The 144,179-nt window shown below is 33.5% G+C and overlaps 8 protein-coding genes across 19 annotated transcripts in view; 2 read left to right on the forward strand and 6 right to left on the reverse strand.

The window, feature by feature from the left end:
- Nucleotides 1–1,969, reverse strand: part of LOC110100556 (cationic amino acid transporter 9, chloroplastic) — a 30,384-nt gene extending 28,415 nt beyond the window's left edge. Inside the window, exon 1 of one of the 2 annotated variants that reach the window (XM_020828118.2) lies at nt 1,632–1,968. In XM_020828118.2, the coding sequence (XP_020683777.2) occupies nt 1,632–1,962 (331 nt within the window). In that variant the 5' untranslated portion in view covers nt 1,963–1,968. Of the gene's footprint in view, nt 1–1,631 lie in introns of both variants that reach the window. The other variant, XM_028692537.1, reaches the window with a different exon arrangement.
- Nucleotides 1,970–7,622: 5,653 nt separating this feature from the next.
- LOC110100537 (palmitoyl-protein thioesterase 1-like) lies at nt 7,623–27,219 on the reverse strand. The gene is made up of 12 exons (XM_020828077.2): nt 26,978–27,219; nt 26,742–26,826; nt 26,038–26,089; nt 25,927–25,947; nt 25,780–25,833; nt 22,972–23,022; nt 19,711–19,773; nt 19,028–19,093; nt 18,826–18,864; nt 9,432–9,554; nt 9,241–9,333; nt 7,623–8,197 (listed from the first exon to the last, which is right to left on the reverse strand). Exons 1-12 carry the CDS (start codon nt 27,069–27,071, stop codon nt 7,919–7,921), a joined length of 1,020 nt encoding a protein of 339 aa, XP_020683736.1. The 5' UTR covers nt 27,072–27,219; the 3' UTR covers nt 7,623–7,918.
- A 45-nt stretch (nt 27,220–27,264) lies between these two features.
- Nucleotides 27,265–39,734, reverse strand: LOC110100533 (nudix hydrolase 8). Of its 2 annotated transcripts, XM_028692543.1 has the most exons (10): nt 39,340–39,734; nt 37,988–38,256; nt 37,677–37,742; nt 33,542–33,679; nt 33,389–33,463; nt 33,257–33,307; nt 33,116–33,150; nt 32,272–32,380; nt 32,052–32,174; nt 27,265–27,327 (listed from the first exon to the last, which is right to left on the reverse strand). In XM_028692543.1, exons 1-10 carry the CDS (start codon nt 39,464–39,466, stop codon nt 27,280–27,282), a joined length of 1,041 nt encoding a protein of 346 aa, XP_028548376.1. In that variant the 5' UTR covers nt 39,467–39,734; the 3' UTR covers nt 27,265–27,279. The 2 variants fall into 2 exon arrangements, with proteins under 2 accessions (XP_028548376.1, XP_020683727.1); XM_020828068.2 differs by lacking the exon at nt 27,265–27,327 and having other exon boundaries at nt 31,850–32,174; nt 39,340–39,732.
- A 6,578-nt stretch (nt 39,735–46,312) lies between these two features.
- LOC110100565 (3-isopropylmalate dehydratase small subunit 3) lies at nt 46,313–50,240 on the forward strand. 4 transcript variants are annotated; one of them, XR_003699836.1, is made up of 3 exons: nt 46,313–47,115; nt 49,962–50,013; nt 50,070–50,240. XR_003699836.1 is itself a non-coding variant. In XM_028692556.1 (3 exons), exon 1 carries the CDS (start codon nt 46,345–46,347, stop codon nt 47,107–47,109), a length of 765 nt encoding a protein of 254 aa, XP_028548389.1. In that variant the 5' UTR covers nt 46,313–46,344; the 3' UTR covers nt 47,110–47,115; nt 49,976–50,013; nt 50,070–50,240. The 4 variants fall into 4 exon arrangements, 3 of the variants coding, with proteins under 3 accessions (XP_028548389.1, XP_020683790.1, XP_020683791.1); XM_028692556.1 differs by having other exon boundaries at nt 49,976–50,013; XM_020828131.2 differs by having other exon boundaries at nt 49,962–50,240.
- Nucleotides 50,241–53,096: 2,856 nt separating this feature from the next.
- LOC110100541 (plasma membrane ATPase 1) lies at nt 53,097–63,661 on the reverse strand. Of its 3 annotated transcripts, none has more exons than XM_020828090.2 (23): nt 63,431–63,661; nt 63,085–63,269; nt 62,508–62,601; nt 61,914–62,033; nt 61,729–61,845; nt 60,498–60,635; nt 60,247–60,381; nt 59,694–59,873; nt 59,346–59,552; nt 59,103–59,222; nt 58,635–58,754; nt 57,844–57,966; nt 57,406–57,510; nt 57,144–57,288; nt 56,779–56,943; nt 56,206–56,444; nt 55,906–55,938; nt 55,687–55,768; nt 55,423–55,583; nt 54,941–55,153; nt 53,908–54,090; nt 53,648–53,823; nt 53,097–53,277 (listed from the first exon to the last, which is right to left on the reverse strand). In XM_020828090.2, exons 3-23 carry the CDS (start codon nt 62,565–62,567, stop codon nt 53,178–53,180), a joined length of 2,922 nt encoding a protein of 973 aa, XP_020683749.1. In that variant the 5' UTR covers nt 62,568–62,601; nt 63,085–63,269; nt 63,431–63,661; the 3' UTR covers nt 53,097–53,177. The 3 variants fall into 3 exon arrangements, with proteins under 3 accessions (XP_020683749.1, XP_020683748.1, XP_020683747.1); XM_020828089.2 differs by having other exon boundaries at nt 63,358–63,661; XM_020828088.2 differs by having other exon boundaries at nt 63,085–63,661.
- A 29,074-nt stretch (nt 63,662–92,735) lies between these two features.
- On the reverse strand, nt 92,736–93,786 carry LOC110100557 (ethylene-responsive transcription factor 5-like). The gene has a single exon (XM_020828120.2). It carries the CDS (start codon nt 93,694–93,696, stop codon nt 92,890–92,892), a length of 807 nt encoding a protein of 268 aa, XP_020683779.2. The 5' UTR covers nt 93,697–93,786; the 3' UTR covers nt 92,736–92,889.
- A 9,456-nt stretch (nt 93,787–103,242) lies between these two features.
- On the forward strand, nt 103,243–104,377 carry LOC110100558 (ethylene-responsive transcription factor ERF105-like). Its single transcript, XM_020828122.2, has one exon. The coding sequence runs from the start codon at nt 103,278–103,280 to the stop codon at nt 104,145–104,147; it is 870 nt and encodes a 289-aa protein (XP_020683781.1). The 5' UTR covers nt 103,243–103,277; the 3' UTR covers nt 104,148–104,377.
- Nucleotides 104,378–106,442: 2,065 nt separating this feature from the next.
- The window catches only part of LOC110100560 (COP9 signalosome complex subunit 7), a 46,974-nt gene continuing 9,237 nt past the window's right edge, over nt 106,443–144,179 (reverse strand). The window contains exons 4-9 of one of the 5 annotated variants that reach the window (XM_028692549.1): nt 125,355–125,444; nt 112,543–112,587; nt 109,599–109,669; nt 107,921–108,053; nt 107,584–107,681; nt 106,443–106,774 (exon numbers count right to left, since the gene is read on the reverse strand). In XM_028692549.1, coding sequence (XP_028548382.1) covers nt 106,753–106,774; nt 107,584–107,681; nt 107,921–108,053; nt 109,599–109,669; nt 112,543–112,587; nt 125,355–125,444 — 459 coding nt within the window. In that variant the 3' untranslated portion in view covers nt 106,443–106,752. Of the gene's footprint in view, nt 106,775–107,583; nt 107,699–107,920; nt 108,054–109,598; nt 109,670–112,373; nt 112,445–112,542; nt 112,588–125,354; nt 125,445–144,179 lie in introns of all 5 variants that reach the window. The other 4 variants (XM_020828125.2, XM_020828124.2, XM_020828127.2 and 1 more) reach the window with 4 other exon arrangements.

The following is a 144,179-nucleotide window of genomic DNA, read 5'->3' on the forward strand; positions in this document are numbered from 1 at the left end:
CGGAATGGAACTTACCTAAAATCTGTGAAGAAATGCATATTTTCATTTACTGTGCTATCACCATGATTGCCCCTTTCCTCACAAGGAACAATAACTCAATTTCTCAGCAACCAAATAAGAAAGGAAAAATGTCTTTTCACTTAATTTCTCGTCAACCAAACAAGTGAGGCAAAGCAATTCTCAATTTAATCCCTTCATCATTTTCATTACCATTTCCTTTTGACTTGCAACACCCTCAAATTTTGGTTTATAATTATGTCCTACTGTAACTTACTCAATAATTATTTGAAATTTAATATAATCTAAATAGAGATCGATTGCTCCAACTCAAAGACTGATCATTCCAAATTAATATGATTTAATGAAAATCAAATCAATATATAATAAGTGCATGTATATATGAGTTTTTACAGCATATGTGCTCGTGTATCTATGCATTTATGAAATAATGTATATGTTAGTGCAAATTGTTATGTATACATATATTAAGGCACATGAGGCTTTTGGTTTAATCCAATATTGGCTGTTGAAAAATATGTTAGTGTAAGAATATCAAGTGGTTGACCCTAGTCATAGGCTAGAACTTGTGGTTTGGAAAGAGATGAGACAATTTTTGTATATCATTGAACTTCTATCCCTCTTTGGTTCACTCATCAACAAGTGGTATCCAAGTTGATGATTTAGTTGAAATTAAATAATTTATGAACTTTGTAGCTCCCATGGATCTTGATCTGCATCAACTATGAATGAGCAAGATTCAAGAGTGGGTGACTCACACGACCCCTGCACATGGTCAAGAAGACTCTTGATGCATGATACTTAATAAAGCTTTCATTTAAGGGAGAATGATGACTAATGTAGAAAGCTCTCACATAAGGCTTTAAGTTTAGTCTCACATCAAGTAGTTGAAAATATGTTGATTTTAAAATACCAACTAGTTGGCTCTCACCTATAAACTTAATTTTTTTGGTTGAAAATGAGTTTACCACTAGTGCATCTAGCCCAACTTTGATTCCCTTTGGTTCACTCTCTAACAACTTACTAAATTTCATGATATAATTTCATAAGAAAATACTAAGTACATGCATATAAATAAAATACTTGATTAATAATTTAAAAATATTTCAAAGAGTGAATAGGCTTGGTTCAAATCTGATGGTAAGTTGAGTAATTGATCACCTTTTTACTAAATTTGAAATCTAAGTGTTTGTTTTTGAGTTGAGACCGGCTAGCTCAAATTTGACTAAATATCAACCCTTCTTCAAACAAAAAAGACCCTAAGAGAATAATGTTCCTTGCTGGCAGTAAAGTGTGGAGCACTTCAATTCTGATGGTTTCATCCTTGCTATCCAAATTTCTACAATACTGAGAAAAAAAAAATATTTAATTCGCTTTTTTTTACGTGAACTATTTTCCAACTTTCTTATCTTGCGTCACTTTAATCAGTCCAATTTTCATAACATTAAAAACAAGGTAAGTATCAACCTAGTGATGGATATCATAGTTAGAATTAAAAGAAATATTGAAAAGCATACTAAACTATTTAAAAAAAAAAAACAAAATAAACAGATAAAAGTGAGAACGAATGCAAGTAAAATTTGGGGAATAAAATGAGAAGAGCGAAATCTCACCGGGCCCAGCGTCTCGCGCAACCGTACCAGTGACGACGAAGATCCCAGCTCCAATGGAAGCTCCAATCCCTAACAATAGGAGTTCGAAGAGACCGAGGCCGCGAACAAGGCCCTCGCCATAGTTAGTGTGCACTTCGTCTGAGCGCAGATGGCTCTTCCTACGGAGAGCGGATGTGCAGAAACTTGAGAAGAAAGAGCCGGAAGATGATGGCGAAAAGGCGGCGGAGGTGGAGCCTCCCATGCCGGTGACGATCAGATTCTTCTGAGTTCGGTGGAGAAAGGAGTACCTTTTGATTTTTCTGTTGTGAAAAAATTGGTCACTTTCTCTCATACGTTGCTCAAAAAAATCAAGGGATATGTAGAAATCAATTTATTATAATAATATATTTATTATTTAACATAAAATTTAATATTTATTTATATAAGATTTAAAATTTCTGAATAATATATTAATCACTTCTTCTTTTTGACGTTTAGGTCAATAAAGTCAAATTCATACACAAATCACATACACATACTTCGAACCTAAAATTTCTTGATTGATAGCTCCAAACCAATAAATTAAGATTAGCTGCGTAAAAATCCCGTCACCAAACTTCTCATCTTTCACAAGTTGTCAACAAGACTAGTCACAAATTAATTTCAAGTATTATATTATGAAAGATAGAAAAAATATTAAAAAATTAATAATTAATAAAATAATTATAATATAAAGTATAATAAATTTTATCATTAGAAAATTCATTTAATTAAGCATTAATCTCAATGTAATATTCAAATTGAAACTTTTGAAATTAATTTCAAGACCATCCAAAATTTAATTTCAACAATAATCAAAGTAAATGTCTACACAAGACGAACAGAACAATGCCAATAGTGATTTAATCTAAGTCCAAATGAAACCAAATTATGTACCTTAATTGTGACAAGAAATTTCAGGATATTAATTAAATGATCAAATGATATTTGATTTTTGCATGCATATAATCAAAATGAGTGTATCAATGAGAGAAATTAAGCAACCCCGAGATCACTCCATTATGAAGAGCTTAATGCACCTAAATGATGAAAGAATAGCCTATAATTAAAAAATAATAATATGAAACATCTAATAGAGTGTTTTGGAATTTTGACAAGCTTTGTCAAATTTCATTCTTAAAACTATAAATAGAACCCACTCTACACATAGAGGAGACTTTAATTTATTGGTGAGAGCTTAGAGATCTAAAACCTACCTAATGTTCGAAGTTACGTCCATCGCAAGCAACTCCGCTTATTATCACCCATTTGGCGTCATTTTGCAACTCCACTTGTTGTCACCCATGTCTCCATTTGACCATCATTGTGTCCTCATCATTTTCCATTCACAATCATCCAACTGTCATTACCTTTTAGACTTCTCCATTCATTGCCATCCGACCACCATCTTATGACTATCATCATCTAACTATTATAGTATGATTACAATCATCATGTTGCCAATTCCCTAGTGATGCCTCTCTAACGTTATAATCACCCTTCCATACTTCCCTAACATTCTTAGTTGTCATAGGAGATCAAGCTAAAGTTTATACTTTATAATGTTGTCTTCTCCAGCAGAGGGTAATGAACTCTTATAACGCTAGAATAATGAAGGTAAGCCCCACAATTTTTCTATTTTTGAAAATTTCACATATATTTTTTTTATTTTTCTATGTGCTTTTATTTTATTTATGTATGAAATATTGATGCAAGGCTGAGATATAATACTTTATCTATTGGTGTGAATTTTCTAGCATATAACAATTTATTATCATTTGTGGTTACTCAATCTAGTATCCTTGCAACAACAGGTCAATAGTTAAAAAGAATAATGCTATAATAATGCATTTTCTCCCTCCAAAACTAATCAAATTGGGAATCAACCTCACAACTAAAGTCTTCATAGTCAACTTGAGCAGGTCCCCAAAGCTTCTCCTTGGGGCAACGAATATACATGATTATGGATCTTCACATCTAAATTTTTAACTTTTGGAGGCTGGCCAACAAATAATATCATCACAACATGATAAAGCTCACTAGCCATAAAATGAATAATATAATTGGGCTATACAATTTGAATATGCCAAAACAAGACCCCCTTATCTTCATACTTATGAACACTACCAACTCAACTCATACTTCTCGTGTTACTCAATAGACTCACAAATCCTCCAATAACTTTGGTGGACCTGGCCAATCCTCACATTATGAACACCCCCATAATATCATATGGTATGAGTTGCAGTATCTTGTTCGAAGAAGAATTTCCTTTTAGTGATAGGAATCACTAACTTTCCATAAAAATTTTAGAAGCATCTGCTATTGACTGATATTATTCTCCAACATTTCATTGCATTGAGGTTTAAGATATTTATCATAAATAATTATGATAGTTCATTTGATCCATATGAGCATATATATCACCTTATGATTATCATGTATATACTTCAAGCTTCTGATGCACTTCTTTGAGCAAGCCTATTCTTGATTTTATTCTACTATCCACAACTTGACCAATCTCACTGACTTTTAGCCAAACAAATTGTCACCAATTGGTAAATTGTCAAGGACTCCTCTCATCATTTTGAGAATTTTCCAAAATGAAGGAGAAATATTATAGAATTAGTTTTAAAAAAATTCTTCTAATGCTTATCAAATCTCAGGAGTCAGGAGTATATCTTGAACCATTGTGAGCCATTTTTCAAAGAGATCTCTGCTTTAGACCTTTGTACTCCTCAATAATATAGGAAATATTATACTCTTATGTTCACCTTATTAATAGAGTAGAAGAACAAATTATTGCCAATGGGATAGTCAACACACATCAGAATTAATTTAGACAAATATTTGACAAATAACTAAGAATGTGCGACCAAAAAATTCTAGCAAAGAATACATGAAGAGCAAATAAATCTTTATCCTCCTCCTTAGACTTCTTAGCAATAGTGTGAATGTAGATACTAAAAGTAGTACACTTTACCAAACTCATATTGCCAATGTTTTTATGGCCATTTTATATGAGTAGAATTATAAGTGGCCTAATTTATAAAGCCCAAACACTAGAAATCAAGAGCATTATTATTATTTTCATTAGAGCTATGGACAAGCCACTGAAGCTTGTATGAAAGGCTAATGTATTAAGATTACATTCATTAGTTCATTCAAAATTAATATGTTTGGGCAAACTCTAATCCACATGAGAGGGACAGAGCAACAAAAAGGCAACCGTCTAATGATCGAAGAGATTGAGACCATCACCAAAGGACCTTTACTATTTCTTCAAGTTTTTTCCCACCACAAATGAAGTGCCAGCATGGAAGAAACCACATGATAATCATTATATCACATATGATGTTTTCAAATTTAAAGGGATATAGATGTCACTTTAAAATCGACTTTTTTTTATCAATGTTTGGAGTGACGATCTTTGCCACAACATTAACAGAATCCTAATTGATAATGGAAGTTTTGTAGACATCTTGTTCTAGTCTATATTCCTTAGCTTGGATTTGGTCAGTAAGAAGATCTTTTTAGCTGTAGAATCATTATATGAATTTTCCAATCAAATAATTAGGGAAAAAGAAATAATCTCACTCTCTATTAAACTTGATGAATTTCCTTGACAAGTGACTCTGTTGATTCAAAACATAGTAGTTAAATTAGATCCAACTTATAATATTATTTTTTAGAGGCCCCTCTAGTCAACATTTTGCAATGAAAATAAAGTTCTCAACTGCTAGTGTAGTACTTAGTGAAATACGTGGATACCAACAAGTGGCATATTCATGCTACCATAGGCTAGCTCAATTAGGATCATCAATAACTTTAAGCATAAAAAAATATTAATATAAAGGATGAAGATATACATCAAAGGGCCTTACTAGTGTATGAATAAGTCCATATCTCGCTATTGGATAAACATTGAGTACAAACAATACAAGTCAATTGTTTGCTATTTAAAGAGAAGTTAGTATATGTAGATTGTTTATAATAAAATAAGACATGTTGATTTGTAGTCTGACATATATGCTTGTAATTGATCGCAAGATAATTTAAAACTCCCTCAAAATAAATTTAATGTTAAAGCCTATAATTCAAAAGAAGAGAAACTTTGCAATAAACCATCTAAAAGTAATTAAAGAATTGACAAACTCTTAGATGTTAGATTCATCCAAGAGTGCATTATCCCACTTGTTTAGCAAGTATGGTTATGTTAAAATAGGCTATTAGAACTTGAAGGATATATGTAGATTACACAAATATGAACAAACTTAAAGGATATATATAGATCCATTGGTAGATGCAACCTCTGATGATTAGATTCTCAATTTCATGTATGCTTATTCGAGATGTAATTAGACAAAGGTAAATTCCACTAATCAAAGAACTACTTTATTCATTCGAGATATTGAATTATGTCATTTCAATTAAAAAATGAAGGTGTTATCTATCAACATCTCATGAACAAGGCCTTGAAAGATCTTAATGAGCTGAAGATTGCATTTGCATTGATTAAAAAGAAAGTACAAAAGGAGTATGAAAGATTTTAATGAGCACACAACATAAGTGTATGTTCATAATATGCTAATAAAATTGTTTAAAAGAGCACAACATATATCAAACTTGGGACAATGCTTTCAGCTCCTCCAACATTATGATAAGGGCCTCAATTTAACTAAGTGTGCTTTTGGGCTTATTTCAAATAAAATTTTTATATTCACAGCCACCTATCAAGGAATTAAACAAAAACCTAGAGAAGATCAAGACAATTCAAACTATAAAACCTTTTTATAAATATTAAGGAGATGCAACATCTAAATAGTCAAATAGCAATCTCGGCTAATTTTTTGGCTTGCTCGGGAGATAAATATTTGTTGTTCTTGAGGATACTCATGGGTACCCAACTACCCATAATACTTACTTCTAATGGATGGATGAGTGTTAAGTTTCCTTCAAACAACTCGTAACTCATTAACTTCAACATATTTTTTATCAATGCCAAGTCTATGAGAAATACTTTATCAATATCTTACTTTTTGCCTCATGCAATAAGCTCAAAGAAGAGACATACAATAAATTGTAATTTTACAAAATAACTTCAATATTTGGAGCAAAGTTGCTCATTTGTTCTCACTTAAATTTTAAAGAAGATATTTGATTGTTGATTCCAATGCATTGCATTAAAAATGATGCAGTCTTTTTTTTTTTTAATGTTTGACATATATCATATATAATTTCAATTAATTATTATGTACGAACGTCGAATACTGTCCGTAGACCAATCAAAATGCATCGCATCATTCCTTCATAGTGTACCACTGCTCAATACTACTATGTACCACAACTCAATACCACTAACTTGGTTACACCTGATTCGCCTCTGGACATAAAACTACATCCGACATCCACACAGAATAATTTCTCTAATTTTTTAAGTTTATCCTAAACCCTAAAGTTTAAAAATAAAATCAAATGAGACCATTACGTCATAAGCTCTATCAACTTTATTTCTTTTACTTGTAAAATTTATCTCTTAAAATATGATAGTATGTTTAAAATTAAAATGGAATTTTTTTTAATATAATCTACAATATTAACATACTACAATTCTAGAGGGGGTGATGAGAGAGAGAGAGAGGAATACTCTTTACAAAAATAAAAAACAATTATTCAATTATTCACACACATCTTACACTATTTATCTAACCCAAATATTTATATGCTTAATATTTAAAATAAACATTTACTTCATTGATAATTTAGTGATATGCTAATTAAAAATTTTAATTGATTTAACTCCATTCATACTCACAAAAATTATCCAATTTTTATAGATTTAGATATTTAACTTAACAAGCCCAATACAAATTATTCACAAAGAAAAAATTTATTTACAATCATATATATATATAAACCAAGCTAAATACACTCAATCAAGACTATTTATATTTGGCTTGTTAAATATAAGAATGACTGTAACTAGAGACAATTATCAAACTGAGCAAGACATGGGACCGATCACTTCTTCTGACAGTTTAGGGTTTAGGAAATATAGATATGGTGTGCAGCTTTAGCTGCAGCTACACTTTGTATTGTATTATAGGTACTAATGTCATTGATTGCTGCTCCCGTGAGTTTAACACACAAGAGCGCTTCACACCAATACATATTACATATTACAATGCAGTAAAGGGCCAATGACCATGTAGAGAGACTATTTAATCACATAAATGAAGACGCCCAGAAGCTACAGAGCTGTAAAATGGCTATACCTTCAGTTCATCCAAACTGAGACTTAAGGGCGATAATGGAGCGCTATTATCCTGCAAACCAACTTTATAGAGAGTTTTGTCCCAAACTGAAGCAGCCCAGCTTGAGATCTGCTGGGGCTGAGTGGAAGACTCGTCTTTTAGATATGGCACCATGTACTTTTTCATGTCACTCTTTGATATTCCAAGATGGCCTCCTGGTACGCTGACATATTTCACACGCCCGGCTTCATCCAGAGCTCTCAAACCGATCCAGTCTTCAATGTATAGCGTGGTCTGCAGTGTAATTGAAGCATTTTTTTATATTCACAAAGGGTTAGTCTTTTGTTAAGGAATTTATAATTTTACATAGCTCAAAATTAAAATTAAAATTGGATTTAGCATTGAAATTAGATTTACAAGTTTCTCATCTTGGATTTGGTCATGTCAATTATGATACAATGCTAAGGGCATCTCCAACCGAAAATCCCATTTTTCACTCCAAAATATAGTGAAACTAAAAAATGGTGTGATTCATCTCCAATCAAACTCTATTTTGCGCCCTTCGTGTCTTTCTACTCTTTGCACGTTTCTTCGGCGAATCCAGTAGAGACAGAAAATAATGCAGGTGAACAGTGCAACGCCAATATTGATATCGCACTATTCACCGGCAACCAAATACCGGAAGTTTTGCCGCTCAGCTGGAGCTCGCGAGTGACAAAGTTCATACGTTTGGAGATCGGTTGGAGAAGGCCTAAGTAAATTTCTCATATGTTTTATAACAGCCTTTCCCCACATGCTATTTCCTAATTAAACGAGACAAGTTTGGTTGCTCACTATCTACTACCGCACGACCATTACCTTTTAACCTTAAGGCTTTGTTTGGGACGGCTTTATTAACGCTTCTTAAAATAACTTTTTAGTACAAAAATTAAAATTTTTATAAAAAAAGATGCTTTAAGAAGCAATAAAAAAAGCCGTCCCAAACAAAACCTAAGACTTCTACACTTAAACCCATTGGCTTCATTGTGACGTCATGCACATGGCCATCAGACTGGAATTTTCATTATAATACAAACGAAGAAAATACTACGACCTATATGAGCACCTATGAAAATAAAAAACGCAAATCAAGGTAAACACTATCAAATCCTGCAGCTTAACAGACGCAAAAACAACTGATAATAAATCAAGTAAGGCTTGACTTTTTTGTTACTTTTTAAAGCAGCTTTCTAGTACAAAAATTTTAATTTTTTACTAGAAAGCTGTTTTAAGAAGCAACGAAAAAGCCGTCCCAAATGAAGCCTAAATCTCTAAGACCAGGATTTTAATATCCTAACCTGTTGTGGAGGTAGAACAGGACTAAAGGCACCATCAGGATAATATCCAAACCAGGATGTCTCTCGAGGAATCAGAACACTATCTTGCTCATTCTAAAAGACATGTAATCAAATATATCAATGAGGGCACGTTAAAAAAAAGACATAAAATGAACTAAATAGCAGTAATGCGTATAAGTTCCAATTCATACCTTGATAAGAACTAAATTTTTTAGTCCACTAAACTTTTCTTTATATGTAGCATTTCTCTCATTCGGACGTTCATTGTTGAGCTTTGGAAGGAAGCGGCATCTTTCCAAGTAGTGAGACATGTCCTGAAGTAAATAAATAGTTCAGATTTTACAATCAGTTCTTTATAGATAATAGTGTTACATGCGATGAAAAGATAAGTGGATAACTAGAAGAAATTTTCTTTTGCACTTTTCGCAGCCTTCGCTATGTGTTCGTTAGCGATGTCTACTTTTTCAATATTTTCTTTCTAGGTTGATTTCTGTTCATTCACTTTTATATTTTTTACTTCAGGTTCTGTATGCCACTGTTATAAAGAAAATGAAGATTTCCAAGATAAAGGATGATATCTAGGAGTCTGAGTATTAGGGTAGGTCATCTTTCAGTCAAACAATTCTGTAATATTGTAGATTAAACAGTAGTAAAAAATAATCAAACAATTAACCACCTTGTTAAGCAATGTAGTAGATTAAACGGTACATGTAAGACCGTATGAAGAATTACTCCTCCCAATAATGAAAGAACTTTCGATTAAAGCTAGCTGCTAAATAGTCATTACATATCGAGCGTATTGTAGTAACAAATTTGATATTTCTTTTGAAATTTACCACCATAAATTTAAAATGGATGATGGAGGAAATGATGACAACAATCCTGATCACAATCCCAAATAACTGTCATCCAATTGTCATATTTCCTGATATACTTAGTCATATGAGGTAGTCGACCAAAGCTATATTAGCATTCATTGGTTGCTTCATCCAAGGGTCTATTGTAGATTTGGGGCGGATGTTTATCTAATGAGACAATTCGACTCAAACTTAGTTAACAGAAGATTTTTATATCATATCAAGTGCTTATTGTGATCCATTACTTAAATTGTTTTTAGTCATTAGAGAATTTGCAGGTTCTATTCATGGTTGTAATTCAATATTGTGATTTGGCGACAAAATCACCCGATTAGAGGGCCCAAGACATGATTGTTTACTTGTGATGTCATTTTACAACACAAAACTAAGAGTTAGATGACACATGTCACACCCTTACTAGTGAGAAACTATTTAAAAATGAATCATAGTGATATGCTTGATAAGAAATTAGCTATTTGTGAGCTGAGGTTATTCTCTAATTTATAGCCCTAAATAAATGATTGCATAGGATGGATGGATGGATTTTACATTAAGTAATAAGGGTGATATATTTTATTAAACTATTAATTTTTAATGGAATTTTATATGGGTATTTGAATATAACTTCGAAGTAACTTGCATCAGAGATTTGGGAGCATTTTGAAAGAAACATAGTCCTCTATGGTTCATATTTTCGGTAAACGCATCCATCATCTAGATTTTTAAATATTTTATCAGTACATTTTAACTTTGTCAACTCTACCCTCTTATCGACAAAAGATCATGTTCAAATATTGACTTGTGGCAAACTAGAGAGTTTGAATTTTTAAATGAATTTGCTATACAAAAGACATTGAAAACCTAATGCACACGTAAAACCAAATATTTCACTAATCTCGTAGACGCATGGATGTTCATTTGCAAGAATAAGATTTGTAGTACACCATTGAAAGCTCATTACTTAGATATGAGAGATTCAAAGCTCGTCAACTTTAGTCCTTACAAAGAGGATCAAACTAAAATTTTAAGGTCACTTTTATTTTAGCCCACACAAATTCTTTGCTCTTAAATTTAAAAATTTGATGAATTGGTCAAAGCACATGCGGGGAAATTGAGTTCAATTCAAGAAGAGAATTTTGGTTCAATTATTTTTTAACCTTTAGTAATTTGAGAGCACTTTTATCGAAACACTTGTGTGGAAATTGATTTCAATTCAAAAAAATAAACTTTAATTCAATTTGTTTTTAATCTCATGCAGCATTTCAAACATTGTAATTGAGCATTTAACATGCTTATTGAGACACATACAATGAAATTGATTTCAATTTAAAAACAAGACTATTAGTTCAATTTGCTTTTAACACCGTGCAACATTCACGGACCTTGTGATGCATCATCAAGATTAAGGCGAATAACAATATCATAAACTAAAGCTCAACATAAAAAATTAGATCATTCATCATACACAACTCTTCATGCAAGCCCATGAAAGTCTCATATCATATTAAAATTATGAGAGAATAATTAAAAGCTAAATTTCAGGCCTCTTGATCGATAGGTGGGTCACACCAGTCAAGAAGATAAAAACATTCATAAATTGATTGATTACAAGACCACTCTACCTGCTTAATTTGACCAATCCGATTTTTTTTTTATTTGGAATTTTAAATTTTATTTTATTTCTCTTCTTTTTTTTCTCTTTGAATTAGGACAAATCATCAATCCGTGTAATAATAATTTATTGGCTCCTAAGATTTTCCAAAATTGTTTAAGATTATACAAGTCTATAAATAGTGCTTGTTTTGTACTATTTTAATTCATTGAATTAAAAACATTTTTACTTGTATAAATTTCGTGTGAAAATGTTTTATGACTGCTCTACTCTTTGGAAGCTATTTAATTATCTTTCATACCCTTATTACTCCTATTTTCTAACATAATTTTCATCTTTACTACATAGCCTGAGCATGCCTTTTGTCAACTCCAAAATCCATCAAACCTCTTTTAAACTCTCCAAAATATTCTAATACATCCCTCATAACATTCCAAGACAACTTTCCAATAACTCTAAGATACCATAGCCAAAATCCTAATACAGAGATAATTTTTTCGCTATGAACAACTAAATTAAAAATATCATGCCTCCTTAACAACTATAATCCAAAACCCATAAAAACACCACAATTAATTCTCTAACATCCCAAAGCTTTAATATGGAATTCTTCATTATTTTTCTCCAAGAAAAACTTGTATTTTGACCACCTAAAAGTTTCAACTTCAAATCTATCCAAAATCTAAATTCTCATTTACCACCACCTAAATTACCCTTCCATCACAAGCCTAAAGAGATAACAATCAAGTTGATATATTTACTATAAGATCCCACAGACCCTAAATCACTTTGTATTTGAGCATTTAACATTGTTAGATCACGTAAGAAAATTTGATTTTAAGGGTTCAATGTGCTGAGCATGCTTTTTGATGTATTTACAAGGCATAATTAGTGACTTATGTTAAGAAAGGTAGAGGTAGGCATCAAAAGACATGGTTAGAAAATATTAGAAATGATCTATTTTTTTATTATATTTAAATGAGAATTTAATTTCTAATAGGATACAACAAAGAAAAAGGATCCAATAGCATAAAGGCTTGATGTTGTTTGTTGTTGTACAAGGCATACTTATGCATTTCAAGGAGCATTCACACAAGGCATTTGTATATTTCTTAGTACACTTGTGTGGCACACTTGCATGTTTAAATGATATTCGGTCTACTTAGACAGTACGCTGGCACAATGACCAGTACACTCGCATGTTATTTTGTGCACTTTGTATTGTGCATTTGCACACTTTGAGTAAATTTGCATTATAAATTTAGGAGACGCCTAAATATTTTTTTTTATGTGTGTGATTTGATACGTCCCGCACACTTTGTCAAAATGGTTGTGAGACATGTGACATCAACAATACATTTCTGTCTCAAATAAAAAAATTCTTCATGGGTTGCACTATTTATTCATAGGGCATACTATTTATCCACGGGATGTGTACGAGCCCTCTTTTTAATAATTATCACTTGCGTACTGACGATACCCAGACAACTTTGCTTCATTTGGGAATGTGAAATCAACTATTTGAAATATGTATTAGTCTAATGTAGCAATAGTTCACGTGAACGACTTGTCCGTGGAATGTGCTGGTGACTTTGTATTTTGGGTTACTTATTTTGCATTATATCTGCTTAGGGTTCACTATTACTTGTATTTTGTTTGCTTGTGTGTGTCATGAATTCAAATGCGAGCATTTATCGATAAAATGCGCGCAATATTTCATTTTAAAAAATCACCCTCTAACTTTTGTCCACTTGTGTATATATATTGCGGATCCGGTGATGTATCTCACGAAGTAGATTTTTAGCATACTTTCCATACCATCCTCTCTTTCGCACCCATTTTTTCACATTTTCCTCCCTTTCGTTTACAAATAATTAAATTTTAGTTAGAATGAGCCCACAGCAAATCAAATTTCATGTTCAAAATAGAGAAGCTATTTGGTTCATTTTCATCCCAATTTCAAATCACCAAGAGTGTTCAAGAAAGTTCTAGGAGTAAAAAGGAACTCTAGTTTGCACTCATTGGTAAGCTGTTGAGTTAATTACAAGTCCCCTATAAGCCCTGTTTCGGTTAAATTTAATGTTCAATCGATTTCTCATCTTATAATTTTGATATCCTTTTTTGTAACTTTAAATTTTAATTTTAATTTGTTTTACTATTGCATTTATCTCAAAAATTCCTATAATATTCTGCTTGAATCTCCAATTAGTGTAGATTTCGTCAACGTCTCGATGTCTTCCCCAAGTATGGGGTGCCATCGAGAATGATGTCTTCCCATCATGTCAAGAAAAGTGTTGTCAGTATCTTCTATCCCACTATGCCATGAAAGGCGTGTAAGAAATTTCATATGCAAGTTTATGATAGTTTATATTTATCATTGTTTTATTTTTTATTGCATTTCTTGTGCGTGAGTTATTTTAATTTTATTCTTTTTTCAAGTCCCCATTCAATGAAAAAATTGGCAACCTCACAGCATCTTCCCCACAAAGGCAATGTCATCAAGAGTATTAGGCTAGCCCGTCAAGACACTTATATAACTTGTACTTTTCCTTATCGTGTCAAGAAAGATATGTGCATGTACTAAAATTTTCTTGCTAAACTAAAAAATGTGCATGCATGGCTTACATGTTACATCATGAGCATCACTAATGAGTTTTCTTATCGTGCTAAGAAAAGCGTGTATATGTTTCACTCGTCATATGCTAAAAGCAACACATTCGGGATATTGGAGATTTTTTTGAGCTCATGAATTTTATACCGTTGGGCGTGTGGTCGAGACCACAATGACGATAACGAGTCGAGAAGTGAAACAAAAACAACAACATCAAGCCCTTGTCCCACTACGTGGGGTCAGCTACATGAATCCTTTTTCTACATTGTGTCCTATTAAAAGTCAAATTCTCGTTTAAATCTAATAAAGAAAGATCATTTCTAATATTTTCTAATCAAGTCTTTTTAGGTCTAATATTTTCTAACCAAGAGTATTAGGACTTTCCTAACCGGGTCATCGGAAGGAGCAATTATTACATCCGGTCACCGGATGCATCTAGAGACCAATAATCACGCTCCACATCACCTAAAACTCGGTATACGTCACCTAAAACTCGGTATTGCTCGGTATAAGTCCGGATTTCCGATTTTTTGACCGGATGTAATAACATCTCCATCAGAAGGCTGCCTTTTTATAAAATCCTCCTTAGTCTCTCTATATTTCTCCATCAAACCTATCAATAAATGTATGGCTTCCATAGTAGACCTACCCGGCATGAATCCAATTTGATTTTGAGAAACATTAGTATCACGCCGCAACCTACGCTTCATAACTCGCACCCATAGTTTTAAAGTATGACACATTAACTTAATTCCTCTATAATTCGCACAATCTTATGCATCACCTTTATTCTTAAAAAAATGAATTAGCGCACTCATTCTCCACTCATCTGCATCTTTTAGTCTTCAAAATAGTATTAAAAAGTTTAGTAAACCAAAAAATTCCTTCATCTCCTAAGCATTTCAACACCTCTACTAAGATATCATCAGGTCCAACAGCTTCTCCACACTTCATTTTCTTTAAAGCTTTTCTAACTTTAGTTTTATTAATACGCTGATAAAAATAGAAATCTTTATTTTCATTTAGGGTGCGAAGGTCACTAAAGTCAATTGTATTTTCACAATCTTCATTAAAAGGTTTAGCATAATATCTCATCCACCTTTGTTGAATATCATCTTCTAAGAAAAGTACTTTTTGATCTTCATCCTTAACACACTTCACTTGAACTAAATCCTTACAACTCTTATATCTTTGTTTGGCTAACTTATACATATATCTTTCTCTCTCCTTAGTATCTAATTTATTATATAAATCATTAAAAGCTAAGATCTTTGCATCGCATATTACTTTCTTAGATTCCTTACGTACCTCTTTATATATATCCCAATTATAAAAAAATTTACATCTAAACAAATTTTTAAAACAAATATTCTTATTTTTTATCTTTTCATGCATAATTGGATTCCAAGACCAACTATTTTACTATTAGGAGCTTTTCCCTTTGATACTCCACACACATCCTTTGCAATAATCTTAATATCACTAGCCTCTTTTTTCCATATAATATTAACATCCTTATGCAAAAATAAAATCTTAAGATCTAAAATATTACTCTCAAAAATATTTATATTAATCTTTTTTAAATGCCCCCATATAATCCTATAATATCGTTTGAATTTATTTTTTATTTTATGTCCCTTCATATTAAAGTCTAAAACTAATAATCGATACTGGCTACATAAATTTTCACTCAAAATAACTTTACAATCTTTGCAATCTAAACGATCTAATTTTCTTATAAGAAAATAATCAATCTGAATTTTATTATATTCATTTTTATAAATGATGTGATGCTCGTCTCTTTTCTTAAATAAGGTATTAGCAATTAAAAAATTATAAGCTAAGAAAAAATCTAAAATGGTCTTACCACCTTCATTTGTCATTTCAAACCCATGGCCACCATGAATGCTTTCAAAATTATCTAACTCTCTACCAACATGTTCATTTAAATCTCTTCCAATAAAAACTTTCTTCAATATGTATCTTTTGTATTAATTCTTCTAAGTCATTCAAAAATTTTAATTTTGAACCCATATCCAAACCTACTTGAGGAGCATAAGTACTTATAATATTAAAATCTTAGCATTAACAATAATATTTAAAGCTATAATTCTATCTACAATTCTATTATTATTTATAACATTATCCTTCAAACTCTAATCTATATCACACCTATACCATTTCTAGTACAACTCCTATCAAAATACTATAATTTAAATCCTAAACTATCAATCTCCTTAGCCTTCTCTCTAAACCATTTAGTTTCCTGTATGCATAGAATATTTATCTTCCTATGAATCATAATGTCTATTAATTCCATTAATTTTCCTGTAATTAACCTATATTTCAAGTTCCTATCCTAATTTTAGTTTCATGGACTAGCTTTTTTGCCCACATTCATCCTTGATGTGGGAACCCTTGCCTATTTAACACAGCACCCGGGCGCCAATGCAACGGACCTTGCACACTTGTCATTGTATTTAGGTCATACAGCACGTCACTTCCAGGGGATGCCCTAACATTAACACAATTTTTTAAAGGATTCATGTCATGATTATTCGACAAGGTTTATGCTGGCTGTCAACTACCTAACACAACCTTTCACTTTTCTCATCCAGGACTTAGGACCTGACAGAGGCAATGTTAGAGTCGAGAAGTGAAAGCGCAAAAAAAAAAATATATATATATATATATATATATATTTACTTATTTGTTTTTTTCTTATTTTCTTCCTTTTTTCATTGCTTTCTCTCTCTGGATAGAAAGAGTGAGTAGGAAGAGAGAGAAAGAAAGAGATGGGTGGTCGAGAGAAACAAAGAGGCTGGAAGAGGGAGGAGGGGTGGTTGGTTTCAAATATTGAGCAGATATAACAATAATGGAGCCGGTGTCAACAAAGACAATGGTAGCATGCACACGGGTGAGGATTTGTCAACGACGGGCATCTAGGGAAGAGGGAGTTTGAGAGAGGGTGACAGCAATGGCAGGCTCGATTGCATGTGGTGGCGTTAATAAGCTCGAGTGTAGGTGTCACAGCTGGGCTACAATAGAGCTCAAGCAATGAGCTCAGGTGGTTGGGGGATGAGCAAGCTTGGGTGGCTGACATTTGTGGTAGTAAACTACAATCGGAGAAAAAAAAGGGGTTCACGAGTAGAGGTGCAGGAGTGAAAGAGGGTGTGGTGTGTGAGAATGAGCGAATTCGGGAGAGGGGACATCTTAGGGATTTTTTGTTTCATTTCTTTCTTTTCTTAAACAAATTTTTTTTTAAATGAGGTTGAATGGTGATATGCTTCTTGGCAAACCAAGAAGGAAAAGCACCTTTAGAGCAGGAGTAGACTCTCAAGAGTGGACAAGATTAGAGAATTTAGAAAATTATTTATTCCATGATCAATTTCTTACAACAAGAGGGTATTTAAACTAATTGGGTAAATCAATTTTACAATAAAGAACCAGTCTATAAAATAAAAATACTAAATAGGACAACATAGAACAGGTCTATATAACAATAATACTAAAATATGATAAAACTGGTGCTTGATAGATTAACCATGTGTGTAGACATAATGGCTTAAACCATGTTGTTCGGTAATTCTTTAGCCGAAAATGGGAAAGATAGATTGTCTTTTTTGAACTATAGTACTGATGTTTAATGTATTTGATTCCTTCTTCTTCTTTGATGAACTTTATATTTGTAGGTTGCTCTTCCATGATTGTAAACCAAATTTCACACTGTTTTTTATAATTTTAGGATCTAATAGAATATGTTGATGTCTAACAAATAGCCTTATGAGTCAAGCATCACGATGAGGCAAGTCGCGACAAATATAGGGAGGAATGGGAAATTTTTTACTTTTCTAATATAATAATAATAGTATATAATTTCTTTTATTATTCTTTTCAAAATTCTCATCGCTCATGCAAATTTCCATAATAAGCACTTTAAGATAATTAACAAATTTTAAATAGTATTTTTTTATGAAATATCATTACCCTTGAAAGTTTACAATACAATGCATCTGATGCATTTGAGTATCAAAGTGGATTCAAGCTAACTAGACGTCAATTTAATTTAAGGAGAGTTAATTTGAGTCAACCAGAACTCATTTTGAGTTGATTTGAAATCAACTCTTTTTGAGCCGAGTCGACTCGAATCTAATCGAAATACATTTTAATTGCAGAAGACTTTGAGTCAACCTAAACTTATTCATTTCGATTGGGAGTTTGGTTTAACTCACTCGAAACTTGACTGTTTGCAAACCCTATTTCTGCTAACCTAGCTTGATTATAAACTGAATAATTTGGTTTCCATGATAATACAATACAAACCAAAAAGCAAGTTCATCATTTAAAGAGTCTCTTGTAGTGGAGCATTGGCACAATAGATCCTCTTAAGCTACAGCATACAACCAGCATTTCACACAGCTGCTTCTTTTGGAGCTAGAATCATACATACAAATATTTTATATATACAAAAAAGCATACGGGTGGCTCAGATAAAAAGAACTCACAGTAGGAATTTTAAGATATCCGCTAGGAGCAAGGTGTTCCTGCAGTTCAAAGCTTTAAAGTTAGAACTGGCCATTAAATTTAGAGACTGTTTTATAGTTGATTATCTATAATGCCGAGAAGAATCATCCTTGCACTAGGCAGTTGTATCACACATTTCATTTACCTGACCCATTATAGGAAGTTCAGAATCAAAATACAAACCTGCGCATAATCACTGTAGATCTCTGCTTTAATGAGTGCATCAACAATCACACAGAAAATTCCTGACTGCTTAAATAGCAAACAGCAGTAATTTTAGCAGTAATAGTAAAAAGGACGAGAGTAAAATAACTAGAATAAAAAAACATTAATTTTTCATACAAAATAATCTTGGCAAAGAATTAGCAGTATGGATACAGAGCCTGTTGCTATCCATGCTACTTAAAATTTAAGATTTAAAATGAAATTCCTACAGGAACCTTTATTAATATAGCTAGATTGTCGCAATTGTAAAGAATAAGAAATAGTTCATCTCAATATGAAATGTACAAGAAGCAGTTGCCATAATACCACGCACGTCTTGGATTAAAATAACAGTTTTTTTTAGGTGAAGAGATTAAAGCCTTGGACTTACGATGCATACATAAGTTGTACTCTATCAAAATTATTGCGCTAGATGATAAAACATTATAATTTAGTTTCAGAATCTACAGAGGTTAAAAAAAAAAACTCTTACTAATGTAAAATTAGCACATTTGGCACTTCTATTTTAAATTATTACAAGCATTGTAATAAGTGAATTAATTCTCCAATTCGACTTTTTATGGGGAATTAGAGCATTTGATTGGAATTCAAACAAAAATAAATCAAATTGTATGAAAAATTAATTGCAAAAGAACACTTACGCCACAAAGTGGTACCGAAGCTGTACCAGCATGAGGGCCACCCAAGGAGATGAAATTTTCCACCTGTAGATAATGTTTTTATTTAAAAGCAGTACAAAATATATTTGCAAAATATCCTGAATAGAAAGATAATTCTCAAAAGTTAACATAGTTCAGAAAAACATGAGAATTGCAGCCATGAGGAGACCAAAAGAGAAGATGCAGTAAGAATGAAAGAAATAAGGTCCAATCTGACTAGAAATCTCAACAAACAAGCTAGCTGAAGACCTCTTACAATAAGAGATTGCCCTAAGTAGGGGTGTCAATTTTTGACCTGACCCGGAAAAATCTGGGTTCGGGTCAACCCGTTTATGAAACGGGTCGGGTTTGGGTTAAGTAAACTGACCCGTTTCAAAAATCGGGTCGGGTTCGAGTTGACCCGGGAACCCGAAAATGACCTGAAAATGGTCCCTGCCCGGCTGCCCGTGTCGACTGCCCGGTTGCCCGACGCGTCCCTGCCCGGCTGCCGGCGCGGCAGAGCCCGCTTCGCGGTTCGAGTGCCTCTTCGGCTTGGGAGCCTGCTTCACAGTTCGCGTGCCGCTTCGGCTTCGCCATCGCGTGCCAGCGCAGCAGTGCCCCGTGCCCGCTTGGGGTTCGGGTTCAGTGGCGACGCGTTCCGGCTGGTCGCTAGACGCTGGTCTGCCGCCGCACCTGCTGCCGCCTGCAGCTACCAATTTAAGTAACTGGGTCGGGTCTTGTCAACCCGGCAACCCGCGCAGGTCGGGTCCGGGTTGAGATAGCCGACCCGTTTACAAAAACAGGTCGGGTTCGGGTTGACCTGTTTAGAACAGGGTCAACTCGGGTTCGACCCAAACCCGACCCGTCGACCCGAATTGACACCCCTAGCCCTAAGAGGCATAACAACTAATCAAGAGGGTCATGAGTAACCTGCATGCTTACAAAGGAAAACAGTTAATTCTTTTGTAAATTATTTCCAACATGCCTGATATACTATAATATCTCTTAACTTCAAAACTAATATGGTGCCTTCTTCAAGATATTTATGTAATTTTTACTAAAGTGATATGGAATGGAATGCTACTCGCTATGCATTTTAAGATTGATGATCCAACTAAATACTCGTGAATACAAATTTGTGAAAAAGTCCACAGCAAAAAAATAGAATGTCAATTAAGCCATAAAAATTAAATAGCGAGAATTACTATACTTCTCCCTCTATAATTCTTTACACCTCCGCAGCACGATGGAATGAATACATACCTTCTCGTCTAGCATTGGGAAGAGCTGTGGACGGTTCACCCCATTCTAAGACAATCAAAAACAGAAAGCATGTTGTTTTGCCAATGATCACAGACCACAACAGAACTTTGGACAGCAGAAAACGACTATTTTCTTCTTCAAAATATACTACAACAATAGCAACATCAACATCAAACCTTTATCCCACTACATGGGATCAACTACAAGAATCTTTTTTCTCAATAGTGTCTTATTAAGAGTCAAATTCTCATTTAAATCTAATAAAAAGGTCATTTCTAATACTTTCTAACCAAATTTTTTTAGGTCTATCTCTACTTTTCTTAACATAGGCCGGATATAATACATCTACTTTTCTAACTGGGTCATCAGAAGGCCAACATTTTATGTGACTTGACCACATCTTCATTCAACATGACTATGGGCCAACTCAATGCCATGAGAGCTTCGTAGGTTGATATAACAACCTAAAAGCCTCCGCATTCTAAGATGGTGGACTCAACCCCACTTAAATCTGAGTATAGAATCAAGTCGATTAGGTGGTGGACGTGATAGATGTCAAGAAAAGTCAGTATGAACTGTGATATAAATTTTATACACATTCTAAGCATCTAAGGACATGTGTCCTAATAATACACATTAATATTATCCATGATGAAGATTGAGCAATAACTACATAATTCATGCAAGAAAATAAATTAAATTTAAAAAAAAAATCAAATTTCATGAGAATATTTGCAAGTCCAGTCCTCAACAAAAAAGAAAGATCCGATCACAATATTATAAATGCCACATATTCATAATAACACAAATCCTTTTTTTTTCTTCCTAAAAAACAAAAAGTAAAAGTTCTCTGTCCAGCGGTGAAATACTTTAAGAATTATAATATTTGCACTTGTCTCTATTTATGATTCTCCTCTCAAATTATTATATTTGTCTTTCATTCTTTGATCTTTGATGTTATCTCAAAATTAGCATTGACAAACTCCTAATCTATCCTTTACAAGGGGATACATAAGTGTAGGTGACCTACAAAAATTAGATGAAAGAAAACAACGGCCTCAATCTTGAGTAATAAATAATAAGCCCAATATTTACATTTGAGAAATGGAACCTTATTTAATAGTAGTGTTGGGGTGCAACAAAATAAAAATAATTAACCAATTTGGTCTACTTGTTATTTAAAAATCAGGCGCAGCTTTGAAATACAAATTATCACAAATCCGTTTCATAACAAATAGCAAAAAATATACAAAGACATCAAGAAGATGGGAACGTGTGATATGCTTAATAAGAAAAAATGATGATATTGCAATTTAGATTAAAACATGAAACTTGCAAACCGAGCATTTATGTTCTCTAATTTCTTTGTAAAGAACTTCAACTTGGGAATATCAAGTGAGTGAATCCATAAAATGTTGCTATATCATCAATTTAGACCTTTAAATCATAAACAACTTCATAATTTAATATTTTCCAACTCATGTTGATGAATAAGTCAGAGTTACTTTATATAAAGTAATAAAACATGTAAGAAAAGAAGAATAATGCGCTCCAATCATCCAGAGAAACAATTCTAACAAATGCATGAAAGTGCCTTTATGAATTGTTGTACCGCAAGAATGTTATACAGCTGTAGAATTAAATATAGATGCCCAGTAAGTTAGCATCAAAGCCTATCAATTGAAACTGCTTTAGACGACATGTTGCAGGCCTCATGCACTGTCTCCATCAAAGAAGAAATGGTCCAGCAAGAAAATAGAAAACAAATTAAAAAGGCAGTATCAATACAAGGCAAATTCCTATGATGAAACATTCCAAAATTATCTTCTACGAAAGCTTAAAGCATTTATGCTCATATTTTTTGCATTCTTTCTTAGAATCATTAGATCAAAACATTTTGCACCTTGCTAATACCCATAAATTAGCATCTAGCTGTTAAAATCAAGTTTTTAATCAGAAAACGAATGAATGCTAATTATATGTCAAGATTAAGTTTCTTACTGGTGGTGCACCATCACAAAGTTCAATTATCCCTCGAGCTATCAAGTTTCCCTGGGCAAAATAGATAAAGACAATCTTGATTAGTATTTTCATTGCTGATTATGATCAACACTTGAAGACTAATCCAAGAGATTTCTAATGCAAAATAATAAAAGAAAGCATTATTATTTTAGAGATCTAAGGACAATATAAAATAAAGAAATACAAAGGCATAAAAAATAGGCACTTGCAAGATAATGAAATACTGCAGTCATCTAGTACAAATTTATGCTATAGAAGTCAGAGCCTAAAATAATAGGAAACCAAAGAGTTAAACAGCAAGAACGCTAGAGTAGAGCCTGGACTGACCTGATGTCAAGGAAAGAGCAAAAGAGACTTTTTGACTAGGTTTCTTTATGCATACTGGACTTTGGATTTATAGTTCCTAGAATTTTTGCTTTCACAAGATATTAGGATTAGATATGAAACTTTCAGGTTTTCGTAGAGGCTCAAACTGAGTACAGAATTTCAAAAAGAGTCACCGCCTATGAATAGACTCCAAATAGCCTTTACCCTAACCTACTGCAATCTAACACCACATAACCGAGAAGAATCAATCCAAATTAGTTAAAGGCGTGTCAAGGGTGACTGCTAATGAGAACATTCCGAAGAGTGGCTACATAAAGCAACTTTGAGACAACACTACCTAGAGGGGTTGATTGAATCATATAGGTCATCTACACCAAGAGGAACTACCTACATCAACCAACATGAGTTGGCTATAGAAGAATGGGCTTGCAACATCAAGGAAACACCAAAAAGTTTAGCTGCACCAGGGGGGAGACTTTGTTTGACAAGCATCTAATCACATCATGTCATCCCAAGAAAATTACAGGATTCAAAAGGGGTGTTAGAATTTTTTGACTAATTTTACAAAAAATTATTAGTCAGATGAAATCATTCTTATTGTTCATTTTTTGAAAAGTTGCATCTTTAACAACAAAAGAAACCTCTTTTTACAATCTATATTAAGTGACAGAAATAGTTGTATTAGTAAGAATTACCTTCATGATATTACTTGATCAAAAAATATCTATCGTGATATTTTAGGATCACATGAGATATACAGTTTATAAAATTGCAATTAGATGATTCATAACCAATCTCTCGACACTCTTCCATAAATGCACCATGAGGGCTAAAATGGATTCAAAAGGCTTTAAAAATTCTTTTTGGAGGCTCCCTATTGATCTATCAAACAATAAAAGGTACCTCGATCGCTAATTCACACTATGGATGACTTCTCTCTATTTAGAATCTCCCCTTGTTATTCCAACAACTTTGTCATTTGTTTTTTTTATTCTTTATTCTCAAGATATCATCAAAGTGATTTTCTTTGCTTTGGGTTTGTTGGAACGACCTTTAAGTTCGTTGCTTTGGAATGAAATAGCTTATTGCTTGAGTCATAAATTTTTGTAGAAAATAAACAATGGGTTTCCCTCTGTCGGACAACAAGATTGTATGTTGATTATAAAAAAGTTATTAAAACCATAATTAACGATTGTGACAATACCTAAGATGAATGGCACGATTCCCAAGCATCCACACAATTTGCTATGATATCTAAGAGGAAGAATACCAACGGGCTACATAAGAATAAGATGATATTGAATTTTCTACAAAAACCAGGTCTTTAATTAGGAAAATTACATCAAGGATAAATCTAGTTCAATCATAAACATATTCTACAAAAAGAGGAAGCTCTATCTAAAATGTCAACCAAATTAAGTTCAAATTAAATGATAATTCCATCAAGAATTATACTAATCCAAGTTTTAAAAATAAATTAGCTCCAACAAATAGAGCATTTAATATTTGTCAAGTATATAGGGGCAAAGTTGTTGTGCTTTCTACAAGGTAACAATGAATCATGACAAATAAATTAGCGATCCTAAGGTACAAGAAACATGTGATATCTACCATCAATAGAAAACAAAATCCCTACATATGAGATAGCTCATAGAATAAGATGAGTAGATTGATCTCATGAGTTGTTGGATAACCATAAAAAATGGATGGAATAAAAGAGAAATTCATGGAACTAGTATTAGGTTCATGAGAAAAAGGTCAAATAAAATATATTGAAGTTTGGAATACTAGCAAAGCTTCTCAAAAATTTTAATTCATAAGTATCTAACCCACTATATTATATGGTTTTATATGGCCCGATCTTTCTTTTAGTTAATTCTTCAAGGTTCCTGTTGGAAGCCTTACAGAATTCATTCGTATTATTATCTCCGAAGCCAATAAACACTGCACGTGCAACTTATAAAGTCCTCATAGCATGTCCGTGTAGAACCTTCATATGTCCATTAGAAACATGCATCACATGCAAGCACTAGGTGCAGCCTACATATAAGGATAACTCATCCTGGCTGTGATTGATTATATATTAAACACAAGTATTTTTTTTTCTCTTTCAAACCCTTCTTGTGAAAAACATGTAACTAATTGATCTGCTTGTAAATATAGGATACAAAGAGTATCACAACATATACTTATCTTAATAATAGCACACTCTAACTAGAATGACCAGAGCAAACTACGAAACCTAGTGCTATGGAAGAAAAGTTTAAGGGACTGAAGGGATGTGGAGGCTTCAAATCTTTTAATAGGGTGGTTTTTTATCTTTGGCTAAGGTGAAGGAAATAAACTATGATTCACATGTTTTTGAAGAACAAACTCCATAAGATGTCTTCTAGTATTAGATTGCGCTAATGAAGCAAGAAAAGTAAGGGGGAAAAAAAAACAAGCAAGTTAAACTAATACCTGAGAAAGGCCAACAATGTTAAAACCTCCACTCAGTTCGTTCATTTCCTTCACCTGACATCAACAAATGAGGATATGGCTTATTTCTGCAAAACTCCAACAACGCTATTGATGCAAACGCAAGTTACTCAAAAATAGAGGTATTACCTTTTCACAAACAATATCTGTCTGTAAACATGTAAAGTAAATGTATTAGGGCCACTTCAAAATCGAATGTTTCAGAAGCAAGACCAGCATAGAATTATAAGATGAGCCAACCTGGTTCTGAAGGGGCAAAACCCATGAGTCCACTGCACCCTTTCCAATTTCCCTAAAATAATACAAAACAGTTCGAAACATTGAGCGGTCACATGGAGGGTTGAAATCACATGCAACAAACAGGAAATTTCTTCTAGAACTGCAAGCAGCGATCTAACACAACATAAATACTCTGTGAGGGTATTGGAGTGATTATCTATTGAAAACTAAACCTAAAACAACTCCACTTCAAAATCTGATCGATTCAACTTAAACTACACCATTCACGATAGAGCTATCGACGTCACACTGCAATAAAGATCCTAACAAAAAATCACTCTCGACGCTTCTTAATGGAACATTAACAAGAAAAAAAAAACTCAAAGGAGATGCATGAAGCAACTGAACATGCAACTGTTTCTTCCCAGCAACTCCAATCATTGAAATAAAAATGAAAAAATCATACCGTAAAAAAATAAATAAACAAAGCTATCCCACCAAATAACCTTCACAAGGAATTTCCCCAACTATCAGCAAATCAGGATAAGCATTGCTTTCACTGAAGATCCAAATGCACCACATCACTAAAAAAATCATCTCGCCTTCGCTTCATTCACGAAACAATAGACCAAAACCAGAAACAGCTAACACCACTCACCATAAACAACTAGATCTTAGCAATACAATCCAAACAAAATCATGAGGAGATGGAAAGAGCTACCCACAAACAGTATCCTTGAGAATCAGACCACTCGCTCAGTAGCTCTGTGAATTGCTTCATCCCCCGATTACCGCATGCGTCGCCAATTCCTGACCAAAGTGAACGACAACATTAGCAAAAAAAGCCCAAAAACCCTACGCCTCTCACAAAACCCCATCAACCAAACTGCAGCCAGAACCCCTCGATTATTACCTAACCACTGAAATTACAATACAACGAAGCATAAACAAAAGAACGAACCATGTATGACGATAAACGGCAGAGATAACGAGCTCGGAAAAGAAAATGAGAAGATCGCGATTGCGACGAGGATCTTTAGCAGTAAATTGCCCATCCACGAGCCTCTTCGAAAGCAATCGGCAGGCGAAGAAAAGGCTGCAAGTGGCGGGATTCTGGAAGTTTTCTTCACCTCTTTTTTCAGAGAAAGGACGGAGAAGAAATTCTGGCTTCTACTATATATCGAATAGCGTCACCACGTCACGAATTCTGAAAAAGCTATCAGGCGTGTTGGGTGACCTTACCGGAACAGATTAACCCGCGGGTTACGTCAGTTGACGGAAATTTTGCTGAAAATGCCATCGAGTCATAATCTACATTTTAAAGTAATCAAGTCTAATTAATTACATAATTAATGTTACCCATTTAAATATATAACTTAATTAATATAAATGACTTATAAATTTTAATAAAATTATGTAGTTTGTTTGGTGTATTTTTAAGTTGTTTAATAAATTTTAAATATTAATAAGATAATATTTATATTTATATGTTTAGTTATTTATTTGATATTTTCATTATGGGGCTGTTTGGTAGCACGTAGGGTTTGATTTAAATAGGATTTCGTAAATCCGCTAAATCCGGATTTCGGAAATCTTAAGAGGTCTAAATCCTGAAAACTGTTTGGTAACATTCATGATAAATCCTATTAAATATTGTGCGACTGTTTGGCTATATAACGGATTTAACGAGCGGACTCTTCATCTCGAGCCAATGGATTTCGTAAATCCAGCAAAAAACAGGATTTCAGAAATCTAGTAGCACGAAAAGGCAGAATTTTCCATCTACCGCGGCTATTTTCCATCTACCATGGGATTTGGTTTTACATTTTAGGTCGTTTGGTTGAATTTCGCTCAAATATGATTTAAATCCTGCTACCAAAGGGCCCATATATATATATATATATATATATAATTTTTAAAACATATAAATTGTATAATGTTCATTCAATAATTATAATAAGCCATCAAATAAAATATTAAATTATCAAATATTTTATTATTATTTTTAATAAAAACTTATTAAATAACAAACAACTGGTTCATTAACATAAATAAATATTCATAAATAAACAAATAAATAAGTGTTCAAATTTATTTATTTAAATGATGAATTTTTAAAATTTTGTTTAAACTTATTTAATTATATAAATAAATAAACATATATAGCATTATATGAGCAAATATCAAATTGTTCATTGAGAACAGAGCCTTTTTGGCATGATTAGAGACTTAATTATTTGAATTGAGAATGAGAGCCTAACTTTGAATGTAAATAAAAAAAAAAATTGAATTGATAGATTAATTTTAAGAGTTACATAAATAAGATTCAAATTTTATTATTTTTACAAAAGTAACCCCAATATCTTTTTTTTTTATTATTATCAAAATTATATATTTGTATGTTGAAAATTTCATAAAAGTGAAAAAATGTAGGTGGACATTTTAGCCTAAATTCCGATAATTTATTGATAAACCTGACCTGCCATAATTACTCAACCAAAACAAATTAAGGGTTCATTATGGTTTATTGAAAGTGTCTATAAAAAGATTGTAAAATTATTATACAATAAATAAACAAATAAATATGAGTATTGTGATTTTGTAAATCAAATAATAATTTTGTTACCTTCATTATACTCAAATAAATTTTGTTGTAAGAAATACTTTCCAACAAAAACAATTTACAAAATAATAAAAAATTTATAATCAAATAAAATTTTGATAGCCATCCACAAAATAAAACTATAAGAAAATTAAGCCACTCTAAAATAAATTTAAGGATATGTTTGAAAATGTTGTAGCTTTTTATAAAGATGGTCGTAAAGCTAAGAAAGTAATTTTTTAAAAGCTATTGTAAAAACAACTACCTCGTACAAATTTTTTTTGAAAGCAGCCAAAAATTATGATCAGATAGAAATTATGATTATGATCTGAAAAATAAAATAGTAAGAGAGTTATCCCAAATAAAATCTAAGTGTCTCTAGTATGAGAAACTATTATGTGCGAAGTCCAGACAGAAAGAACAATCCTAATAAGTGAGTGTAGACAGTGTACAAATTTATGCACAGCATGTACACTCATATGTTCGAAGGATTCTTTTCATCTGAACTTAGACCTGCTAGTTTCGGGTTACGGGTCAAACCCGACCCGACTCGTAAGTGACCCGGCTTTATTCGGGATCGGGTCAACCCGACCCGGTTTTATAAACGGGTCGGTTTTCGAAACCCGAAACCGACCAGTCTCGGTTTCGGGTCAACCCGACCCGGTTAACCGTTTATACAGTACTTTTAATTATAATTTAAGGAAAAAAAAAGAGCTAAAGTGCAAACAACAAACTGCAAAACAGCAATTATACATTTAGAGAAATACTAATTTACAAATTGTCAAATTACAAACCCATCATTTACACATTTGTTTTAGTTACAAAATTACAAACTCAATTCAATTTTAAAGAAATACTAATTTCCATAATTTCAACATTCAAAATTCAAATTTACAACCTTAAACAATATGTTGCTTAATCACTTAAACAGTTAAACTTAAACACCGTTTCCATTTGCCAACAATATTTGCACAAACCCTAGCCGAAAGGCCCGAAATAAACCCTAGCAGAGAAATAGAATTCACGGGAATACGGGATTGAAGATCACAAAATATGATAAAATGAAGAACACAAAATATCAGTCAAAACCTTCATGTCTTCATCTTCTAAAGCTAAACAATCAAAAAATACTAATAGAAATGAGAAACGAGATACAAACAGTGAATTAGATTAGGAAATGTGTGAAGCGTAAGCGTAGACGCCGTTGTGCCGAGTGCCGACGAGACTGAGAGGTGGAGAGGAGACTGAGAGAATCGGAAACTCTAAACAGAAGCCAGGACTCAGGAGACGGAACAAAACGATAAGTCGAGAACATATGAGTTATGACCCCGCTCGTCGCTCGACAGACGCCTTAAATTGTTAAAGTCGCGGGTCAATTCGGGTTACTATCGGGTTTCCGGGTTAACCTGGACCCGACCCTAATAGCTAAATGGGTCGAAATTCTAGACCCTAACCCGACCCGTTATTTAACCGGGTCGACCCGAACCCGAGAATTTCGGATCGGTTTCGGATCGGATTTTCGGGTCGGATCAATTGTTGACAGGTCTATCTGAACTCCACAGAATAATTTTTCCTCAAGTGGAGAACGTTCCTACGCAATGAAAGGTTATTGCGCACATTCGTTCTCCATTTGGGCATAAATTTGGTGCGTGCAAGATTGAAGTTTGATTACTTCATCGCTATGGAGGAAGCAATATCATACTCGAGGAACGGAAGGATACGGTTAGGGCGTGGCCATTGAGAACATGTTCATCTACAATATAAATTACTATTTTACCCTCGCCAGAGAAACCAAAGAAGCCTTTTTAAACCGTTTGAAGTCAACTTTTCCCTCTAAAAGCAAATTTCTTTATTTTTCCTCAGAATTAAATTATGAGATATTTGATTGGATACTTTAAAATGTATATATTTTAAAATAAACTGTAATTCAAATTAATATAAAATTAAAATAAATAAAATATTTAATTGGACATAAATCTAATATATTAAAATTGTTTCCATATGATACAATGCAAATGTATTGAATGCAGAGGGTGGCAATGAGGAGATGTGGGTGGTAGAGGGAGAGATGGTTGGGCTGTAATAGCCCAAACTCTTAACTATCGAGATATTGTTCGCTTTGGCCTAAGAGTCTCATCGTTTTGTCATGTTTGTGTGACTTCCCAGTAGATCAACCATTCCAAAATTGTTCTAGAATGAGCACGCTTAACTACGGAGTTTTTAACGAAAATTCTAGTCATTATACCAAAAGGCGCTTCAATGTTTAAGAGTTAACTTTCTTTTACTTAAGGGGTTTAACAATCTCTCCCACTTAAATAACTGACGTTCCAGTCAGCATCTATATCCCATGATCATCCACCATACATATAGGACTCTAGAGGTGGCCCCAACAGGTTCAAGTGGTGGCTCACGTCATATAGCCTTTGATCCCATATAGGGTTCAAGAGGTGGCTCCCATGGCGTAGCACTTTGTCTAGTATGTCACTTAGCTCCCATCTTCCGACTGGTGTATTGCTTTGATACCATTTGTAATGGCCCAAACTCTTAACTATCGAGATATTGTCTGTTTTGGCCTAAGAGCCTCACGGTTTTGTCTTGTTGGTATAATTTCCCAGTAGGTCACCCATTTCATAATTGCTCTAGAATGAGCATGCTTAACTGCGTTGTTTCTAACAGAAATTGTAGCTATTACATCAAAAGGCGCCTCGATGTTTAATAATTAATTTTCTTTTACTTAAGGGGTTTCACATGGGCAATGAGCAATGGTGCAGGACTTGTTGAAGTTATGATGGTATGTTGGTACTAGGGGTGTAAACATGTCAAATCAAATAGATTAGTTGCCTCATCGAACTCAGTATAGTCAACTCTAGTACAAAATATTTTAAGCTTAAAAAACTAACACATGATTGGTCATATGCAATAAGTCATGCTAATAATAATAGTCAAGAAGGTCTCTAGCCATTCAAGAGAGATAGAATGCTAAATTAAAGCTTCATTTAGGATAGCTTTTTTATTGATTTTAAAAGTAGTTTTTTAGTATAAAATCTTTTACTTATAGAAATTTTTGTACTAAAAAACTATTTTAGAAAACAGTAAAAAAAATGATCCTAAATGAAGCCTAAGTTCAGAGGAAGAAGGCAACATTAATAGCATCTCAACATGAAATTCTATATTTGATTACTCATTTCATGTGAACATTACTACTTGAAATCCTTTGTAACGTGGACAATATCTACAAAAGAGCTCTTTTGATTTCCAAATATCATTATTTCCATAGAATTTTTAATTATCATATTGATATACATGTTCCTCTCAATATAATTCTATAGCAGCAGCACTTATGCCACATCTAAGACACTTGGCAGCTATAGTCCTCAGGCTCAACTACATTATAATACAAGGTAGAAGATCTAGAATCAAACTTTGAAATCACCTGATGAGCCGTTAATCCACAATAACACTTTCCGAGCCGCGCAATGCAGATGTCGATAATCTTCTTGAACATGTTGTCTTCTTGAATGCATGGTTGCCTCACAAACTCAGCCAGAGGCATCCACTGCAGAAATGGTTATTACTTGTGTAAGAAAGTATGATGGTTTAGCTTAGTTGATTTGAAATAGCATTCAATTCTCATCGAAAATTTGAATGTTTACCTTGGCTGCTTGTATTTCGAGTTCATCTACAACAATTTGAGTTGATAAGGGTTTCAGCATGCAGATGAAGAACAGATCAGACTTCTCAAATGCAACATGGTGAACATGCCTGATAAGAAATCAAAACTATATTACTTTTACAACACAGTTAAAAGTTTCAATGTTATTGAGCTGCATGAATAAAACTACAAGTGTCATTTTATAAATAGACAATAACATCTTATAATATCATTCACTGAAATACCTTTGTTTTAAAAATTGATGTGATTAGGCATTTGTTTCTTTGGATAGTGTTAGACTGGTTCATTGGACGGGTCAAACCGGTCCCTACGGGACCGACTCAAGCGGAATAGAGGTGGAACTTCCGCCTCTCCTGTACGCGCTGAATGCACACTTTTCTTCCCTAGAACAAATTAGGAAGGATTTTTTAGGAAAGTAGGAGGGAAATTTGAATGTAGGGACCGTTTAAGGATTTTCTTTTGATTTGTATGCATTAAATAGTTGTTTTTTCTAGGATTAGGGTTCTTGAATTTGGCTGAAATTTGAGATCTCATAGATTTAGGTTTTCTTTGAGCTGTAGCGGCGTCTAGAAATATTAGAGAGAGAAAGATCCACCTCTCGAATAGAGGATAATTGTATCTTGATATTTTTCGTTTCCCTTTCATCAAATAATATAAATTATCTACGGTTTTCTGGGTTTTGTGCGGATTTGTGTGGAGTAATCTCGCTGTTTTCCGAAGATTGATAGGAAATACTTGAGATCTACAAGTGTTTCCTATCAGACAGATACTGCATTATAATGAAGAAAGTAAAGTAATAAAACATATGGACGCATCATTATTACCTAAAAGCAATTACTTCCAAGAATTCTGTATCAATCTGTGGCATATGTGAGAAGCTTCAGTTACCATTTGATAAAATCTTTTTTTTCTAGTTTATCTGATTAAATAATAAGCAACGAAACAAAAACAATTTAATTGCTTACTCCAGTCTCCTCCTTCACCTCTCGAACAGCACCATTAAATATTTCTTCATTCTGGAGAACAAAATAAATGAAGGTGAAATTCCACAAAAGTCAGAGAGAAAATTTCCCTGGATACATCGTTTAAAAACAGACCTCAAGGATAAAACCTGTAGGTAATTTCCAAACATCTTCAAATGAATAATGATGCTTCTCTTGCACTACAAGAACCTATGAAGGTTTGAATGCTGGATTAGGACTTAAATTGTGCTGATACTGTTATGCTAACAAAATGAATTTGTTGGCCACCTCATTTCTGTGATTGAGAACAAAACCACCAACTCCTACTTGATGTGATGCATTAGCAGGAAGCATGCAAGGCCCTTCAGGAATCCAATATGTTAGCATCAAATATGTTTGCTCAGCATGATGGTACTTGAAGCCTTCCTGCAATGGATAAAATGATTTTAATGCTTTCAAGAAGCATTTGAATAATTTATTATTAAATCTAGAGTAGTGCAATGACTTGCACATCCAATGAGCAAATCAATAATCATTTGTGTATAGCTCATTTTTGTTTGTTTTTTAGATGATTGAATAAATCTGAAACTTTTTTTTTTAACGCAATGTATAAATGAATCAAATTAAACATTCACTAGTTTATTTATGTTCATAAACCTGTTTATTTTTTTTTTAAGATTAACAAGTAGCTCACTAATAATTTGATATGATGCTCCTTTCATAATGACATAATTGCTTATTTAATGACGTATTCTATGCTTTTGTATCAATTTTCTTCTATAAAATGCATTTATAAATGATTATTATTTTTAAGCTAAGTACTATTAGGTGTTGACATTCGCACTCGAAGGGAGAAACAGAGTTTAAAATCATAGCTTTGCATGAAGATCCATCACGAGAAGACTGCAAGAATTGTATGAGAAAAGTTTTTATGTGAAAACCCTAGGAAAGTAAAAAACCATGGGGCCTAACCCAAGTAAAATAATTCTACTAGTAATTATTGTTTATTACAAATGAAGCTCTTACTCGAGGAAATACATGGATACAATGAAAAGAACATATTATGTGTTTGAAATTAAAGTCATGTGACATAAACCCATAATAAATCCTTGTGTTGAATTTGGGAGTCAAAGCGTTTATTGATCTCATATGTGATGATGCGTGTTGGCATTATTAGTGATGGTTGGCAACATTGGTCAAAGGATCGTAGCTGAGTGATTGTGGTCAGATGATTGAAGTCAAGCGACATTGGTTGGAACTGAAGTCAGGTTACGGTGGTCAGAAGGATCGAAATCAAGACACGACAGTCAAAAGGATCAAAGTCGAACGATGGTGGTCGAAAGAACTGAAGTCAGAAAGCAGGTGGTCCGAGGATCATAATCGGGTGGCGGTGATCAAAGGACCATAATCAGACGATGGAGGTCATATAATTAGACCTGTCAATTTCGGGTAACAGGTCGGGTTCGGGTCGATCTCGGAACTGACCCGGCACTATTCGGGTTCGGGTCAACCCGATTCGACTCGCTTCCGGTTGATTTTTTTTAGTTTCTGCACGTGACGGACAGCGCGAGCCGCACGGCAGCGGCAGGACAGCAGCGTGCAACAACGGTGGTGCCGGCGAGATAGCGACGCGACGCGAGCGACCGCGATGCGACGCGAGGGCAGGCGGGCAGCCCAGGTAGGCGGGGTTTCAGGGCAGGCGGGGTAGCCAGGGCAAGCGGGGCAGGCGGGCAGCAAGGGTAGGCAGTGCCGCTGGGCAGGCGGGCAGATTCGGGCAGGACCGGTCAGAGCGGGGAGGGCTGTTTTCCGGGTCATTCCCAGGTTTCCGGGTCAACCCGAACTGGTTTTGCAAACGGGTCGGTTTTCCGGACCCGAATCCGACCCGCTTTGGGTTCGGGTCAACCCAAACCCAAAATTTTTGGGTCGGGTTTGAGTTGGGTTTTCGGGTCGGGTCCAATATTGACAGGTCTACATATAATTATAGTTGGTGTTCAATGGAGGCCAGAAGATTGTAGTCGGCATGCGACTGAGGATAGAAGGATTGTAGTTGGACAACGCTAGACTGAGGACCATACTCTTGGGACAGTGGTGTGAGGAATATAGTGGTTAGGAGATGAAGGCTCGATGTTTACAATCGGGTGGTGGTACTTCAGAATCTTTAGATCCTTAAAGCTTTCCTAAATTTCAAGCCGGAGTTTAAGATCTTGCTCTTAGCACCCTACTCTTCGTATAGAGGGTGGGAGATTATTTATAGATTGTTGAGAGTGACAAGCCTGCAAATATAAAGAAAATCTAGAACACTCCATCAGATGACCAATATTGATTCACTTGATTATGATATGTTCATTCAGCATTTAAGTGTCTTCATGATATCATAATTAAGCAATCATAGGCTCATTTGATTCATCTCATCATGATGCTCGATTTGATTTTAAGCAAGCTAAATTTGAATCATTTAGTTATCCAATTAATGTCATTAAGTTTTCAATTACCCTTCAATCTCTTGATCTAGGCTCATTCAGACAAGGATCAAACTAATTTTGGTATCATTAGGTTCCTCTTGTTGAGCCATTCAATTTGGCTATAAGTTTGCTGAAATCATATTAAGGTGATCATGAATTTAATTCCAAAAGTTTTAATCAAAATATATATCGAGATTCATGCTCGATCAAGACGATTTTCGATGAACTATCAAATCTGATGAAAATTCATAGCAGCAAATAGATTGATTAGATTATTTCATTAACTTTAAAAAAAAAACATTGAAAGAATTATACCAACTTGATGAACAAACAAGTATAATTTTTAGTCTGTAATGAGGGTTATACATTTGATTTATATTGATTAATTAAGCTCAATAAAATATTAATTATAATTTGAACACAATAATAAAATAAATAAGTTTGAATATAATTTTTAATAGTTGTTCATGTTCAAACTCATCGATAACAAAATAAATGACCTTGGCACAACTAGATTTATTTAAAACCCTATTTAAGTTATAGATGAACATTTTTTCTTTTTCATGTGTCAAGAAAATGAGTCACCAAATATCCAATCAGTTTATCATCATCACCTTCATTAGTCTTATCTCAATTATTTGGAGTTGACTTTATTAACCCTCATTTTCCATGTATTGCTAAATGTTGCCTAAAGTGCTAAAACTATTCTCCCCAAATCCTTTTGAGCAACTTTTACTAATTCTTCAATATTAATTTTATATACTCTTATAATTAATGCATTTTCTTAAACTTCATTATATGTGTTAAAAATGCACAAGTTTATTTTAAGCTTTGTCTTCAATGTATATGTTACTAAAATCATGCATTCATACAATCATTCATTAGTTTATCTTTCTTATTTGATTAGAAGAGAATTAGTTTGTTTCCTAATCAAGAGGAAATTGTTTAGGAAGGTTCTTAATCAAAGGAGAATTGTTTGGAAATGTTTTAATTGCAATTGAATTATTTAGGGCAATATACCTAATTTAAATTCAAAATTTAAGAGAGAATTATATAAGGAAAAGGAGGAGGAATTAAAAGGAATTGTTTAGGAAAGTTTTTATTACAATTGGGAGAGAATTAATTAGGAAAATAAATTTAATTTGAATTCAAATCTGAGAGGGAATTATTTAGGGAAAGGGGGCTGATTCGGGAGGGAATTATGGGATGCTATTTAAGATTAACAATAGGGTGATTTCAAGATGATATTTTGGAGTCTGCTGAATCTAGTTTATTCTTAGATTATTTGGGCTCAAGCCGGCGGCTAGGGATTTGGGAGAGCCGGATTTTCCTCTCCAATTGAAGATCCAATTGTATCTTGCATTCCCCTTTATATTTCTTTGAATAAAAAATATTTTGGAGCCTTCTTCTTCCCAATTTTTTGTGTTTTATCATTCACTGATTTTTGTGAAAAGTGCATCCACTTCCTATCATATCTCTACTCAAACCAATACAAAAAGCTATAGACTCAAAATTAACCTTCAATGTAATCCTATTATAATTAGAAATATTTTAATCAATCAACATCCACTTCTAATATTAGTCAATACTTCTTCATACAAATACTTAATAAATTCAATATAACTTTGACCCAAATCTTTCTACCTTCATGTACAAATATACAATAAATCAATTCCCACTGCACTTGAACATGTCTTCTCAACATAAATAAAATTAATATAAAATATTTTATCAACTCTCTATTCCTTTTCACATATTATTTTATCATAAAAATCACTTCAATTTATCTTGAATAAACTTTAGCATATCCCAAGAAAGTAGATGCCCAACAAAAATCCATTAGAACCAGACATAAAAGAAAACTTTCAATTATGGCGGCATATTCCAAAGACCAAATATCTATGCCATGAAATTATTTGTAATCATCTTCATTTCTAAGATATTTTTATAATCAAATATACCTTAACAGCAACTGGAACAAACTCAGCTTGATCCAGTGGCAGTCTAAGCCAGACCCCCTTCTTACCCTGCAAATCCTTCAATAGAAAAGTTTATTCTGAATTATGGAAGCTCATTTAAGGATAGATAACACGAATACACGAAGGCCACTATATGTGAAACCTAACTGCATTCTAAGGCTTCGTTTGGGACGGTTTTTTAGTTGCTTCCTAAAGCAACTTTTTAGTACAAAATTAAAAATATTTGTATTAGAAAGTTGCTTTTAGAAACAACTAGAAAGACGTCCCAAATGAAACCTAAGTTATGGGAATACCTGCAGCTTCCAGTGGAAAAGAGATGATTGAAGGATAGTAGCAAATGCATCTGCTGTTTGTGGAAGGCATTCTGGTCTAATTATGACTCCTCCATACTCATCTTCATCAGCATCAAGCATGTAACTTTCTCTTGATGATATCCATGGATAAGCATCATAGCTTCCATTTATAACTAATTTTTCTTTCCCCCATATATTTTTAGAAGTCAAAGCTATAGTATTTTCATTAGGGGTTTTGGCAATCAGGTAGGAAGACTTAACTGAAACATCTGCATATGAGATTCAGGTGAATTGCTCAGGTGTAATATTATAGATCATGGTATTGAAATTATAGATCATATTAGGAGTTCAACAAAAACACAACATATTAAGGCCTCGTTTGTTTGGTTGTAATTTCTTTGTCTCCGGTTTGAATCGGCGAAAAAACTATTGTTTTGCTGTTTGTTAAGACGGCTTTTTCAAAATACCATCTCCCGAACCTCCTTATTTTCGCCGATCTGAGAAGAAAAAAATTTCTCCATTTCCCGTTCCGATACTTCTGTTTAAAAATGAAAAAAAGGAGCCGGGGAACCAAACGAGGCCTAAGCCTGGACAAGAAGAACAATCTAAAACCAGCTGAAACTTTCCTATTAGGTAAATTGTGTCTGAATTTGCTGTCTGGTGACATAATTTAGCAAAGAAGAGAAATGCAAGCCATTGATTACATGAAAATTTATATTTTTCTCATTAAGTTGGCGAGATTCTGACCAGCATGTTTAATTGGGTAGTCAAAAGAATTCAACAATCAGCCTACCATTTTGAAGCTAGCTATTAGCAAACTATATATGACAAATGCAAACCTCAAAATTTAGATTTTGTTTGGGATAACTTTCTTGCTACTTACTGCTTCTTAAAGCAGCTTTCTAGTAAAAATTAAGGCTTCGTTTGGGGTGGCTTTTTTACTGCTTCTTAAAGCTGCTTCACAGAACAAAAAATAATTTTTTTGCACTAAAAAGTTGATTTAAGATGCAATAAGAAAGCAGTCCCGAATGAAGCTTAGGCTTCGTTTGTGACGGTTTCTTACTGCTTCTTAAAGCAGCTTTCTAGTACAAAAATTTTAAACTAAAAAGAAGCTTTCAGAAGCAGTAAGAAAGCCGTCCCAAACGAAGCCTTAGTTGAAATTTCTAAGGTGGATGGGATGGTTTTCAGACATGAATAATCACAGAATAACCTCAAAACGATCCAATGTTGTCATGATCAACTTAAAATACTTGCAGAATCTGTACATTCTTGAAAAATTCAAATTTCATCGGAACATAGCATAAGAAAGCCTATTTATGCTGAAATTTGTAGTAAATTTGAGAAAAATATACCTCTCCTCTGACGAGAACTCATTCGACGGAAGAATCTGATACTAGCCAGGTTGCAGATTGGGAGCATCGAGCAAGTCTTTCTCAAGAACTCCATTTCAGAGCTCATATCGAGCATTGCTTTCTGCATCCTATCAATCTAAAACTCTCCAACAACTTGATCCAAACCAAGAACAACACACCCAAAAACAACCTAGCTAATACACATACAAGAAGCAAACAATCCTGAATGTCAATGATATATAAATCAAAAGCAGCCCCAAATTCAAAGTCAGTTGAAACTAAATGGCTTAAATCAGCAAGAACAACGAATCCCTACATGAACAAGCCACAAAGGAAGGCTTATGGATTAGGAACACAGAAAGTACTAAAAATACTAAAAAAGAACACTTGAGCAAAGCTAAAGCTCTGACCGACAATGATCAGATACCTCTAATCTTGAGATTATAAGCTTATCGTTAGCATTTTGATGGTTAAACTCGTGAAACTTATGCTTGTATAACGATTGACAGAGATGGGAGATAATCTAGGAGCCGTTTGAAATATTTTTTCTGTTTTTTTCTATTCTTTTATATTTAAATATAAAATAAAAATGCTTTTGATATACTAAATGAATTTTCCCAAAAAAAAAAAAATACTAAATGAGTATTATTTAATTAGGAAATTTACATACACACCACTTTATTTCATACTATTTACATATCTAATATTTAAAACATTAATATTGCACACCAACCGCTTATATACAACTTTAATATCAAATATATCATTCATATAATTCATTTCTACTATTCATACTATCCTATAAATTTTAATATTTCATTCCATAAACTCAAATTTGTTCTATGGGAGGTAGTCACATAATATTAACATTTTGAATGTTAGATATGTAAATAACATGAAATAATGCGTTAAATATGTAAATAGAGAGATTTTCATACATACCATTGTATATTATTCTATTTACATATCTAACACCTTAAACTTTAATATTACATATATATCATATATAGTTCACTTTCATATCAAACATAAGTGACATGAATGAAATATATGAATCATCGAAAAGAAATATGAGCGGCATATTTGATATTAAAATAATATAATATGGTATGTATGCAATATTAAACTTTTAGATATTAGATATGTAAATAAATGAAGTGTTGAGCGTGGCCGCCCGGGGCAGCTTTGTTTTTTTCATTAAAAATATATATTTAGAAATTATTTTGGCTATTTTTAAAATAATTTGAGATATTTAAAACAATAAAATAAAATAAAACATTTTTAAATTAAAAAATAAAATAAAAACGGATTCCAACTAGTCTAAAGTTGTGGGAAAAATATCTGGTTGTCTGGTTGATATAGCAACATGTGATTCTCGAGTGGCAAAGCGAATTTCTGGCTGAGGTTTTTTTTTTTCTTTTTTCTTTTTTTATTCATTTCCATTTTTTAATATCTTTTCATTATGAGGACTACACACGCCCACATCTTTTTAATGTTGCGTGAATGTTCAAAACAGGCAGATAATTAAAATCTTATTTTGCATGAACAAGTAAATAAAAATTTAAAATTTAATATAAAAGTAAAAGCTAGAAAGAGACGGACAAGTTTTTTACGTAATTCTACTCCAGCCTACGTCCTTGTTTAGACCTCCACCTTCGAGTAATTCATTATTTCAATTTTGTTGAGTGCTAGGAAATTTGAGTTGGTATATGTTTCATATTTTAGCGGTATACAATATTCAGCACGAATAAAAAAAAAAATCCAGAAAAATTTTATGTGAAAAATCTGAAAAAGGAAAAAAACACGGGGCCTAGCTCAGTTGCAAAATTCAATATGTATTAAGTGGTACAAAAATATTCCCTTCTTCGTTGTTGAAGAAGAGAAAAAATACAAAGATCGAATATTTATTTCCAACAATAGGGCTTAATCTTTCAAAGAGAAATTTTAGAAAGTAAGTATTCACAGTCGGACAAATATATCCAACTGCATGATCAAATCTTCATAGCATTTTGGAGAAGATGGTGAGTTTCAGTGGTAGTAGTTGGTGGTTGCACTATAGGAAAATCATCCGTTGCCGACGAATTTTTCTGACGGAAATAGGGACTTTTTCTTCGAAATTGAGTTTTCCAGCGGTTCCGACAGATTTTTTTTTTCCACCGATATAAACAGCATAGGAAACGCATTCTTGCGGAGCTTTGTTCGATGAAAATTATTTTTGGAGACTTTCCAGCGGTTTTCCAATTTGGTTGTGGTGGTGATCGGAGCGACGGCTTCAGCATAATTACAGCCGAAGTTTTTCGACGGCATTACCGACGATTAGACTGTTGGTATTTTGCGGCGATTTGATCGCTGAAAATATGTGCTTTTTCTTGATGAACACAATCTAAAACCAATGTTAAAAGAAGTTGTAGCTTGTTTATATAGATTTCTAAAAAAAATTATGGCTTCATTTGTGATATATAGCTTAATGTTCTATTTTTCACATTACAATCAAGGCGGACCCAGTCTTAACTGTTGGTGTTCCATCAAATTTGGCTCGACCCTTCACTAAGAGAAAATGGGTCAATATAGAGATGTTGTGGACTAGAATATACGCGGCGGTAGAATGAAAAATATAACTCCTTAGCAATTTACGTATATCCAACACATCAACAGAAAATTAAGGAAGAGAAACACCATAAACTTTTTTACGTGGAAAACCCGAAAGGGAAAAACCACATGGCCTGGCCCAGATGGCGGTTGTCGGCAGGGACTCCAGTGGTGGTCGGCAGGAACTCCGGCGGTGGTCGATGGAAAGAGAGCTCCCAAATTCCTCCCTTCCTTCCCTTCTTCCTCCCCCTCTCTCATGAGAAGAGTGGGGCTATTTATAATTTTTTTAGAGTGGCATAGCTTGTAAATATGTGGATGATCAAGGTCAAAATGGGAGTGGTTTGAATGGACGGTCGATATCGATCCCATTGATCATGGACCGTTTATTGGTCAATTGGATGCCTGAATGATTTCAAAATTAAGTGATCTTGAGCTCATTGGATTCATCTCGTCGAGTCGCTCAATTTGAATATAAGCATATCATATTTGGAAACCGTTTGGTAATCCAAATTGTGGTTTGAACCCTTCAATAGTGCTTCAGACCCTTGATTTGGACCCATTAGGGCTCGGATTGAGTCGAATTTGGTGTCGATGGATTCGTCTTTCTCAGACGTTCAGTTTGACTATAAGTTTGCTGAAATCGGAGGTTGGATGGTCCCCAATTTGACTTCAGAAGCTTTCAACTCAATTTTGCTTTAAGATTTGTGCCCGATTGAGATAAAATTTTTTATGATATATCAAGAGAAAAAAGGAAAACGGTCGTTAAAGAATGATTAATCATTCAATTTTTACAAAATGTATGTTGAAGTTGCATTGAATTTGGCTTTACCCTTATTTGTTAATATCCTTGATCATCGTACGCTTTGCAGATATGTCGCCGGGGTCAAGGAGCAGCGCCCTGGAACAAATTTTAGTTGTAAGTATATTTTTGGAATTCAAATGAATAAATAAAATGATGAATTCTCTTTGCTATTTCTCTTTTTATTTGGTTCATTGTTTCTTAACAATAACATTTCTACATAATGTGTTCAATTATGGTGAAGCAATCGTCTAAAGATCATAATATTTTAAAACTTTTAGAGGGGTAATTGCCTAAAACACATATAATAAAGACTAAAAAATAAATATAAAGAGTTAAATTACCTAAACAATCATATAATAAAAATTTTTGGGGGGCAATTGCCCATTTGAAGATAAGGGGGATCTGCCCCTGATTGCAATCATAGTTTTTTTTTTTTTCTCGTCGTTATTTTTTCATTGATTTCAATAATTTTTTTAAAAAACTGCTTTTCACACACTAGCTTTACAACTATTTTTTATAAAAAAATATAGCCAACATATAGTATGACAAAAGAAAAAAAAATGTATATGATGTAAATATTTGATCTCAAAATAATATTACAAATAGAATTAACAAAAAATTTCAAAGTAATATTAAAAATATGACGATCGCTCAAACAAATTTTAAAGGTTAGTAAATGACCTTAATTGTGCCATTTCAAGCCTTAGGTATTTACATAATTATTAATTTTTAATTTATTGTAAAATTCATATAAATTAGCCAATTGTAGTTAATAAGAATGGAGGAGATTTCTAGATGTTTAGTAAAAGTTTTGCCAAAAAAAATATTTCTATTTTAAAAATATAAAATTTAGGGTTAATAGAATGATACTTAACAAATGTAATAAAGTAATTTTATGTTGAATGGGAGTGGATTTTTATAAGAGATAAATTGCATAAATATATATGGTTCATAAAACTTGCATAGTTCAATTAATTTGAATGTAAAATATTTTAGTGATATATGATTTAGCATTATGAAATAAAATGAATTTAATGGAATTAAAATTTAAATTAAAGTTTTGAATATAAATAAATATATATTTTTTTAATTTTAAATATATAATTATTTATCAAATCATGTGATTTATAGATCAAAACGACTTTAAAAATTTGCTAAAGTTTTATAACATACTCTAAATTATATGAATTTAAATACATTTTTATTATAAACATAGCAAATATAGTTTTTTTTATAATATTTTTAATTTTATTCGGATTTCTATTTTTTTATCGGCTAAAGTTTGAATTTGAGTCATCGTTTCTCGAATGCCTTATAAATCAATCAACTTTCAAATATCTTGATCATCCAATTTTTAGATCTACATTGATTTGAGATTCAAAATTTGTGTAATCACTAATCAGAACTTAAAAATGTTCTTATTATCATCAAAGACATGAGCCTCAATCTCTATATTGGAAGATAGTGAAGCTTATATGTAGTCAACAAAGGCATTGAGCCTCAGTCTCTTGTCTTTGTCTAATCACTAAATTGGAAGAAATGGTCTATTTTATCTTTTAATCATTCACTCGAGTTTCTATAAATTATTAATATAAATCAATATATTTTGCAAAAGCCAATGCATATCGTACACAATGAAACATTTCACTGCTTTGATTCACCAAAATCCTATTTACAATAGTCATGAGATCACTAATCTATCAATAGCTCGTAACTGCAAAAGAATAAAAGAAAATATGGAACAAAATCAAAAGAAGATCTTGAGGATCTCAATCAATCTCACTCCACGTGATCTTGGCCCCTTTCATAGCATGAAATCATTAAAACCACCAAATGAGTTTACAAAGCCCAACAGAAACTCAAAACTTGCTAAAGCTTTTAATACAAGATCAAAGACATCAATATGCATATTCATCTTAATCAATATAAATAGTAGTATTCAATGTCATCAATGATCAAACATCACTTGTACCATTTAATATAATTAATAAAAAAAATGTCAACACACTTAAATCCATAAAATGACAGCTAGAAAACATGCAATCAATAAACCAGTGATCAATAAATTAGTGCTATAGTATGAATATACATGTGACAATATCATTAGTCTTGCCCATCTTATCAATTATATGAAAATCAATATATGTAAGGCCCACACATTTCCTTATGTATCTATCAATATTATATATTATCAATACTATCAATGTTATCAATGATATCAATATGCATCAGTATATGATTAGCTAGACATGACATATAGTTTTAATGTGATATTTTCATTCCTTCACATGTATTCATCCTTATCATTATCATTACGTCTTCTTTATCATTTTATTTTTATAGGTGACTTTCAATAAAGCATTAAGAGTCGTCACTAATTCAAGAAAATATATATATTTTTATTAATACTGGGAATATTAAAAGCCTTAGAAATCAAAATAATCGAAAACATGAGTAAGAATATAGTCACTTATTTCAAGTTGAACAAAATCTATAATAAAAACAACTAAAGAAATCACCCCAAAAAGCTCTCTCTCTCTCTCTCTCTCTCTCCCTTCTTTTCTTCCCTTCCTTGGCACCTTCAACAAGAGACAAAATAAGTGGGCAGGTGGTTGAGTGGAAGAGAAAATATATTAAAATATATTTTCAATGCCCAGCGTCACTTCACTCCAACCTAGTGTTGCATGCTCATACCATACCTTATGCAGAACAAAGAGCATCGACATCGCCTTGTTGAATTCCGACGCCCCTAACGCTACTTTTCGAGAACCGCTGAGCCGAAAAGCATAGCGTGATCAATGATTTGAGAATGACATGGGTTGTTAAAACAAATGTATGTAACGATTGAAGGGATTCCAAGAAGTCCAAATCTAATCAAATAAACTACTCTGAGAAAAAATGTGGCCCATCATGATTAAAGCATACTAAAATGATGCTCACAAAAAGGAGAATCTCTTAGGCCAATTGGGTGCCCTATAAACATCAGAGCATGGGCAATAATATTGGAGCCGCCATCACCGAAGGATGCGCCTTGCATTTGCTATATGAGGGTAGAAGATAGGTGGCTTGGATTGGTCTAAGTTTGTTCAACAAAGATTAGTCGAACTGATTTAGACCTTAAACATTCTTGACATCATTAGGATTATTATGACTAAATAATTATTTTAACTATAAAATTACATAATTTGGAGTTAATTTTATGATTGAAATAATTTTAAAATTAAGATTTGAAGTTCATCAAAACTTTATTTGGGACGGCTTTTCTTACTATTTTGTAAAATTGTAGTTGAGAAAATAATTTTTCAAATTTTTTTATAAAAAAACTTCATAGTAAAAAAAAATTTTAACATGTGAAAAATAATAATAAAAAAGAAATTATGATTGAGGTCTAGCTCTCCCAAAGAGCAAATTATTGTGTTCGGTGTCCGGATTCGTTCGGACACCAATAAAAACACGTCACGTCACTCAAAAATATCGAAACCTAGTGCATCCGAATGAGGTGGCGTGACCGGACGCAATAATTTGCCCTCCCAAAAGAAGGCTAAGTCCACTTAAGCTCCATCTATATATTGAGAACCGGACTATACGTGCCTTCACCTACCTAATTTGTGGCAATGGCGACGGCGGTGCCCCTCAAGACTGTATACTCTTCTCATCTGCCTAAAACTTCCATCTTTACCCGCCGCAACTCTACGTCCAACGCCCATATCCCCACTCTTCCCTCGCCTCTCAAATCCCTAACCCTAACTCCTCGAAGATCGCTCCTCACCCCCTTATTTGCTGCAGCAGACGCCGAAGCCGACCTCGCCTCCTCCGGCTCCATAACAACCTTCCACGGTTTCTGCTACGTCGTTGGTAACAACATTGACACCGATCAAATAATCCCAGCCGAGCACCTCACTCTCGTTCCCTCCAAGCCCGACGAGTACCGCAAGCTCGGATCGCTTGCCCTCGTGGGCCTCCCCACAGCCTCATACCCCGTTCCCTTTGTCAATCCCGGTGAGAACTCTTCCCGTTTCTCGGTCATCATCGGTGGCGACAACTTTGGATGCGGATCCTCTCGCGAGCATGCTCCTGTTGCGATAGGAGCCTCTGGTGCCCGCGTAGTCGTCGCGGAGAGTTATGCGCGGATCTTCTTTAGGAACTGTGTGGCCACTGGTGAGGTGTACCCTGTGGAGACGGAGGAGGTCGGGATCTGGAAGGAGTGCTCTACTGGGGATTTTGTGACTGTTGATCTTGTCGGGAATCGCTTGATTAACCACACGAAGGGGAAAGACTATAAGTTGAAGCCGATTGGGGATGCCGGGCCGGTGATTGAGGCGGGAGGGATTTTTGCTTATGCCAGGAAAACAGGCATGATTTCTTCTAGGGCTGCTTAAATAGAGGTACAAGTATATTTTTTATTGTAATCTGTGTCCTTTAACCTCCATAGACTCTAGAGCTTGCATTTCAGTTAATGGAATGATTGTTCGTGTTGCTTTGGAGGTCTTAAGTTCATGAGAAGGGTGGTTTGAAGTTGGATTAGAACTAAATAAATCAGACTTTTAGGTTTATATTTTTTTCTCTGTTTGATGCCAATGGGAATGGGTTGGAGTTTTGTGTCTGTGATAATGTTTATTAAGCTATATGATACCTAAGAAACATCACCTCTAACTGGTCCCGAGCAACAACTTGACTGAAATAATTTGGAATAATATTATTATATGATCATGAACTAAATATTTATAACAGTTGGAAGAGTTCACAGTACCTTTTATTGCCTAGAGCTTTACTTGACTAAAGCATGTTTATGCTACAATGTTAAAAAAGAAGAAAAATAATTTTATGCTACAAGGAGGATAGAAGAAAAAATTCTAGGAATTATGTATAGAAGTACCTGTAATTTGGTCTTTTTTATGATGAGAATAATAGTTTTAGAGCTTTGTAATCAATGGCAATAATTTATCCTATTTTGTAAACTCAAAAACTAATCATGGCTGACTATCAGCATTAATTAAAAGTATGACATACATGTGTGTGCTCTTTGAAACTTTGGTAATACTATTGAAATTTGTTATGAAACTTTAGTATTACTATTAAAATTTGCTGTGAAACCTTACTTTAGTACTAGGACAATACTCCGTTTCTTAACCGGTTTCCTAACAAGTTTTTATAATAATGTCTTGTATTAATAATTTGGTCTCTTGAAATCTATGCTTGTTTGCCCTGGCATTTATGCATACGTTGATGTTATTTAGAAAATGGCAGACTGTTACCTCTTTCACAAGAAGGCCAAACCACATGAAGATTTATACAAAATTTTCTAGATGTACAAAACAATGCAACTAAACTTTCATCATGAAATTCAAAATTATTTGGTTTGTTTGCATTCAATATCTTAGATTTTCAAGAGCATGTTCTATGGTGTATGTTTTTTGCTGATGATATTCTTCTTGTTGATAAGACTAAAGAGGGAGTTGAAGGTAAATTTGAATTATGGAGGTCAACCTTAGAGTCTAAAGGTTTTCATTTGAGTAGATTTAAAATCGAATACATGGAGTGTAATTTTGTTAGTAATAGTTCTAGTGGGGGGATTGTGACTTTGAGCGATTGAGTCATTAATAAGAGTACACATTTTAGATATCTTAGGTTTATTGTTCAGAGTGATGGTGAAATAGATGGGGATGTTATTAGTGGAATTCAAGTTGGATGGATGAAGTGGAGAAATGCATCGGGCTTATTGTGTGATAGAAAAGTACCACTCAAACTTAAGGAAATATTCTATAAGATGGTGGTTAGACTTGCAATGCTTTATGGCGCAGAATGTTGGCCATTAAAAGTGAAGCATAATATTAAGTTAAGTGTTGCAGATATGAGGATGCTTAGGTGGATCCGTGGATGAGTGGCTTTACTCTTAGAGACATGATACAAAATGAGCATATACGTGAAAAGGTTGGAGTAGCTCTAGTGGCAAATAAGATTAGAGTGAGTCGCCTTAGATGGTTTGGTCACATAAAATGAGTACATTTTCAAGGCTTTGTATGAGACGACTTTTTTACTGCTCAATAAAGCTGATTTTTAGTACAAAAATTTCTTAAGTAAGAAAAAAACAGCGGTCTAAAGATGTCCCAAACGAAATCTAAATCTTTTAAAAAAGTTACTTAAAATTAGTTGAAATCATAGAATTTCAATAAATTAAATATCTAGGAATCTTTTCAAAAAAATATGAGTACATTTTCAGAAATCGTGAAATATGAAAATGTTTTAATATGCTATATATTAGGAATTGTTCGATTACATTTTATGCTAAAAAGACATCTCTAGCACCATTTTTTATAATTTTAAAATATGTATAAACCTATGGTGACAAACCTCAGATCCTTTGAATAATATGAATATTTTTCTGAAAAACATGAAACTTGGAACATAACGGTAAAATTACTTTATTAAACATGCTCTAACAGATATTTTATCAACTTTTTTTTTTTGTTTATTCTTGATAAGCAAATAAGTCTTGTTGATTAAAAAAATCATTAAATTTTAAAATATTGACTACAAATCTACAACTTGTATAACTTGAAACACATGCGAATAAGCTGTAACAAATATGTTCCAAATTCTAATAGGTTTCACATCAAAATGTTTCTTTCATCTAAAAGTTAGACATAAGCCAACTTTAAGCTATGTAAGGTCATATTAGTTTGATTACTTATGTGCAATTTTGTGAACTCATTTCATAATAAATGTGATAATAAAACAAAAACATGATCAAGTCGATAAACCAATAAATCATGAGAAACCTTAAAACTATTATCTCAACTTAATACTAATAAGGTACCTAGTAATCTTGCCTGTTGCTTGAGATCTTCATTAATCTTGTAAATGTAATGGATCATCCAATTTAGCTTGTCTTTGAGGAGCAATACTTCTGTTTTTTTTCAGGACATTTGAGCCATTAAGATAAATTCACACATGCATCACATACGCATGTTTCGAACTTAAAACTTTTTGATTAGTAGCTAAAGCCCCAACCAACAAACCAAAGTGAGCTGCATGCAATACTTTTGCGTGATTAGACTTGATTCACATCCATTTATTAGTTTCATATTATTACCTATCATATACTTGGTAAAATATTAGTTGACATTAAAGAAGATTTATTGCAATCAAATTCATTTAAACTTATTGGACTTGCACTTAATCACATATCAAATTCATTTATATGTTTCTATTTACTGAATCAATGTTACAGTATCATTTATGCAGGAACCTGATCTGCTGGCCAGTTGATGAAAGCATTGGCAGCTATTTACTCGGCTATGTTCCTTGCCTGATGTTTGCTGTATGTAACTTAGCCTCCTCTAGAAGCTTTCTGTTCGCTTGTTTTATTTTTCCTGTAACTTATTTAAATTTATTATCTATATGATTGTCATGTTTGGAAGGTTTTATAATACCTTTGAAGTATTATTTTCATGGTTCTGTACTGAATGAAGAGAGATTGTTTTATAGATGGCTTCACCTTTATCTGGAAGGTTTCCTGTCATTCATTCAAACCATCCCTTATGATTTCAATTTTCAACTTTGAAGAGTTTGAGTTGTTTTTTTTTTTTTTTTCAAGTTAAATTTTATTACATTTTTTTAATCTCTTATTTGAAATAGAGACATAGTGCCAACCTGTTTTATAAATATGCATATAATTCTTACTTAATAGGTTACTTGCTTCACCAATCCGAATATAAAAATATTAATGAAACACTCATGCATAAATTATTTCTCGGATCTTATCTATAAGAAAATAAACAAAACTCATGCGAAATACTGCAACGAAACAAATAAGAAAGTAAAAGTAGCGGAAAGTAAAATTTAACCAGGATTTAATATGAAAAAAGTTCAAAATTGAGAAAAAACCACATAGTCACACAACTTCAACAAGTCCACTACGAAAATAGGGAGAAATAAGTATGTATCTCTCTCATCTCGCTTCCTCCTTGCTCTTCTTTTACACCATTCTCACTCAAAATATAAGAGAAAGTCAAGCAAAATAACTCCAAGGGACACCACCGTTTAGAAAAAGGAAAAAGAAAACTGTCAAGTCTCCCTCGCTGCGCTTCGACACTCAAGCCTCTGCTAACATGATGCTGTGACGCTCAAGTCCCTAGCGTTGTGGGCCTGTGACACTCCATAGCATTGTGGCGCTGAATTTAGAGCGTTGTGACGCTCTGCTCTATGTCATTTCTTTCAACAAACTTTGCATCACCAGGTACACTTGGGAATACAATGTTGGGGCATTCAGGTACACAGTGTCGGGGCGTTGTATGAAAAAAAAAAAGTGTGCGAAGTACCTAAACGCAAACAGGAAGAGGACCCCCTTAGCTAGCACGGGAAATTGACTTGAGATTTGAGGTTACAATATAATAGGTTACTTGCTTCACCAATTCGAATATAAAAATATTAACGAAACACTCATGCATAAATTATATCTTAGATCTTATCTACAAGAAAATAAACATAACTCATGTGAAATACTGCAACGAAAAAAATAAGAAAGTAAAAGTAGTTCTCACTCAAAATATAAAAGAAAGTCGAGTAAAGTAACTCCAAGAGACGCCACCGTTTAGAAAAAAGAGAAATAAAACTATCAAGACTCCCTCATAGTGCTGCGACACTCAAGCTTCTGCCAACATGATGCTGCGGCGCTCAAATTGCTAGCGTTGTGGAGTCCCCACAGCGTGCGGCGTTGAATTTAGAGTGTTGTGACGCTCTATTCTCTATCATTTCTCTAAGCAAACTTTGCATCACCGAGTACACTTGGGAATACAATGTTGGGTTGTTTAGGTTTATAGTGTCGGGGCGTTGTATGAAAAAAAAAATTGTGTGCAAAGTACCTAAACCCAAGCAGGTGGACCCCCTGAGCAAGCACGAGAAATTGACTTGAGATTTGAGGTTATAATACAACCTGATTGATCAACACAATTTGATTCCACACAGAACTAAACACTCATTCATGAAAATGTGTATATTGTTTAGACATTTTGTGTGTCTATTTTAGATGCACCCTGTTCGCTCTGAGTTGAGCAAAGCCAATCTGGTTTTTTTTCCAATTTGTGCTGGGTTCAGCATAATCAGGTTAGTTCAATCCTATGAAGACCATGGTTCGACTTATTCATTCATTTACTAACTTGACTTAACATTCCATAATTTGTTTGGGGGTCAATTCATTCTAACTAAAGCTAAATTAATCTTTATGTTGGTCCTTCTATCCTCTAGGGTTTCTATATATAATCCCAATAGTTTTACTCATATTTTTTAAGTTTTTTTTTTGTTTTCAAAAGAGAAAAAAAGAAGGAAAAACTCAAGGACAAGCAACACCACTATCAATATAAAAATATAAAAAAAATAAATAAATAAAAGAAGTTTGGTTAGAAATCATTTAATCCCAACAATTGTTCTATTCAATCATTATATCTTCAAAAATTTTAATAAACAAATAATAATCAATTCTCTTTAAATACCAATCAAAATTACATAAAAATCCATTTGTTGTTGGTTCTCTTTATATAATAATTACCCTAACAAAAAATAGACTCTTTCATAGTCTTTCTTGCACATAGTTTATTTTAAGTCCTTAAATATCAATATAATTTTTTTTAATCCTAAAATACATTGGATTTAATCCTTTAGGTCAGAAAATTGAAAGAATTAATAATAATTCAAGCTAAATGATTATGACCTGTGATGTTATTTCAATAAATTAATCAATGTTGCAATAGCAAACATGCAGCTCCTAGTTTTGTGGTTTTAGGGTTTACTTGAGATGCAGTAGCTGTATATAAAAGTAATCATAAAATTATCATTTAAAAATAGAGTTTTAAAAAGAATTTGAAGTATAATAAACTTTTACTATATAAAAAAAAATAGACAATATCTTCTTTACTAACTTTCTCACTCTAACAAAGGATTTGTTTGAAATAGTTTTCATATTGTTTTTTAAAGTTGCTTTATAATATAATTATAAAAATTTTCTAGTTCAAAAATTTTTTAATTAAAAACTGCTTTAGAAAAGAATAAAAAAATTGTCTCAAACAAAATCAAAATTTCATTCTAAAAAGCTCCTTTTCATCATAAGGATAAAAAAAAAAAATCCTAAAATTAGGGGGTTCCTTTTTAAATTGATTTGATGACTATTAATTGGTGGACACATCAACGAAGCAAGAAAAACAACAGTTCAACAATCAGCTGCAGCTGAGAATTTCATACGATTTCAATTTACAAACTTCAGCCAACACAGATTCATTTCTACAAATAACAAATACTTTTATTAGTTTATCAAACAAGATAACAAAAACAAGAAAAAAAAAACATCAATAGAATTCTTAAATGCCAAAAAAAAAAAAAAAAAAATCACACAATTTTAACAATACTTGAAAACATCTAAACAAGCAACAGAGTTTTTGAAACATTCCATCAATCACAGAGTGTAGTGCTGGTTGTAGTTATCATTAATATCCAACCCCTTTAGTTTTGCCGCAGTTTCCACCTTTCCTTTCAACGTTGACAGCTCCCTCAACCTGCACAAGTAACCAAGTTAAATATATGTTCAAGTTCTGGTTGCTTTCATAGCGAATAAGAATTTTTATAACAAGCTGAACACAGACTGTTCATGAGCAATTTTTTTTTTTTACGAGGAACCCCTCTGCTTAGCGGCGAGTAAACTCCGGTCGACCTAGCAGGCAACCAACACCATTTTCCCGGGCCAACATGTAAGGCTGTCACGGCCGCTCAAGGGATTTGAGCCCGGGACCTGAGCTTTGCCCAGCCGAGCTCCCCCCACCCGAGCTAAGCCGTGGTGGGTGCAATTAAATATTTGACAGCCCTTTTCTGTGTGTAATCAAGAATAGAATTGATCTTTTGCATAGAATTTCAAACTATAACACCCACCTCTCTATCTCTGCACGTTTTTTGGCTTCTTCAGCCATCTGATTAATATCAGAGAATGTGCTGCGCTCAGAGAATTTTGGCTCTGTGGTCTGAAGACCATGAAGCGTTCGCTGCTCGAGAGCCCATGCGGCTTTACGGGCATCGCGACCAAAATCATTGTTTCTTGTGAAAGCCATCTGAGAAATTCATATGTAGGCATAAAGTCACAATGAGAATAAGTATGAATCATATTCATGTAAGAAACTTTGGTAGTTGTTCACCTTATTATCCAAGACCAAGTTCCAAGCTTTCCCACTCATGGCATATCGAACTCCAATTTTAAGTGGATCAAGTAGTAAGTAGACAACAATATTATACAACCAGATAACTCCTGTCCAGCCCCAACCAATTCCTCTGATTCCAGCAAAGTCCCAGTTGGCAAGGGCAGCCAACGCACTTGCAATCTACATAAATAAATCCAAGTGCTCAAAATTAGCTTTTTTCTTGAAATCTATAGCCTAGATCCCTCATGTAACAAATGAATTTAGGGAGAAAAAAAAAGGACGAGATGTTAGTTAAATATTTAAATATATTATTAACGATACAGATAATTAATGTTGGTAAAAGCAAAATTTACTGGTAAGTTTCTACTGCAGGTAATGCGTTCTAAGATTTTCTGGGTAATGTGTTGATAATAAAAATGGTGATATGGGATTCACATTTTGTTGATAGTCCTCCTGGAGTTGATTACTATGGAATCTAATTTGGCAAATGCTCTAATGAGAAGAGCAATATATAAATTTAAATATGAGAATATAGTGAAAGCCAAAAGATTTATAATTACTATTATTAGTATTGTTTTATTTATGTAGCAAATGGTAACACCTCTAAACATTTTGCTTTCCTTATCTCCCCCAACTCCAGCCACACAGACAAAGGAGATCGCTTGGTTCAGTCTATCATTCTCAAAATTCACCTCAAGATTCAGGAGATTTTCTTGAACTAAATGACACTGCTTCATATTTTGCAAGATACTTTCTTTTAAAAATGTCTTATGACAAGAAAGAATAACATCAACACAATAACGATGGGTGCAGATGTTTATTCGAGCCTAACAACACCTGAACTCACAGATTTCCAAAGATAGCAATGTTATTTCCATTAGTATTATGAGATGCATATAATTCAAAGTTAATTAAATCAACAGCGAGCTCACTTTTGCTCAATTATAAATCAACATTTAAAGAAAATATTAACTTTACAGAGGACATGAAAATAATCGTTAAAAAGCAAGATGGCAAAAGAGATACTGACCAGTTGAGCAATGAAAAATGCAGCCACAAGAAGAAAACCAGGTCTTTCCAAGAAAGACCAGCTTCTAGAGCGTGTCACAAATATTAAAGCCTGGCTAATGGTGCTGACTTGGAGGTATACAGCCGAAGCCAACTCTTGCCCATTATAGAAGAGTGCGAGGTCATCTTGTGGGTTTAGCTTGTTCTTGTTGAAGTTCTTGACTTTGAAAATTTTCTGTAGAGAAGGTAACTAGTAGATCAGTATCACAGATGGTTTGGAAGATTCAAGATTAACTTCCAGTTAACAATTTATCTAGCTATTAAACCCTAATCACCAAGATGATGAGGCTCCAAGGATAGAAAGTGCTTATAGACTCACCTTCTGTAAATTGGCCTATAATAGTTCTCATGGAACTGGTATTAAAACTTTGTTCAATACTACCATGTAGTTATACATTGAAAAAATATCAGAAAATGCAGCTCAAAATCTAGAAGCATATTTACCTCAAAAAAATCAGTCTGATGAGCTGCATAAAAGAATAAAACAGTGCTCAGACCAAGGTAGGTTCCCAGTACCAGTCCAGTCGAAAAAATTTCAGTGAGGTTCCACTTGTCAGGTAGTGGAGAAGGTCGGACCCTGTCCTTGGAAATAGTCATGATGGTTCCTGGGAATGGAATAATGCACTATTAGGAGAATGAGAGATCAAAATGAGTGTAATCAAATGGCAAAAAGAAACTGTGTTGACAAGCTATAAGTTTGATACAAACCATCATTCAGAATTGCAATTACAAGAACCATAAATGGAGGAAAATCAAATTTCCAAAAGACATTCAGCAGCATAAATCCAATCTGTCAACATGGGAAGTGAACATGTCAAAATAATGTTAAATTATGCTAATATGAATGTACGCCATGCACCGAGAGAGAGAGAGAGAGAGCATAATACGATATGACAGAAAAATGAAAATACATTACTAGGTACTTACCACAATACGGACAGTGATTGAAACGGCGTATATCTGGAAAATAAAGGCATGTAATAGCCATCAGCATCAGTAAATTCAGCATTGAAATATTTCTATATGAAGTACAAAATAATTAAAATAAAAATAACAATGTTATTCTTTCTATTATAACATTCATAATGCAGAAGATTCCATTAACAAAAGAAGTTTTGTTTAATTCCATTTCCAAAAGAAAGATATGATATAGAATATCACAGCATTTTTTAAAACTAGATTGGCCCCAAGTGTTGCAAAAACATACTATGTCAAATTTTAACATACCGTATAGTTCTTCATCCTCTGAAAAATTGCACGGCTCGTTAAAATAGCACTAATTATCACACTTAATCCAGGTTCAGTAAGAACTATGTCTGAAGCACTCCGAGCAGCATCAGTTGAATCAGCCACAGCAATTCCTATATCTGCCTTTTTCAGTGCAGGTGCATCATTGACTCCATCACCAGTCATCCCACAGATATGCATTCTAGCCTGAAGTTTCCTCACGATTTCATACTTGTGCTCTATAAGACGAAAGAACTAGATTCAGTATAGTTTGTTCCAATAAAATTTAGGGAGATTTACATACATACCACTTTATTTCATGCTACTTACATATCTAACATCAAAAATATTAAAATTACAAGCCTACCGTCCATAGAACAAATTTTGGTGCATGAAATGAAATATTAAAGTTTATAGAATAGTATGAATGGTAGAAAAGAATTACAGGAGTAATATATTTGATATTAAAGTTGTATATGAATGGTATGTATGTAATATTAATATTTTTGATGTTAGATATGTAAATAGCATGAAATAAAATAGTATGTATGTAATAATAATAACAAAAGGTACCTGGAAAAACCCCAGCAAAACCATCAGCCTGTTCAATGAGCTCGTCGATAGGAAGGCCTGCAGCATCCTGATCCTTAGTCTCACCCAACAAGGATGACGATGGGTACATATTAGTGCCCATTCCAAGCCTCCGACCGGTTTCCTTGGCGATGGCTAGCTGATCACCTACAAAATTTGCACAAAGGGGCATATGGTAAATGATATTTTTGAAAAAAAAAAAAGTCATCAACAAAAGTATTTACTATAATAAAAAAAAAGAAGAAGATCCAGTTGAGTATACACATGTAGATTAAGCAATAAATAATCTGCTACTAGTTATTCTGGCATTTCACAATGAATAGCATGAAAAGCCAAAAGAGACAAACCTGTGATCATCTTGACGCTAACTCCTAAGTTCAGAGCTCTTCGAATTGTTTCAGCAGTATCATGGCGCGGAGGATCAAACAGTGGAAGAAGTCCAAGAAACTCCCATGGTCCTCCAGCAGAGTCCTTGGACCCCTCAGGTACAGCCTAAACAATACAGTGGAAAATAATATCTCATCAACAAAGAACATAGAAAATAAAATCACAAAGACGATAAAAAAACCATTTGCTAAACTAAAAGTCTAAAATTAGATACTGACTAACCTGATATGCAACAGCAAGGGAACGAAGCCCTCTGTCAGCAAATCTGTCAATAATTGCATGCACTTTCCTTTCAATTTCTGACTTGTTCCATGCAAGATTGAGAATCTGCGAACGTTCAAAATTTTAATTCAGTGGGCATGATGGGTGCTTAACTCTGTTGTAATTCTCCAGATCATACTATCTTTTTTTGTTGTAGAAAATACAGTTTGTATTCCTTTACCAGCCAAAAACACTATTGCTATTTGAGTTTTTTTAAAATAAAATTAAAAAAAAAATGACAGAAACTTTTTCGCTTATTTAATAATTTAAAAGTGCTTGTATTACCGAAGTACTAAGAGTACTCAGAGTGCTAAATGCACCAGAAGACCGATTCCAACATGTCTAAAAGAAAAAGTTACCTACACTTAAATCTGATTAACTAAGAAAACTGATATATACCTGCTCTGGTGCACCTTTGCTTGCTCTGTGCATTTTACCATCAGCATCTATGTATGTGAGAGCTGTTCTCTTGTCAGTTGGGTTGAAAGGAAGGAAGTGAACCTCTTGAATACCAGCACGCGCCTATAGCAATTAAAAAATTGGGTGAGAAGCATTATTCAAACTTATATAAATGAAAATAAAATACAAATGATCCAAATATTCTAACATGAACAAGCAGTTTTACTCACAACTAGAAATCAGAAATGAAATCTAAAGTATAATGTGCAACAAAGGAATAGAGAATTGAACTAGCAAACGTGCCTAGAATTCATGTCCATTTGTGGAACCTAAGAAGCTAAAAATTCACTAATATCTAAAATGTGGCAGAAATGAGAATATTGGAATGGATGTGCTGCAACTAGCAAGGATAAATTAATAAATAATTATATTATTAAAGTAATTGGAGTAACATTTATTGAATATAAGAAAAATAAAAAAGCCTAGGTGGTTGTGTGTATTTATATTATGGTTAAAGATGCACCAGCTAGAAAAATAGAAAAAAATAGTATTAGAGGATTAGAAATAGAAGAGTAAATCTAATGTAAAATGGATAGAACATGTTCAAAATGATTTAAGAAGAATATGTTTGACACCTTAAGCATCACTCAATGGTAATGAATAAAAAAACGATTCATAAAACTAACCCCAAATAATTAGAATAAATATAATGATGATGAAATTTACGCACAAAGTTAGGCAAAGTGTAATAAGCTGCAAGGACCTCAACACAACATTCAAACTCATTTTACCTCTTTCATGTCCGGCAACATGGATACAATTGCACCATCAATGGCATCCTGATTCTCAAGCCTTGATGCCCTTGCAGCCATTAATACTACCAAATCCTTGTCATAACCTTTGGCAAAGACCTGCAACAACATTGGTCAGTTCTAACGTGTTCCTGGCACTCAAATTATATTTGATCAACATGACAAGCGTTTTGCACATGAGAACTCAGAAAAAGTCGAGATTCTCACAACCATTAAATGGGTTTCAGGCTATACATTTTCTTAAGCTATCCCCTTGCTCGTGAAAGCTCAGAAAAATCGAGATGCATACAACCATTTAGCTACCCTTCCCAAAATAAAAAACCTACAAATTTTGCCTCATGTAAATTCACAGATGAACATCTATCTATTATCATGCTAATTGATGTTGCAATAACTGCAGTTCATGCTAAGTTAAAGTTCAGTTGCATGGATTGTAAGAAATATGACCTCAATCAAATTCTTGTCGACAGTGAGCTTGTTAAGTGTTAAAGTTCCTGTTTTATCACTGCATAGAACATCCATCCCAGCCATTTCTTCTATAGCAGTCATCCTTTTTGTTATGGCACCCTACAATATTGAAAAACCACAATAAATTCCTCAATCTACCAGCTGTGTTCAACATATAATCTTGATGTTGGAGAATAAAAAAAAATACCAATAAATAATTGTAAAAGCATATAAATTGTAAACCTGTTGAGACAAGCGATGAGATCCGATGGCCATTGTGACAGAAAGGACAGTGGGCATGGCAATTGGAATGCCACCAATAAGTAGAACAAGAATATTATCAACGACGGTTCTATATTTTCTTCCATGCACTCCACACATCACTATTATATCAATAATAATTCCAAATGCAATTGAGCATATACAGAAATTCCCTATGGCAGCTAAAACCTGCAGCACGAGAAATAAGTAAATGTCCAATACAATCCTTCCAAAAAAGATGCTTACATGTCTTCAAATGCAAGCAATTTCAAATATTAACAGTTCAGAAAGAAAGACGGGCAATCCAATGTCGCTAGGAACAACAGATACCTTCTGAAAATGACCAACATGCTTAGTGGAGTCCACAAGATGAGCTGCTTTGCCAAAGAAAGTATGAACTCCAGTAGCAATAACCACTGCTTCTATTTCTCCTTGTTTGCAAGTTGAACCAGAGTAGACAGCATCACCAGGGTACTTAGTTACTGGTAGGGATTCTCCAGTAAGAGCAGACTGAAAAATAAAAGTACGGCAACCATTTTATCATGCCTAATTAGGAATTACTACAAACATTTACAACCAATATGCAACTAGAGATATCTTTAGCAATTTGTAATCATAAGCATCCAAAGTTGGATCTGTATAGAGTTTGAAAAATTGTACAAGGTAAGTGAATGATTAATCCTACACATATAAACTAAAATCTTCAAGGGATAAGGCCAATGCTTAACATACAACATAATTTTTAACTCACAAAGATTTGATGATAAGCTCATCACTACTGAACCAACTGAGTTGGAAATAGGAAAACGCCAGCACTCATATTGAGAAAATTATTCTATCACTCATGCCCAATAGTATTTAATGCATGCTCAAGAACATGTACCTGATCAATTTTCAGAGGATCTCCTACAAGAAGACGTGCATCAGCAGGAACAATGTCGCCAAGTTTAATGCTGATTATATCACCTGGAACCAATATTGAAGCATCTATCTCGTTCCATTTTTCATCTCTTAAAGCCTGATAACAATATTTGGGGCATTGATAAGAATCAGTACGGCAACACTAAGCTGTCTATCAGGAAATGCAAAATTTGCCTTCAAAAAGACAAAAAGACAAAAAGGCAGAAAAAGGACCTTAGCCTTCGGGGCCAGTTGAGACATTAGTGCAGCAGCAGCATTACCGGCATTATTTTCTTCTATGAAGCTGATTGTCGAATTAATGATAAGTAGAACCAAAATGCCAACAAAGTCATGGTAATCAATTTCTCTCTTCTGCAAGAAAAAAAGAATTATTTAAAAAAGAAAAGCAGAATTAAATGCAAGACAAAGATTCATCACACACGTGGTTCTTAATCCAATATATAATGGTAAACAATATAACAAAAGCAATCGGAAGAAGAACAACAATAAGAAGGTCTACTGTAATAGCAGCCGCTGCAATAGTAGGAATTGCAGTGACGCTGGCAGTAGCAACACTAATGTAAAATTTGTTCATAACATTTCTATGTTAGTTAAAAACCCCATTTTCATTTAGTAAATTTTTTGAAGCTAGTTAAACTTTGATGGAAATCCAAGAATGAAATATCGAGTCAACTTAGTTGTATCAGTTGAATCATACTTGCTTAGAGCTGAACTGGACAATAAAAGATCAACATTAGGCTGGTCAACCTTTGATCATGCCCAAGCCTGGTCACATCATTGCAAAGCAACATCTCTATTGCCTTCTCATTATTCTATTGTATTCACCTTCTAACTCTCTCTTCCTCTCCTAATTAAACAAGAATAAAAACTCAACTCTTATTTTAATTTTTTATATGTAATTATTTTCCCTCTTGCATATCTTTACAATCGCTCCCTATATGAAAGTTCTTATATCAACCATCACTCCCATTGAAAAGAAAACTTCTCAATAACATTAGATGTCATGAACTAAGAGCTCACAGCTCACTCAATTACATGGAACCTATGTGAAAGACACTGTTCTTGAATATTGCTTAGCCGTGGTAGAAGCAATAGAGATCCACTTGAAACACAAACCACATGGAATATATAATCCAGTTGAGGCTCTAATACAACTTGATAGGAAGGTGACATACCAAAGCCAAAGTTAAGCCTAATATATTAATGGATAAAAACTCATCAACATGGAAGTTTGCATCAATGGCTAATGGAAACAAACAAGATATTAGAAACTCAACAATTACTTTAATTGTGAACTAGTTTCCATTCTCATGCGTAACTTAGCAAGAATAGGAGGAAATTCATAACTAAATTACCATAATAATAAAAAGGAGTTGAATCCAAGCATTCAGTCAATTAAAAAAAAACAATTTTTATAAATTGATAGTGTAACCAAAATTGATACCTCTCCTCGCAAATCACGTCCACCATGCGCGAGAGCAATGGCAATGATAGCTGCCGCCTCCATGACCCAAGATAGTGGATTCCACATAAATCCCAAAAATTTGAGAACTTTATTTTCCTGCAAAAAAAATAAAAAAATCATGAAGGCTGAATACATCAGAAAAACTCAAATGTGTCCGGCCAGACCTTCTTTTCTTCAAGCTTATTATGGCCAAACACAGCGAGCCGCTTCTGAACGTCATCAGAGCTTAAACCTTCTTTTGTACATTTCAAGTTCTCAAAAACCTCCTCAATAGGTACATTTTCCTGCAAAATAAAATTAAGATGAGATATATTATCATGTAAAACAACATTTTGAGTCATCATGCTCGACAAAACAGAAGGTGAAACAGAGTCTGTTCATGCATTCAATCAACTTACCAGGAATTCAAGAAGAAAAGGATATTTAAGAAGGAACAAATAGTTCTCGATTCTCTAAGAGCTTTAAATTACTAAGTTGAACCACGGTAATATAAAAAAGTACTAGACTTTCATTTGTAAAAGATCAACGACAACAGTATTTGAAGCTTAATTGTGCCAGACTAGCAATTCAACTAAACATTGAACTTTTATCAGGTTATTCAAGAAAGCATTAAGTTAATTCAGGAACTTCAAGGGAAAAGCAAGTTATGATCGGGTATAATTTTGCAGCAAATCTATTTGTCTCCATTCATAAATCAATGGGTTGAAAAGTTCAAATTAAATAAGCAAATTCTTTATGTAGGGAGGGTATATAGATACCAAATCAACAGCTTCCTGTTTAATAGCTTCGAGTGACTTATCATCCATAGAAGCTTCCATTACTTCAGCACACAATCACTTGAGAAAGAATTATCTGCAGGAAAGAAAAAAAATTGAACTCGGTGGATAAATCAGAAAAGCTTCTATAAAGCAACTCCTCAAAAGACACTTTCACAACGTTTTATCATCATTATATTTTCATACTTCTAATGTTTTGTCAAATTGAAGATAGGCGACGGGCAAAAAATATATTGATCTCATATACAATTATGCTACCATAATTTCTTTTCCCAATTAGATCAATGACATAGTTTCTGAGAAGAAATCCGTCGAGCATAAAATTTACACGAACATGAAATCAACCCAAAAATCAACAGAAAATCCAGATGTAAAGAGATTCCAACTTAGCAAAAGGAAATATCCATTTTCCATTTATAAAACGAAGCAAAGACAAACTGCTTTGAATTCCAATCAGAATAAAACAATAACAGTTGATCCCCTTTTCAATCCCCACGCCTAATCCACAAAATGATTCCATTCCGAATCACCAAGGGAAAAAATGTCAAACGAATAATACCTCCGACTAATTAACGAGTCGAACACAGCCCAATTCTCCACCGCTGACACTAGATCATCCGTACCGCTCAATAATGATCTTCCTCCTCTTTCCTCTCTTCCAAATCGCAATTTGGGGCATAAAACGGAAACGCATTGCCGCAAATATATATACTGATACTATCCGGCGCGGTTGAGGAACTTCCCCTGAATTAGGTTGACTCAGCGCGGGAAAAGACATGAGGCGGCTTAGACAAAGAAAGGCAGATAGCGAAGAATTGATAAATCATTGTACTTTGAAGGAAGCTGGATGCAATGAGAACCCAAACATTTGGAGCTCCACTAGTGAAGACCGGCGCTTCAATTACCTCGATTTTGTCGTCCTTCTTTGCCAGCAAGTTACGGAAGCAGATCAATTGAAACAATCAAAAAGGTTTTCAAGAATGCAAAGTGCTTGGGGATCCATTACTCCATGAGAGCTGGGTCCATGAGAAACTGTGGAGATCGAGGTCGGCCATTCGAAATGCTTTGAGATCGTCAAGAGCCCAGTGTCACGCTCATCAATAATTTGTCTAACCTCCGCGTTATTTCTGCAGGTTGTCGCTTCCGTACAACCAGACGTGCAGTACGGGAAAATTTTGTAATTTAAAACAGATTCAATTTTGCTCCAAAAAAATGTGAACGGCGCCATAATTTTTTTTTTGGAATATTTGGGGCCGTAGCCCATTTCATATAATATAAAAAGAGTTACAGTAAAAAATTGACAGCCACCACAACCTACCAGTCAACAAAATCCTATCAGCCACAAAAAATGCTGCAGAATAAAAGAGAGCTAGTCTAAACTATCAGCATAAAGCTGCAGAAAACCAATAAAAAACAGACAATAAAGGGTGCAGAAAAGAAAAGTGAATAATAATAAAAAGGGCTCAGGTTGCAACCCTCAAGTTAAACTCCAAAGCGTCAAAATTCATCCAGTCGGATGATTTGGTCCCCTGGTTGCCGAAGAGACCATCTAAGGGGATAGAAATAATGTTGCATTCATCATTGCCCTTCAAAACCATGTTGCCCGGTTGCCTAAGAAGGCCGTCCAGGTAACCAAAATAGTCTAGGTGATAAACTTCCACAGTCCAAAAGAGCCAGCCCAGGAGCTCTAGCCAATTCATTCCAACCAATGATGTAAATTTTGAAAGCATTTCTTCTTCAAAATCTTAAGCAGAACAACTCTTTTAATGTTCCCAAAAACAGTGGTTTGACAGTCAATAATATTCCCAAATAGCCTGTCATTTCTAGCCTTCCAGATGTAATAAACAATAGCAGTAAGCAAGAGATAGCAAAGGCTTTTCCGACTGTAATCCATATCCCCTTCCTCAATGGTGTTAAAAACTTGCCACAGATTTGGTCTAAAAAGCATGCAACTCATTTGAGGAATAGTATTTAGAAGAATATTATAGGAGAAATCACATTCAAACAAAAGATGTTTAATATTTTCCTTGTCGGTCTTGCAAAAAACACATTCAGGAGATGCCGGAATACCCCTGGAGATCAAAGCATCTGCAGTTTTAAGCCCATTCCTAAAAGCCATCCAAGAGTATATAGAGAAACGGGTAGCATGATGTTTAAACCAAATAAAATTAGACCACTGTACAGTTTCCAGACCTTGAAAAAACTTCTTATGAAAAGTGTGGAAAGAAGGTTTGTCATTGCTATTCCAGCTAGAAACCACCGTGTTACCAGAGTTTGATACATAAAAAATCAAAGCAGCCAAATTCGAAGGGATAGAGGAAGGTAAAGACCAAGTGCCAGCAGAAAAACAATCACTAACAGAACAATCGAAATAGGGAATTAAATCTTCCATATTATCATTAACCAGCCTTTCAGCGACAGAGAGATCCTTACACCATGGATCCCAATAAAAAGAAAGCTTACTGAAGGCAGTGATATTAAGAGTCAGATTTTGCCTAAAAGATTTTGCAATATCACAAAGAAAATGCCAGTATGATGAGTTTTTAGTGATCCTGAAATTCCAAAAAGAATGATACTTGGCCTTCCACCAGTTAAATAGTAAGCCATCATTGTTGAAGAATCTCCAAATAGTTTTGCAACCAAAAGCAAAATATAACGAATCAATTGTAGGAATACCCAATCCTCCAGCAGTTTTAGGTTTACAAGTATCTTTCTAAGAAATCATGTGAATTTTCTTCTTGTGAATGTCACCATAAAACAAGAACCGAGAACAAAGGCTGTTAATTTTCTTGATGCATGTTTTGGGGATTAAGGAGCCTCTCACCCAATAACTAATAATATTGAAAATGGTGTATTTCAAAAATTGTAAACGGCCCGCAATAGATAGAGATTTTGCTTTCCAGCCATCAAGGGAGGTCATAATTCTAACCATAAGTGGTTGAAAATCAGAAATTTTGAGCTTCTTGCTAAAAATAGGGATTCCAAGATATTTGACAGGAGCATAAGAGATTGGAATGTTGAGAATATTAGAAATCTCCTGGTCATACTGAGTATTCATAGAAAACTGAATGCAACTCTTATTGCTATTCACTTTCAAGCCAGAGAAATTAGCAAAATTGAGTAAGATCTCATTGAGAGAGTGTGCATTACTTTCATTGGCCTTGGCAAAAACCAAAAGATCATCAGCGTATAAGAGATGGGAGAAGGACTCATTACCAGCTTCTAAGCCTTTAAAGGTGTTATTGAGATTGGCTTCCTCAAAACAGGAAGAAAGACTGTCCATAACAATGCAGAAGAGATAGGGTGAAAGGGGGCACCCTTGCCTTAAGCCAGAAGAAGAGTTAAAGTAACCTTCAAGAGCTCCATTAATAGATATAGAGAAATGCACGTCGTAAATGCAACCTTTTATCCAGGAAACAAAGGCTGTAGGGAAGCCCTTTGCAATCAGTCGTCTAAGTAAGAATTCTCTTGAAACCATGTCAAAAGCCTTGTGAATGTCAAATTTAGCACAAAAGTATTTTTGGTTGCCTTTCTTATTAAACTCCTTAAGCAAATCATCCGCAATCAAAATGTTATCAGTGATGATTCTATCTTTAATAAAGCCAGACTGACTAGGGTGGATAATATATGACATAACATCCTTCATTCTGTTTGCTAAAATCTTGGCAATGATTTTATAAAAGGTATTACAGAGAGAAATAGGTCTATAATCTGTAATGTCTTGAGCATGAGGTCGTTTAGGAATCAGAGCAAGAGCTGTGGCCTTGGCGTGCTTAGACATAAAGCTAGTGGAAAAAATGGATAAAATAGCACCACAAAGCTGCTTCCCAATAATACGCCACGTGGATTTATAGAATTCAAAGGAGTAGCCATCAGGCCCCGGGGCCGAGGAATTGGGTGCAGAGAAGATAACATGTTTAATTTCATCAATGGTGACAGGAGCAACAAGTTGGGTGGCAAAGCTATCCGGAACAGTAAGAAAAATAGGCGCATTCCCAAAAGCAATATGAGGAGGAGCAGTATTGAATAGCTTGTGAAAATGTCGGACAATGGCATTGTTGAGTTCACTGGGATCGGAAAAGGTCCCCTCAGATGTTGTGATGCTTTTGATAAAATTGGTGTTATGCCGAGCATTGATCTTAGAATAGAGGAATTTAAGATCATCCTCCCCACAAGATAACCATTTAGCTTTTGCTCTTTGAATGACCCAATCAGACCAGTTGGAATTTCTCTCAAGAAGCTTGTGATTAACCTCCTTCAATGCCAGATTAAGATGTGGTTCAAGGGGAGCATCATGAATTTGCCTCAGAATATGATTTTGGAAGCTCTTGAGCTCAGTAATTTTAGATTGAAGGTCAATAGAAGAAACCCAATTCTTAGATTTTATGTTAAGCTTAAGAGTCTTAAGCTTCTGATAGAAGGAATAAATCGGGCTGCTGTGATATTTTTGGGAGAACACAGAGATCTGTTCGTCCCAAAATTCAGGTTTATTAACCCAGTAATTCTTGAAGAGAAATCTATGCTTGCGCTGAATTTTGTTGACATTATGCAAAATGATAGGAGAATGGTCAGATATCTGTGGGTCATCCACCAGATAATAAGAACTAGGATAAGTCTGTAACCAGGCATCATTTACCAGCATTCTATCCAACTTAATATGTATAGGGTTGTTGGTACGTTAATTAAACCAAGTGAAAAAGTGCACCACAGAAGAAAGATCATGTGCACCAATGTTAAAGATGAGGTTGTTGAAATCAGAAACCTTACTATCAGTAAGAAAAGATCCCCCCAGCCTTTTCATTAGTGTAGCGACAACAATTAAAATCCCCAAGAATGATTCAAGGGGAATTAATATTGTCAGCAATATCCAATAGATCCCTCCAAAGATTTTGCCTTTCATCCAAAGAATTTGAAGAATAGACCACAGATACCAAAAAAGATTCCGCATTTCCATAAAAAACCTGACCATGAATCAACTGACTAGAAGTAAAAACAGGGTTAAAGCTCACATTCAATGAGTTCCACTTAACCTAAATTCTGCTGGGACTAGCAAGAGCAAAGTTATCATAAGAACCTTCATGAGGGAAGATGGCGTGTGTTGAAAGGAACCAATTGTTGCTGTTGTTGGGTGTAGAAATTCTAGTTTCTAAAATGAAAATAAGGTCAAGATTGTAAGTGTTAACAAGCTTCTTGCAACACAAAGTTTTTCCTGGGCTATTGAACCCACGGGTGTTCCACGCCGCCAACAAAGGAAGGCTGGTCATTGGGATTTGGAAGTAGGGGTGGTGGCCTTCTTGGACGATTTTCCTCTGGTGACTTTGGGTTGGGCATTAGAAGTAGGTGGCTGTGAGGTAGAAGTTTTGTCATTATTAAGGGATGAGCTGCCAGGTGTTACCCGAGCAAAATTAAGAGGCTGCCCGACATCACCCATTGCACTGGAATTGGTGTTCATGATAATGGAAGAGTTATCTTGAACAGAGAGGGCTGAGAATTTATTCGTGTTAGGGATGGGAGGGGAGTTCAGAAGTGGAGTGGAGGAAATGGGGGTGGATTGAATGAGGTTTGCATCAAGCAGCGAAGGATTAGGGGGCGGTAAATCTGAAGTCTCTGTGGAAGGAGAGTTGAGGTTGGGCAGGGCAGCATGAGAGGATGGAATATCAATGGAGGGTTGGGTGGTGGTGGTGGGAGGTGGAGGTTGGGAGGAGGTGGTGATAGGTGTAGATTGAAGGTTGGGTTGGGTGATCGCAGGAATGGGGGGTCTGGGGATATTAAGGGGAGGAGGTGGAGCTTTGCGAGGCTTTCTACTGGTGCTTCTGCCCCTGTTCGGAGGAGGTTCAGTGATAATAGGATTGGGGTTATTAGGGCAGGATGTTTGGGAATGCATGATAGAATTGCAAAAAGTGCAAGGCACAGGCTTCCAATCATATATAACGGTAAGAGGGAAGGTTTTATCATCCACCGTGTAATAAATTTCATCCGGCAAGGGAGAGGAGCTGCTAACCTGAACACACACACGAGCGAAAGTGAGTCTGGTTTTTGCGGCAATCAGGGCATCAACGGCCAGTGGAACACCAACACAACTAGCAATCTTTGAAATCCCCTCTGGAGTCCAGCAAGACAGGGGAAAATTTTTTATTTTTATCCATAGCGGGATGGATGGGAACTCCTCCCGCTTTGGGACAAAATCCGGCGTCCAACGCTGAAGGATGAAAGGTTTTCCGAAAAAGAACCAAGGTCCTCCGGACCACGCCATGTCGTAGTCTTCACGATTGTTGAACTTCAAGAGGAAAAACCATCATCTAAAGTTAAAAGGGAAAGAGTACCTTTCAGCTTCCAGGTCTTCTTGATGGTGGCCAGCAGAGCTTCATAGTAGGGCCTTCGCCCTATGGAATAGCCGACCAGAGAGAGCGCCCATTCAGGAGCACCAGCCGAAAACTGAGCAGCAGTGAAGTGAGCTGTAGCATTTTCGATAGGAAAATGGGTGATCGAAGAGGTGAAATCGTTCGAAACCAGAGGTTGGGTAGCAAAGAGACTTTTCCAATCTCGCGGGAGCAGAGAGGAAGAAGAAGGGAGCGTGAGGGATGGAAGAGTGGAGGAGGACATCCCTAAGGCGGTCCTCCCTGGAGAGGAGGGAAGGGAGGCGGCCAGGAGAATCGCAAAAGGGAAGCTCAAGCGGAAACCCTAGCAGAGCTCTGATCGCAACTTAATGACTCCTTTTTACTATCCGTCCTCCCGCACTAAACTTTGAATGAAAATTCTTTTTGCCATAATTAATTTTGTTGAGTATTCTCGACAAATTTTTTTTTTATTTAAAATAAAAGCATGTAAATATTTTTTTTATTTGACATAAAATAAATGTAATGTAAGGTCTAAGAGTGTCATAATAGTGATATGTGATGACGGCAGACAACAGTGGGCTGCTACGGCCGCAAGTGGCGATGGTGGCTGATAGCAGTGGTGGTTGACGGTGTTGGCTGGTGGCCGGACGTCGGTGATAATGATGGTGACTTGAGGATGACACCATTGGTTGGTGGTGTGGGGTGAAGGTGGCAAGGGACATCGAGAGAGGTTGATTGTGGTGAAAATATTTTTCTCTAAAAAATAGTCAATTTTATTTTATCTCAAAAACGAATTAATACGGCTCACATAATATTTACTTTATTTTACATTCTTTTTTCATCCAATCAAACAACAATATTTTTAAAATTCCTATATTTGAAATGCTTTACACCCAATTTACTTTCAACCAAGCAACACCTTATAATGAATCTAAAAAAATTTAAATAAAATTTGGGATAAATATAATATTAATTGTTTATATATTATACTCAGTTAAAAAAATAATAATAACTTTTAAATCTTACTTTATCAAATTTTTATGAAAACATTGTAGAATCAAGTGATAAAAATTTTTGTTCAAATAATTTTTATGGGTGTAATCCCTCATTGTTTATATTTTATTGTTAGGATATAACTTTTAACTAGTAATAGTTGCAATATTTTTATTGAATATTATCCTTTGATGGCTTCACATTTGTCACACCTATTATGAGATACATATTTTTAAATATTGGTTTCCTCACATGATGTTGTAAGTTGATAATAAATTTAATCAATGTCTTCTTTTTTTTTTTATCATCTCATATTTATTATGGATCATAATCTATCTAGTCAAAAAAATTAATTGATAAAAAACAATCAAAATATTCTTTCTAGTTATTTATTAATGATTGAATAAGATGAAAAAAAAAATTCTTTCTAGGTATTAAGAGTTATTTTATTTAAAAGATTATTATAAAATTGAGGTAGAGTTTGCAAAAATATTGAATTTTTAAACTAACTTTAGTTGTTAAGATTTAGGATCCATCAAATACAAATTAAGCATATCCAAAGCTTAAATGTATTACCATTTGGGGAATATACTTGACTTTGATCATGAACCTAATATAGTGACGATATAATAATCAAGCTAACCAATGAATTCAAAAGATATGTGCTTATTGAACTCTCTTTGCAGTAGGCTAGCTTTTTATTTGCCCTTGAGCCTTATAAGTTAAACTCAACCTCATGTTATACGATCCCTTCTTAGCCTTATGACTCTTAGTTGATAGTATGAATCATGTGCATCACCTTATGACCCTTAAATGGTACCAAAACTCATTCAGAGGACCATATGACCTATTTAATCAATTGAGCACTTGTTGCTTCAGTTATTTAAGTCAGAACTAAATTGTCTTGGAGCCAACGTAACATAAGATTATTTCAAACTCTTGTAGCCTAGTCAAAATTTGGACTTAAATAACTAACCCTAAGGCAAGTGGACCAATCTAGCCAGTGCCCAACTAAACCCTATTAACTTAATAGCATCTAGTGAAACCTTAACGTAATCTTGCACACCTCTACGTAATTTCACACCTCTACGTAATCTTACTTAAAACATTTTTTGCTGAAATTTGAAAATTGGAAAACCCTCCTTTTACAATCATGCACACCTTTACGTAATCTTACCAATTTAATGAGAATATTAAACCATCATTCCTAGTTAATTATAAAATATTATAATATAATCAAAATCAAATTATATTTAATATGATACTAATAATATTAGTTAACCATATTATTAATATAACATTGATAAATCAATAATATAATCTTGAGAATTGAAGAACCATAGCAATATCCCCCACAATAGTTTCTTGAAGTGTATTAAGGGGACGTGCTCTCTTAAAATTCTTTATAGGGAAGGTGACTATAAGATTTTAGCATTGACAAGCAACATCAGCTAGGGCTTTGGTTGAGTTCATCTTGGATTCTAATAGCTTAATAATAAGTATGTATTTGACAAAAACTTTGAGTTTCTTCATTTTTTGAGTGTGGGTATACTTGATTTTAAGAAAAGAGACAGTAAATATATTTTTTATTATGTACACTGCTTTTATGACTTACAAGTTGATAGTGTATCTGATCTTCTCTGCTTTCTCTTCCGAATACAAGCTTGTATTAAGTTGGATCTTTAAATCTTGCTATCAATCAATGCTTATGTCCTTCTTGACAATCTTTTTTCCTATTTTGACAAATTTTACTCACTAAGGTGATCATAGTTTTACATTGAGTTTGACTTTTTCACTATAATGAATCAACAATGGAGTAAGATTATGAAGTATGATGGCCATGAAGTTTGAAATTAAGATGTTTGATGGCTTTTAACTTTGAAGAACCAATATTCATACAACAATCCTATCATGTTGATATATATATTTTTTAAAACAAGCATATTTATGATTCACATTTGATTATCACATCTTACGAAAGTAGAAAATAATTGTCTTAGCTTCTTGGTTAAAAAATATTCAAAAGTAAAGTTAGATAATGGGATGAAAGAGCTGGAAATAAAAATGCTATTAGATGAATCATGTTTATATTACAAAGTTTATATCCACATTGGGTCTCATCATCAATATTTAGGGTAAGAACCCAACCATTGAGGAGGTGCAAAGATGTTATGCTAGGTACATTTTTAGCATTAATAAACCATCTTTGTGTATAAAAGATACACTTTAAAGGTCTCTCTTGGTCGATTCTAGAACCATTGAGCTTACTGAGATCATGTAAGGATAAAATATTAGAGATGTATGAACTTGGAATGTTCATTTTGGAAAACAGTCATATAAGAAACGGATATTGCCATAATATTGAGTTAAATGGAGAATTATTAAAAAAATGGACTCAATATTATTGTAGAATATCTATATTATTCTTTATTTAATTATATATTTAAGTTTTTTTTTCTTAGAGTTCATAATTCTAATTCTAGATGTTTATGAACATGGACTGTTCATTTTGCCTCAGTAAGCTTTTTATTAGTGCATGGAGAAGATGATCACTTTATTTGGATTCCTTTGTAAACATAGGCTTAATTGAAGCTTAAATCATATAAATCTTGATGTCTCATTTTGTGTGTGATTTCTTGATTTTCTTTCCATTATTTGTTGCACATTATAATTGCACTTTTATATCAATCTTTACATTGATATTGCAATGTACTTGAAGAAAAATATAGAAGAAAAATTGAAAGACATCCCTTGTGCACCTTATAGAAAAAAAAATAGTAAGGAAGTACGGTAGGATGACCTACAATCTTCCCACCATCGACAATCAACGCTTGTTATTTTATGGACAGACTCGCACTTAGTAAGGAAGACTACTAATTACAATGAATTCTTACAACTAGCAATAATTTGTAAGACAGGATGTCGAACTAGTCATGAATTTAAGTACATAAAAAATGTATGATATATTATAACTCATAATTTTAGTAGCGCCCTAAGAATAGCTGCATATTTTTCAATTAAACAATATTTAAGAAGATTTAGTAGAGAATGATTTGATTATTATCATTAATTGATATCATTAATACTAATTTGGGCAACTTTGATGCCTTAGATGCTTGTATTTTATGCCCTAATGCTAACTAAGTGCTCATCTTTGGTTTATATTGTGCCTTCTTTTAAACTTGGTGTGAGACAGCAAAAGACAACAAAAATAATAGAGACTAAGTACTTTTGCTCTCTATGGATTACTTATCCTTTCTCCAACTTGTTGAATTTTTATTGGCCTGCTGGATTTATAAATATATGAAATTGTCAACATCTGGCTTTGTAGTTTAGAATCAGAGGGTTGAATTAGAACAAATTGCAATAATTTTTTGTTGGCTGACTTGGTTGCTTGTAATTAGAATTCTACCTTTTTAAATGACCAAATATGTATTAAATTTTTTAGATAATTGCAATTAAACTCCAAAATTAATTTTAAATTTCATATGATGATGAAATTATTGTTTTGGAAAATATATTTTTAGTTATAAGCCCTTATGGATTAAAAAATAAATAAAATAAAAATTCGAATTATGTATCATTTTTCATTAATATATTTGAGAACCTCGATGTATTATTTGTAATAAGAAATTTTTGGAATTAAATTTATGACTATTTGAATTCATATTTCAATAAATTTATATTCAAATTATGTCTGTATGATACAAACTCATTGAAACCACACTTGATTCGATCTGATTCTAAATGAGTTCAAGTTGAATACTTGAAACATAATTAAAAACTTTGAAATATTTATTAAAGGACCTAACGTTCTCAAAATTTTATGTATTTATAATCAAATCGAGTGAATCGACGAGATGAATCAAATGAGCCGAAAATCATTCAATTCTGAGCTCATTAATGTACTCAAATTATGATTTAACGGTCTTTGGTTAAGGGGATCAATATGAACTGTTCATCAATATAGTGCATTAAATTTTGGTTAGATTTATCAAAATATCATTATCTAAAAGTTATAAATAGAACTTCATTTTCCACATGGACAACGTTAGGGTGCTAGTGATATAAAGAGCTCTTGCATTGTCAGACAATCATCACTGATGACCACCATCCGCAATTGCGACTACTAACATTCGTCCTCATAGTTTGACTTATGATGTTTAGTTATGGATACTTGACCTTTGTTATGTTATCGTTGAGCGACTGACATTATATAATTATCTTAATTGTGTAATCCCATATTTTCTATTGTGGGGAAGAACACACTCTTGTACTATAATTATATATTTCACTATATCAACAGGGTCATGTCCATTATTTTACCTCATTTTCAATTTTCCACGATAAAAATTCTAATATCTCTTATAACTTATGAGTTTGTGCTAAATCTTTGTATAAAACTATGATATTAAACACTCTACATGCACAATTTTTTTATTACATAATAATATTTGTCTTAAATGTCATGAACTTTAAAAGTGATTTTCCAGGCTCATCTTTAAGAAATTTAGATAGACCTTTGATCCACGAGGAAGGAATTGTCTAAGACACCATGGAGTATTCTTTAGATTTTTATCATATTATGAATACCTTTTAATCTAATTAACTACAGCCTCCCAACCATCGTCATCTTACTACAGTCTTCTGATCATTATCGCTCGACTATACTAGCACTTACAGACTTCATCACTCACCATCAATATTAGTATAGGCACATGCCATCATTAGAAAGGCCAATGCTTCTCAACTCTATCATCACGTACATCAACACACACCATCACTTATAAGACTGATGCATACTGTCGATATCAACTCTGACTCTCAACGTCAACACTCAAATATATGTTGGAGTTTTTATTCTTGGTGATCGGGTTTCTCCTTCTCAAAGAAAAATGATCAAACATATAACAAACGATCTCTTAAAGATTGCTCCTATGCCCAAAGCTCTTTCAACTTTTACCAAGAAAATTTTTCTATATCTACCATAATGTATCAACGCCTTCTAGAATAAGCGTATCATTTACAATCAATTGCATACACCAATACAATTATTTTAACTATGTTTGACCCCGTAATTTTTTTCTTAGTTGTTCTATATAAAAGCTATAGTGTCTCTCGCATTCCTCTTTTTATCTGTATGCACTCTAACTCTTCTTACCATTACATGCCCAATACTTCTATAATTTTGGGCTCTCATGACAATTAAATTATATATATTGAATAAGCTCTTAGTTTTGAGGGTTGAAAACCATCGAACTCTTTATCGTCATCTGACCTTCAAAGACTTGGGCTTCGTTTGGGACGGATTTTCTTACTTCTTCTCAAAGCAGCTTTTTAGTACGAAAATTTAAATTCTTGCACTAAAAAGTTGCTTTAAGAAGCAATAAGAAAGCCGTCCCAAATGAAGCCGTAAACTTTGTTTCGGACGGATTTCTTACTGCTTCTTAAAGCAATTTTTTAGTACAAATTTTTTTAAAAATTTGCTTTAAGAAGCAGTAAAAAAGCTATCCCTCATGAAGCCTTATTTTTATTATATTGTTGGAGAATTTGCAGCTGTAACATTTACTGTGCATAAAATGCTCGTATTTGTGAACTTTGGCTTATACTGTGTCATGCTTGAACGTACAACAGAAACCTGTAAGCTGGAAGAAGAATTATTCTAAGCTTTTTGATTGGTGGGATTTGTAAATTAGAATTTTTAAATAGATGAAACTGTAATATTTTTATGACTTAGAGATTTCCCCTATTTTCTTATGAAACCTATATTTTATTTTTGAGAAGCTTGATTGGCCTCTAATTAGTTAACAATAGTGCTTTAATTACTTCCAAAAGGAGCCACATGGTCCCCATAATTTGGGTGCAAAATAAGCTTATCTTTTTAGGGTGAATAAATTTATTATGCAAAAAAATAACAATTAAAAAAAAAATAAATTGATAATTTATAATTTGAAGCAAATTTTGTATTTCATAAATTATATTGTGATTAGTGAATTGAATAATGATCATAAAAGTTTCAATTAATTGCATATTTTTATGATAATTTGGCATGAAAATTTGGGCTTCGTTTGGTACGGCCTTTTTATTACTTCTTAAAATGAAGTTTTAGTACAAAATTTAAATTTAACTTCATTCTAAGAAGCAATAAAAAAGCTGTCCCAAATGAAGCCTTAGTTGGGAGTCCAGTCAAATAATTATTTATGAATATAAGTTAATAAGCATCATTACGCCACTTATCATTTATTCTATTATGTACTCGATGTTTAACAATCCTCAATATTAAAAATGCTCGCTCTATTATAGAAGTAGCAATTAATAAAGTTAATACCAAGCCTAACAGTCTTAATAGTATCTCTCATTAGATCATCAATCCCGTTTAAATATGAGAACTTGTTAATATTGTACATATTAATAATTAATTATAGTTAAAATTTAATGCTCTAAAGCCATAAATTCAACAATAAAAAAAATCAATTGAGTATAATTACTTCATAAGGTAAATTGTTTTCCCCCAATAGGTGCTAGCAACTCATTACAAATTAGTCTCTTGATTCAAGCCTTAACAACTAATTAACTCTCAAGTTCTAAGACATTTAAGAATATTATAATGTTTAATGACTTTAAGAGTATCACTCAGCTTACAAGCTACTTCAACAATATTAATCATTTTTAAAGTAAACTCAAAATGATGATTTATTAATGGTTTTAGATAAAAAGTCACAATTAGAGTTAATGAGCAAAATAATGAATATAAAATATATACCTGAATATTATCATTAAGAATAAGTGCATTATATCCTGATATATTAGATGCCCCATCATAACATTGACCATATATTTTATTTAAGCTTAATAAATATTGCTCCAAGAGTCACATTTAGGCTTCGTTTGGTACGACTTTCTTATCGCTTCTTAAAGCAATTTTTAAGTACAAAAAATAAAATTTTTGTACTAAAAAGCTGTTTTAAGAAACAGTAAGGCTTCGTTTGGGACGGCTTTTTTACTGCTTTCTAAAACGGAGTTTTAGTACAAAATTAAAAATTTTGTACTAAAACTCCGTTTTAGAAAGCAGTAAAAAAGCCGTCCCAAACAAAGCCTAAGAAAGCCATCACAAACAAAACTTTAGTGTAATTACATTGGTTGTATAAAATCTCTCAATAATTTATCCTTTTCTAGCAATAAATTTGAATGTGAAAGCTATTAATTATTCCTTTATTAACACATCAAGAGACTCATTATTTAGAATTGATAAGTAAGAATCATTAATATTATTTATAATGGAAAGTCTCAATAGTTGTAAAATAAAATAGTTAGAAGTAATTTTTTTAGTTATCTAATTTAGATATAACCCTAAGCCCTAAGCTATAGAATAACAATCGTTGATATAGAAGGAATAAGACACAATCAATAATATTAGTTTTTGTTGCTATCATTCTTGCTTACTCAGCCACATGATAGGAACACTAAATTTTGAAGCTTTATTAAGTTCTTATTTTGTTATATCACTATATTGTGAGCATTAATAAGTTTTCTAACACGTGCTAGCTAGAAAATTTTATTTTCAGTTCTAATTTTTAAACCCTTCATTAATAAATGAATCTCTATCACTTTTTTCTTAAACAACAAATGGAGATCAGGCTTGATGGGTCGGGAGAGCTAGCGGGTCGGTTCAACGGCCGATGCACATCCGGGCCCAAATTTTTGCCAGAACAATCCAATTCGTATGTTTTTGAGATATCTGAAACTATTTTTCGACGTTTCTTACTCAATTTTGATATTTTTAGAGCCCATTGGAGCATCCACGGTCACTTTCAAGCATTTCTAAAAGTTTCATAATGCAAATTTTAAATATTTTCTCCAATCGACATGCCAACTTTATGACACACTAAATTTATAATTAATAATATTGGGTTAATTTTGCGATTCAAACAAATTGAAATGCTCCGGCACGTATTTTGAATCTCTACAAACTTTGACATCCAAAAATAGAGGCCAACTGATACATCATAAAAAAATAATCTCGATCGAGCATGAATCTCGAGGCGATATGAAAACTTCCAAGATTAATTTTGGAACCATCCAAACTTTGATTTCAACAAACTTATAGTCGAATTGAACATATCGAATAGACAAACCCAACGACACCATATTCAATCCAACCTAAGTCCAAATGGGTTCAAATTGAGGGTTTGAAGCGCATTTGGATGTTTCAAAGCATAAGGTTGAGGATCAAATGATTTCCAAATCTGGATGCTTATAGTCGAATCGAGCGGCTCAACAAGACAAATCCAACGAGTCCAAGATCATTGAATTATGGCATCATTAAGATACTTAAATGCTTAATAAAGGGTTTATAATCAAGGGAATCAATATCAATCATCTATCCAAAACACTCACAACATACCCTTGATCTTCTCACTATTTAATAACTATGCCACTCTAAAAAATTTATAAATAGACCCCAACCCAATTTTTCACAAAAGAGAAAGAAAAAAAGAAGGATAAAGAAGAGAAAGAAGGAAGATATATATATGAGATATCTCTTGCCACCAAGCTCCTCCTCGACCACCATCGACCACCAACCGTCGCCGAACTTTTGCCCAACCACCAAACAATGCCAAACTTCTATCTGGGCGCCATCGATTGACGTCAGACTTCTGCCCGACCACTGAGTGATGCCAAACTTCCTCCCGGCCACCGATCGATGCTGGACTTCTGCTTGACCATCGAGCGATGTCGTACTTCCACCCGGCCACCAACGGACGCCTGTCTTCCACCCAACCACCGATCGACGCAAAGCTTTCGCCAGGCTACTGACCAACGTCGGACTTCCGCCCGGCCATCGATCGATGTCAGACTTTCGCCCAGCCACCGAAAGTCGATGGACTTCTTCCCAGCCACCAATCGACACCGATCTCTCATCCAGTCACTTCTGCACGTTCAAATTCCCTCAACCACCAATCGACGCCGAACTTTCGTCCGACCACCGACCGACGACAAACTTCTACCTAACTCTATATATTATTGTAATTTCACGGTCTTTGAAATATGGGACATATCAAGCTTTTAATTCATTCAAACAGTAGTAGTATCTTTTGAAGTGGGTCAGGCCTAGTGGTTTTTCCCTTTTCTAGGATTTTCACGTTAAAAACCTTGGTGTTTTTTCTTTTCTATTTTTGTGTTGGATATTCATGTAACGCTAAGATGAAAAACATCCTCACTCTACTGTTGCGTATATTCTAACCCGCAACACTCTTCATTAATAAATGAATCTCTATCAGTTCGACTTATCACAGTTAACTTTTGAGGGTAAAAAAAGTAGCAATAGACATAAAATGCTGCATTTCCTGCATGCGACACTACAACTATTTTGAATAATCTTCAAATCATTCTAAATTAAATCTCCAAGCAGCATTACCTATCATTTGTTTGTTAGAAATTAACATCATAGTTCCAAATTGAAGGCCAAAACTAAGGATTAACTGGAAGATTGTTAATGCCAATCTCCACCCATTCTTTTCTATTTAAATACTAGTTCATTTAATTATTTCACATCAAATGAAATATTGCAAATTTATATCAAACTCATGATACTAATTCTTGATTCCAATCATGCACTCATTAGAAAATTCAAAATTTCACAAAAATTTTAATTTTCCACTTCTATTCCATTCAATTCATAATTTACAATTAAAAACTATTTATGAATTTCAATTACCCAAATGGAATGAAATTGAGTCACACCCCTTTAATACCAATCAATTCCCATATTTTTAAAAATCACATAATATATCAATAAGAAGAAATTTGTTGGATCCATCTCATCGAGCCGCTCAATTATACTATAAGCATGCAAAATTTGAGGATACATCTTGATCCTTCAATCAATAATATGAAGTTTTCAGCTTCACTTTAATTGCATGATTTGTGCTCATTTAGATTTGAATTGAATAACTTTTGGTGTCATTGGATTTGTATTATCTAAACGCTCAATTAGACTATAATTTGTTAAAATCAGAGTTCAAAATAATTCCAAACTTCTTATATATATATAAATATAACATCAAAACATCAAACATTACATATTCCCTCTTACTTCAAACTCAACAAATACATGCTTTCAAAATGATAACCCCATCAAGTTTTCAAAACCCCGTAAGATTGCAAAGGTGCTAAGGACCCATTGTTTTACCTAGAGACATCAAAGAGAGAAAAGCCAATAATTATGTCATTTAGGTTTCGTTTGGGACAACTTTAACCACCGCTTTTTCTTTGATTTTAAGAAATTTATGTACTAAAAAGTTGCTTTAGAAAATAGTAAAAAGATGTCCCAATGACACCAAGTTTTCAAAACGCTGTTCAACAACCCTAAACATTTCCTCTAATGAAAGAAGAAACTAACACATCAATGCCATGAATTACTGAAACTTCAACATTTACAAACCATACAAGACGTTCTGTCATCTTTGATGACTTTGTCACCTGGATAATATCTCTTTTGTTGATCAACCTTCATGAACAAGTCGATAGAAGATTTGTGTGATCTCTTCATCTTGAAAAGATCAAATGATCAAACTACACAAGAAGAACATTAAAGAATGTAGAAGGAGAAGCTTTGACCAAGATGATCTTATCTCCTAATAGAATATTGGAGCCTCTTGAGATGAAGCCATTTGTGCTACAAGGAATCTTTAGGGAAAGCAAATCAACAATCACAAATTTCTCTCATGATTTTCTAAACTGTTAAAGTAAAGAGCATTGAACAACATTCAACCATTAGGAGCCCTTCTGAGTGGCACATCAAAGTAATTAACAAACGTTATACCCATAATTATTAGTATTAGCGAAAAGATTAGTAATAACATAACAAGATATGGTGGTTAATTGTTGCTGGTTCATCTCTTGAGATGAGGTCTATTATAAATATAAGGGAAATTTACATAAATACTCAAAATCATTTAAGATTTCGTTTGGGTTGACTTTCTTATTGCTTATTAAAGCAGCTTTTTAGTATAAAATTTGTAATCATTGTACTAGAAAGCTGCTTTAAGAAGCAGTCAGAAAGTCGTCACAAACGAAGTCTAAGTGGAATCTCAACATTACCAAATGCTTTCTTATGACTTTAAGGGCAAAAATAATTCTTTTATTTGAACATATATTGTGCAGAATTTTATTTTGTTGTTTTTTTAATCTTATATCATGTTGGTGGACTTATTGCTTATATATTTTATAATAAATAGAGTAACTAGTCTCAACAATTATTAGGTAGATATAAAAATGATAAAATTTTAATTCTAATTTTCATCAAAAATGAGTGTAATTTGTTTGAAAATATAAATTTAATAGATGCAATAAAATTTCTAGTGATAATTTTATTCTGCTATTGCGTGTTTTAATTCGAATTATAAAATTTATGTTGCATTCCTCTCAACGTAGATCCAAAAGATTTAAAGCTCTAATAATAAAATTTAATTACGATATTGTAATTTTTTTTTACATATTTTTTTGTTTGGTCTAAAGGAAGCTTATAGATCATTAATTTGGATTTTTATTTCCTTTGTATTACTAGCCCTTGAATTTCTAATGTTTTTGCCTCTATTTGATTTGTTCTTAAAAATATTAGATTGAAGATTAATGCCATGATCAAGAATCATATTTTCAATGATTTGCATCTTCATCATTCCATTAAATTAAAATTTATAAAAATATCTCCATCAAATTGATAAAAATCAAGCCTCAAAGCCAATAGCATTATTCTTATGGTTTGATTTGGATCTCCAAGTGCGTCAATTTTAGGGTCAAAATCTTTTTTTTTTTTTAATAAAACCCACAAAGGGACCTACGCGAATAGGGCCAAAAGCTTCCATCCAGCAATCAATTATTCTTATGATTTGATTATTCAGCACGGATTATAAATAAAATATAACATATTTTTTGTAACATTTAATCACAAATTAAATAGTACTCAAAATGCCCTCATTCGTGAGATAATTTTTATCCAACATAGTGCCATCATATAGTTAAGAATACCTTCTTACTATTATCATATATAAATATTTCTCTTGGGATAAGATTTAGAGCTCTCTTCTCTTTTACTCATTTTTCTCTATAAAAACTCTATTTCTTTGCCTTCAAAAAAGATATATTGTATCTTTATTTATTATTTTCTATTTGAACTTAATTAAAAAGATGAATAAAAAAAGGTTTATGAAGACTTCTGGAAAGACATACAATAAAAAAACAAGTTCAAAGGAAAAACAAACCTGAAAGCCATTCTAACAAATAAAATAGAATTTTCTTAGTCATATTGGCATAGATATTTCTAACTTGAACTATATTCAAATTCACTTTCAATACAGTGAGAGCAAAGCTATATTAAGACATACAATAATTAAAAAAAAAACAAAAAACTAATAGTTTAAGCAAATTGGAGTTTCTATCAAAGCTCATCAATGTCATCTGATTTTCTATATATATATTCATGTTTTTCATTTGCTAATTTTCATAATTCTGATAATTACAAGATAATTAGATGGGATTTTTTATTTAATCTCTTGTAGTCAACACATTATAATCTTCTTGATTTTTTTCTTAATCTCTTGTAGTTTACTGCTTTATGAAATAATTTTTTAGCACAAAAAATTCAAATTAAAAAAATTTATACTAAAAAATTATTTCATAAACCAGCAAGAAAGTTGTCGCAAACAATCAAACTTCGATGATAATATTAAATGAGTAGCCAAATAAGATAAAAAAACGGACAGTTCAGATGTGTGAAGACATGGGGCAACTAAACAAGTTCATTATATATCATGATTTTAATAGAGAGATGGAATATCTCGATCATAATGAAATAAAAATATACATATTTGCTTCTAATAAATTTTAAATCTAATTAGTATGTAAAAATGGATCAAGGCCCAGTTTCTTCTAAACTAAGAGTCCATTTTGACTTTCTTTTGGGCCCATTGGGCTAAAAGACAAACTTGGCTTTTGCAATGAGTGAATCTATAATTTGGTTGAGTTTATTGAAAATTTAAATGAATTTTAAACAAAATAAAATTATAAAAATAATAATTTCATTTTTATATAGTGAAACAAAAATATTAAATTGCTACCTCATAATCATTTTATTTTTTATCAACATAAAACCGCTAAAATTATAATAAAAATTTAACTATTAGATATTAATACAATTTTTATTAAAATCATCATAAAGTAAATTTAATGAATTCAAAACTTGACAATTAATTTTTTTTATGATATCTTAACCCTTTTTTCCACTTTAAACATATAATCTTATTACTATAAACATACATTTGTGTTAAGTTAATATTATTTCCAATATTTTATAAATAAGAAAAAAAATTAAAAAATTATAACATTTTTATTAACTATTTACACATTTCTTTATTCATCAATAGTTAATAAAAATAAAATAAATTTTAAGATATCTATCTAATTATTTGTTTAATATTATACTTATGAAGTAAACCAAACCACCCCTTATAAAACTGTTATCCTCATGATATCAAACGCATCTTTGGGCCTTATTTGGGCTGTAATAATTAGGCCTTATAATCAACCAGACCAGGCAAGTTGAACCAATCCTAATGGGCCGCAAATGAACAATTAGAAAGCTGTCTCAAACGAAAGCATCGTTTGGAACAGCTTTATTATAATTAATTATCTAAATTATAAAGCAATCCGTGATTCGTCCAATTTTATATTATAATTAATTATTTAAATAAATTTGACTATGTCAAGGAATAAAAGGTCTATGATAATAGAAAATGTTATTTAATAAATTGGAATTAATATTATTTCTAAGCCCAGCTTGGCCAAAGCAGATTTAAGAGAACTCAAGATATAATAATCAGCCTCTCTCTTCACATAATTTAAATAATTTCAATATTATCTATCACGTATGCTTTGGACTTCAATTTTTATTTTGTTTTTTAAAATTCTGGCCTTGAAAAATAAAATAAAATAAAAATTTGGGCCATTGTATCCTTAATCCAATACCGGCTTTGTTTGGGACAATTTTTTTATTGTTTTGTTTTTCAGGTCATAATAAATAATCATAATTTTTATTTCGACACTATATTTTTGTTGCTTTAAAAAAAAAAATTGTACTTTTTTTTACAATAGCTTTAAAAAGTTTTTCTCCTACAGTGAATTTACAAAACAGTAAGAAAACAATCACAAACGAAACCTTAGTTATAATAATTTTTTTTAATTATAGAAATTATTTTCACAGAAATAAAATATAAGAGTTGATTGATTAGTAAAATATTAAATTTAAATTCTAAATTCTAAATCTTATATGATAAACCCTAAACTCTAAAATATATTAAATTGAATGAGATTTTCATTTTTTTTTTCAAAAAAGGGCAAAAAATACATTAATCTTAATAAAAGTTTTGGAAATTTTTTTTATCATGTTATTCTAATTAAATTTTAGTTATAAAAAATAAATTACAAAAATTAAATTTATTTTGAAATAATAAAAATATATAAAAAAATAAGTAAAAAATTCTTTAAATTAGAATTATTTGATAATTTTATATTATAACATCAACACAATTATATCAAATGAGCCTAATAATCATATATTTGCTTAATTAATATGCATATAGAAAGGCCTAATTTAAATGATTGTCAATATTAATAGGCCTTAATTTATTTGGATTTATATGGTTTAACTGACCACACAAAATTAGTGAAGTATGACTTTGACTGTTGACCATTTTTTAATTATTAGACCATTTCATATTGTTAGCTCACTTAATTGAGCAATAGGACATAGTCTCAAAGATAAGATAACTAAGACACTATCAAGGGTTGAGGACATATATAGTCTTATATTGTTAGCTCATAAAATTATTGTAATAGTCTTTCAAAGAACACTAATACAATAGATTTGTAGCGGTTCCTAAATAGTTGTAAATAATTTAGTAAATGCTAAAATCGCTGTAGTAGATAAAAAAAATGCTACGAAAGCCTGATTTATTAATAGTGAGATAATAATCAACTGTTATGTTTAACTAATTATTACAATAAATATGATAGTAAAATAATTTAGCTTTAATTTGGTTTAGTTGCGCTAATAAATTAACTAATTAATGGTTTAAGTCTTCAATGAATTCTACCTATGACCATACTTAACTTATTAGAAATGTGATTAATCAAATTTTATTTAGAAATGTAATTGAAAAAAGTATTTTTAATCACAATTTTATGTTATAATCACACTTATCAAGAATAATGACAATTAATATTTAATAGTATGATGAAAAGCTTTATCATAATTTTCTAATTTGATAAAATAATATAAATAAATATTCATCTTTAGTTAAAATTATTTTAGACATGTAATCTTTTGAAAAAATATGATTAAAAATTATAAAAAATATATGACTAAACTCTAAAGTAAACCTTTGTAGTTTATTTATTTGACTGGAAGACAGCGTAGGAAGAAAGTTTAGGAAAAGATTAAAAGAACATAATGTAGCCGAAAGCCTGATTTATTAATAGTGAGATAATAATCAACTGTTATGTTTGACTAATTATTACAATAAATATGATAGTAAAGCTTGTTAAGAAGATTAGTTTAGCTTTAATTTGGTTTAGTTGTGCTAATTTATTAATTAATGGTTTAAGTCTTCAATGAATTCTACCTATGACCATACTTAATTTATTAGAAATGTGATGGATCAAATTTTATTTAAAAATGTAATTGAAAAAAAGTATTTTTAATCACCATTTTATGTTATAATCACACTTATCAAGAATAATGACAATTAATATTTAATAGTATGATGAAAAGCTTTATCATAATTTTCTAATTTGATAAAATAATATAAATAAATATTCATCTTTAGTTAAAATTATTTTAGACATGTAATCTTTTGAAAAAATATGATTAAAAATTATAAAAAATATATGACTAAACTCTAAAGTAAACCTTTGTAGTTTATTTATTTGACTGGAAGACAGCGTAGGAAGAAAGTTTAGGAAAAGATTAAAAGAACATAATGTAGCCATTTTTTTGTCTTGTGGTGATTTGTTTTGTTGTAGTTGTCTACTAATTAATGGAATTTAATTAGGCTGTTAATGTGATATAATCATAATTAAAAACTTTATTTAAAGAGAATGGCTAAGACCAATTTTCTCATTAAAAACACTTGTTTAATTCTAGCTAGCAGTAGAAGGCATAGTTTAATTAGTAGAATCCATAGAATGTGAAAGCATGCTTAGATTGTAGATTAGTGGGTAATGTTGTGCTTTTAAATAAGATTAATGTTGTAAATGAGCCGAGTTTGAGCAAGTTTAGTGTTTGTTCGTGTTCAACTCATTCGGAAATTTGTTCGTTTGAGTTTTGCCAACGTAGGAAATTGTTCACAAATGGCAAAATTATTACGTGCGGTTATCAGACGCTGTATGAAAGCCAATCAGAACGCGCCACATCTCCAATTTATTGCATACACTTACTGTGTACCGCTATGTATCAGGTGATGTGGCGCGTCTTAATTCGACTCTGGACAATTTGGTGTGACCGCACATAATAATTCTCTCACGAATGGCTCAAATGAAGCCAAAATAAATATATAAAATAAAAAACATATATGTAAGACTTTAAAATCCGAATTCACACTCATCCAAATCAACTGGACTTTATCAAATGATATATTTAAAGATTTTAATCTCAAGTAAGAAATTCAACATGGTAGTCTTTGCTAGTCAAATATGTGCTCCCAAAAGTATTATTATATAATTTTTTTCACAAAATTTTTATTATTTGATCAAAGGTGATTTATATAACCCGAATCAAGCTAATAAAAATATTTTTTTGGAAATTAATAAAAATATTAGATGTAAAGAATGAAATATTAGATGTAAAGCTTTTGATCTTATTTTATTTTATTCTATTTTGGATGAATTAGTTTTTATTTCTTCTTTTTGGAGAGCTACTCATATTGAGCACATATTTATAATTTTCGAATGTGAAAAAATAACATTTATTGTCTTAAAGATAAAATAGGATATTTCAGTCCTACAATATAAGATATTTAGTAGACATAAATGAGGGTCTATGTGAGGAGAAATTATTCTTTGTTGTCACTGAATAGTTCAAAGGCGAATCAGAATATGCCACGTCATCCGGTACCGAACAGTACATGTACAACAACAGTACACAACAAAAAAATGATATGCCGCGTGCTCAATCATCTCTGAGCGTCGTTTGATGACCGCACAAAATAATTTTTCCTATATGAGATAGCTTTCTCATTGTTTTGTTTTTCATATCACAACTATAGTTCCATTTGATTTTGCTTTCTTATTTATTTTTTTTAGAAATTTTTATGATAAGAATTAAGAAGCAACAAAAATTCAATTGGTTCAATTTTAAATTATTACGTTAAATTCTAATGTGTGGTAGCTTTAAGAAAGTAGTTGCTTGATTAATATATTTATTTACAATATCTTAAATTATCTCATTAAAAAAAAATTAGCTCAAAAAATTTTTGAACTAAAAAGCTGTTTTAAAAATAGTAAATAAATTGTCCCAAAGGAAACCATAATCAGTCAATCATTTTAGATAATTTTATATGGACATTTAAAATTATTGTCACTTAATACATTAATATAAAAATTATAATTGATTTATATACAATGAGATTTTTTATTTTTTAATAACCATAAAAGCACAATCTTTAATTAATATTACAAAAAAATTATTCCACATAAAGCCAAAATAATACTAGTGGATCGATATGTGTAAATTGCATAATTTATTCAAATTTAATTATGTCTTATAATTTTGAAAATACATCTCATATTTAAAAAAAAAAGAAAAAAATAATATAATTTTAATAAATATTCTTCTTGGATGAAAAAAAAAAATCTCCAGATTATATTTTAAAAAATAAATTACATAGATAATTATTTAAAAAATAGCTTTAGACTATAAATTCAACCTTCCTTTCTAATTCGCTTCTCTTTGACAAAAATAATAGATTTATTACTTAAGATTGCTAATAAATTTTTATTTCGCGATCATTTTATCAAAAGCTTAAACGGCATGGCAACGAAAAATATTAAATATTAATTAAATTAAAAATACAGTAAATAAAATTATTTTAATTATTAATTAAATAAATAACACATATCACCGTATTAGCGACGGGATTAATGATATACGAAAATAAAATAATAAGAAAATAAAACCGTGTGAAGCATCCCATTAAAGGCCATTTAATAATTATATAATTAAGAACTTTGAAATTAAAAGGTTAAATTAATAAGATGGATTAGTGATATGTTTTTATTTACCTAATACAAATGATTAGTGACTAATTCATGCTTAGGCCACACTTAATGAAAAAAATATAGATTAATGAAATCTTTTTGTTAATTAATCGAATTAATTAGATATTTACTGATGTTGCCATGAAATCATACGCGTAGGAAGATGTAGACTGGAATGAACAAGTGAAGAAATATATTATATTATTGTTAGCTTGAGACAAATGCTTGAAACCATAAGCTAAAGACATTGGAAAAATATTGAATTGGATATGAAAGATATTTTTATTTTTATTTTTTGAAAAAAAATCTCTGATTTTGTTTTATATTTCTATTAAATTGGTTCTAAAGCTTTTTTTTTTAATATTGAATAGGTCAATATTATATATATTAAGAAGATAAAGATTAAAATAGTCCCCTGACTACAGTCTTTGACGTAAAACCTACGACCCAATAATTTTACTTATTACAAGGAGAAGGAACAAAAAATAAAGCAAGAATTTCTTTGTGAATGCCCTAAATCAGATTAATTATTCTGTGAGGACGTCGGACGTAGTCCGAAGACCAGCCAAAATGCGTCACATCACGCTTTCGCTCGGTACCATTGACGTGACACATTCTGATTGGTCTCCTGACGGCATTCTGTGTCTGACCTCCACACAGAATAATTTCTCCCTAACTCAGTCTCTCTCTCTCTCCATAAAATATGATTTCTCATTAAACAAGCAAAAGGGGTAACCTTATTAAATAAGCAAGTCTTGTCATCTTCTTCATAAAAGTAAAACATGTGCATTGAAGAAGCAATTGGCCTCTTGTTCTAAGCAGCATATGACTTGGCCTTTTCTCCCTTAGTCTTTCTTTCTTGAATCTCTTTATTTTTTCTACTAATATAAATGGCCTGAACTACACTGAACTATTTTACTTAGTCTCGTCAAATTCTTTAGGGTGGTTGGGGAAACCATGGTTAGAAAATTAACTTGTTGACTTTGTTGAATTGGTCCCATTCTTTGTAGTTTTCACCTTCAAATAAAAAAATAAAATAAATGAAGGGCTATGAACATACAATATTATTCATGATTAAGACTAGAGAAATTGTTCACGCCTATCAAGACAATGAGAGCATTCCCTTTGATTTCTTATTGAAGTTAGTATTGGAAATAAAATATATAATAATATTTTAAATTCTTAGGGGTGTAAATAAGTTGAGTTCTTGCTTAGGCTTCATTTGTGACAACTTTTTTTTTGCTTCTTAAAGCAACTTTTAGTACAAAATTTTTAATTTTTTTACTAGAAAACTGCTTTAAGAAGCAGAAAGAAAGTCGTCCAAACGAAGCCTTAATCAGCCCAAGCTTATTTAATTTATGTTGAGCTTGATCTCAAGCTCATTTGTTGAGCTTAAGCTTGTGTATAGGAGGTTCGAGCTTGACCAGAATGCTCGGGTTCGATAAGAAAGCTCGAGATTGACTCTTTTTGAAGCTCGATTTCTTATTTTGAATATAAAAAAAATCGTTAGGTTAATATAAATGCTGATGCGTTAATTATTTTTAATCGACCTAGCTGCATAAGTTGATTAGCCGAGCCTGGCTAAGCTCGAGCTCGAGCAATTATAATATATGAACTAGAATTGAAGTCGAACTCGAACTCGAACTCGTGACTTCATAAGCTCGACTCATGAGCTCATTAGCCAGCTGAGTTGGTTGGAGCTAGCTCATGAGCCGATTTGACACACTTACACATATAGTACGAAAGAAATTTTAGAGAATGAAATAAAATCAGATAATTATGATTTAATTACGTTGAAATTTCTTGCATTCAGACAAGTAGACTCAATTGTAACTTGCTCAATTTGTCCACTTGATGAATGTTTATCTTTTTGACATGAATTGACTACTGTTTATATTTATGTGTTAGTGTTACATAAATGCACAAAAAAATATTTTATTAAAAATAATATGTGATATTATTAAGCTGTACGTGCCAGCTTATATTTGAAACCATGCAAACTCATGTTATTACTGATAGAAGAAGAGCTAAGCTCTCAGGTTTAGTACTAATTATCTGTTAATTAAGCACATTTTATGCACATTAAGATACCTTTTGGACTTGTTAATTACCACATATAGACCTTGTTAGATTAAATATTTATTTAACATATATAGTGTTATTGTGACCCGAGTTGTTACGCAAGAAAATTAGTTTTATTATAATTGATTAGGTCATTAAGCAACTATAATAAGCAAAATAGTTGTTACTTAATAAGGATTTATTTTAATTTTGTTCTAGAAAATTACTTTAAGAAGCAACGAGAAAATTCGTTGTCCCAAACGAAACATAAATGATTCACTTGCTAGCAAATATCAAATAGATCCAAAAAAATTACGGTCTCGCTCGATGCCCGCTCTATCGTTTCGCCCGCTCCGCTAGGGCTTTGCCCTAGCTTTCTCTAGTGCGGTTCCTGGGCCGCTCGCCCCGGTGGCGCTAGTCATCACCGTTTTCCCAGGGAAGTTTTCTTATTTTTCTGGTTCGCTTTTGGTTTGTTGGTGTTTTGTTTCCTTTATAGTGCATGCCTGAATGGCGCTGAAGCTTTGCGACCCTGATTTTTTAAGGGGTTTGTCTTCATCGGGTTCTTTTTTGGATGTTCTTGCGGGTTCTTCTTTCCTTAATGAATTTCCAGAGCTTAGGGCATCCTCCTTTCGTGGCTTGCCTTCCCTTTGGATCTCTGATCAGGAAATTCAGGCATTCGCAATTCCTTTTCGGTTCTCGTTGGTTGATTTTTTCCTACTAAACGACCCTCTTCTGATACCATTCGTAGATTTTTTTCAACATCAAGCTAAATGGGGAGGTTTTGGTCACCTTGTTGGATCCGTTGCATGTTCTCATCAAGCTCGCTAATGGCCTTGATTACTGTCGGGTTTTCTGTCATAGATCGTATTTGGTTTATAATTGCTACATGAAGCTCACCAAGTGGTCTCCCCTTGTTGAGTCGCTGATGATCCCAATTTGGGTATCCTTTCCGCAATTGCGCCCTCACATCTTTTCCCCCCTCATTCTTCATGGTTTGGCCTCTCTCTTTGGCAAACCATTAAAAATTGATGCTGCCACTTCTATTGGATCTAGGCTGTCTTTAGCTCATGTTTTAGTAGAGCTGGATATCACTAAATCCTACCCTAAGAAGGTGTGGTTAGGCTCGGAGAAGCTCAGCTATGTCCAACAAGTGGTTATGGATGAGTTCCCACATTTTTGTGCTTTTTGTTGTAGTATCTGAAATACTGTTGGAAATTGCTATCCCCTCTTGCTGTACCGATCCATGCTGATCTGCCTCATTCTACAAAGGTTCCTAATGAGATTTCTGATAATCCTGCTTTAATTCGCTCTTCCCCCCTTCCCCTGTTGTGCCGTTGTCTGTTATGGGGGACTTTGTGAATGATGTGGTTGTTGCCCCTTTAGAAGTAGGTCCTCCTGTGCATATTGTTGAGAATGATGTGGTTTTTTAGGGTATTATTCCTTGTATTGCTAATTTGAATTTAGTCAAGCTAGACTCTGTTGTGGTTTTAGGGGGGGTGGCTCCTGCTGCCCAGGTTCCATGGTTATGTGCGAGTGAAGTTTCTATATTGAATTGTGGTTTCAATTCTAAACCTGCTTTATCTTGTGCGGATAATGTGTCTGCCCCGTGTGGTTTGGTTCTAGTCGGAAATTGATTGATCATGTGGTATCCTCTCTGATGGCTGTAGTGAGTCTCAATGTTGTTTCTTCCTCTGTTAACCTGGTGTTGAATAGGCATGTTCATGATCAATCGGGTTTAATTCCTAATGATGGCTTTGAGGGCAATGTTAATTTCGTTAATATCCCTATTCCAGTTATGTCTAATGTTGAAAGTAATGCTCATATGGCTAAGTCTGGAAAAAATGATGTTTTGCTTAATACTGACTGGTTGGTTTTGGAGGATTCCTTTTCTTTTATCCAAACCTAGTTATCTATCACATTTCTTTTGTCAGTTTGAATGTCCTCAATTGCCAACTCACACCCACAATTGCATATACAAGACGCCAAACCTATGACCATGTAGTGGAAGCTGAAATTTCATCACAAATGTTTCATTTGTGACGGTTTTTTCATTACTTCTTAAAACATCGTTATAGTACAAAAATTTTAATTATCATATTTAAAAAGTGCTTTAAGAAGCAGCGAGAAAGCCATCCCAAACGAAGCCTAAGGTTTCATTTGTGACAACTTTATTACTACTACTACTTAAAGAGAAAAAAATACTTAAAGGAGTAAGAAAATTGTTCCAAATGAAGCTTAAATCTCTCAACTTTAATATATAAATTAAATAGCAGAGAAATATTCTAAATAAAATTATACAAAATGTTACTCTTCTTATAAGTTGCTAATAAAAAAATTTTAAAATCCAAAACTATATTTCCATTCACATTACCCAAAATCCTAATGATTTACAATGAAACACAAATATCACTTTTCAAGAACCCGTTGAACAGAAAATAGCGTACAAAAATCATTATAATTTACATTTATTCAACATTAATATAATGATTAATTTTTTTTATTAGAAATTTCAAATTTGTACTATGAAATTACAAATTCATCGCAGGAAGAATTAAATCCAGCAATCTTAAGACCTTTCAATTAATATATAATTAGCACTAATTTGAACCGCCATTAACGTCGTTTCATGAGTTTTTTTCTTCTTTGATTTCAAATCACCATTAGCAAATAAGCTGTGGGAATCTCAGCGACGGGTGAGGAGATAGGGGCGAAAGAGGCGGCATATTGAAGAGCTCTTCAACATCCGCCCCTTCCAACACCACCGACCATATTGACGGTGTTAAAGGCCCTTCCGACGGAATATTCCTCTCAGATTCCTCCTCCCTCGTCCTCTTAACCTCCCTTTCCGCTGCCTCGTCCTCCCTTCCCCTCTTCTCCACCGCCATCGCCGGCCGAACCCAATTGGCCGAGCTTCCAACCTCATTGGGAAAGTTCAGAATCGCCTTGCTGCCGCGCATCTGAAACGCGGCGCGGTCGTAAGCCCGCGCGGCTTCCATCGCGGTATCAAAAGTCCCGAGCCAAACCCTAGATCCCCTGCGCTTGGGATCGCGGATCTCCGCCGCAAACTTCCCCCACGGGCGCTGCCGCACGCCGCGGTACCTATGAAAATCGAACAGCTCCGCTGGGCGAAGATCGCCGTCGGAGGCGTTGATCCACTCCACCTGCGGAGCGACGGCGTTGGGGATGTTGCGCATGAGCCCGATTTCGGATCGATCGCCACCGAATCGGATCATTTTTTGAGCCGGTTCGCAAAATCTGAACCCGCCGCCGTAGTGGTCGGGGATGGGTGAGGTTTGGATATCTGTCTGATCGAGGTAATCGGAGATGGTGAGTTCGCTAGAAGAGGTGGTGGCGGCCGGAGGGGGGGACGGGAAACTGGTAAAGAGGTCGTCAAAGGAGGCGGCGGCGTCGCCGAAAAGATGCTCTCGTATTTGATTGAGTACTGAGATGCTTTGGGCTGTTTCCATGGAGGTTAGAGAGAGCAGTGAGAGTAGTGAAGCTCGAGGTTAGCTGGTGGATGGACGGAAAGCTTTGGGTGTATTTATACTTAAGATGGAGAGAAGAAAACCGCGTCGAAAGGTCTGAAGGTTCAATTGGAATTGCGGCTTCAATTATGATAACCGAAATTTTAGCTTTTGCATAAAAATCAGATACAACTATTTTTTATTTTTTAAAATAAAAATCAGATACAGCTAGTTCTAACTCATGCCTTTAATATTTTATTAGAGGTGAATTTGAAAATGTATAAATTTTTTAATGTATTTATATTATATTTATATTTTAAAGTATATATATATATATGATAATTTATAATTATGTACATCTCTTGTACCCTTCTATATAATAATGATGTAATTTTTTACTCCAAATTATATATTAAAAGTGTCATAAATTTAATTTTTTTTAATTATTTTTAGATTTTTATATTAGGAAATATGACTTTATATGCTTTTTAATGCCTAAAATTGGACAAATATACTTCTTATTTTGTTTATTGAAAAAATGTGCACTATAACCTAATTTGGACCAAAATATCCCTAATCTAAACCACATAATACTTTTTTTATATCACAAGCAATCAAAATTAATGGTAATAACATTTGAACAATATTTAAATAAAATTTCAATCAAGATTATGGTTCTATGCAATAAAAATTTGGATAATGATTAAATATTTTTGAACCTGAATAAAACATTAATTATTATCCTAAAAGAATATTAATTATTATTACCTCCACTTTGGACCATGGTTACTTTTTTAAGTCAACCATGACCAAAATTATCTCAAATATAGTTTGAATAAGATTTAAATAAAATTCGAAGAAGGTTATGACATATGCCATAAAAATTTTTCAATCAAAGGTTTGAGCATGATTTGAATAAGATTTAAATAATATACTATTAGAAAAAATACAAAATAATTGAATTAGATAAAAAAATAAAATAATTAATACTTGGAGAAAGACAAAGAATGGAGCACTGCAGTTTAGGGTTTAGGGTGCTCTGCACCCCAGCATTGCAGCATTGTCAAGCAAACTTGTGATAGAGAGTTGAGCTCCGCAACGATCCAACTTGGCACCGGTACGCTCAAAAACGGGCTAGCATTTTTCTTTCTCGTTTTTCAGTAAGGGTTGCTTTATTGCTTCCATATTGCTTGCCTTCCATCCTTCCTCTCCATTCGGCGAGCCTCCACGACCTACTATCAAGCCGGCGGCGGATCGACTCATTTTATTTCTTCTCATCTTGCTTGCTTTCTTCCTTCCCGTGCTCTATCCTTCCTCTGGATCCATTTGGCAGCCTATTTGCAGCCCTTCTGTAGTATAGGCTGCCACAACCAGTTCGATAACACTTAAACTATATGATTTCAGCTTTTTTTTTTCATCAGATATGGTATTCAATTCGAATGAGTTATGTCAATATAGGTGTTTGTTTATGCTTTTATTCCTTTAAACCAGCTGTTTGTTTATGTAGTTATCATATATAAGTTAAAGAAGTTATGAAAAAAAGTTTTATTTGGATCTATACGTGAAAGAACTTAGTGATTGATTTGAGAAAGAATGATTTTATTTGGGTTTGGCTATGCTTTTCCAGTTACTTATTTGCTCGTTTCTCTGCTATTGGATGAATTATTCTGCGTTGATGTCAGACGTAGAGAACCATCTGGTTTGTCTCTGTGATAATAAAAGCATAGTTCACCGTCCTTTTCTGTTCACTCAGAGACAAAACCGAACGATTCTTTCCGTCCAGTACCTGCACAGAATAATCTCTCATACTATTGGATTCGTGATTGCTGGTATTATCTCGTGGTGCTTTCACTTCCCGACTATTGATTTTGTTTGTCTGTTTTGTCTCTTTGATTGTTTCTTCTCTAGATTCATTTGGTTTAGCAAACTTTTGGAGTTCTTTTGATAGAATTTTTTGATCTACAAGTACTATGATGAATTATTTACATCCTCATTGGTATTCGTTTTATTTTATTGGGATTTCCAAAACCTAAAGTAATAACTTGCCTTTAGTTCTTGCAATTTTATACTTTGATTTGTTTAATTTCTGTTTTCTTTAGTTCTTTCACGCTCTGATTATTTTTTTGATCCAAAGATTTTATGCTTTAAGTATTTAGGGCTCTAATAGGAATTGCAAATTAGGATTGGAAGGTTATTCATTGTTCTGATTGGGTAATCCCTGGTCTTTCTTGTCCTTAGTGTCAAAGTTGTCTTTATTCATTCTTGTTCTCGTGGTCAAAGCATATGCTGGATTAGCATTGGTACGTCTCCAAAAATAGTCTTGTTCGTGCACGAATCTTGAGGCATATTAAAGTTAAAAACTTTCAAAATTAAATTCAGGATCATCTGAACTCTAATTTTAGCAAACTTACAGACAAACTGAACGTCTTAAAGAGAAGAATTTGAAGACATTAAAATCAATCCAATCCGAGCCCAAATCATCTGCTGACTACGGTCCCTCCAACCAATGTCATTCGCCGACTAAGGGTCTCTTCGACCTCTATCAACCGCAGACTACGGTCTTTCTGACCACCTTTGTTCTTCGACTATAGACTATAGTCCCTCTGGCCTCCTTCACCCGTCGAGTAAGGTCCCTCCAAGCTCCTTCGTCCTGCCAACCAAATGAACAGGCCAACTTCTCTTGAGAATGACTCTCTTATCATTAGATTCTTCTAAGCACCATCATGTAATGTGCTCTATATATTGTGTATTTACTATATCATGCCAAGGCATTTCCCATGTAGAAGAACCTCATTTGTAATCAACAATAAGCACTAGTGAAATCATTTTAATTGGGCTGTGGCTTTTTCCTTTTTTAAGGTTTTCAATATAAAAATTATGGCGTCTCTTATGACTCTTGCACACCTCTCTCTTATCTGCTTATGTGTTTGATTTTCGTATAAAACTTGGACACTAAAGCATATCTCTCTCTACCGTTACGAATATACCAGCATGCAACAACCAAAAGTGATACAAAGTCCAAATTTTAGACATAAATATTTATTAATATTTTTATCAATAGAATCAAAAGAGTGCATAAGCCGATAAGCATTAATCTTATCCCATTTAGATAAAAAGTCCACAATAGCTATGTTTAATATAAAATTTTTATTTTTATTTTTCATACAATCATGCTTGCTAAATATAGAGTTAGTCCTTTTATTTTCTCTCTTTTAAAATATTAATTCCGTCATCATCAATAAACATTTACTCATAAAAATATTATTCTTACTATTTTAACCTTTCTATACACTAAAATTTATTTATTTTTATTCGTAAAGACTTCGTCAATATTAAAAAATTATCTGCTCAAAATTAATGTTAGGCTTATTTTATAATAATTTCCACACAAAAAAAACATTATAAATTTACGGTCCCCTAAAATCCGATGCTGTCCACTCAATGGTTCCGTGCACGGCAGCTGTACGTCTAAAAGTGATTATATACAACGCAATTTAATTAGCCGTAGTAATTAAACTTTTAGGCTGTAATTAGCAGATAATTAGCTTACCACACCTCGATTTTAACTAATTAATTATACCATTAAGACTTGGTAAGGGCCATTAAGTTGGCTTGGTAAGATTAAATCTTAAATAGCATGAGATCTCACGCAAGCAAACTAAAATTATATTATTGTTTGATTTGTTTCATTAATTTGAATAAGGGTTTTAAGCAAATAAATATAATTAATAAAACAGTTGTTAATGAACCCTTCGCTGAGAAGTTTCAATTGACTTGAATAGGCCAATAGCACAAATTGAGGAGGATGAAGAAGAAAAGAATAATAAAATAATTAAAGATGATATTGAGTTGAGTGGTGGCCGGCGGTGATTTTTAAACCGCTGCTTAGGATGATGTCGAAGTTGGTCAAAATTAACAGTAGTTATTAAAATCATGTTGTTGATAGGTGTGTAAATAAATGATCCGATCAGCCAATCTGACTCAGACCCGGCGCCCTAAGAAAATCTGAGTTCTAGTTTGTACGTGTTATGCATTTCAAACCGTTTATTTAACTGGTTGTATTCGGGTAGACCCATAAACTAGATTTTGATCCAAATAATGACTTGTTTAATTTTTTTTCTTAAATTCTTTTATTTGTTTGTATATATATTTTTTTATTTTTTATCAATTAACCTAAAATATATGATTAACAAGTTAATAATTCTAATTAAAACAGGTTATAAGATCAACTTCGGGTTCACCTTTTTGACCTCTTATTAAATGTAGGGGTGTCAATTTCGGGTCACGGGTCGGGTTCGGGTCGAACCCGAAATTGACCCGGCACTATTCAGGTCAACTCGAACCCGACCCGCTTCGGGTCCGAGTCAACCTGACACGACCCGAATGACCAGTTTCCAACAAAAAAATTGCTAGTTTTCGGATCAAAATGGGTCTATCTCCTCTTTTTCGGGTCAAAAACGAGTCTATCTCCTCTTTTTCGGGTCAAAAACATGTCAAAATCAGGTCAATCTCAGGTTGTCGGGTCAAAATCGGGTCAAAGGGTTAACCCAAGCCCGACGCGATTTTTGAAACGGGTTGAAATGTTGAACCCGAAATTTTCGGGTCGGATTCGAGTCGGGTTTTTGGGTCTTGTCAAATATTGACAACCCTAATTAAATGGATCTAATTCGGGTTGATCATATTTAGGTTGGTTCAATTTCGGGACAGGCCTAAATCCTACCCCGTTCACCTATTTTGATAGTGTCTAACTATGCTTATCTTAATTCATAACGATAGTATTAATTAAAATTTGAGTAAAATTTAAATTGTGTAGAAAATAATCATTTTTTAGTCAAGTTTTAATTGATTTGAATTCATTCTCTTTATTGCATGAAAGAAATCAAATTGATGGTTGAGGATCGATCTCAATTGTCTTTGTTTTAGCAATCACATAGAGTAGAGAGGCAAAATTATTACGTGCGGTGTCCAGAGGTCAATCTGAACGCGTGAGTGATATGGCACGTCTGAATTGACCTCCGAGCATGTCCATACTCCACACGTAATAATCTCTCAAAAGAGAGGGGGCACTTAGATTTTTAATATTAAAATTTCTCATAAGAGAGAATGATGAGGCTAAGCTCACTTCAACAATATCCATTATTTATAAAAATTAGAGCAAAGTAATTGAAGCCCATCTTTAAGTAATTGAAGATGTTATAGTTATAGTCGGCCTAAAAATATTGTTATAAAGTGGATTGCCATAGCATGAGAGGAGCGACACTTGATATAAGAAGTATTTTAAGGCTATTTTGTTGTAGAGATAGGGATGATTCAGCTTCTTTTTTCAGGATGGATAAAATTTTAATTAATTAAATAATAATAAAAAATAAAAAAATAAATGAAATAATAACATGAAATAATAATAATAATAAAATATATATTTTTTTAAAAAATATTAATCAGCATAATGCTATCAAATTTATAAGAGAAAAGTTTTATCATTTATCTTCCAATTTAATATAGATTTTAGTAATAATATAAAGGTGGTTTTACATACATACCACTTTATTTTATGCTATTTACACATCTAACATCCAAAATATTAATATTACATGATTACCACCCATAAGTTGGAATATAATCATATAAGTTAAGTTGAACTCAGTGCTAGAGAGAGTTGTCTTAGATGGTTTGTTCACATAAAATCAACCCTGGCTTCTGATTCTGAGAGGAGACCCAATCCAAGCCTTCGATCTTCAGAAAAGAAATGCCCCAAGTGCCTTTGATCCTCAGAGAAGAGATTCCTCAGCAGCTGCAGCCTATAGGAGAACCAAACCCGGCTGAAGGACTACGACCGAAAATTGAGGGGTGCGGGAAATTGAGCTATAATTTATTATGTTTTTTAAAATAATTGAGGGGTGCGGGAAAAATGAGATATAATTTAAATTGTTTTTCTTTAATTTTTATTATTAGTCGAGCTTTATTCTATAAGTTAGAGCCAACTTGCTTGTAACGTGAGAGAGAAAATGATTATCATTCAAGTAGTTCTTTCTTATAATAAATGGGTAAAAAAGTGAGAAATTAAATGAAAATTAATAAATAAGAAAATGAGATATAAGTTTAAATATTTTTAATAATATAATCCTTAAAAATATTTTATATTAATATAATTTAAACTAGTCGACTTGCAAGCTAACGAGTCAAGTTAAGATTGTCTCAAGTTTGACTTGTTAGCTTATCAAGCTTGGTGAACGAGCCATTTATTGAGTCGAGCTTGGGCCGGCTTATCTTGACCCACAACAACATTAGTTGATTTCAAGCTAGTTTATACTAATTATATTTGAATTCGAGTCAAAATTTGATTGAATTGACTCGAAATCGAATTGTTATATCTCATCCTTATTTGGTTTCAAGTTTAAATTTTGAATAAATTCGATTACCCATCCATCGTTGTTCGACTCATAGTTTGTCCATCGTTACTCAATCATTGCAGCTAATTCGCTATCTTCTGACCACCGTAACTCTTTCATTATCATCTAATTGTTGTCATCTATCTTCTGACCACCATAACTTTGAATAGTTTCGCACAAAGATCTCATATATAAATATCACATAATGCAATATTTTAACCCGATTAGATCACATAATAATTTTCTTTTTCCTAATTTTCAAAAGAAAACTAATAGTTCATGTATTCTTTTCTTTTATATATTTATATACGAGATCTTTGTGCAAAACTAAAACATAAAACATTCTCTCTATAATCACACATTTTCTAAGCATACAAAGCCTCATTGATTTCATACATCAAATTAATATACTGCTCGATATTCTTAATAAAAATTATATCTAATAAATTAAATATACAAATTCTTTATAATCCTAATATTTAAAAGAAATTATTCATAAAACTATTTGTAATTTTAATTTGCATTTTAAAAGCTAATTATACTTTGCTAGTTCAAGAGATTACCCGTGGCTGAAAGATGATGAAGTTCGTAGTCTTTAGAACTGTTAGGGTCTAATGAATGAGAAATTATTACAGGCGGGGTTTGGACGGTTTTCAGACTCCAATAAAAAAAGGTCATGTCGTCTATAGACTGTGTACAAATTATACACATGATGTGTATAAGCGATATGAACTTATCCTTATTGGAGTTCGAAGACAAGTCGAATCCAAACTCTGTAAGTAATAATCTCTTGTGCAACATATGTTAAAGAAAAGGAGCTGAAAGTAGTAAACAATCACTTTAATTAAATTTCAACCATGCAATTTTGGATTTATGTGGATAAATTTTATAAAAACCCACTCTTTCTTTGATTTCCAATAAAGATTGACCCTTTTTGCTGTTCACACTTCACTTGTGACAAAAAACTATTCAAAGTTACTTAAGTATTGTTTGCAATTAGAAATGCAAAAAATAAAATTTTCAAAGATGCAATTTATCTTTGCAATTTTTAACTGAAAAAATTAAGTCCTAATAGTCTCTTTTTGTTGGTGGGAAATCAAATGGATATGGGATTTTAAATTATTATTTATTTTTTATTTAAGTGAAGAGAGAGTAAAAGAGAATTATTAATTTTCATTTGATTGATGATAAATTAAATTATTATTTTTGATAAATAATTATTATCTGATAAATGTCAATGGTTAGATAAATTTATTTATTTATTTTTTAATTATTTAGTCAAAATTTATCCACAAAAAATGTATGTGTTCATATGTTCATGTAAATTTAGTTATTTATTGAATATATTTAAGCAAATAATTTTCTACAATTCTAACTTCTACACAATATATTATCTACATCAAGATTTTCTGATCATCTTAATCAGAATTAGAAAATTTATTATCAATAATACAAAATTTTAATTGATATATGCAGTTTTGTTGATTTTCTATCACTAAGTGTCTTTATAAATCTTGGATTAACTCATGTTAAGCTCTGATCTTATCTTTCAAAATTTTGCAATTTTGGAGGGCATCACAAATATTTTTTGCACCATCACCCTTGCAATCGCTAAGCTAAACTACATCTAAATTTATCATTGCTAGCAATTATCGTGGCCTGACCATTGTCATTCGACCATCATCTCCTGACTGTCATTTCCTAACTATCACAATTATCATCACCTGATCACTATTGTCTTGTCATTGTCACCTAACGCCCATCATCTGATTGTCATCGCTTGAATACCACTGTATGACTATTGTTGCCTAACTGCCATCACCCTGTGACCATCTCTAGACTGCCTATGGTCATCGACAACACTGTTAACTATTAATTTGCATCCATGAAGTGGTTCTCCAAGATGGCATATCATGAAGCAAGAAATCAAAGCCAGATGTTTGGGCAATCAATGTAGAAAGGGTTTGTTGATCTATAATTTCTTGGACGACAAACAATGGAGATGATGATGGATGTTGGAGCCACATTGGATCACCCGATAATGTTCAACTAGAGAATAAATTAATATGATATGTGTCATAAATGACAATTAGAGGTTGTAGAAAATTCTAGGAATTAGGAGAAAGAAGAACGAAATTAAGCGAATTATATGTTAAGGAACTAATTCATTTCATTGATGTTTACTTCTCCCTAATTATGACTATGATGATATATTAATTATGTATTTACCTCTAATCCAACCCAAACTTATTCCTTATAATTATTATCACTTGCACATCTTTATCATTAACTACTAACACATAACGCCTCTTTTCACGTATATGATTTCGTTTGTGACAATTTTTTTATTACTTTTTAGTGCAAAAAATTCTTTATAGAGCGAAAAAAATAATGATAAAAAATTATCCCAAATAAAGCATATAAAAATCTTATCATCTTACTCTCTTAAATACAAAATTCACCTCCCTTCAATATTTTGTATTTAGAAAAAATTTGTGTATATACATTTGTAGTCAAAATGTTTTAAAACTTGAAGTATTAGTTATGTTGTTAAAAGAAAAATGAAGCAAAATGAGATTTTTATTAAAATATATTAAAATTTTATTATTTTATTTTTAAAAATTATTATTAATGCATTAAAAAAGGCTGATTCTTGATGTAATCCAACTGCAATAGGTGATTATCTAACACAACCCTTCACTTTTTTTATCGAGGACTTGGGACTTGGCTGACTATTAGATTTAAACGAGAATATGACTTTTTATTTGACACAATGGAAAAAAAGATTCATGTAGCCAACTCTATATAATGGAACGAAATCTTGATGTTGTTGTTGTTCCTGTTGCATTAATTTTTTTTTTAAATTATAAGGAAAATAATTTTTCAAAATTAGGAAGTTTTATTTTTAAAATTAACATAAACATTATTCATTATTTATAAATTATGAACTTCTAAATATCATATAATTTAAAACTTTAAAACACCATATTTCACACGCTAATTTTTTATGCATAGAGCCCGCAGACGATAAAACTTTAAACTCTTACCTTTATGTCGTGCGTATTGGGTAAAGCCACCCACAGGCGGTGACTGTATCCCATCTCTCCCCCACCTATAAGTAGATCTTAAGCATCCCTTGATTGTTTCCTCAACAGCAAGCCTCGAGCTTTCCACTCTCACTTCTCTGAACTCTCCATGATGGCAACAGAGCAAAGCTTCGCCCTCGAACTTATACGCGAACACCTCTTCGGAGATGCAGCCGCCTCCCTCGAAGACTTACTGATTGGCCTCCCTACGCCGCCGCCGGCGACCACCCATTCTTACGGCGATCTCAACATTTCCGACTACCTGGAGCAGACCGAGACCTACTACAACTGTCCGGTCCCCGTTCCCGCTGCCTCCTCCGTTCAAGCTCCCGTCCCCGCTCCCACTGCTGCCCCCGAACCGTACATCGGCGGCTTCAGGTTCCGCGAACCGGCGCAAACAATGATCCGATTCGGCGGCGACCGGGCCGATATCGGCCTCACGCTCAACATCCCCCACGCCGCCGCTCCAAAAGTGGAATGGATCGACGGCTCCGACGGCGATCTCCGGCCGCCGGAGCTATTCGATTTCCATCGGTACCGCGGCGTGCGGCAGCGGCCATGGGGGAAGTTCGCGGCGGAGATCCGCGATCCCAAGCGCAGGGGATCTAGGGTTTGGCTCGGGACTTTTGATACCGCCGTGGAGGCCGCGCGGGCTTACGATCGTGCCGCGTTCCAGATGCGCGGCAGCAAGGCGATTCTTAACTTTCCCAATGAGGTCGGAAGCTCGGCCGACTGGGTTCGGCCGGCGATGGCGGTTGAGAAGCGGGCAAGGGAGGAAGAGGGGGAGGCGGCAAGGGAGGTGAAAAGGAAGAGAGAGGAGGAGTCGAAGAGTAGTATTACGTCGGAAGGCCCGCTGACCCCGTCGACATGGTCAGCTGTATGGGAGGGGGCGGACGTTAAGGGGCTCTTCAACTTGCCGCCGCTCTCGCCGTTATCTCCCCATCCGTCGCTTGGATTCCCGCAGCTGCTGGTCATTTGAATTTTGAAGAAATTAGGGCGCCGGTAAGGTAGGAGGGAAACAGTGAAGCAGAACAATAATTCACCCAAAAAAAAGTGAGTAATCTTACTGTTAAATATATGTAAAATTGTAAACTGCGTGTGAGATTTCGACGATGAGTTTTTGTGTGTTCTTTAACATGTTCATAGGTTTTGGTTCTAATTGTAAAATTAAAATTATTGTTCTTTGGAAACTATTGAAGAGAATTTTGTTTGGGATATTTGCATAAGTAATATTGACTTTTTTTAATTTATAAATTAATGATGAGGTTATTTTTTGAACTATTAAATTCATATATTTATTTATAGAAAGAAAGTAAAAATATGTTGATTAAATTTTAATCATGATGGGCTTTTAAAATTATTAGGTTTATTTTGAGATTAATTTTTTGAACACTGCACAAATTTTAACGAGCAGAAAATTATAAAATTAGAGGGGTAAAAAACAAGAAAAAACAGAGGAGGATTTATGTTTATACATTCTCATGTATTTATTTATAGATCTAACATTTAAATTTTGACTTAAATTAAACTGATTTATTCTCAATAATAAGTTATTTTTTAGTAAAGTTGCATAGTCAAATCTCTACTTGATTTGATGAGATTCAATCGTTCAAATCTCAAGAATATCCAAAGTCAACACTATTTTGACTTTGAGGGACAAAGAGAAATTACTAATGAATGAATAGATGGATAATGTAGAGCATCATTTCACTTATCATCACATTCAAGTGGACAAAACAAGCCAATTATCTTGCTTAGGTTTTCTTTCTCGTGTTTTTTTTTTTTTTTGCAAAAAATCCAATCCGAAAAATTTGGCTTCGGACCCCACAAAAACAGGTCAGATTCGGGTCATATTTTTGGGTCCGTTTATAGTTTGGGTCGTGTTTGGATCAACCTGGCAACCCGGGTTTGACCGGAATTGACCCGCTCACCTCAGACCTTTCATTCTCCAATCGAACCAACCCTAACACCCACGCTGTTGTTACAGCCTGTAGCGCACGTCCAGCACTTCCACGCTGCTACGCATGCCCCACGCCTCGACCTCGACAGCTAGGATGTCACTTGCGCTCGACGACTAGCTCTGGCAGTTGGACAAGCTGGATGGCACTCACACTCGACTCTACCGCGACAGCTAGGGCTACACACACCCCGTCAACCTCGCACTCGTTGGCTCTCACACTCGCCACTCACCGACTCACGTTTGACACGACAGAATTGCAATCCAAGCGGTTGGGTCACGACACAACCTAAACCCTATTCCGGGTTTGTGGGTCGGGTCAGGTCAACCCGTAACCCATGTAGGTCCGGTTCACGTTGAAAATCATGACCCATTTGTAAAATCGGGTCGGGTTCAGATCAACCCGTTTACGCCCGGGTCAAGTCGGGTTGGACCCGAACCCGACTTGTTGACCTGAATTGACACTCCTATTTGGTATAGCTTTTAATCACTATTTTTTCACTACTTTAAAACAAATTGTACTAGAAAATTATTTTAAAAGTAGTGAGAAAACTGTCTCAAATTAAGGCTTCATTTGTGATAGCCGACATCTTTTCTTACTGCCTTCTAAAATAACATTTTCGTGCAAAAATTTCTTGAATTAAGATTTTTTGTACTGAAAAACTACTTTAAAAATAGTAAGAAAGCTACCCGAAATGAAACCTAAACCTTAATTATTCCTAACTTTAATTTTTATTCCATCTTTACATTAAAGCCAAGTGATACAAGAAAATCTCCTCAAGATAATATAACTATATCACTTACATGGATTAAATGAAAAGTAATTAAGCAATATGCTTAAATCAATTTCCCCTTCTTTCATTTCCCCTTCTTTCATTAGTAACATCATCATCATCATCTAATTAAAATCATTGGTGCCCATTATGATGCTTCTTAAGGATACACATAAATCAAATTCTTGCAAATATAATAAAAACTATTACTCATTTAAAAGTGCTAATATTCAATTAAAACTTTAAAATTATTATTATATATATGGCATACTCAAATTTTTGGAACATCACCTGATATTAAATCTTTTTATGAAAATAATTTTGTATTATAAATTTTTTTAATTAAAAATTTTTAGACTACAAAACTATTTTAAAAAGTAGCAAAAAAATTGTCCCAAACAAAACCTTGAGATAATTTTCTCCTGTTTTCTGAAATAACTTTTAAATACAAAATTTTCTAATTCAAAAAGCAAGAAAAAAACTGTTCCAAACAAAGCCTAAAAAAGATTACCAAGATTACATTGAAATAAGAATCTCAGTGCAGTAAAAGTAACTCAAAGGATTGCTCATGTGAACCTGTAAATACATCAATTTTAATTCTTAAATTAAAAGAAAAATGAAAGGTTAGTAAGCACAATCTCATAATCAATTAAATGGGATTCCCAATGTTTTGAATAAGATTAAAACCAAATGCAAATTTATAAATATGACCAGCTCAAAATGATTTATAACAGTTGCGGACTGAAGAGAGTAATCAATTCAGAAATGCCGCTTCCCACCCAAAAACCAAAGAAAAAAAAACCTCCGAGCAACTATAGGGAAAACCTCCCATTTCATCAAAAACAAGTGCGTCTCTATGGCATTGGCTGTCGCCTCCTGCAATTGAATATCAACACAATAAGATAAATGCTCTTTCAATCGTGATGAGAAATTATTCTTTGCGGACGCCGGATGGTCCAGAGACTAATCAGACCGCGTCACGTCACCCAGTATACAACGGTACCGAACCGAACAAAAAATAACGTGACGTGTTTTGCTTGGTCTTTGAACCCCGTCCGGAGTCCGCACAGAATAATTTTTCCAGTAATTGAGCTAAAATCTAATCAAATCATCAAACTACAATACAATCCAAATATAGTTTGAAATTTTAGAATTTGTTGAATTGCCATTTGGTTCAGGTCGAAACTTGCAATTGTATTGATTCGTGTTTAATCATAACACTTTTTTTATTAGCTTATTTATTTAACAAGTTAAACACAAGCAAGATCTTATTCAATCGTGTTCGATGCATAATATAATTTGATTATGTTTATAAATATGTGCATGGATACTTTCATATATATGTATTTATGTATATGTATGTGTTCATGTTATATATTTATGTTATGACAAATTTTATAATTCATATGTAATTTTCAAATTGATTTTAAGTATGTGAACAGCTAGTGTTCAGCTCGATAAATTAACGAGCTAAAAATAATAATAATAAACTCATTGGCTTAGCGAACCGAGCCAAATCATACAAAAGCTCGCCCAAGCTCAACTCATTTATACTCCCTACCTAACTAAAACAACCAAGAGCCATAAGATGAGTTATTGCAAACTTAGCTCAACAAATTGAAATATCAACGGTAAAATTGCTACTTTTATCACATTTAGTAGAACAAATATGAACAAATAAATACCTTTTAGATCGAACCCGGTCCTCCTCGTATTCCATCATTAGTCCTCCAGTATCAGAGAAGAGGGTCTCATCGTGTCCTCGTAAGTCCAAGTCGGCCTGCTTAAAGTGTGTAACTTCTGCCATCATGTAAGTAAGATACATCGACCAACAGTGCTTTTAATAGGCAGCTTTAATATTTTAGAGCTGCTACAAGTCTTAAAATACTATATTCATAACATATAGAGTGATGGAGAATATTACATCTTAAGAAATGATTTATTAATATATTCAGCTAAGAAATACTTCAATGAATCAATGTTAAGGAAATAATATATTGAAATGTATGTCATTTAGCTCACCTTTAGCGTCTTTTTCACATCTTCCACCTTGTCTTCAACTTCTTTCCGGTGTCTTTTGTCTACCTCATTCATGCTATCAGCCCATTTGATTTTATCTTGAATAGAATGGAGTAAGTTGTCAGAAAGGCTCAGCCTGCAAGTCATGGAGAAAAGAAAGAATTGAAGGGAATTGAGAAAATTTAGGGCTAAATCAGGGCATACATTGAAGTTGTATGGAGTATCTGACTAGCAAAATATATTAGATGGAGCTAAATAAGGGCAAAGAAATCGCTATTTTCAGCCTCAGATGAGAAAATTTAAGGGCTGATATTTATGTGAACAGACAAAAGTAAATCTTGAGCCAAAATTAGAGAAATGAATCCATATTTGAATTTTAAATAGTGCTAGAGTGGGTTTAAATATGATAAAAATTAAATAAAAACATTAGAACTGTTTTGTAACATAATCACAGGTAATAATTTTAGTATTGGACAATAAATAAATCCCAAAAAACTAGGCCGAGTGTGTGACAAATAAGAATGTTAAAATAAATGCATGACAAAATTAAAATGATGGATAGAGAAACATAATATAGATGGCGATGGGGAGTAGCATACAATGTAGTTGAGGTATTCAAAAACAGAATTAGGTGATTTATGCATATACAATAGAGCATAGAAGATACTTGTACATACACTTGATGTGGGAGGATGAGAAAAATATAAAAAGCAGATCAAAGATTACATCGATAGAAGTTGTAAGAAAAATTTCACATAATAGATTTAATCTCTCAAATGGCATTCAACGGGAATGAACGGATATTGAGCCGTCAAATTGACCTCTAAATAGTTGGAATAATGCTCATGGTGATTATGATAGTGACTCACATTTTGTAAAGCACTTCAAACTATTCACCTTTGTCTCCTAGTGGCATTGCTCGGCTTGTTCTTGATCTTCCTCCGTTAAAACCCCACCATCAAGAGTGTGAGTGAGGGACCCAAGGTGAATAGTTCTATTTGTTAAACCGTGGATTATTGTTTCTTTTCCATAACATTACTTTCTCTATTTTATAATGTTAAATTGAGATCATCCTGTTAATCTAGTTGTAATCGCATGCCTTACATAATTTCTAATTGATAATTTTGAGAACCTAACTTGGGAAAACACAAAGTCTATAACTAGCAAAGCTTTAATAATCAAATATTAAAATCCTCAAGTAGTTCTTATTTTCCTTGCATGGTTTTACATCACCAACCTTTTCATGTATATGCTTATTTCGTATCCTGTCTCTGAGAGTAAATCCACTCATCCACCTGAGCATCCTCATCTCTATAACACTTAACTTAATATTATGCTTCTCTTTTAATGGCCAACATTCTGCACCAGAAAGCATTGCAGGTGTAATTACCATCTTATAAAATTTTCCCTTAAGTTTGAGAGGGACTTTTCTATCCACAACAAGCCCGATGCATTCCTCTACTTCAATCATGCAACTTAAATTCTACTAATAAAATCTCAATCTATTTCACCATCACTCTGAACAATAGATAGACCCAAGATATATAAAACGTGTACTCTTATTAATGACTTGATTGCCCAAAATCATAATCCCCGAAATAGATCTATTATTATTAACACCAATCAATAAAATTATATCATGGGTGGATCTTTAGAACGGGAAACTTAATAATACAAATACCAGTTAGCTAGTGTTTGTATCATGCTGGTTACTTGTTCTGGCCTCAAATCCCTGCCAGCAGCAAATTGAACCTGTTCCATTAAAAAGAATATAAGGAAAAAAAAACTGAATCTTAAGTGGATGTAGTAAAAAACATGGCGACACAAGAAATATGACAGAAGATTCAAACCTCAAAGCACCTGCGCATTTGATCCAGTTTTCCTCTAACAATTCCCTGAAGGAACATTAAAACATGAGTAAGGATTTAATCTCTCAAATGACATTCAACAGGAATGAACGGATATTGAGCCGTCAAATTGACCATCTAAATAGTTGGAAGAATGCTCATGGTGATTATGATAGTGACTCACATTTTGTAAAGCACTTCAAACAACAACAAAAGCCTTTATCCCACTATGAGGGGTCGTCTACAAGTCTTTTTAGGTTTACCTCTATCTTTCTTAACACAAGTCAAATCTAATACATCTACTTTCCTAGCTGAGTCATCAGAAGGCCACCATTTTATGTGACGAAACCATCCCAGGCGACTCTCTCTAAGCTTATCATCCACTAAAGCGACTCCAATTGATGAGCACATCAGTCAGATATTTCAACACGTGTACCATCGGAGGAATCGTAGATCGACGGCTACGATTCGGAGTCAATATTTTTTATTTATTTTCATGTATCTTTCTATTTGATATTTTCAGTTTACTAGTTTACTCCTATGGGTGTTGAGTCTTTATTGTAGCCCATGGGGCATATGAGTCACTTCATTTTCTTTTGTTGAGACCTATATATAGAGTTCCTTATCTTTGTATGAGGTTAATGTTTAATCAATAGAAAATTTCAGATCTCTGAGTCCATAATTTTGTGAGCTTGAGAGGAGAGGAGTAGCTTAGGAGAGGCTCAAAAGAAATATCCAACAGCCCCCTTCGTGGGAGCTCTTGGTTCTTTTTATTTTTCTTCCCCTTTTCCCTTTTCTCCTAGCCGCCGCCAGCCCCAAACCCACCTCCTTAACACCGGCCAGAACCACACACCTCCCTCTTCCCTTAGCCGCCGGATCCCATCCTCCATCACTCGTCCGGCCCAAGTCCCCCACCTCCCTTCTACCGGAGCCAACACCCAAGCCGTCGACCCCATTGAATCCCCACCCGTCGGCCAATCCAAGGCCAAGCCTTAGAATTTGATTTTCAAATTCAAGTAGGCTTTCATTACTTTCCTAAATTAACCCCTTAAAAAAACATTTAGGAAGTTTCCTAATTGAATTCAATTTGAAAATTGAATTTCAAATACCTTCCTAAATGATAAAACCAAATTAGGAAAAAATTCAAATCTAATCAAATCTGAATTTAATTCAAAATTTGATTTGATTAAATATTCAATCACTTGGGCCCCACTTACAATGAACCTAGACACAATTTTAAACCCCCATAGGGCCAGCCCCCCTCTATCTCTCCACTTTGCCACCTAAGCAACAATTAATCCCCTCCTAAATTCCCTAATAGCCGCCGGCCCCATTAACCCCTTAATTGGGTTGATTTGAATTTAATTTTGGCGCCCCCTCTCTAAAGAAAATCTGAAATTCATAATTCAGATTTTTCTTCTCACCTTTTTCCCCCCACCACTGCTCAACCCAAAGGAAACCCTAACCCTAGCCGCCCCTCACCCTCGGCAAGTAATCTTCCACCATTCTCTCCCCTCCTCACAAATCTCAAGATTATTCTTCTCCAACCGACGTCACCATTATGTATGGCCGATCCGGAAGTTGACCATGGCTTCTTATATGATGATCAAGGACGAACCAACATTCTTGAATCTCTTTTCTTCGACGTGAACCTAGAAGTGGACGCTTCCGTGGAAGATTATTTAGATCGCATCCTTTTCATGCTAGTACCTTCCATCGAGGAGCACATTCCTACCGGGCGTTGGATACTCACTAGTCATCCCGTGGATTCCCCGCCGCCGGCAACTTCTCCAACGAACTATGCTGAGGGCACCATTTATCTCCTAGTGGCATCGCTCGACTTGTTCTTGATCTTCCTCCGTTAAAACCTCACCATCAAGAGTGTGAGTGAGGGACCCAAGGTGAACAGTTCTATTTGTTAAACCGTGGATTATTGTTTCTTTGCCATAACATTACTTCCTCTATTTTATGTTGTTAAATTGAGAGCATCTCGTTAATCTAGTTGTAACCACATGCCTTACATAATTTCTAATTGATAATTCTGAGAACCTAACTTGGGAAAACACAAAGTCTATAACTAGCAAAGCTTTAATAATCAAATATTAAAATCCCCAAGCAGTTCTTATTTTCCTTGCATGGTTTCACATCACCAACCTTTTCAAGTATATGCTCATTTTGTATCCTGTCTCTAAGAGTAAAGCCACTCATCCACCTGAGCATCCTCATCTCTACAACACTTAACTTAATATTATGCTTCTCTTTTAATGTCCAACATTCTGCACCAGAAATCATTGCATGTCTCATTACCATCTTATAGAATTTTCCCTTAAGTTTGAGAGGGACTTTTCTATCCACAACAGGCCCGATGCATTCCTCTACTTCAATTATGCAACTTAAATTCTACTAATAAAAACTCAATATATTTCACCATCACTCTGAATAATAGATAGACCCAAGATATATAAAACGTGTACTCTTATTAATGACTTGATTGCCCAAAGTCACAATCCCCGAAATAGATCTATTATTATTAACACCAATCAATAAAATTATATCTTGGGTGATAAACTAGGAGATCTTTAGAAAGGGAAACTTAATAATACAAATACCAGTTAGCTAGTGTTTGTATCATGCTGGTTACTTGTTCTGGCCTCAAATCCCTGCCAGCAGCAAATTGAACCTGTTCCAATAAAAAGAATATAAGGAAAAAAAAACTGAATCTTAAGTGGTTGCGGTTAAAAACATGGCGACACAAGAAATATGACAGAAGATTCAAACCTCAAAGCACCTGCGCATTTGATCCAGTTTTCCTCTAACAATTCCCTGAAGGAACATTAAAACATGAGTAAGGCCAATTTAATTAACATTTAGTTAGCATCAATGACTACAAATTACAAGGTAAATATCAGTACAAATTGATGGCATGTTGTGCTGTTCTATTTGTATGGGTAATTAAAAGATAAAATCCTATAGTTTCAAAAACTATTGAAAAGTTTTTTTCACATTGACTTTGAGATAAAGAGTTCTAATCTTTATAAACATGTGTAGAATAGGCTAAACAATGGAGCTTACATGCATGCACGAGATGGTCTACCAGGTTTCAATGTCTTCACGGATTAAATAATTTCTGCATTTTAATGATTTTAAATAGTGCATCCATTTCAAATTGACAATTTCTAAGCTTTGTAACCGGCCAAATTAAAGGTAGAGAATCAATCAAAAAATCATTCCGTTCACATATTCATCCTTTGGAGAATTACAAGACAAAAACTATTCCTCTTCCAACGCACAATTAATGCATATATGTGTGAAAAACCTGTTGAATCCTCGAAGATGAGCCACAAACCTTTTGCGTTGCAAGTTGTACAGAAAGGAGCAGAAATCCATCTTCAAGTGGTGTTTCACATGCCTAAAGCGACACTAAATTTTTTCCACTTTAACTCTTCACATACCAGTAACATATGAGTGACAATTTACTACAATCGTAAATGAAAATTATGAATTATTTTATGCTTATAATTGCTAAGCTCATGCCCCACATAACTTAAATCGAATCATTCTCTGGAAATTTTAATAGACTAAGATTAAGTTCACTATCAAAATTACTACGATTGATTGCGCTTACCACTCCAAACCAGTAAGGTTACAAAAAAATGTGAGATGTAAAAAGAGTGAACTGCTTATAAGATTTATAAAACTATATTTTAGATGCACTTTCCAATGAGCTTTTAATGTGTATTATAATTTCGAAGATGCAACTGATAAATGAAACACCTTCTAAAAAAAAGGGTTCCCGAAAATGCTAAACCAAAGAAATATGCCGAAGGAAATTTTCCTAAACTTTCAAATGGTTCTGCTAAAAAAATTTTCCCTCGAGTTCGGGAATTTCATCTTCCCATAGGCAGACATTTAAAAGAGGGTATCAATCTCCTAGAACTTTCTGTTGCTACTGCACAAGTAGAAAAATTACCAAATTTATAACGGGAAGAAGATATAAGGGATGCTTTTATGGGCAGTAAGATATTAGAAACAATAGCAAAGAGGTGAAACAAAGCAGAGACCGTCACTTAAACGGCTATTTTTTTCAAGGGAATGATAACAATTTAAGAGAAAAATTTCAGGAAAGCCGACCATGCAAAAACAAGGAACCAAGCATATTAAGGCCAAAAATATTTATTAAAAAAAAATTGTTTTATTTTTGAGAAAAATCCAGTCATCATGTATGACAATGCAGGTAAAATAAAAGGTAGGATAAATCAGTTACTCCAAAGAACTTTGTAGAAACTTGAGATAAAATAAATGTGTGATCACTAAAATGGACTGAATGAAAGAAAAATCAAAGCTGGCTGAATCTAGATTCTAGAGTAACAAGGCCAATTTGTGCCCCAACATAAATTACTATACCTCTTACACTACACTTACATAAGGAAACTGATAGACTAGTGATGGGGACATCAGATCGTGGAAGGTTTATCAGAGACGTGACCGTCGATCTACGGCCACGATTGAGTCATTGTATTTTTTATTTGTTTTATGCATTTTCTTATTATGATGTTATATTGTATTTGTTTCTTTTAGTTTTCTGTTGTACCCTTTTATTAAGGGAGGTCGTATGTACGCCCTAGGGGCATGGTTGTCCTTTTATGTTTTGAGTCTTTGTAAGAGGCTATTTATAGCCCCATTGTTCTTCTTTTCAAGTTAATGAATGATTGATTAAAATATTTATTCCCCTTGCATAAGTTCTTGTGAGAGCTTGAAAAATCGGAGAGAGATCCCTAGGAGAGGGAGAATTGCGCATCAATCACCAACCTAGATGAGTCGGGTTCGTGGTTCTATTTCGCATCTCTTCCTTTCTCCTTCCACCACCGCCGGCCAACATCATACCCACAGTTTCTCCCTTCCCAAAGCCCTTCTCCTTCTCTCCACCAAACTCCACATAATTCCCACCTAGCCGCCGGCCCCATACCCGAAACCCCTTCAACCCGCCAGCCCTAGATCCCCTTCCCATTGCTTTCCCTTGCATAATTTGAATTGGCATAATTTGGACAGGTTTTGGAATTCAAATTCAAACAATTTGAAATTTAAAATATTTCCTAAATTACCAAATCTATTTTAGGAAAGTTCCTAAATTAAATCTATTTGAATTTCAAATTCAAATTGGTTTTAATTAAATACTTTCCTAATTCCTAAACCTAAATTAGGCAAGCATTAAACACTTGATTAAATCCCTCCTCCTCATTAATGCCATCGGCTCCCTCTTTGGGATTGGGTTAGGAAATCTTTCCTAAACTCAATTCTTTACTTTGGAAATAATTTCAAATCCCATATCCCTCCTTGGCCGAAATCCTCATGCTTCCATTGACTTAATTTCTTTCCAAAAGGGAGACTCTCCTTATGAAATTAAATAAATCCTCCCCAACTCCACCACTCCCCTAACCGAAATCCTCATGCTTCCATTGACTTAGGAAGTCTTGAATTAAAACTCCCTCGATCTCTTTCCCAAAATCTGAACCAGAAGCCTCAACCTTGCTCTCACCCTTGGCCGGCCACCTCTTTTCCCTTTCACCTATTGATTTCTCTAGCTTATCTCCTCCACCTCAAAAGAAGCCTTCAAGGGAAGCATCAACGATCATCGTCAACAGCTCAATCTCCAAAGACATGCATGGCCGATCCGGATCTTGATTACGATCTCTCTAACGAAGAACACGGATTTGTTTGCATCTTGCACTTGACCTTCTTCGATATCAATCCCCGCATCGATCACACCGTAGAAGAATACGTGAAGCGCATCTTGGACACCTAGTTGAGGCTATTGAAGAGCAACTTGAGATCGTCGAGTGGAGGATTGCAACCGATCCTTGACGAAGGTTTTCTAATCTGCCTCTTCTCATATTTCTTAAAGTCTAATCCTTTCCTTATGATTTGATTGTAGTCATGAAGGTCGCGTTTGCTCGATTCTACTAAGCTTAGTAAACGTAGAGATTTGAGTGCACTCATTTGTTTTCCAATCTTATTGTTAGACTAGGGATTTTCGTTGAAAGCTACTACTTATGCATGATGTTATTTTCCTACGTTATTTTGATGATTCAAATCTCTTGATGTGCAAATTAGCCTAAACGACAGTGACCGCTCTTACGTTTTGATTCTTCGTTTTATTTGCTAATAGGTCTATTTGTTATTTCTCAAACCAATAAGTTGTGCAAGCTCTTAATAAATTCATTGCATGCATCGTAGTCCTACATCAACTAGTCCCTGGATCAATCCAACCACGACCAGTCCAGATTTACAGGAGGCGGAACAGGGGAAGTTCTGCCCCCATCAATGCCACATCTTGATATTGGGGTCCACAAGAATAATTAGGGGAAATTAGTGAGGGTTTTAGGAGGGAAATTTCAAATAGAAGGGGTTCTTTTGGAATTAGAGAGGATTAATGTTTGTTTAAGAGGGAATTACTCCTAGGGTTTATTTTTCATCTCCGTTTTTGGTTTCTTGCTCGGAGGGAAGTTTTCGCTTAAGGTGTTTGGGCTCTAGTTGCCGGTTAGGGATTTAGGAGAGTCGGATCCTCCTCTCCAATTGAGGATCCTATCATATATGGTTTTTCTTTGCATAATCTTTCAATAAAAATGTGTTTGTTGGTGTTCATCTTCTCAACTTTCCCTTGTGGCTTGCTGATTTTTGTGCTTGCTGACTTTTGTGAGAAAGAGCCTCTTTGTCCGAAAAGAAACATATAAGTCTTTATAGGAGATTCAAGGCCCACAAATGTTGCTGGAAAAGGAAAGACTAACATCAAGATAACTTTAAAGAAAACCCTTATACATATGAATGTGGTACATGTTCCTTAATTAGATAATTTTACTTCAGTCCACTGCCAGAAAAAAAGGGGTCAAAATTATGTTTGAGACTGATAAGATTACATTAACAAATATGGTGTACTTATTTGGGGGAAAGGAGCTCTTTGCTTGTGCAATTTAGGGTTTAGAGTTTAATAGATTTAAGGTTAGAGTTAAACATCGCAGATGCAATGAATGAAAAACCTTCTTATGCTTGCTTGTATGGATTTATGGCATGGAAGATTATAAAAATGTTAATTTTCCTGCATTAAGATAAATGAAAGAATAAGAAATCTGGAAGGATGTTCTTATTTCTAACTTAGAAAAATGTCAAACATGTGCTGAAGGAAAAACTAAAATAAAACAATGCAAATTCGTGATTAGTAGAGAATTAGAAGTACTATATATGATACACTATATTTAGGTGACATTACAAATAGTCTAAAGGTAATAAGAAATACTAAGTAATTTTGATCGAGATTTTTATTGATACTGTTGCATAATCTTGCTCAGAAAAAAAAAATGAAACATAATTAATTCGTGAAATATAAAAGTGACGTTAAGAATAAATAGGATAGTATAATTAAGCGGATTAGATCCGACAGAGGAGGAATATAATTCAGAGCCTCTCAATACATTTTGTGAATCCAATGTTACATTAAATAAATTCACGCCACCTTATTCACCAGAATCAAATGGAGGAACAGAAGAGAAGATAGAGCTTTGAAAAATACAATGAATGACATCCTAATAATTCCAGAAGCAATTCATAATTTATGGAATAGACTATAGAGGAGAGTGGAGCTATTTTTACCAGCATATCAAAATTTAAATAATTTTAAAGAATTAGCAGGATGCAAAATGAACTTCAGGAAAATCATTTGCCCAAATTGAAATATGTAAATGTGAGGATGTTTAATTAAGGTTTGTTTACTAAATACTAAGAAAAGAAAATCAGGTTCTAAAACTTGTGATTATCTATTGAGTATGCTGAAAATAGGGTTTCATATAGACTTTCAAAGAAGAAAGGAGGAGAGGCGGAATGGCTTCAAATTCAATTGGTTGAATATTCCGTCTTAACAATGTCATTGCCAAAATGCAAAGCCAAAGCAAAAATTACATTATATAATAGGAAGAACAAGAAATTTTAGCTAACACATAATATTATGAAGCAATTAAAAATGAATGGGATAAAAAACCTAGATTTTGTAGGGAAAAGCATAAACTTGGTTCATCCTTTAACTACATCATTTGGGAACCACGTGTATTATAACATCAAGATGGGTAGGATTTATGCCTATAAACAAAAATTGATAAGTGATAACGATAAGAACCCAACCTAAACGAGTGGAATCCCAAGAAATAGGTTCATATGAGTAAAAACAAATCACCAACATTTTAAATGACTTATTGGAGTCTATTTCATGTTGTCTTATTATTGAGATATTTTGATTTCACTTCATATCTTATGCTTTTTTATGTTTTATATTATTCACTCATTAGTATATAAAAAATTTGATCATTTTATGTTTACGTAATCTTTTGATTTTGAGGCTTACGCTTCAAAACGCCTTGAGGCTTACGCATCGCCTCACGAATGAAAAACGCCTCAATACCCGAATACGCAATTTTAAACATTGCTATCAAGAGCACATGGCTTCTGAAAATCATATTTGGTGGCATGGCTTAAAAGCATCACAACACATTCTCTCATGTCTTCGGTATAATGTAGATGGTTATACTTATAATGAAAGAATACAGATTATGATAATTCTATATTTCACCAAATTATTGCAAGTTAATCTTTGCTTGTCATCTATGACGCATTGATCCTACATAATATAGAAGAACGCAGTGTCAAATACATATAGGGCATCAACATGCACTCGCATGTTGAACACACCACCTGCATGTTTTATTAAAATAAATAAATAAATGATACACGCGGAACATGCATGTTTAAAATAATAAATTGCAATTTTAAAATATATCACATAAAGAATTTAGGTTAAGTCATCTCTTCATTTCTATTTTAAAATCTATTATAGAAATAACATAATAGCTACTTTATGAAACTAAATCAGGTCATCAGAAAGCTGACGTTTTATGCGACCAAATCATGTAAGACGACTCTCTCTAATCTTATCTACCATTAGAGCTACTCCAACCTTTTCAATTATATACTTGTTTCACATTTTGTCTCTAAATGTAAAACCAATCATCCACCTAAGCATCCCCAACTGCAACAGTTAACTTAATTTTATGATTCTCTTTAACAACTAATATACTAAGCCTAAAACATTGTAATTCTCAACCACCATCTTATAAAATGTTCCCATAAGTTTGAGGGGCCTTTTATACCACACAATAGGCTCAATACATTCGGGCACTTCAACCATTCAACTTGAATTTAAATAACAGTATGCCCATCTATTACACAATTGTTTTGAACAATAGACCCGAGATATCTAAATGAAAACTTTTAGACTCTAAGTTTGACTTCTATAATTCAAGTTTTCTTTCAACACCTTCTATATTATTATCAACAAGAAGAATATCATCAACAAAAAGCATATAGCAAGCTACATACTCTTGCAAATGTCTAGTAAGAACATTCATGACTAAAGCAAAAAAATATGGGGTTAAATTTGATCCTTGATGTAATCCAACTAAAAAAGGAAATACTTGGTCAAACCACCTTGTATTTGAACACAATTAACAGCTTTTGTATACATATCCTAGATAACTTGAATATTAAGCATTATAAGATCTTTTTTTCTAGAAATCTCCATAGCACTTCTTTTGGAGTTTTATCATATACTTTCTCTAAATCAATAAATATCATATGTAGATACTCCTTTCTCCATATTTCTCCATCAAACCTCTCAATAAATGTAGTAGACATATACAGCATGAATCCAAATTGATTTTGAGAAACATTAGTATCACACCGTAAACTGTGCTCAATCACTCTCACCCATAGTTTTAATGTATGACACATTAACTTAATTTCTCAATAATTCAAACACTCTTGTGTGTTACCATTATTCTTAAAACAAAAACTAACACACTCTTTCTCCACTCATCTGTTATCTTTTTCGTCTTCAAAATAATTTTAAAATGTTTAATAAGCCAAAAAGTTATTTGATCTTCTAAGCATTTCGACACATCTATTGGAATATTGTCAGGTCTCATTACTTTTCCACACTTCATTTTCTTAAGAGCCTCTCCAACTTCAACTTTATCGATATGACGATAAAAATAAAAATAAACTCTATTTTCATTTGGCTAAGGTCATTAAATTCAATCGTATTCTCTCAATCTTTATTGAAAAACTTATCAAAATATTTCATCCACTTATGTTGAATATCTTCTTCTAATAAAAGTAGTTTTTGATATTCATCCTTAATGCATTTCACTTAAACTAAGTCTTTACTCTTATCTCTTTCCTTGACTAATTCATATATACATCTTTCGTCCTCTTTAGTATCTAATCTATTATGTAAATCACTAAAGACTAATTTCTTTGCATCGCAGATTATTTACTTAAACTCCGTACAAGCCTCTCTATATCTTTCCCAATTTTTTGAGCTTTTACATCTAAACCAATATTTATAATAAAGCTTCTTTTTTTATTTTTTCTAGTATACTATAATTTCACCGCCAACTATTTTTACTGTTAAAAGTTTTTCCTTTGGATTATCTAAGCATCTACTTTGCAACATTATTAATATCACTAACTATTTTTTCTCATATAACATTAGCATCTTCATGAACAAACCTCAATCTTGAGATCATGAATTTTACTCTTAAAAATATTTTCATTACCATTTTTAAATGCCCCATCTAATCTTAAGACAATATTTTACTTTATTTTTCATATTCCACCATTTCATCTAAAATTCCAAAACTAATAAGCAATATTTGGTACATAAATTTTCCTTTGAAATGATTTTACAATTTTTGCAATCTAAGGACTTCACAAATTTTCCCACACAACATTGTCATCTTCATGAACCACCAAAATCTTGAGATCTTGAATTTTACTCTAAAAAATATTTTCATTACCATTCTTTAAATGAACCCATCTAATCTTAAGGCAATATTTTACTTTATTTTTTATATTCCACAGCTTCATCTTAAAATCCAAAATTAACGAGTGATGAGATGCTCACATAAATTTCACTCGAAATGACTTTATAATTTTTACAATCTAAACAATCTATTTTCTTATAAGCAAATAATCAATTTAAATTTTATTATGTCTATTCTTATAAGTGATGAGATGCTCACCTATTTTTTTAAACAAGATATTAGCAATTACAAAATCATAACAACAACAACAACATCAAGCCTTTGTCCCACTATGTGGGGTCGGCTACATGAATCCTTTTTCGCCATTGTGTCATGTTAAAAGTCAAATTCTCATTTAAATCTAATAGAAAAAGATCATTTCTAATATTTACTAACCAAGTCTTTCTAGGTCTACCTCTACCTTTCTTAACATAAGTCAAATCTAATATCTCAACTTTCCTAACCGAGTCATCAGAAGGCCTCCGTTTAATGTGACCAAACCATCTAAGGCGACTCTCTCTAATCTTATCTTCCACTGGAGCTACTCCAACCTTTAACATATATGCTCATTTTGTATCCTATCTCTAAGGGTAAAGCCATTCATCCACTTAAGCATCCTCATCTCTACAACATTTAACTTAGTATTATGCAAAATCTAATATGATCCTACCTCCTTTATTAGTTGCTCCAAACTCATAGCCACCATGAATGTTTTTAAAATATTCTACCACACTACCAACATATTCATTTAAATCTCTTCAAATAAGAATTCTTTTTTTAAGAGATATCCTTTGTATTAATTATTTTAATTCATTCCAAAATTTTAATTTTGAACACTATTCTTATAAGAAAATAATCAATTTAAATTTTATTATGTCTATTCTTATAAGTGATGAGATGATCACCTATTTTTTTAAACAAGATATTAGCAATTACAAAATCATAATAACAACAACAACATCAAACCTTTGTCCAACTATGTGGGGTCGGCTAAATGAATCCTTTTTCGTCAGTGTCCTGTTGAAAGTCAAATTCTCATTTAAATCTAATAGAAAAACATCATTTCTAATATTTACTAACCAAGTCTTTCTAGGTCTACCTCTACCTTTCTTAACATAAGCCAAATCTAATATCTCAATTTTCCTAACCGAGTCATCGGAATGCCTCCGTTTAATGTGACAAAACCATCTAAGGTGACTCTCTCTAATCTTATCTTCCACTGGAGCTACTCCAACCTTTTCAAATATATGCTCACTTTGTATCCTATCTCTAAGGGTAAAGCCACTCATCCACCTAAGCATCCTCATCTCTAGAACACTTAACTTAGTATTATGCAAAATCTAATATGATCCTACCTCCTTTATTAGTTGCTCCAAACTCATAGCCACCATGAATGTTTTTAAAATATTCTACCACACTACCAACATATTCATTTAAATCTCTTCAAATAAGAACTCTTTTTTTAAGAGATATCCTTTGTATTAATTATTTTAATTCATTCCAAAATTTTAATTTTGAACACTAATCTTAGCATCAATAATAATCTATAAAACTTTAATTATATTAATTTCTGTAATATTATCTTTCAAACTCTTATTTACAATCACACATACACCATTTTTAGTATGACTCTTATCTGAATATCATAATTTAAAAACTAAACTATCAATACCTTTTCCTCAACCCATTTAATTTTTTGAATATATATAATATTTATCTTTCTATAAATCAAAATATTAATTAATTCCATTAAATTGCCTGTAAGAGAGCCTATATCCCAAGTTCCTATCTTAATTCTGATTTTATGAACTAATTTCTTTGCCCATATTCGTCCATGATGTAGGAACCATTGCTTATTTAGCACTACATCAGATGCCAGTGCAACGACACTTGCACACTTTTCACCGTATATGATAAGATTGGCAATAAAAACCTTCATCCTTAGTATATTGGAGAAAGATCAGGTGTAAAGAGCATTCTATCTAGGGTTGGTGCACAACATAGCCACTAATGTGCCTTGGAAGTAAAAACAGCAAACAAAAAAGAAGAAAAATGTAGGTGAACAAATATAATGGCTGTTTTTTTTTTTTTTTTAATTTCTCCTTAAAAAACAATGCAAGATATAATTGATCTACTTTTCGAGAGGTAGATCGGCTCTTCCACAAACCTAGATGCCAATAGGGAACTCACTAAAAAAACTACAACAGAAAATAAATTACCCTATACCAAAATAACAATATAGTCCTAAATAGGCTCTCCTAATTCCCTCCCAAATCAGCCTCATTTCTTTAATTAATTCCTTCCCAAATCAGCCCCCTTTCCTTAGTTAATTCCCTCTCATATTTGAATTCAAAATTGGAACTTTTTCCCTAAATAATTTTCCCTTGATTCCACCTCCTTACATAATGAATCATATCTTTCCTAGACAAGGGGGATCGAACCCCCTTCTTTCTCCCTGCCAGGTTTCGCCCAATCCAGCCCCTAGCCTGTGCGAATCAGCCACACAATGATTGTGTTTAAGCCTATAATAATAATTCTGAATTAATATATTTTACAGACTTCTAGATAAATTTTATGATAATCTCTTAACTACTTAAAGGGAATAAAGGATAAGTATTGCCTACTAATAACATAAAGCTGGGGAGAATACAAAAAGGTATCCTCTTAAAGAAGACCACTAACATAGCACTAGGATCTCTTTTACCCAACAGGTGGATGAACAAAAGTGTTAAATAGATTGAATTGATACTCGGTGTCTCGAATTTGTTGATGACTGGAACAGTAGAATACAAGGGATTGCCAAAGTGGGGATGCTAGAAAGAGATGGGGGTGGGATGTTTGGGTCGGTGTTCAAGTTGGGATAGCCTAAATCATCATAAAATGACCGAATCATGGTGATGGAAACCTAGCTTCGATTGTTATAATAACATATCAGCATGCTCTCAATATGCCAGAAAGTACCCGCAAGGGAACAGCTGATAATGCATGACATGAACAAAGCAGAATACTGGGAGGAGCAACATAGTAGTTTGTGAATATTGCAACTTGACGCCTTAACACGGGTGTGAGACCATTGAAATCAAGTTCAAATATTTTAACAAAGTGTTGTTCAATGTCATTCCGCAGCTCAACGTGCACCCTTCCCATGCCGTAAAATTCTATGGCTGTACTAGACTTCAAAGGTCAGAAGCATTTGCAATATGGTAAGAAGGCTAGTGAAATTGTCCATAACACAAATTGCGTTATCGCTGCTGAAAAATATGTAAAGCCTTCAACAGAAACAACTGAAACAAAACAATTGGAAACATTAGATGTGAAATCTTCTTATCTGTTAATGCTATATTAAATTTATTTAAAATACTTGCCTCAAAATATAACCAAAAGAAACAAAAAGCTAAAATAGAACTTGAACAAAAATCAAATTAAATACAATGAAAATTGAATGTGTTTTAAGAGAGAAATACCAAAATGATCCCTAAATATTTGTATTTGGCCATTTAGTCTTCTTTCATAATCCAATTTAGTCCTTTGCTCCTCCAATATCATTCAAAAAAGTAACTCTATTGAATTATTTTAGATCATATTTCAGTAGTTAATGAATTATTTTGGATTATATTTGAGGAGTTGGAGGAAAAAATTGGATACTATAGATAGTCTTGGACTAAAACCATGGTTTTGAAAATCAGACAGAACCGGCCAGTTCAACTGGCCAACCATTGTATCGGTCCCGATCAGGTTCCATTTATAATATATTTAAATAATTTAATTTAATATAAAATATTTTTTAAAATTTTAAATTAATTTAAATTTAACATATTTCATTTAATAATATGCAAAAAAAAACACTAGTAAATCATACTCACATAGTTCCACTACCCCATATAAATAACACAATACAAACCTCCCAATTGATGTGGGATTAAACAACTCATAGAAAATTCTAGAATGTGTGAATGGTGAATTGCTTTCATGAGAATTTTTTTAAAAATTTAGTACATAATATTTAGATAAAAAAATGATTATAATAATTTTTAAAGTTCTTAAATTTATTATTATTTTTGTATTATAATTATCTTAAAAAAAATAAAAAAAAATTAAGATCAATTTCAATATAATTATTATTTAAATATTTTTAATATTTATTACATCATTCAATTCGACCCCAGTTGGATACCGCTCCGATTTTGAGAAAAAAGATTCATGTAGCCGACCTCACATACTGGGATAAAAGCTTGATGTTGTTGTTGTTGTTGTTGATCATTTTGACCATTTTTCATGAATTAATATAAATGCAAAAGGCATGATAGGAGCATGCATGCCAACAGCAAGTGAAAGGGCTAATAAGATTTATTATTATTATTATTATTATATTAAGAACCATATTTCTAAACATATATCCATGATAGATATGTAAAATCAAACAAAATGTTCACAATAAAAGTCCAAGGACTCCCAAGAGTCTAAAAAGCAATCAAAATTTAAAAAAAAAATGCTTTCAATCTTCATGAACAATATCAAAATGCAGTTAGTACATTTTCTAACATAGATATGAAGATATGATAGATCTTTTATGGAAAATTCTGGGGCATCCTTCACATTAATAACAAATGAAAATTTAAGAAAACAAAATGATGAACTACATTATAAAACATGAGAAAATATATAAAAATAAATAAAAAGTAATACCGAATACATGCACTCGTTAATAAGAAAGTCTTCCAGCTCCCTCACATTTGAAACATCAAGTTCTTGCATTAGTTGATCATAAGGTAGCACCTGAAAGCAAAAGATTATTTTTATTAGACTTGTCAAAGACATACAAAGACATTCATCAGGGTCTTAAAATGAAGAAAAAGATACCAAAAAAAAAAAATGCATAAAATGTAGTATTTAAGATGCCAAGGGTAAATGATGATAACTAAAACAAAGAAAATAAATCAAAAAGATAATATTTATATAAACTTCAACAGATGAAATTACAATTTAGGCTAAACAATGTCCATCCTTCAGAAGTGCTATTATACAAGTAAATGGTTATAATCTCTTAAAAAACAATAATACTTTTCCATACAATTAAATGATGCAAGTGCAAGATTTCATAAAATGATAGGATGGAAGCAGGATAGAGTAAGCTGCGCAACTTTTAGGAAATTCTCACAGGCAGTATAGTTATATTATCCACTGAAATGACCGCAGTTGCTCAGATCTATAGAAACCAAGTTCAAGCTGCACAAGCAAGGCTTCTTTTTTCTTATCCATCAGGAGGTACAAAACGCTTACTCTCATAAAGAATCAATATTGAGTTTTGAATGGAGAATGACCTCAATGACTCAATGCCATGCATCTGAGTTCTTCTATCAAATAATGGTCCATCAGTTCAAGAACTAAGCCAGCAGAGCTTCATCACATTGCTTTAAAACTTGCCTCAGAGGTAGCTTTTTAGGGCTTCAAATTAATGCTCTCCACAAATTCCATTGAAGCCAATCATTTGAACCTTAAGTTTTTCAAAACTTGTTTAGAAAGGTTCTTAATGCTGTTTAGAAAGGTTCTTAATCAAAGGAGAATTATTTAGAAAAGTTTTAATTACAATTGCGATGGAATTATTTAGGGAAAGAGATCTAATTTGAATTAAAAAATCTAAGACGGAATTATTTAGGGAAAGGGAGGAGGAATCAAGGGGGAATTGTTTAGAAATTTTTTTATTATAATTAGGAGGGAATTATTTAGGACAAGAGATTTGATTTGAATTCAAATATGAGGGGTAATTATTATGGGAAAGATAGCTAATTTATGAGGGAATTATGGGAGCTTATTTAAGGCTAACAATAGGGTGATTTTAGGATTATGTTTTGGAGTTTGCTGAATTTAATTTATTCTTAGGCTATTTGGGCACTAGTCGGTGGCTAGAGATTTGGGAGAGCCGAATCTTCCTCTTCAATTGAAGATCCAACTGTATATTGCATTTCTCTTTATACTTCTTTAAATAAAAATTATTTTGGGACATTCTTCTTCCAAATTTTATGTTTTATCCACTGATTTTTGTGATAAGTGCATCAACTTCCTATTAAGTTGGTATTAGAGCGGTGTCATGGGCAAAAATTTAAGTCCTCATCATTGATTTATGCTGCATGTTTTCTTCCCGTATTGCTGATTGTCGCCGTTTGAAGACTAAATTTGTTGATTTTTTGTTGTTTTCACGGTTTGAAACCTAGATCCATGAATAGCAACAAAGAAGATGGATGCGTTGGTAAGCGAGATGGTACAATTCAGGGCCAGCATGGAGGAAAAAATTTAGGCGTGGAAGGAAGGTTGTCTCTCATCTATTGAGAACTGCTCTGAGAAATTGGAGGATATGATGAAGAAGATGATCGAGATGTAGTCGAAGGCTTCGTCGGCGATTCCTCGGGCTGAAACAAAAGGAAAGAAAATTCTAGGGGAGATGATGATAAAGCTCATGGAGATGTGATCCAAAATAGAGCCTTACATTTGATACATATACCCACACCCACCCACGTACGGGTATGGGTCTACCCATGGCCTCATGGGTGGGTACTCAACATCGGGGGATAATAAAATGATTTACATTGCTAATCACCATATGTCGTATGTTACCGCAATTCTCACTACGCAATGTGCAACCCTAAACTGAGCTGCGACCATGATAAATTCTGAAATGTGGCTTGAAAGTTTGCAGTCAAAGCAAAGGGAAACAAGCCTCAAGGCCATCAATCCGTGACAGAATACATTCAAAAGGCATGGAAAGTGCGTGGGTCTGGGTGGGTACGTCATCCTAAAAGTCACCAAGGGTGGGCGAGGCCCGCCCACGCAGAGCATGGGTACCCAACAAGGACCCCATGTAGGGCTTTGATCCAAAACCCCACATATGGTTCCAATTGCCAACCCTAATCAAGACTCTATTGGGATTCCCCTGGTCGAATCTAAAGGGAAAAATATTGTACATGAAGAGCTCGACAAAGAGAGCTCCTTTCATCAAGATCCACCTCTTAGGACAACCGAAGATCAGAATGTGAATTTGTTTTGTTTTTGTGGGAGGGGGAAAGAAGAGATGCCACCTTTGGAGCCACATCCAAGAGGGGAAAGGGTGAAGGAGTGAGATTTTTGGTGAAGCAGTAAAATTTGAAATGAGAAGAAGATGGGGAGAAGATAGAAGCAACAGACATGATTCAGCCACTCCTACAGCAATATCGAAAGGTGTTCCAGTCAGTTTAGGGGTTTCCTCCTCTGTGAGAACACGAGCATGTTATCATTTTGAAGGAAGGAGTCTCACATATCAGTGCTCGTCTGTACCATTCTCCCCAACTCCAAAAAGAAGAGATTGAGAGGTTGATTAAAGAGATGCTGGAGGCAGGGATCATTTGACCCAGTGATAGTCCATTTTTTAGTCCAATGCTTCCGCAGCATTTTCCTTCGTTCCAACTTGAAAATAAGGTGGCACTTTGGGAGGGGAGTATTGATAGACCGGCCGATTTGATTGGGAATGAATTAGAAAGTTTTTTATTTAAAAGAAAGCTATTTATGAAGGTTCTTGATCAAAGGGGAATTACTTAGGAAAGTTATAATTACAATTGTAAGGAAATTATTTTAGGTAAGAGATTTAATTTGAATTAAAAAATCCAAGAGGATATTATTTAGGGAAAGGGAGGAGGAATCAAGGGGAAATTGTTTAGGAATGTTTTAATTATAATTATGATTGAATTATTTAGGGCATGAGATTTGATTTGAATTCAAATATGAGAGGAAATTATTTTTGGAAAGATGACTGATTTAGGAGGGAATTATGGGCTCTTATTTAAGGCTAACAATAGAGTGATTTTAGAATTATGTTTTGGAGTTCGCTGAATTTAGTTTATTCTTAGATTATTTCGGCTCTAGCCCACGGTTAGGAATTTGAGAGAGTCGGATCTTCCTCTCCAATTGAAGATCTAATTGTATCTTGCATTTCTCTTTATAATTCTTTCAAAAAAAATTATTTTGGGGTGTTTTTCTTCCCAATTTTTCATGTTTCATCTACTGATTTTTGTGAAAAGTACAACCACTTCCTCTCAGACTGACACCCAAATATACTATTAATGACTAATACTAGTAATTATGGAATGGTCAAAAAATTTTGAAAAGTAGTACAACTACATCAAGTATCAACAAAATAGTATAATTTTAAATATCGTATACCTATTATATAGAAGAATGGGGATATAGATAAAAATATAAGTTCTAGAATAAAAATCAGGTGATTAAAATGGAGAAGTACGGATGTAAGTGTTGGGAAATTTCAAAATAATAATAATAATAATATCACTGCTTGCTAAGGCCTATTTGCCATCACTTTTCATTTCCATTTTTTATTTATTTTATTTTTTATATTTTGGACAAATAAAATATGATTACTATTTCGTAAGCATTTTTTTTAATAAATCAAGTTGCTTTTAAAAGCAAAAAAAAAAAAAATCTAAGCATTTTCATTATTTCTAAAACATAAACTCCCATCCACCTGACCTCACACACAACACTGGCTAGCCCCCAAACCTCTCATCAACCAACTTCGTGTAGAAACCTGCAACAAATCCATCTGGTCCACCAATATCTTTGAACATGATGTCACCAACCTCTTCCAAATCACAAAATAAATTAACACATGAAAATCTTCAATAAAAATAAAAACAAAAATAGCTAGTATTTACTATACCATTTTATTTCACACCAAAAATAAACAAAACACATAAAAAGTGGTCTCAAACTGTAAGAACTAGTTGAACTTAGAACCGGCCAGCCAACCTCTAATAAATAACGGGCTAGCATGTACGAAACAGACTACGAAACTGCGACTGGAGCAGGCTGAATGTGAACGTGAACGCGGGTAGGGTCTGGAGGGCTCGGTTCGCGGTTTTGAGTGAAGGATCGCGTAAGTGGGATTAAAATAACTACTCATCGCAAAAGATAATTTCATTTCACTCGTTCTTGTAGAAGAAAACGAGAGAGAGTGGTGTTCTGCCATCAGAGACAACTAAGAAAAAGAAGTAAGTTTTTCAATTTATCTCTTTTGGCGTTTCTCTTCTTCCGTGATTAATCCTAGGAAAAGATTAGTTCTATTAAAGGGAGATAGAAGAAGGAAATTTTGGGATCAAATTAGATAATTTTTCATTTACATTCAATTATTAATATTTTATTTTATCTATTTTCTCAAATTAGTAAATATAATAAGTGATTAATAAATAGAAAGGGGGAATCTGGTGGGGGAGCGCCTTGATTCAAAGAGAAAGAGAAGAAGATAACCAAATATACAAAGGTGACAGCTGAAGCGATCCCAAAAAGAAGATCGAAGGTAAGAATTTATTTAAGCAATATTTATATGATAATAGTGTAAATTAAAAGATGATAATAGCTATATGTTTGTGTATGTCTTTAGGTTATAATGCAGAAAGTTATTTCCACGAATCAAGAAATTAAAAGAACCAAAGTGGATAATTACAGTTGTGCTAAATTTCCTTATTGTATTTTCATTTCAATTCTCAAGGTAGTATTTTATATAATTGTTTTAATTTATTTTTGGAGATTATTACGAGTATGACAATGTAAATTCAATTTCATACATGATGATAAATTGGATAAATATAGATTGTTATGATTGAATATAAATATTTACTATCATAAGAATATGAAGGAAAATAAAATTGAAGATATGAAGGTATATGAAAATAATGATATATATATATATATATATAAGAAGCATAAATAAATGAATGAGAATAAAGGAAAAAGAGTAAGAATATGCATACAAATCACAGGAGTTTACCCCCGTATGGTACTGGCTGGGAAAGCAACGTACCCGTGTGAGTGTGTGTGTGTATAAGAAACATAAATAAATGGATGAGAATAAAGGAAAAAGGGAAAGGATATGCATGCAAATTACAAAAGTTCACCCCCGTATGGTACTGGCTAGGGAAGCAACGTACCCGTGCATGTTAAATGGAAATGAAAATAGTTGTACATTTTATACATTTAGACGGTGCTCATGTACTAATTGAATTAGAAAAGAAAATAATGATAACTTATTATGATGAAATGTATATGAAATGAAAATGTATATAGAAGATATAAGGAATGAATGAATAAAAGAAAAAAAAGATATGAAGTATACTAAATTTTATATGAATGTTACATAAATTCTAAGAGTTTTATAAGAAATGAGAAAATGAACTTGCATTGTATTTTTTATATGTTTAAATGTTATATATAGAAAGATTATCCACTGAGTTTACATCATAAACTCAACCCGTTAAATTAATATTTTTAGGTAAGTCTCCAAAGAAATAGAAATTGATGAAAGGAAAGAGTATGTTCATAAAAGACAGTGCACAAATAAAAACAAGTAATTTATGATTTATACAAAATGTTAAATCATTGAGAAGATTTTATTAGAAGTTTGATGGAAAATTGTGTAATAGTGGCTCTTCAGTTGTATTGAGAAGTTGTATGTTAATTTACTTATAAAATTGAATGAAATGTTACAACAATCCGACTTTACGTTTCCGACTCATTAATTCGAGTATTTGGACCACGTCAAGACACAAACAACCCCCAAGTGCAATGAAAATGAAAATATTTAGGTAAAAGTATCAAAAACTAGAAATAATAAATTTAAAAATAGTCATATTTGACAAAAGGAGTGAAATGATATCTATTGAAGATGAGCTAGTTCAAAATGAACTAGGTGATTTTAGGCATAGCAGAATAAAAACAAATAAAATATAAGCATTTGATGAGAAAGAAAATTAATGTCAAATTTTATGAAGAAAAAATGAGACTTAAAATAACATTGATAGAAGTTATCCAAAATGATATGACAGAATAAGTTTAATAGCTCCGATAGCACTTAATATGAATAAATGAAAGATATAGAATCATAATGTTAACCCCTAATAATTGGGATAAATTTAATGTTAATGATGATGACCTATATTTGCCAACTTATTTAGAAATAGCTTCTTTGAATTTATAAACTATTAGAATAAATGCAAATTATCATATACCATATGTTTGTTTATTTGTTATTTAAATTGATAGTCAACATATATGAAGCCAATTAGAGAGTTTTAAAATGATTTCTCTAGCCCAATGATTTTAATAGTTGATAAGTTTCATTCTCAATTTTTTATCCTAGAAGTTAGTCGATCAACATTAGTGATGTAGACAAAGGGGGGTCAACTCATACCCAAAATAAGTTGATTTTGACTTCCCTTGAGTTTACAAGCTCAATCAAATTTGAGCTGGAATTTAGCTCATTTATGAGCTGGTCTTTCGTTCATTTATTGAACTAATGGTTAGCTCATTATTAACTAAATTTTAGTTCATAATTATCTTTTAATTAAATGTAATTTTCATTGTTTTGATGTCTTAATTAAAGTTTGTCTTTTGGAATTCCAAAATGGCTTTTGGAATTCCAAGATGTTTTGTTTTCCCATGCCATGGCTCTTTGGCTTCCACGGTGGGCTGCTGTTTTCCGTGCATGGCTCCTTGGATCTCACGGTGGCTGCTGGTTTTTCGAGCTGGGGGTCTTCCCGTGGATTTTGACGCCTCGTTTCCGTGCGGTCCCTTTGGTTCCCGTGGTTGCTCCTTCGGTTCCTGGGCTGGGCTGTTTTTCCGTGAAAAGCAAGGGGGCTTTTTATGGCTTGTGATGTTTGGATTCCTATGGGAATTCAATGTTGTGGCTTTTTATGTTCCCCCTTTCATACATATAAATATGAGGGGTTATGTATTGTTTTAAGTGTGAATGATATGAATGATTTTTGGAAATGTAAACCTGCGGGTTTTCTTGGAGAAGCTTGCCAGCTTTGTCCACCTTCTTCTTCCACCTCCTCTGGAAATCTTACGAGCTCTTTCCACCCTTCTTCTCGGCTTCTAACCTCTTTCGTCTTTCCGCAAGTGACCACCTCACATGTATCCCTCTTTCTCAAAGTAAGCAAGTTTAGGGTGTCTTGTTTGAGTCGTTTGTAAGAGTCTTTATTTGTAAGTCGTTTAATGTTAAGAGTTGTAAGTCTTTATTTATAAAGGTGTTCGTTTATGTGACATATAAGAGTTTGTTCGACTCATTTTAAGTGTCGTGTCGTCTATCAGGCCCTTTGTTGCCGGCAGAGGTCCTCGAGCCCCCCATCCCCCGGATTTTTGCCCGCAACATTTTTGGTATCAGAGCAAGTTAGGAAGTCCTAGGATTTGGTTGTCAAGTTTTGTTTTAGTTTGTCAAGTTTTGTTTAAGTTTGACAAGTCAAGTCTTGTTGTTAGTCTTAAAAGTAGTGTGAGTCTAAGTTTTTTAGGTTGGGTCTTTTGAGTTTTTTTTTAGTCATTTAAAAAAATGGAAAATAACAAAAAAATGGCTTCATTCATGGAGGAAAACGATCATGATAATCCTAATGTCCTTCTTTCATTGGACAGATGGATTCCTACAGAAGATGATTCAACAGATCCGCTTCAAAACCGTTTATACAAGCTTCAATATCACATGTTCTTATGTGATCAAAAATTCGAAAAGTGGAAGAGATATCAATAAAGGCAATTCGAGAAAGAGCAAGAAGAACTTTTAAAGAAATTTGAAGAAAAGATCAAAAAGCTGGATGCACCGTCTTCACCTCCTCAAGAGAAATAAAAGCTAACTCATCGGGAGATGAGTTCTCAAGAAGGGGAGTCTGATGTAGACAAGGGGGGGGGGGGGGGGATGTAGGCAAATGGGGGGGGGGGTGTCAACTCATACCCAAAATAATTTGATTTTGGCTTCCCATGGGTTTACAAGCTCAATCAAATTTGAGCCAAAATTTAGCTCATTTATGAGCTGGTCTTTAATTCATTTATTGAATTAAGGGTTAACTCATTATTAGCTAAGTTTTAGTTCATAGTTATCTTTTAATTAAATGTAATTTTTTTGTTTAGATGCCTTAATTAAAGTTTGTCTTTTGGAATTCCAAAATGGCTTTTGGAATTCCAAGATGTTTTGTTTCCCATGCCATGGCTCTTTGGCTTCCACGGTGGGCTGCTGTTTTCCGTGCATGACTCCTTGGATCTCACACTGGCTGCTGGTTTTCCGAGCTGGGGGTCTTCCCGTGGCTTTTGGCGCCTCAGTTCCGTGCGGTCCCTTTGGTTCCCGTGGTTGCTCCTTTGGTTCCTGGGTTGGGCTGTTTTTCCGTGAAAAGCAAGGGGGCTTTTTATGGCTTGTGATGTTTGGATTCCTATGGGAATTCAATGTTGTGGCTTTTTATGTTCCCCCTTTCATACATATAAATATGAGGGGTTATGTATTGTTTTAAGTGTGAATGATATGAATGATTTTTGGAAATGTAAACCTGTGGGTTTTCTTGGAGAAGCTTGCCAGCTTTGTCTACCTTCTTCTTCCACCTCCTCTGGAAATCTTGCGAGCTCTTTCCACCCTTCTTCTCGGCTTCTAACCTCTTTCGTCTCTCCGCAAGTGATCACCTCACCTGTATCCCTCTTTCTCAAAGTAAGAAGTTTCGGGTGTCTTGTTTGAGTCGTTTGTAAGAGTCTTTGTTTGTAAGTCTGTTGGAGAATTTTTGTATCCTCAAAAAGATTGCATATTTTATAATCGAGTACGGCATAAGAATATGATATATTACACCGAACAGTAAAAATGTCATTTCCTTATGGACTCAATAATAAAATTTACAATTATTAACAAAGATTCCCCCACTCGATGTTTGGTCGAACGGGGTTTATTTATTTCTGGGGTACAGACATCCCATAGGGGCAAGCCCCTATGGTTAATTACATCCCAAGTTTTAGTGTTTGAGAAAACTTTTGATTAAACTAGTGATTTTGCTTTTCTTGGAAGTCATTTTAGACATTGGCTAAAGTTTGCTTTTTGTTTTAAAATCAGTGAAAGTCTTGCTTAAAGGGTTTTCTACCTTTAGGAATTTCAAGGAGGAATTGATCAACTTAGAATCAGATTTTTGGAGTGAAGTCCAAGGGAATGTGAGGTAGGAGCACATGATTCTGAGGGACACTCAGAGGTGCTCAAACTATCCTATATTGGGCTTTACATTTTAGCAATCTAATTTTGGTTTAAGTTGATGTTTTAATTAGAAAGTTGGGGCTTACATCCCAACAACACTTGTTGGAGGAATTGCCTGAAAGATGAGGGCTTATAGGATGATTTGGAATCAACCCATGCCTCAGACCCTAAGATAAAGGTGAGGACTACCAATAGGTAGTGCCTCGAACCTAAATCTAACGAGTGCAAAGGGGCTTACAAACTGCACCTCACAAGAGGTATAGCCTGCCCGACCTCTGGATTTATTGTCCCGCCTGGAAGGAACTACCAGCTAACCCTCCTAATCGCTTTTAAAACTATGTCATCCAGTCTCAATGCAAATGTAGAGTGGGGAGGTTGTTTTTATTTAGAATGTAAGGCTTACAACTTGGATTTGAGGCCAAGATGCCTAATTATGTATGGTATGCAAATGCTGACTCACAAAAAGAAAAATTTTGTTATCTAATTCTTATGTGGAGGCATTCTACATGTAACACACTTTTGGCCATGCATGATTATTTTAAGCTTTTGAAAAACTTGGCCCTTTGAAAGAGAGCCGTGCAAATTTTCTTTTAGAAGAAAACCATGAAGCCTAATTTCATTTTAGGTTGCTTACATTTTAAAGGGTACAAAACTTAATTTTTATCCTAAGAGCCTAACGTAGTAGAGTCTAGACCACGCCCACAAAAATAAAAGAAGAAACCTAGGAAAGACATGTTGTTCTATTGCACACCCGGTAAACAAACAACGCATGCTTTTGTATATAAATAAAGACAGAAATGTAAATAATGTCCCAGTTATTACAAACATGTTTGGCAACTGAGTTGCCTGCCATTATACATCCTAGTTAAATTAATTACATACTCTACTTGTGGGGTCTTCAAGCTTTACAAAAGTTCTTTGGGCTTCATCTCCCAAAATGTATATCTTTTCCATTTCGCTCCCTTCTTTTCCTTCAAACCCCCACAAGTTCACATCATACTTCTAATCAAATACATGATATAAAAATAGAAAAAACTCAAACCTGCAAGACAGAGTTAAGCAGCAATTTATATGATAATCATATTATATTCTCAAGATTGGCCTAACACTTAGAGTGCTAAATGCTAGGCCCCTGCTTCTACCTTATTGGTCATGCCTCTTGGGGGGTTTTAAGCAGCGCCTGCAAGCAAACAACATTATGATAATCATGATTTAATTTTCCCCCTCTTGGACATGGCCACCTACACAGAAAAGCATGTATTTTTCTATACTAACCACTTAAGGGCAAGTGCCCACACGCAGACAATCCAAGGGCAATCACTCCACAACATCAATCACATGCGCACACAAAGAAAAAAAATCTTAATCCTAGCATGCCTAAGGGATTGTGCACCGAATGGGATTGTGATGAGGGCATCAGATTTAGACATGTGTACCATCGCCGGGGACGACGATCGACGGCCCTGATTCAGAGCCTTTATCTATGATGCTTTAGTTCTTTTCTTTTATTAGTTATTTCATGTTTCCGTTTGTACCCCTATGAGGGATGTTTCACTTATTGTAGCCCAAGGGCATTTGTGACTTTATGCTTTTATTTTTCTGTAAGCCTATATATAAAGGCTTGTATCATTGTATTGGATTATTATTGATTGAATAAAAATTTTCCAAGCTTTGTTCTCTTTGTGAGTGCATGAGGTTCTCTTGGTGAGTGCTTCCCCTTGAGATCTCTTTGTGAGTTCTCTAGTTATCTTTTGTTTATTATTTACTTTGCTTGCTTAAATCTTTTTCCCTAGAGAGCTCATCAAATTTTCCCCTTGGCCTTGCTCTTGCCGCCGGCCTTTAGGCCTTTCCCCACCGCCGGCCAAGCTTCCACCGCCACCCACCACCGTTCCGACGATCCCCCTCCCCCTCCACCACCTCCACGCCACCATCTCCTTTCCCCCTCCTTGAAATTTGCTTTTCAAGTTTCAATTTCTTTTCAAATTTGGGAGATCTATTTTAGGAAAGTTTTGAAATAAAATTCAAATTTGAACTTTAGATTTTATTTGGATTTTATTTCAGAAATTTTCAAATCCAATTCTCAATTTGGAAACTTCCTCTCCCTCTCCATAATTTTCTCTCCCTCCTCAAGCATGCCGCCGGCCCCCCTTATGGGGAAATCCCATTAATGCTCAATTAACCCTCTTTAATCCTATTTGAAATTCAAATTAGGATTAAAACTTTCCCTCCACTTCTCTTAAAACTGAAAACAATTTCAGTTTTCTCCCTATAATCTCTCCATAATTGAAATTTTCAATTAATGCATTGATTACATTAATTGGAATTTCAAATCCCTTACCCTTCCCCCCTAAATTTCTCTAAACCTGAATTTTCTTTTAGTTTTTGGAGTCATTCACTGCACTCCTCCCTCCTCCACCCCCATACACCCGCCGGCCTCTTCCCCTTGCTCCTACCCGCCGCCCCCCCTCCTCTCCTCCTTGGAGACGTACTCGCGGCGGCCACCTTTCCCCTTCTCCGAGGATGCATGGATGTTCCCGAATGGAATTTCGGGTTTGAATATGACGATCAAGGACGAGTAGACATCCTCCGGTCCCCTTTCTTTGACGTCGGATTCGATTTCGACGACACCGTTGAGGAGTATTTGGCCCGGATCGTACCCACCTTGATAGAGACCGTCGACGATCATTTTTCAGTGTACACTTGGATCGTCAAAGGACGTCGCTTTGCAACACCTCCACAACCCGCGCCGACCTCTTCCTCCCTACGGATCTACGGCACCATCGCCCTAGGAGTGATCTCCTCCATCGTGTGGTTCTTCTTCTCCCAACAAGCCTAGGAGTAGGTAAATGAGAGCGGCCTCAAGGTGAGACAATCGCTTTGTTAACCTTGGGATTCTTGTTGTTCGTTTCATTTGCTTTACGTTTATGAAAGTTGTTATTTTTCTCGGCCTTGCTAATTTAGGTGTAAGTGCTAGCCTAGTCGTAGTTAACAATTGAGATTTCCGAAAAGCTTGAATTGGGAACAAGATTTAACTTGCAATTATCATACTTGGATAATCTTTTGTTAAACTTCTAAATACAAATCCTGGATTTACATCATATTACATCACACACACTCATATATAAATGCCTGTATTACATTTTTTTTATTTGATTCTTAAAATTTTTAATATGCATCTTTATCTTTCAAAATTATTTGTTACGCTTAGCATTTAGTCTTCTTCAGTTTTGCGTAAATTATAAATAAACAACAAATTTTACTAAGATCATGCTTCCCTGCTTTGAAGCTTACTCTTTGGAAGGGGCTTAACACTACAAATTATACTCTCACATATTTAAACATGATAAAACGGGGCAACCCCACTCTAGTTGAGTCAAAAAATTTCTTCAAGATGCACAATCCGGTGGTCAAATTTAATGCGAATACAGGTTTGGCGGTGAAGGATGGAAGAGAATAACATCAAAGAGCAGTATCTCCACCAACAATAGATATCAATAGAATATGCAGAGAAGAAATAACTCAAGTCTTACTTTAAACTGAGACTTGAGAGGATGATGTAATAAACACTAAAAAGATAGTTGAACTTTACGAATTATTTATAAAAATAGAATACGGGTACACATAATGATTAAACAAAAAACATCAACTTCCCAAGCAGATCTAGAAATAAGTTTCATGGCTACAGATGCATGTTTTCACATAATAAGCTTCTACCTGAAAGCAACCCTAAAACAAATTCATTTTAAACCAATAGCCTTCCGCAATCTTACCTAATTAATTTGTTTCATCAACATTCATATGATAAGTAAAAGCTCCCACAAGACACAATTATAGGGTGTTCAAACATAGATAAAAACGGACTGAGAATTTAGGGAATTAAATTCAATTTTACAAAGAAGGCGTCCTAAGGGGATGTGGGATACAAAATACAATAGGATTCAGGTATAAGGACGACAGGTACCGAAAAAGATAGATATCTTTATAAAAATTGATATAACCAAAAAGGTGTATTGTTTGAAAGCATTTAAACTTAGAAGTAAAGATAGTCCTACCAGTATTTTGTCAACCTTAGATCAATTTTCTTTCTAGTAAAACTTGTAAAACCAAATACTAATAATATTGGTAACAGTGGATAGATTGCAGGCCTGAAACTTCATGAAGTGAGCAAGCTAAAATGCATAATTACATAGTTCCTACTTGCCTCCATTATGAAACCCCGAACTCGTAATTTGGTACCCACTGTAGCCACAATTTGCATTCGCATAAATACACAAGGATTGGAAAATCTAAATGGGTAATCAGCAATATGCATTCATGATTAAAGCTGGTACATCGGAATCTCCTAAGCTAAGTATCCAGAACTGCATCTCAACCTACATTCTCTTGAGCTATATCATAATAGTTGAAACCATTCACCCAATGTTTTTGGCATAATTAAGCTTTCAATTCTAGTACATTATTGATATGGTTGTGAAAATATAGGGATTAAGCATCGATACACAATGTATTTTAGATTAGCCACCGATAGTTTCCAAAATTCTAATCTAAAATTTTAGGCTATTCTCCACAAAAACTAGGACAAAATCTAGACGCATAAATAAAACTTGCCCATAAAAATTTCCTAGATAGAATGAGACAAATCAAGTGGCACAGAATAATATTATTTCTAAAATATAAGGCTGTTAAAACTAACTTGATTTTTTTATCTATCAACTTTCTGAATTTTAAAAATTTATAAATGCTTAGAGTTCTTGATTTATTTATAGCTAGATATAAAACAAACTACAAACTACCTGGATTTATTTAGTTTTTTTGTATGATTTAGCCAATTGTGTTTACTTATATGAAAATTGTTTTCTTTATGGTTAACATATACTTGATCTATGTTGCTTAAAATTTTAACATCCTTCATTATATTTTGCGATTTTAGATGTCAAATTGTGGAGAAAGTTCAAATGTAACATGGTCTTCTCAAAACTCAATCACCACATAGCAAATCCATGTCATAGATGAGATAAGCACTTTGAATAGCCAACCACATATTTTCAAGAAAAAGAAAGGAACCAAGAACAATATCCAAGGCGTGGGATCATTTTGGTAAGCATACTTTTGATTAAGGAAAAAAAATAAGAGTAAATACCATTATTGTGGAAAGGCATATCATCATGATGCAAAGATCAATGGTACTAAAAATTTGAGGATGCATCTAACTATATGTCAAAAGAATCCTCATAACAGCACAAGTAATCAAGCAAATTAGACTATAACTTGGTGTCAAAGGATATGACAGTGGTGCTGAAGGCTTAAAGACTTGACAAAGAGTATGCTAGAAAAACTATAGATGTAATGGTGATTGCTAAATAATTGCTTTTTAAACATGTGGTCGGTTAAGGATATACAATCTTGATGGAATCCAAATGTGAATGTTATAAGTACTACTTAGACGAGATAGGTAGTCTAAACAATTTTTAAAGGATTCCACTGTCAGAATTTATTTAATCATTGATAGTTGGCAACAATTCAAATAAGCAACACGTGTCATACTGCATATTTCATTGATGATAATTGAAAACTGAATAAAATAGCAATAAACTTTTGTCCAATAAGCGATCACAAAGGTGAATTACTTCAACAACAGATTCAAAAATGTTTAATTGATTGGGGTATCAATGCAATTTTTATAGTTTTTTGTAGATAATGCAAGTTCTCCTGATGATTTTATTTAACGTTGTCGTCAAATTTTTATTCTGTAATTTTTGTTTTCCACAATACCAACATCCCATCTCATCCCTCATTAATCATTTCCAGCCCTCACCTTCAGAAAAATGAAATAAAGAAAACAAGCTTAACATCCATTCAACCAAACTAGGTCCTATATGACTTGCGCTTGATATTGCTCTCGTTTCTTAAGCTTGATCCCCTTGAAAAATTCCCATAAACTTCACAATTAATATAAAAACATTCCCATTCCATGTTCAAGTATTGCGAGGCCTAGAGATCCACCTTTTGATCAAGCCCTAAATACATAAACCCTGCTTTTGTATTCTCGACCAAAGTAGAGTTTCCTCTAATTGGCCGACCCTTACCTCGCCACCACCACTCCTACACCCCATACTCCCATTCACAGGGTTCCAATGATCAAAAGAACAACCTCTACAGCAAGCATTAGCCTTTGGAATAATCTAAACTTGAGCCTCCATTAAAATTGGTATTAGAGAAAAAAAAACCTAGAAATTAAAGATTTAAAGAGCACTTCAAGCCAACAACATAAGCTTGGTAAGTCATCATGGCACTTTTTAAAAAGATTATTTGTACCTTGAAGAGATTTCAAGATTACTTCAATGAAAGATACAACATACAACAACAACAGCAAGCCTTAATCCCAGTACGTGGGGTGAGCTACATGAATCCTTTTTCTCCATTGTGTCTTGTTAAGAGTCAAATTCTCATTTAAAACTTAAAAAAAAAAAATCATTTCTAATACTTTCAAACAAAGCTTTTTTAAGTCTACCTTACCTTTCTTAACATGAGTCAATCTAATACATCTACTCTCCTAACTGGTTCGTCGAAAGGCCAATATTTTATGTGGCCAAACCATCTAAGGTGACTCTCTCTTATCTTATTTGCCACTAGAGATACTCCATTCATATACATACCATTTTGTAGGGGTGTCAAAATTAGGTTCAAGTCGAACCCAGTTTTGACCCACTACTATTTGAGAAGACCCGAATCCGACCCATTTTTTTAGACGGTTCAGAAATTTTAACCCGGACATGACCCGTTGGGTTTCTGGGTTAACCCGACCCGAGTCGAAACCAAGGTAGCCGAAGAAGCATCCGAATGGGAGAATATGGTTACTTTCATCGTCGTTACTTCCAATCCAACAAAACAACGACGAGTTATCGTGAGCCTCGTGACTTCCAACCCGACAGGAGGAATGTCATCGGAGGGGAAGAAATCTTTTATAGTTTTATTGGTTACCTTCACAATGAGCGAGCTCCCTAGTTCCTCCTATCTTCATCATTGTGTCATTACTTCTGATCCAACAATCAAACGGCGAGCTGTCGTCTGTCATGACCTATGATGCACCGACACTTCTCCTCAAAGAGGCGTTCAATGTCTGACACCGTATCCGACACGACACTCGTCTGACACTCCAACTTGTCGGACACGCCGAAAACGTGTCCGATTAAAAAATATTAAATACAAATTGAACACGCGTGTCCGACATGCATATCTTAAATATTTAATGAATTTTTTAAATATAATTTCTTGTAGTTTGCGGGAGCGGGATTTAAACTAAATTTCTTATTTCATATCCACAACACCAAATCAACGTCCGCACTTAATACCCAATCATCGAATATTCTCGATTTCATTTCTTTTTGACAGTGAAGGTATTTTCATCTCCTCTCTCAGTGACTAATAAACAGCATTGACGCCTGACTCTCGATATCCTAATACTAATTATTTTAAGCACAAATTCTACTTAAATGACTTATTATTTTCAATTTATTTTTAAAATTATACTTATTTAATTTTTATACTATTTTTTAAATATAAAAATTATAATACCGTGGCCAACCCATATTCGTGTCCTATATTTTTAATAACTAACGTGTCCCGTGTCCATGTCGTGTTGTATCCGTGTCGTCGTGTCTGTGTCTGTGCATCATAGGTCGTGACTTCCGACCGATACGAAGGAACGTCGTTGAAGGAGGTAGAGTTTTATGAGATCAACGCGTTCAAAATAAAAACTTTACCTCGTGAGTCACGAGAGCAAAGCAGGCGAAGTCAATTAGCAAATTGGGTATGAACGGCAGGAGAAAAGGAAAAGCAAATCCTAACCCGGATCCAGGTCAACTTCGGTTTAGTGGTTTGACCCAGACTCGACCCAATTTTTCAAATTGGTCGAATTTTGGAACCCGAACTAGACCCATATGCCAAACGGGTTGACCCGAACCAGAAATTTTCAGGTCAATTTCGGTAGAATTTTCGGGTCGGGTCAAATATTGACACCCGCACCGTTTCACATTGTCTTTAAGAGTAAAGTCACTCTTCCACCTGAGCATCCTCATCTCTGCAACACTTAACTTAATTTTATGCTTCTCTTCTAATGGCCACATTCGGCACCACAAAGCATTGCAGGTCTCACCACCATCTTATAGAATTTTACCTTAAGTTTGAGGGGTTCTTTTCTATCACAAAACAGGCCCGATGCATTCCTCTGCTTAAACCATCCAACTTGAATTCTACTAATTATATCTCTATTTTTTTTCCAACGAAAGATACAACAAAATGAAGGAATTTTTGGCCATTATTAGAGAAGAATATAAACACGTGAAAAATAAGATAGCATAAGTAACCATTATTCTAAAAAAATGCATAGCAAAATCATCTTCTTTAAAATCACTCTTCCTCCACCATGTGAAGCAACACCATGTGCATCATTTGCAAATACACTCAGTCCCCAAGTGCATGGTAAGATCCTCCCACAATTTTTACCAGCAACAAAGATCAACTCTATAGGGAAAAGTTCTCAAGTGGATGAGAATTAATGCAAACGGAAGTGTCATCCTAAAGTTGGTAAATCTTAAAGAATATTCAATTTTACTATAATGACTGGATAGATAGCCTCTTACACATGATAATATCAAGAGAATGTCAACTATAATTTAATAGCCCTTTGTGTCACTTTGATAGTTTTTTTTTTTTTTACCATTATATGTTTGTTGATGTGTCGAGACAATTATATGTGTTGGTTTTGTTGTCTTATTTTAATGTCATTGTAATTTAATTCACGAAGGAAATTTTAAGGTGTCATGACATTTCACATGCACATAAAATTAACATTATATCACATTACTCTATATATCTTACAGAATGCCTTATTTATTTTGTACATCTCATTTTCTTCTAAGTTAATATCTAGTGTCTCATATAAATTAGCAAAAGTTGCAGCTCTTTTGCTTTTCTTAATAACGTATTTGCTAAATATTTATCTTCATTATAATTATTATAAACCAAAAGAGTGTTAGTGGTAGGCCAAGTTGGTGTTGAATCACACAAATATCATTGTGCCCATTGCACAATGGCTAGATTTACTTGCACATTTTCATATTTATGTGATGGCCTCTGTTAAATGCTTATATATATTATCATGGTTGAATAGATCTTTTTTACTTGTGCTCTAAAGTTATATTGTTGGGTCATAGAATCATATCTCCAGCATCACCATTATATAGCTTTGTGTGGACACTAGTGTTTCATTACACTTGTAGGTTTCATCTTATCCTTACAAGTTTATGTGCTACGTTTAGTTGATTGGAATCTACATTATTGTGAATAATGCTTGATCGCTAACTAGTTAGCAACTTAGCATTACTTATATTGTATGCATACACATAAATGTGGTTGCATTTGTGTGATTATTAATATTTTATTGTGTATATTGTGCAAGGGTTTCAAATGGAAGAGCT

Source organism: Dendrobium catenatum, unplaced genomic scaffold (genome assembly GCF_001605985.2).
Source record: "Dendrobium catenatum unplaced genomic scaffold, ASM160598v2 original_scaffold_224352, whole genome shotgun sequence".
In the NCBI taxonomy this organism is placed as follows: domain Eukaryota; kingdom Viridiplantae; phylum Streptophyta; class Magnoliopsida; order Asparagales; family Orchidaceae; genus Dendrobium; species Dendrobium catenatum.

Coding starts and splice junctions, on each gene's coding strand:
- LOC110100537 (XM_020828077.2), bottom strand. CDS start 27,071: ATGGGCAATTTACTGCTAAAGATCCTCGTCGCAATCGCGATCTTCTCA. Junction 25,948..26,037: donor TTTTGCCCCTTCAGAACCAG/GTTGGCTCATCT, acceptor ACATGTTTACAG/ACAGATATTGTTTGTGAAAA. Junction 9,334..9,431: donor AAAATTTAGTTCTTATCAAG/GTATGAATTGGA, acceptor CATGTCTTTTAG/AATGAGCAAGATAGTGTTCT.
- LOC110100533 (XM_020828068.2), bottom strand. CDS start 39,466: ATGCAGAAAGCAATGCTCGATATGAGCTCTGAAATGGAGTTCTTGAGA. Junction 33,680..37,676: donor TTGTTCCAGTTGCTGTTAAG/GTATATTTGATT, acceptor TATCCATTGCAG/GAAGGCTTCAAGTACCATCA. Junction 32,381..33,115: donor TTGGAAGTAATTGCTTTTAG/GTAATAATGATG, acceptor ATTTCTTATCAG/GCATGTTCACCATGTTGCAT.
- LOC110100565 (XM_020828131.2), top strand. CDS start 46,345: ATGGCGACGGCGGTGCCCCTCAAGACTGTATACTCTTCTCATCTGCCT.
- LOC110100541 (XM_020828090.2), bottom strand. CDS start 62,567: ATGGAAGCTTCTATGGATGATAAGTCACTCGAAGCTATTAAACAGGAA. Junction 59,553..59,693: donor ATGTTGGTCATTTTCAGAAG/GTATCTGTTGTT, acceptor CTCGTGCTGCAG/GTTTTAGCTGCCATAGGGAA. Junction 55,584..55,686: donor AATTGCAATTCTGAATGATG/GTTTGTATCAAA, acceptor TTCCATTCCCAG/GAACCATCATGACTATTTCC.
- LOC110100557 (XM_020828120.2), bottom strand. CDS start 93,696: ATGGAAACAGCCCAAAGCATCTCAGTACTCAATCAAATACGAGAGCAT.
- LOC110100558 (XM_020828122.2), top strand. CDS start 103,278: ATGATGGCAACAGAGCAAAGCTTCGCCCTCGAACTTATACGCGAACAC.